Source organism: Suncus etruscus, chromosome 20 (assembly GCF_024139225.1).
Source record: "Suncus etruscus isolate mSunEtr1 chromosome 20, mSunEtr1.pri.cur, whole genome shotgun sequence".
Taxonomy (NCBI): domain Eukaryota; kingdom Metazoa; phylum Chordata; class Mammalia; order Eulipotyphla; family Soricidae; genus Suncus; species Suncus etruscus.
Genome location: NC_064867.1, coordinates 2112726 through 2237471, shown reverse-complemented (window position 1 = coordinate 2237471; position 124746 = coordinate 2112726). Strand labels below are relative to the sequence as shown.

General features: G+C 50.0%; 1 protein-coding gene across 9 annotated transcripts; it reads right to left on the bottom strand.

Moving 5' to 3' along the window:
- Window positions 1–14294: 14294 nt before the first annotated feature.
- Window positions 14295–97639, bottom strand: SCN5A (sodium voltage-gated channel alpha subunit 5). 9 transcript variants are annotated; one of them, XM_049766365.1, is made up of 28 exons: window positions 97367–97639; window positions 94984–95102; window positions 88273–88362; window positions 87101–87229; window positions 81022–81113; window positions 77482–77712; window positions 76189–76252; window positions 74980–75121; window positions 74316–74513; window positions 72874–73053; window positions 71433–71807; window positions 68245–68247; window positions 67520–67649; window positions 66512–66750; window positions 53123–53296; window positions 52127–52483; window positions 47766–48206; window positions 45771–45929; window positions 43621–43741; window positions 42433–42587; window positions 33154–33327; window positions 29269–29391; window positions 26576–26857; window positions 23915–23968; window positions 23260–23397; window positions 22478–22582; window positions 21213–21483; window positions 14295–15523 (listed from the first exon to the last, which is right to left on the bottom strand). In XM_049766365.1, exons 1-28 carry the CDS (start codon window positions 97637–97639, stop codon window positions 14295–14297), a joined length of 6048 nt encoding a protein of 2015 aa, XP_049622322.1. The 9 variants fall into 9 exon arrangements, with proteins under 9 accessions (XP_049622322.1, XP_049622323.1, XP_049622329.1 ...); XM_049766366.1 differs by having other exon boundaries at window positions 45771–45926; XM_049766372.1 differs by having other exon boundaries at window positions 21303–21483; window positions 45771–45926.
- Window positions 97640–124746: the final 27107 nt, after the last annotated feature.

Sequence of the window (124746 nt, the reverse complement as noted above, 5' to 3'; positions counted from 1 at the left end):
ATTGGGGAAGACACATTTGGAAGACTTCCACCTGGAAGCATCCTTTTTCTCTGCCTGGGAAGTACCAAGTGAGCAGCCTGGCTGGGATCAGGGAGGACCACGGTAGGATAGAATCTACTTTCTATGGCCTAGGCCCCCTGATACATGCAGTGAGGACTTGAATGTCCAGCATAGCCTTCCCTACTAGGGCACAGGTAGCGTGCGTGTGTGTGTGTGTGTGTGTGTGTGTGTGTGTGTGTGTATTTTGGGGTCTCCCAACTGACTTTTTTGCTTTTTTTGGCCACACCCAGTTACTTCTGGCTCTGAGCTTAGAAATCATTCTTGACTCAGGGGAGCATATGGGATGTCATATGCTGGACCTGGAACCCAGGTCCGTCCTGGGTCAGCTACATGCAAGGCAAAAATGCCCTACCATTGTGCTACCATTCTGGCCCCTCTCAACTGATCTTAAGATGTTTGGGGATCAGTCCCTATTGAAATTCTCAGTCAACTGGCCATGCAGTTCAAAGCAAAAGCCTGAGGACGCAGTGCTGTAGTCACCCCGCTCACCCTGTCAATGCTTGGGGGGATTCTAGGTCCATTCTGGCAGAGCTTGGGGGATGATATGGTTCTGGGGATGGAACTGGGGTTGGCCAGCTGCAAGGCGAATAACTTAATCTCTGTACTATCACTTGAGCCCAGCAGGTGCAGTTTAAAAAGAAAAGGAGGAAGCCCAGGGAACACACTCCTTTTACTGGTCTTCTCCCACTAATGCCAGCTGGGTGGGACCAAGAATGTCGATGTGGACTCTACTATTTGAGATCAGACCCAAAGCTTCCACGTGTGCCTGCAATTCCTGGAGGAAGTGTGTTAATTTACTAGAGCTCTGAGCCCCTGAGAGGAAGAATCAAAAAATCTTTAGGGCTCCTGAGATGGGCTAGAAAAGAGAGCTACTGAAAGAGGAGGGAGAAGACACTGAGCCAAAGGCTTTGAAATAAGATTTTCTTTTCTTTTCTTTTTGGTCACAGTCAGCGATGCTCATGGGCTACTCTGGAGTAACTCCTGGTGGTACTGGGGTGGGGAGGACCATCTGGGGTGCTAGGGATAGAACTCAGGCTAGTCACATGCAAAGTCAGCCCTATCCAGAGCCCTTCTTTTCTTTTTGTTTTGGAAGTTTGGAGACATTCTTTTTTTTTTTTTTTTTTTTTGGTTTTTGGTTTTTAGTTTTTGATTTTTGGGCCACACCCTGCAGTGCTCAGGGGTTACTCCTGGCTGTCTGCTCAGAAATAGCTCCTGGCAGGCACGGGGGACCCTATGGGACACCGGGATTCGAACCAACCACCTTTGGTCCTGGATCGGCTGCTTGCACGGCAAACGCCGCTGTGCTATGTCTCTGGGCCCTTGGAGACATTCTTGGGGGTTTCTCATGGTAGTGCCAGGAACCACATATATGAAGGGATTGTATTTGTATGCCTGCATGTAAAGCACATGCTTAGCCCTCTGAGATCTCTTTCTCTTACCTGCTCTGAAGCGACATGAATTGATGCTAGGTGGGGACTGACTTTTGCATCCTGGGGGAAGGTGGTGGCTGTCAGTGCCCTGCCATGTTGTAGTACATGTGCTCTGGTTAGTGTGTGCTTCTCTCCACAGGCAAAGTCATGTCCTGCCCTCCTGACTCTGAGGAGTAGCCTTGTGTTCTGGCGGCCATGTCCTGACATGCAAGACACCCCAGTTCTCGTGATGTCTTTTTGGATCTCACTGTTGAAGCAAATGAAAGCAAAAATCAGTGAGGCGACATCAAACAAGAAGATCCTGCACAGTAAACCTCAGACAAAATAAAAATGAAAAGGCAGCCTGATGAGTGGGAGGATGTGTGTGTGTGTGAATTGCTTTCTTGATGAGAGGTTAGGACACAAAATGGATCGAGGATCCTTACCACTCTCTAGCAAACGCCAAACAATCTGACTTAAAAAAAAAATAAAAAGGGTCAAAAAATGACCAGAGAATCAGGGGGAAGATGCTTGCCTTGCATACAGCCAATCTTCTGGACCACATAGGTCTTTGTAATTCCCCCAGGAGTGGTCACAGATTACTGAACCAGGAGTAAACCTTGGACACCACTCAGTGTGGGCCCCCCCTTAAATGGGCATAAAATTTGAAGAGGTGTTTTTTTTCTCCCAAACCAAAACAAAGGTTTCTGGTGCTCATTACATGTGGTTCAGCTCTGCCCCACAAGTTGTTGGAATGGCCACAGTCCAGAAGACAAATTGTCAGTTGGCCAGAATATAGGGCAGAGGAAGCATCTGTGGCCTGATGGTGGGACGGTGAATGGGTTTCGCTGTTCCTCAAAATTTTTCTTTTCTAAAATAGATGCGCCATATGATCCCGCAATCCCACTTCTGGGTGTTTATTGCCAGGAAACTATAAACACTTCCTCCGAAAGATCTGTGCATCCCTTATTTATGGAGCAGCTTTTTCAGTAGCCAAGACAGGGAAGCAGCCGAAGGGCCATTGGGGAAGAATGGAAGAGAAAACAGGCCTAGGCCATAGGATATTATTCAGCCACAAACAGAACGAAATCATATCTTTGTGATGATTCAGACTCAGAGGGTTTGCTGTCCAGAAAGCTTCTCTAAGTGGGGAAGACAAACACTTACCATCTCACTTGAGATTAGGTTAGGATTTTTTTTTTTTTGTTTGATTTTTGTTTTTGGGTCACACCCGGTGGTGCTTAGGAGTTACTCCTGGTTCTGCACTCAGAAATCACTCCTGCCAGGCTTGGGGGACCATATGGGATGCTGGGATTCGAAACATCATTCGTCCTGGATCAGCTGCATGCAAGGCAAAGGCCCTACCTCTGTGCTATTGCTCCGGCCTTCAGATCAGATTAATGAGTGCCAGAGGAAGCAGGATAGGGGGGTAAGCATGGGTGTAATAGAGGAAGAGGATCAAATATATCAACTGATATTATTATAAAATGAGTTAATGGGGAATGGGGAGAGAGGTCACAGGTGAAAGCATGTACCTTTCATATGTGAGGACTTGAGTCCAGTCTCTGGCCCGGCATAGCTTCCAAGCAACTCAGGGCCTGGTTGGCCTCCAAATATCATCATGGCTGACCCCAGTTGCCCCTCCCTAGCATTGCTGGACTGAATCACTGAACTCTTGGGTCTGTAGGACTTGGGAGCCTCCCAGTTGTCCTCTATCTCCCCAGTTCTGAGCAATCAGTACCCTGTATCATGTGATTCTAGTTGCTAATTTTGGATTTGTATTTGGAACTCACTAAAAGTAAATCTTCAGGAAATGAGTCCATCCATGTCCAGTGGTCAGTGTTCTGTCATGGATACAAATACTGAGGAAGAACAAGTTGTGTGTACAGCAGAAATCCTGTCCTCAGTGCTGTGGGGCAAGACCAGCCTCCTTGCCTGCTGAAGAGCCCCTCATTCCTTGGTCAGACGCAGCCACCATGACCTTCTGTTCAGGCAGGCCTGGGCTCTGTTAGTCCTTTGGCAAATGTGGGACCATCCATCTGCTCTTCCCTCTATCCAGAAAGCTTATCTCCACAAAGTTCATATCTTCCATAGCACCTCGGATGCCCCGTTTTGTTCACTGCAAACAGCCTTCCTAGATCTTGACGTTAATATTGATCTCCTTCCATTCACTCTTTGAACTCCTGAGGTCAGGAGCTGGCGGAGTATGTCTTTCAAAGGAAGGACAAAGGCCTCAGTTTCTCGAGCTGATCCTGTGTCCAGGCCGCTCCCAGTAAGAGCCAAAGAGGGAGAAAGGGGACCCCTGTGCTTTGGGGGTTTATTGCCACTCGCTCCTGGCGGTGTGGTCTGGCTGCCAGACAGCTTAGCTCTCATCGTCCCAATATCAGGGGCTCTGCAGAAGGCCAGGTGGCTTGGTGGGCTGGCAGAACTGAAGCTGGCCTTCACAGGAACAGAGCATTTGCCTTTGTCTTCCTGGCTGGGGCAGGTGGGAGCAGGTCTGGGGAAAGGGGGGCGTGGGGGGACAAGGGCGGGGCCTCTGGCTGGAAGGCTGGACACTGCTGTGCCACTGAGGAGGTGACAATGAGCATGAAGAGCTGCTTAGTGGAAATGAAGGGCCGGGAGGGTGGGAGGTCATGAATGGTTTCCCCTTGGCCCAACCCTGCTTCCGGCCACTCCCTGCCCAGCCTTCCCCAGCCTGCCCTGGTATCAGGTACCTCAGTTGCCTCCTGCTCCAGGACTCCAGTCCGTCTTCCCCCTGTGCTCTGCAGCATCCCAGACCCTCTGCTGTCCCAGCCCAATACATGTACCATCCTGTCAGTTGCTGGGCCCTGCTGACCTGCTCTTCTCTCGTCACCTCCTCCTCACTCCCAGAGACACCCTGGCACCAACCCCAGATCTGTGCCACTGACTCCCCAACAAACCTTTCTCCTCTCCACTTCATTCCTCCAGCTGTCCTCCTGGTGGTGTGGGATGTGTGTGTGTGTGTGTGTTTGGGGGGGGCTGCTAAGGAGCCAAGCGGGGAGTAAGGTGTGGATACAGTCAGGGAGCTTAACACCGGCATGGTGGGTGGGGTTCCTTACTGGACCTCCCTTCTTCCCAGTCTCCCAGAAGCCTTTGCTCTTGCTGGGTAGATACCATCACCATTAATGACACTGGAGTTGGGCTATGGGTCATTCTGAGACTCCAATGTTCACACGCATGCATGCATGTGCGTGTGCGTGCGTCACACACGTGCAACTCGGAAACACTTTTCCCTGCCACAAGTACAGGAGAAGGGACTGCACATGAGAGAAGGGCCTGGTAAAGGGTGTGTGAGTGAACAGAAAAGAAACCTGGAAACCAGGGGATGTTCCACTGAAAGGAACTTGGACATTGTCTAGGCAACCTAGTCCCCAACTTTCCCTCAACACAACCACTTACAGATGCAAACGCAGGACTCTGGAGGAGAAAGTGGAATGGACATGTAGAAGACACATGGCATGCGTAAGCCTTCTCCTCCTCCTTACTCTGGACACTTAGGAAGTATGCTTATTAGGGACAATTGGAAAGCCTATTGAAAATTTTGTGTGTCTTAATCAACACAGTCCTCTAAGTCACACTAAGTCCGCTTAAGTCACACTTAATATATAATATATATAATTATATATATATAATAGATATATAATAGACCCATTTTAAAGGTGAGGAAATAAACTAGAATCATGAAGTCACTTTCTTTGGAGCCAAGCAAAATCTCATAGCCAGATCATGCCATGTTGTTTTTTTGGATTTTTGGGGAAAATCTTGCTCTATCAGACAATGATGAAAAGTACAGTTAAGTTTGCTTAACACTGCTTGGGTTAATGAAGGCCCAGTGGTGGTCCTGAAAGACTTCCACCATCTAGTAAAGATGAGCAGCTGTCTCTTTACTTCAAGATGTCACAAAGATAATACAATCTGACATAATCATTATTCTTAGTCTATCCCCATCACGACTGCAAATAGGATTTGTTTAGAGCTCCTTACAATTTTTCACCTGGGGTTGGGGTGATGGCTCAAAGGGAGGAGCGAATTTGTTGGTTTTCTTTTCGCAAACTAGAAACTTGGTACCCTGAGAACTGCTGGTATAGTTCCAAATCAAACCAAACCAAACCAAACCAAACCAAACAACACAAAACAAAAAACATGCTCCTCTTCTGCCCCTGTTCAGCCAAAGAATTCATAAAAAAATGGCCAATAAGCACAAGAAAAGCTGTCTAGTATCTTACATCAACAGTGAAATACAAATTAAAATCACAGAATGCAGGGCCAGAGAGATCGTATGGCGGAAGGGTGTTTGCCTTGCATGCAGAAGGACGGTGGTTCAAATCCCGGCATCCCATATGGTCCCTCGAGCCTGCCAGGAGCGATTTCTGAGTGTAGAGCCAGGAGTGACCCCTGAGAGCTGCCGGTGTGACCCAAAAAACAAAACAAAACAAAAAAATGACAGAATGAAGCTATTTAAATCGCCTAAGTGGGCCCGGAGAGATAGCACAGCGGTGTTTGCCTTGCAAGCAGCCGATCCAGGACCAAAGTTGGTTGGTTCGAATCCCGGTGTCCCATAGGGTCCCCCGAGCCTGCCAGGAGCTATTTCTGAGCAGACCCCTGAGCACCCCCGGGTGTGGCCCAAAAACCAAAAAAAAAAAATCGCCTAAGTGACAATATTAAGTGTCCACATGGATATGAGCAACTGGAACTCTCATTGCTGTGGAAATAAAAATAACAAGCACTTTAGAAATCAGTTGCCTTCTTATAAAGTTAATTTTCACTAATTGTATATTCCTGTAATTCAGTTTCTACAGATATACCGAAGAGATAAATGTCCACACAAATGTCTGAATGCATTTTGGGGGGAGTGAAGGGGAACACCCAAGAGTTCCCAAGGAACTCTCAAGGAGCCCAGGGCCCATCCATGGCAATTCATGGCAACCAGACCGGTGGTTCAACATGAAGGCCTGAGTGTGTGATGCTGCTCAGGATATGAAATACCAGAAAGAAAACTGGGGTTGGAACATGTGAGGCCATGTTGTTTGACATCAATACTATCTCCCTGGTCTTCTGTATTCTTCTTCTTTTTTTTTTTGGCCACACCCAGTGACATTCAGGGGTTACTACTACTGGCTATGCCGTCAGAAATTGCTCCTGGCTTGGGGTCCACATGGGAAGCTGGGGATTGAACCACAGTTCGTCCTAGGCTAGTGCCAGCAAGGCAAATGCCGTACCACTCAGCGCCATCACTCTGGCCCCTGTATTTACATTTTTAGTTTGTTTTTGGGCCACACCCAGTGACGCTCAGGGCTTCTGTCTATGCGCTCAGAAATTGCTCCTGTCTTGGGGGACTATATGGGGCACTGGGGGATCAAATCGCGGTCCATCCTAGGCTAGCGAAGCAAGGCAGGTGCCTTACAGCTTGCACCACCGCTCTGGCCCCCTGTATTTATATTTTTATGGGACATTTACTCACTATCACAAAAAAATTCTGCAAACAACTAAATATGGGAGAAATAGTACAGCGAGTTGAGCACCAACATCTTATTTGGTCCCTTGAGTGATTCCTGAGAGCAGAGCCAGGAGTAACCACTGAATGTCACTGGGTGCATCCAAAAAGTAAAGCCCCAAACCCTTCACATGCATATTATTTATTGAATGTCAAGAAACAAATTATGTTGCATTCATATAACAGAATATTGTTTCACAATGCAAAGGAATGATGCAACGTATCACAGCATGGATGAACCATGATGCTGCATGTAGAAAGCAGCCAGGCACAGAAGACATACAAATTTCCATGTGTAGGAACTCTCCAGCAGGAGCAAATCTTAAAGGACAAAAAGCAAAGAGGTGAATGTCAGGGATTGGTATTCAGGGAAGGGTCAATTATACACTAACACAAAGAGACTTCTAGGCATCCAGGGAATGTTGACTACCTTGCTATTGGTGTTGGCATTGCTGCTTAGTTATGTGTCAAAATTCATTAAACCGCACATTTGAAAGGGTAGATTTTATTGTATGGAAATCATACTTCACTAGACCCAGTTTAAACATAAAAACAGCTAGAGAGGGTAAAAGAGGATGACCATGATTGCCTCACCACAAGCGTGACATTTGAGAAAATATCAAAGAAAATGGTGGGAGCCAGGTAGTACTTTGGGGAAAGTATGTGGCAGGCAGAGGGTGGCCTTCGGTCACTGTCCCAGTTGGCAGGGCCCAGCTGAAGTGGTGGGTGGGATTAGAAATGGGCTCAGTCAGGCACTGTGGATCACAGCGGGTCAGCGGGGCCACATTCAGCTCAGGTCAAAGGGTAGGGAGGCTCTAAGCAGAGCAGTACAATGACCCCCACCCCCCAGACCAGTTGGGGGCTTTTGTAAGAATCAGGCAGGATGGGGTAGGAAAGATAGCATGGAGATAGGGCATTTGCCTTGCATGCAAAAGGATGATGGTTCGAATCCCGGCATCCCACATGGTCCCCCGAGCCTGCCAGGAGCGATTTCTGAGCATAGAACCAGGAGGAACCCCTGAGCGCTGCTGGGTGTGACCAAAAATAAATAAATAAAAAGAACCAGGCAGGAGATGATGTTGGCCAGCTCAGCCTGGTGGCCATGAAGGCGAGGCTGGGCTGGGGATCTATTTCAAAGACAGAGCCAATAGGATTTACTGCTGGATTGGATGGGGAGGCTGTGGGAGCCAGAGGAAGCAGGGATGATGCCAAGGGTGCTGGCTTGAGTAGCTGGATGCCCAGGGGGCCTCCCCAGGGGGGCTATTGACCATTCTTAACTGGTGGCTGAGTCAAGGAGACAGAAAGGAAGGGCTCCACTCTGCTCTAGGGCTCAGGGGCTGCACTGTGCACTCTGATTATTCCATTACCCTTTATTTATTGGCCTTATTGGCTTTGGTCATTTCCTTGTCGTTATCTCCTGTCTGGAGAGATGCCTATAAATGTAATGGATTGATACAGGATACAGGAGGCTCATTAGCTCTGTTACTCGGGCCTTTCTGCTTGGCCAAGGCCTCCTCATCCCTCACAGCCCTTGCAGCTTCTCCTTGCTGCTTGTGTGCTAAGCAGCTTGGTCCTGGCCTTGTAGACTCAAGAGGCTGCATCTCTGATAGAGCCCTCAGCATACTCGCCTCCAATGGCATGTTCTGGAGACCAGCTATGCCCCTTGGCAGATTGCACCTGAATTCCCAGAACCCACTCCTGAGGCTTTGCCTGTAGACTGGGCACAGATCAGAGCAGGCCAGGACATACCGCCTGGCAGTCAGCCTGGATCCGGGAGAGGATTGTGCGTCAGTGTGCACCCCTTTTGGAAATATGAGCTGCCCTCTTCCCCCTGGGATTTTCTGCCAACAGCAGGTGCCTGGCAGCTGCCCGGGGATGGCAGCCCCATGAGCTGGCACGGGAGGAAGTGCTTGCCAGGAAGGAGCATCACACGAACTGGCTCAGGCTCCCCAGTGCCCTCCCTGCCTTCAGGCCAGACTAGGGCCTGGGGAGACTATGGTGTCCCTGGCAGGCCCCAGGCTCTCTGAGATCCCCCCAGGTAGAGCTCAGCCAAGCTAGCCCTAGAGGATCATTTCTGAGCAAGTTGCAGGACAGAACCGTCACTTCTCCCTATGTTTTGAACTGGATTGCCATTTTTCCCCTCCATTTCAGGTTAGCTGACACCGAAAACTGAATTCTTCTCTCTGACTTCTCACTGTGGCAACTGCCCCCAAGAGAACACAGACTATCCTAACCCTGACCCTTACCCTCTCTTAATCATAGCTGAACCTTAACCTTATCTGAACCCTAATTCTTTTTTTTTTTTTTTTTTTTGGTTTTTGGGTCACACCCGGCGGTGCTCAGGGGTTACTCCTGGCTGTCTGCTCAGAAATAGCTCCTGGCAGGCACGGGGGACCATATGGGACATCAGGATTCGAACCAACCACCTTTGGTCTTGGATCGGCTGCTTGCAAGGCAAACGCCGCTGTGCTAACTCTCCGGGCCCTGAACCCTAATTCTGACCCTGACTGTCTCCTAACAATATCTGAACCCTGACCTGAACTCAGATTTTCTCCTAACTGTATATGAACCATGACCCTATCCTAACCCTGATCCTAGCCCAAACCTAAAAGCCTACCCTGACCCTTCAGACTTGGGTGGCCTGCAGAAGCAGATGTCCATGAAGGTGAAAGGTCTTTGGCCCCTTTGGGAGATTCAGAGTGGGAAAGGCACTTGTGAGCGGGCCCAGGAAGATCGGGTGGCAGAATGGGTGGGTGTGGAAGGAAATGAGAGGACTGGGATTATGCAGTGAACCCCCAGAGGCAGACATTCCGTCTCCTGCTCTTGTGGGGGCTAGAGATGTGGGTGTGGGTGGCCAGGTCTTCCCAGCACTGTCACACAGACACAGACTTGAGGAGTGGAGGCACATGGCCAAGTCCACTGGGGACGCTGTCCTGGGACAGGGTGACAGTTCGCAGCCCTGTGCTTTCCCAGCCCATGGCACCCAGGGCTTTGACGTCTCCGACCTTCCTCTCTCCGTTCATTCCCAATCTCGTGGCTGTCAGGCCTGGCTGGGGAGGCGCTGCTGGCGTAGGGCAGGGAGCTGCCTGTGGTCCTGGGGTGAGAACTGACGTCTGTCGGGGAGCCTCTCTCTCGCTGCCAAGGCCTCTGCTGCTTGGCCCCGCTGCCAACATCTCTAGGTCCACGTGCCTCTCCTCTGACACAGCCACCCGCATGCCTGCCTGGCCCAGCCTTGTCCTGGAGCCAGGTGACAGCTGTGGTTCAGCTCCTGCCCCCTCCCCAAGGCCTACCTCAGGCTTGAAGCCCCAAGACCAAGCTTTGAGTCTCAAGAGGAGTGTGGGAGCCCCTCCGTTGGTCCTGGCTAAGGAGGAATCTATCATGCTGGAGCCTGTGAGAGGGAAGGCCTGCATGAGTGCTCTTCCAGAAATGCCCCCCAGCACCTGCACTATGCCCCATATTTCGGTGCCCCAGATGGACCTGTCTGCATGCTGCCTTTCAGCTTTTCCTTGAGTTTCTAGGGAGAAATCCATATTCTATCACTATCTGTGGTCCCTACAGGTAGTTATCTGAGTTTTATATATTTTTGAGAACTTTTTCCCTCAGAGCAGAAAACACTGCCATTTGAAATTCTGGTAGATATTTTACTGATAGCACCTGCTTTCCTCCCACTCATGGGCAAGTTCGGTTGGGCAGCGATGAAACATGGGAGATAGCTTGGAGGAGGGGTGCATGCTTTGCATGCTCAAGTTCAATCCCTGGCATCCCATTTCCACTCTCTCACTACCCAGGCCTACCTGAGTCCTGAAGGGAGACACCTAGGAAGCCAGAACCTTGGGTGCAAACTGCAATCTGTTCAGGTTTGTGTGAAGTCAGAGAAAGGGGAACAGGGAAAGAGCTGCCCTGGGGGGTTCTGTGAGACCAGATGCAGCCACTCTCCCCAGGAAGTGGCTGCGCATAGAAAGAGGTGGGGTTGAAAGATGCCAAGTAGTGGGTAGCTTAATCGAGTGCAGTCCAATGGTATCTAAGGTTGCTTCTCCCAATGGGCTATTGTGAGGTAATGTTGTCAGATAGGAGCACAAGCGGGTAGGGGTCTGGAGTTGTCCGGGGAAGGCAGCAGGGTTGCTGAGTTGGGGCCTAGGCCTGAGCTTCCAAAAAGACTTTGGGGCCACATCTGGTAGTGCTCAGGGTTTACTCTTGGCTGTGCTTTCAGGAATCATTCCTGGCAGGTTCACGGGACCATATGGGACACCAGGGATCGAACTCGGGTTGTCTGTGTGCAAGGCAACACACTAACCACTGTGCTATTGGTCTCATCCCAACTTCAGACTTCTTGAAAGCAGGTGGAGCAAAAGGTTTCCTATTCTTTGAGAAAAGGGTCAGGGCTTCATGAGTGAGACCATTTGGGGAGCTTCTCTCTCACTGTCAAGGCCTCTGCTGCTTAGCGTTGCTGCCAACATCTCTGGGCCCATGTGCCTCTCCTCTGTGACCAGGGAGCCGTGCCCTTCAGAGCAGCACCCTCAAGGCTGAAGAGGAGGGGGAAGGAAGGAGAAATGGTTTTTAGAAAGGAGGAGGAAGTCTCCATAGGACCCAGTCTCAGTGCTGAGGGCTGACCTGGGGTGGCGGTGAGGTGCAGTGGACAGAGGATGAAAAAAAGGTCGGGGCAAGGATGGCAGCATGAGTGCAACAAGCTGGGACACAGCTGTCCCATCCTGCCCCCACCTTTCAGCTGCTTCTCTCAGGAGTGAGAGGACTTCCGTGAGGGGACTTCCATGGGCTAGGTGGGTATCCTTGCCTGAGAGACAGACCCTGAACTTCTGAACCAGCTCATGCTCCGGTCATTTTCCTAGGGAGACCATTGGAAGTCCTCTAAGATCTTTGGATCATCCCACTTACCTCTCCACAACACCACCATCCCCTGGGTTTGCTCCAGACCCTAAGCCTGGCTCTAGGTCTCTGCCATCCCCCAGCTCTCCAGTCCCCTCATCTCGACACAAGCACAGAACCCAGAGAAGACCATGGAAGCCATTTATTGGTTTGTTTGAAAAATATGTCTCTTCTTTATACACAAGTAGGGTGAGAAGCGCTCGATTAGTTCAGACATCTGGCACTTGATACTTGCCCCTCCAGCCACCTCTCCTCCCCACAAAACTCCCCTCCTGCTGGTTGTTGTACAGTTCTGGAAAAAAAATGAAATGAGAGCCACAGTAAAAGTGAAGGAGAAGTGCCAGCTCATTCCTGCACTTGGTCTCCAGTGCTGGCCGCTCTGGATCCTGGGGCGGGGGGTGGAGGTACCACCCTGATCTGCCTTCAGACCATGTAAACCTTGTATCTGTCCAGGAGGTGTGGGGTTGAAGAGGGCCGCCGCTTTGCCAAGCCTTGAGAGCGAGCAAAGCATAGACATATCAAAAAAAAAAAATCAGATTTCCACTCAAGGGGTGAGGACATCCTGGACACCAAGGAGCCACTGGAGAAGAGAAAGTCATTGAGGTGGGCAGGGTGGAGGCTGTGGGGTCCACTTAGGGGACTTGGGGTGAGGAAAAGAAATGTAATACTTGCCTCGCCCCCGATGGCCCCCCAGCACTGCCCCGGGCTCACAATGTCCAGCCCCGAGCGAGGTAGGTGAGGAGCGCCTTCTGGGGGGGCTCAGGGGGGGCCTGTGAGAGCTGGGCCTGAGCAGCTGAGCCCCGGGGGCTCACACCAGCCAACAGGGTCCTTTGTGGGGCGGGGAGAGTTCTCTAGAAGGTTTGCATATGCGAAACAGGATTGTCAGCAGCTGAAGAGGTCCTGGGGTGGGGATGGGGTGTCACTGGACTAGAAAAGAAGGATTTTTATTTCCCTGAAAAGGCCTTGCTCACAAGACCTGTAAAACAGCCTGGACCCTGCCTGCCCCAGGACGTCCTGTGTATGGGGGGCCACCAAGAGTCCAGGCTGAGCCAGAAGGGGGCTGATCAGGGCCACCCTGCTTCCCTTTGACCTCCCGAGGGCATCGAAATTCATTCCTTTCCCAGACCCCAAGAACCAGGTCTGACCCTCTGAGATCCTGGGCCCCAAGTTATCTTCCCATCTCTGAGCTCCTGTATCAAGAGAGATGCTGGGCACCATGTGGGAATTCCCCTTCGACATACTCTGAGGCAGAAACATCCAGAAAGAGCCCCAACAGTGACCACAGAGTCCTTTTTCCAAAGCGCCACGTGTCACCATGTCCAAGCGCTGAGGAGCTTCTTCCAATGTCCCCCTGGCCTGTAGGCAGAGCCTGCCGGTCTCCTTGGGCAAGGCCAGCTGGGCAGGCTGGGGTGAGGCTGCCACTTAGGCCCCTTGCTCAGGTGTAAGGTTAATACTCTTCCAGAAGGCCACACAAGGGCCTTCCGGAAGGGGCCAAAAGGCAACCGCTGCCCCGACTCCCCGCCACCCCAACCCACTCTTATTTTTCTTAAAAATGTTTTATAGAAGTGACCCCAGTTTGGCCTCCATAAAGAACATAAGGAAAAACTGGACCGAAGGAGGAAAGACAGAGAGAGACCAGAGAGAGACAGAGACATAGAGACAGAGAGACAGACACAGAGACAGAGAGAGACACAAAGAGAGAAACAGGACAGAGAGAGAGAGACAGAGAGACAGAGAGAGGGGAGAAAGAGCCTCACCTTGGGGGAGGGCAGGCACCAGAACAGTTGCACACTGCCCTGGGTGTGTGTGTGTGTGCCTAGGCCACACGTGGCCGTAGTGAGTGTGAAGCGTGTGTGAGCACGTGTGTGCAAGGAAGGGGTTCACACCCCCGGAGCAGACAAGAGACCTCACCCTGCCCCTGGATAGGGCGGATCTACAGCCGTCACACCCGGTTCCCTTTTGAGCCCAGAGTTTCAGCAGTTCCATGGACGGACGTGTGCTTCAGGGACACAGAGGCGGCGTGAATTCCTGCCGTTGCTGTGTCTGTGGCAAAACACCCGCTCTTTGCTCAAGTAAAAAAATATCAAATATAATGAATTTAAGAAAGCCCATGGACAACACAGACTGTTTGAAGTCTTGGCCTCCTCCTCTGGCCCACGTGGAGCATCTTTGCAGACCAGGCCACGGGGAAGCGTGGGGCCTCTGGGAAGAGACTCGCCACCCCCTAAGCTCTGGGGCGGATGTCACAGAACTTTGCCTTGTTGCTCCACGGGGTGGGACTGAGTGAGGCCCACGTCTCCGGAGGCAGGGTAGGACCCTTCCACCCATCGTGCCCCTGTCGATGTGCCTTGGGGATGTGCAACCCCTCTTCAGGTTGGCTGGCACACCACACGCTGCCTTGCATCAGGGTGTGTTGTGGGTGCGACTCACACGATAGATTCACGGTCCCTGTCTGGGGACGTGGGGAAATCAGCCAGGTCTTCGCTGCGGCTGTGCACCGGCAAGTTGTCACTGGTGGCCCTGGTGACACTGTCGTAGGAGGGCGGGAAGGACGTAGAGGAGATGGAGGAGCTGGAGGGCGGACCCCGCCGCTGGGAATAGTTCTCATTCATCATGTAGGCTATGAGCCCCCCGCGCTCGGGGGCGTCCTCGTCCGAGAGGCCACTGCTGCCCGTCTGCTGGCGATACAAGAAGGAGGCATGCTTCACTGAGCGTTGCAGCAGGTGCCTGCGGAAGGCACGCTGGATGATGGCAGCCGACACCTCCTCATGCTTGCGTCGCAGGGTGGTGGTGATGGGCTCGTAGGAGATCTTGGATGGGTTGGCTGCCATGAACTTCTCCTCCATCTGGATCTTCAGGGCGTCCATCTCACCTGACTCCCCCAGCACCCTCTTGGTGAAGGCGAAGAGGATGTCCATGCAGTGGATGCGGTCCCCACTCACCATGGGCAAGTCCATGTTGATGAGGCTGATCTGGTTGGGTTTGGCCAGGCGCAGGGGCTCGGCCAGGGCATCAGCGAAGTCGGACAGGGCCCCGTACTGGATGAACTGGGTGGCCTCGGGGTCGAACTTCTCCCAGGTCTCGTAGAACATGTCAAAGTCGTCCTCGCTCAGGGGCTCTGTGCTCTCTTCCGTGGCCACGCTGAAGTTCTCCAGGATGATGGCGATGTACATGTTGACCACGATGAGGAAGGAGATGATGATGTAGGTGGTGAAGAAGAGGATGCCCACGGCTGGGCTGCCACAGTTGCCCCGGGAGCCATTGCTGTTGGGCAGATTGGGGTCACAGGATGGGGGCCCCGTGTTGAGGATGGGGCTTAGGAGGCCATCCCAGCCCGCCGACGTGGTGATCTGGAAGAGGCACAGCATGCTGTTGGCGAAGGTCTGGAAGTTGAACATGTCATCGATGCCGGCCTCCCACTTGACGTAGGCGAAGTTGGCCATGCCGAAGATGGAATAGATGAACATGACGAGGAAAAGCAGCAGCCCGATGTTGAAGAGAGCGGGCAGGGACATCATGAGGGCGAAGAGCAGGGTGCGGATGCCCTTGGCTCCACGGATCAGCCGGAGGATGCGGCCGATGCGGGCCAGGCGGATGACGCGGAAGAGGGTGGGGGAGAAAAAGTACTTCTGGATGATGTCCGAGAGCACGGTACCTGCAGGACACAACAGGGACAGGGACTGTGGTGGTGCCTGTCTGAGGAGCGAGGCCTGCGGATCAAGGACCAGGGAGCAGAGGGCACTCCAAGAAGGCCCAGTCCCCCGGGGCCATCAACCTTCTCTCTCTTCCCCCTTGTCTACATTTCTAGAAGATAAAGACCTTGGTATATTCTTGGCCAACCCCCTCCTACGCACCATCCATTTTTCATCTCCCTTTTCTGGATGGTGGGTTCTCTAGACCAAAAGGCCATTTGCAACATCTTGGGAACCCTGAGGGGAGTAGGACTCACCCTTGGAGAACCTCACTCCTCAAGGATGCACCAGGACCCTGGAGCCTCAGACCCGGGCACTTTCTAAAAATGTGGACCTTCAGTAACCAACACCAGTTTTTTAAAATAGCTTAGATGATCCATGAGTATGTGTAAGAAGAGCAGAGCCCGCAGGGGTCTCAAACTCGTGGCCCCTGGGCTGCAAACAGCCTTCCGTACATTTTGTGGCCCTGCCCTAGAGGAATCATTTTTTGGTGTTTTTTTTTTTTTTTTTTTGGGCCACACCTGGCGGTGCTCAGGGGTTCCTCCTGGCTGTCTGCTCAGAAATAGCTCCTGGCAGGCACGGGGGACTATATGGGGCACTGGGATTTGAACCAACCACCTTTGGTCCTGGATCGGCTGCTTGCAAGGCAAACTCTGCTGTGCTATCTCTCCGGGCCCTCATTTTTTGTTTTGTTTTGTTTTGTTTTAGTTGTTTGGGTCACACCCCCAAATGTTCAAGGCTTACTACTGACTTTGCAGTCAAGGATCACCCCTACTTTGCCTCCTGCGGCCTGCAGGTAAATTGAGTTTGAGACCCCTGCCTTAGGGTGAACTCATCCTGATCCCTGATTCCATAGACTTAAAAAGATGTTTTTAATAACATCAGTGGGATGCAGAGTTTAAAAGTTGTTCATAGTTGAGTCATTCATACAATGTTCCAACACACCCATCCCTTTACCAGTGTTCGTTTCCTGCCACCAATTTCCCTCCTATCCCCACTCTCACCTCCAGCTTTCTTCTGTCAGTTCTCTCTCCCTCCCTCTATCTCTCTCTCTCTCTCTCTCTCACTCACTCACACCTGTTATTCTTTATGGCAATATTGTTACTGCAAAATATTGGTTTGCAATATTGTTACTGAAGAGGCGTCATGCATATCACCTTATCTCCTTTCAGCACCAGTTCTTGTCAAGAGTGATCATTTCCAACTATCATTGTCAGAGTCTCCTGTCCTAACTTCACTTCCCTTACTTCATTTCTATTATATTCGGGTATAATTCTCATACTATGGTTGTTGTTTTTCTCATATCCATAGATAACTGTGATCACTTTAGGTCTTCCCCTCTCCTCACTGACTCATTTTACATAGCAGAATACTCTCCATGTCTAGGACATGGCCTTTAAAACTGGGCATGGATTTGGAAAGAGCAGGGCTGGAAGGGAAATGGGCTTAGTGACTCTCCTGGATTCTTCTGGGGTGACATGGTCACTGACTAATGTGGGCCTTGTGTTGACCGTCAGAAGGGCCCTGGGTAGGGCACTTGAAATTCCCCCTTGTCCTGCCTGTCACTCTAGGCACTTGGCTGAGAAGACCATACTGTTTCCAGAAGAGGGAACTGAGATGTGAGGCCACAGGCGCAAGTTGCCAGCAAGTGAGTGAGTGGGAAGTCGAGACTGGATTCCAACACTTGGGCTCCAGGCTGCCGGCTGACTACTCATCAGTACATGTTGCCAGGCAGATGCTGTACCTTCAGGACTCTGAGACTGTCCCTCAGTAACTCGCCCCACCACTGGCGCCCTGAATCCCCCCAAGGTTCTCTCCAGTCCTTCAGGCTTTCTCTTATCCTCTCCCCGCCTGGGTCATGGAGAGCACTTCACGACTCCACTTCCAGTTTCTCCTCATCAGCTCCAGCTTAGCTTCTTAGTCTCCTGGGAGAAGGCCTATCCAGGGAATGGCAGTCACCTCCACACAGAGGCCAGGAGTTTGCTGAGAGTTTGTTATAAATGGCAAATACTTGGCAAATTGTATTAAGTCAAATGAAAAACTCTGGTGTTTCAGAAACAACAACCAAGAAAGTAAAACATAGAAGCAGAAGTCATCAATAAGTCAGGTGCTTGCCTTGCTTGTGGCTGACCTGGGATTGGTCCCTGGCATCCTATATGGTCCCCAGAGCACCCCCCTAGTAGTGATTCTGGAGCCCAGTGCCAGGAGTAAGCCTTCAGCCTTGCCCAGGTTTGGCCCCAAAACAAAATAAACAAAAAAGAAAATAGAAAAGACAACTCACAGAAAGTGAGGGGCTATCTATCTGAAATATCTGCAAATTGCTTACTAGCTCAGGGACTGGTGCCCAAAATACATTAACATTCCTCAGTCCAGGGATATAACTAACTCCAGAGAGACCGCATGCCTGGCATACGTGAGTGTCTTTGCTCTGTGGCCTCCAACCGCCACCAGATGAGCCTATTGCTCACTGCACTGCCACAGCAAAGGATCAAACGCACAGTTACCCTCCAGCAGTGACAGCTTAAATGGCCCCAGAAGATGAGTCTGTGACAAACTGTCAAACAAGGCTCAAACATGAATAGTTAATGCCCAACATTCTAGTCTCTGAATACCGTAAACGATACTTTCTTCCATATTGTCAAGAGTTAATGCAGAATAGTTTAAATCCAAATAAAGTAAAAATAAATTTTATCTGAGTTCCAGGGTCACCAGAAACTTATATATATTTTTAAAGTAACTTTGCCTTTGTTCTTCCTGAAACAAATGTATTAGATCAATTGTGTCAATTATGTGATATACTTTCTTTAAATAAATTTAAAAGATGTCAAAAGCAGACTATATAATAGTATTACACTTCAGGTCAGGAAGTCTCAAGGTCTACCACTTCAACTTTTGAGGTTAACTTAAACTAATATGTATGCGCATGGAACTGTAAAAAAATACTATGCCTTCAATATTAAGGGAGTTACATAATTTTTGTGGCTTTTGATTGCTTTGTGTACTGCTAGGGACTTGAGGGACAAAGTAATTGTGCATGTGATTTGTTTTTACTTTTCTTAATGTTTTGTTTTTAGGCTGAAAGTTCAAAATTAAGGTGTCAGAGAGGGGATTTCTTCTGAGAATTTTGTTTATGGGTGATTGTCTTCCCACTGTAACTTCACCTTGTCCTCTTTCTTTGCATCTTTGTATCCATAAAATAAAAAAAGAGAGAGAGAGAAAAATATATAGGAGTGCAAAGAAAATGGGGGAGAGGGGTCATTCTCAACAGTGCTTTGAGCTCACTCCTGTCTCTATATTCAGGGATCATTCCTGAGGGCTCAGGGGACCATATGAGATGCTGCAGATTGAATCAGGGTTGGCCCAGTGCAAGGCTAATGCCCTGTCCTCTGTACTATAGCTCCAGCATCATTTTTTTCTTTTTTTCTTTTTTCTTTTTGGGTCACACCCAGCAGCGCTCAGGGGTTACTCCTAGCTCCATGCTCAGAAATCGCTCCTGGCAGGCTCGGGGGACCCTATGGGACGCCGGGATTCGAACCACTGTCCTTCTACATGCAAGGCAAATGCCTTACCTCCATGCTATATCTCTTGGGGGGGGACTATTTTAAGGAACAATGATTTACATTTCTTTTGGTGTTTTCACACTGGGCAACACTGCCCCCTTCCAAGAGATGCTGGAATAATCTGGGGTGGGATGCTGGTAGTAATCAGGTACTATTGGGGGTACTTTCTGTCTTAAAAGAATTAGCTTTCTGGGGCCCGGAGAGATAGCACAGCGGTGTTTGCCTTGCAAGCAGCCAATCCAGGACCAAAGGTGGTTGGTTCGAATCCTGGTGTCCCATATGGTCCCCCGTGCCTGCCAGGAGCTATTTCTGAGCAGACAGCCAAGAGGAACCCCTGAGCACTGCAGGGTGTGGCCCAAAAACCAAAAAAAAAAAAAAAAGAAAAAAAAAAGAAAAAGAAAAAAGAATTAGCTTTCTGAGGAGGGGATATAGCTGAGTGATTTTTTTTTCTGAAAAGGGAATCACGAGTTAAATAAGTCTTTGAATGTCTGGACTCTAGTCCAAAGACAGTATCTGACAAGCAAGTAAGTTGTTCAGAGGTTTTGGCTTTGTTTTGTGGCAGATCACCAGCTTTGCTTACTGAGGCCTAGGGCTTTGGCTCTGGCTCAGCATCTTCGTCAGCAGGGACATGCCACCCCCAAACCTTAAGGAGGTATTTCATGCCCTTTAGGGTGGCTGCAAGAGTCACCACAAAAACCTGAAACCAAATGGCAGGTGTCAGAAAGGGTGAGGGGGTAACTGGGACAGGCAGTTGTGAGTGATGGCATGTAAAATGATATAGCCAGCTGTAAGACAGCTTACCAGGCCTTCCAAGTCTTAAATTGTGGCTGACAGGGGCTAGGGAGAGGGTAAATGGTCACGGTACCTTTTCAGGAGTGGGGAGAAGGGGGAAGCTATTCCAAAACTTGGCAGTGGTGAAAGTAGTACAGGTCTGAGAATATACTGAACGTTATAGTATTTTACTCTATGGAGTGAATTGTGTGGTCTGAAAATTATACATAGAAGAAATATAACTATGTATAAACCACATATAAACATTTATATAAGAAATATCGGGCTGGAGTGATAGCATAGTGGTAGGGCATTTGCCTTGCATGCAACTGACCTGGGACAGACCTGGGTTCCATATGGACCTTGGGTTCCCATATGGTCCCCGAAGCCTTCCAGGAGCAATTTCTGAGCTAGACCCAGGAGTAACCCCTGAGTGCCACCAGATATGGCCCAACCCCCCCCAAAGAAATATAATTCTTAGTAAAACTGTTATAAAATTTTGGGGTTTGGGTGTCAAATACACATGGGTATGCATTATGATCTGAGTAATGCCCCCCAAAAAAAGGAGAAAAAGAAAATGTAGGTTCAATTTCTCATTCCCAAAGATAGTGGGATAGGAGGTGGGTCTTGAGGAAGTACTGAAGTTGGGAAGATGGGCTCCCATGGCAGATGAGGCTTAAATAAAAGCAGCTGGAGTGGGTTCCTGAGATCTGTGCTCAGGAGGGCAGCAGGGGCCCTGCAACACCCAGGTATGAGAAAGGCTTTTTGTCCCAATTCAGCTCCCACTCGCACATGCTTCCTGATGGCTGGGCCTCCCTGTCTCACTGTGAGGGTTGAGGGTGTGAGGCAGAGGCATGGGATGGGGATATCTAACGGACTATGGGCCCTGCTTCTGGTTGGTGAGTGGCCAGAATTTTCCAGCTCAGGGACGATTCCAAGTCCAGCAGACCCACCTTCGCTCCCTTTGGAGGGTGCTTGTACTTTCACTCCACACTTCACACTCGGGGTCTGGACACCAGCCCACCCCCACCCGCACTCTCCGCTGTGTTCACAGATGCGATTCTAAGTGCTTACTCTCATTCTGTGAGCTGTCCCTGTCTTAGACTCATCCATGCAGCCCAAGCTGTGTTCCAGGCTGTCCTCTGGCCGGGCCAGAGGGAGCCTTCCTTGGACAAACTCTCTTGGAGGTGAGATGTGAGCATGTGGAATAGAGGGGAGTAGGAAGAGAGGAAGGAGCCAGTCTGTGTCAGGAAGCACAAACCCAGGTATCGAGAAGGGGGCTCAGTGAACCAGTTGCCCCCTCAATCCCCGACCTACTTACCCACAATGGAGAGGATGACCACTACGAAGTCAAAGATGTTCCAACTGTTGGTAAAATAATAGTGACGCAGGGCAGCCATTTTGACGATGCACTCCCCTGTGAAGATGGCCACGAAGAGCAGGTTAATCTTGGTCAAGATGTTTATCTTCTCCGGACTCTGGTCATCCGTCTCTACCATCATGGTCACCATATTCAAGCAGATGAGGAACATAATGGTGACATCGAAGGCCTGCTTGGTCACAATGTCGAAGATGAAGCCCTGATACTTGTTCTGAAAGGACAGGTGGGGACAGGCTCGGTAGAGGCCCAAGGCCAGAGTGCAGCATGGCCTTCCTGGCCCAGCTCTTCTCTCCCTTTCGGCCGAGACCCACATCCACTCCCGGGAACTCATCGAGAGAGGATGGATAGTTTTTGCTGGAAGTAGACAGATCCAGCCTGGCTCTTCCCAGAGGCAGACACTGGGTCTACTCAGGTATCCCCAGAAGAGGAGCCAGGTCCAGCATGACTCTGCCTAGCAGTGAACTTGAGCCAGCCCCGCTCTCCCCAGCTCTCTTCTGGAGTACGAACCAGGCTTGACTCTTCCCTGAAGTGGAGCCAGAGTTTGCCCAGCTCTCTTTGGAAGCAGATAAGGAAGTTAGGTCTGTCTCTGCCTGGTACTGCTTTCAGGCCTCCAGATCTGCTGAGGGACCCTCCTCAGTTGGGCACATGAGTGGTTGGGCACATGACAGAACTGTGTGTCTCTCCAGAGTCCCCCAGCACCCAGCCAATGGTGCTGACTTTTTTCTTTCTGCTATCTGAACTTAAATTTCTGCCCTAGTAAAATGTATCCACTAATCATACGAATGCATTTCTCTGCTTTTTATGAATTGATTGTATTCATTCTAAATTTATATGTGTCTTTAATTGTAAACCAGGCCACATGATTATGGGGGAAGAGATAAGATTATAAATAAATGAAAACACACACCACACAACTAACATAGAACAGAGCATGGTGAATGGAAAGTGGATGAAATGAATAAATTGGGTAAGAGGGTGTGGAAGGGCCTGGTGCTCAGGGCAACTGGGATCCTTAAATCCTTCTCGCTCTCTCCTCAAATCTGAGGCCGAGTACAGCCACGCACTGGAGGGTACCCCTTCTTTCCTGGACAGGTTGGGCTGAAACGCCATGAAGGAGCCCTTAGAGCCGATCATGCTGAGTGAGAGCTTTCTGGGGCGACCTTTCTGGACTCCCCCATTCCTGCTGAAGCAGCAGTTGGGCTCACCAGGGGTCGTGGGATGGGCTTCTGGGGCTTCTTGGATCCCAGCTTCTTCATGGCGTTGTAGTACTTCTTCTGTTCCTCTGTCATGAAGATGTCCTGGCCCCCTAAGTGCAGAGAGACAGGATCTTCATTTGGGGGTTTCCAGAGCACCCACCATTAGGGCGTACCCAGCAATCTTGCCTCTTGATGGTGCCTAGGACAATGTCGTCCTGCTCCCCATCCTATCCCCCTGCCTTACACCTACTCTCTAGGAAATCTCCCATATCCTGACCCCCACTATCTCCAATCCTACCAGGAACCCTAACACAGTGAAGGGGAGACCAGACTCTGCTCCCTAGAAAACAGTCACCTCCTGAATCCCAACTTCTCTTAGGTACATCAGGGCAGTGTGGGCCTCCCATCAAAATTATGAGGGCCCTCTTAGAGAAGCCAGAGAGAGTACAAGGACTAGAGCACACACCAGAAATGCAGAGGCCTTCTGACTGCCATCCCTGGCATATTACTGTCCCCTGAGAACCGTCCTGGAGGGCCCTTGGGGCCCCCAACAATGTATCATCAGGTCCAAAGAGCGGTGGATCCCGGGCTCAGAGCACTGCTGAGCAGGACCCTCCATCATTCTCTAGAACAGATGCTCTTTTCTGAGATGTGGTTTGTCACAGACGTACCCTCTTCCAGCAGGAGGAACATGACCATCCCCGGTATGGAATGCAAAAGGGAGCTAGGAGCCAGGCCAGGCCTTGGTGCCCCCACCCCGCCCCTAGGTCTGGAACTTGGACTCTACATATCTTTTTCTTCTGCTGGTTGAAGTTGTCAATGATGACACCGATGAAAAGGTTCAGGGTGAAGAAGGAGCCGAAGATGATGAAGACGACAAAGTAGATGTACATGTAAAGGTTGTACTCCCATTGTGGTTGTTCTTCATACTAAAGAGAGAAAGAAAATGGACAGTGAGATGGCAGGAGCAGGACAGGGCATCGTCTAAGGGTCCCTGTGGCTTCCAGAGGAAGGGCCCTGACCATGTGGACTTGAGAGAACAGCTTGCTGAGCTCAGGGCAGCAAAAGGCCACGGCATGGCTCATGCCCCTGGGCCACAGGCAGGGCTTCCATGAGCTTCAGCGTGACCGAGGACATATCTAAGGACAAAGAAGCAGGATGTGATTCATGTCTCTTTAGGTTCTATACCCGTCCGCCCACTGTAAGAGCTGAGATGAATAGGACACGGCAGCCATGCTCAGATGAAAGATCTGAGACTCTGGGAACTCCTCAGGAGATGAGGCCACCTTGGACAGGACAGGCCTGGGAATTCCAGAGGTTCATGTCCCAGTGATACAAGAGATGCCATCTTTAGAAAGGGAGGTCAAGGACACTGATTTTTTGATGGCCATCACCCAGAGCCCTGGGAGAATGGATGAAAAGTTCCAAGCTGGCAGGACAACGTACCCCTCTGGAGTCCACAGCTGCATACATGATGTCCATCCAGCCTTTGAATGTGGCCTGTGAGGGAGAAACAATGGAGAGAGCCACTCACTCTGAGGCCTGCATCCATTGGCTCTTATGTGGAATGATAAGGCCAGGAAATAGCCTCCTGGGAAGAAAGCAACCCCCTACCCCAGCAGTATTGATATGGTCAGGCAGTGTCAAGAAAGGCTTCCTTGTCCAGTGCTGAGAATGTGGGAGAAGGCAGCTGAACAGGCCTCACCTGTCAGGAACATGCTATGGAGGGCTAAGTTTCTTCATCCCAGCTCAGAGGCCGCTATGGTCTGCAGGAAAGCTACCAATCAGACCAATGTCTCTCTCAGAAGGTCAAAGACATGGAAGGGGCACAGAAGAGAGTGGCCCTCTCAGTTCTGTAGTTCATGGGCCATTGGGCAGCTCAGAGAACCTTGTGTCCTCTGCTTCAGGAATACCCCGAGGAATCCCTTCTTCCCTCATAATAAAGGGGGAGCTTCCTTGGCTCGTGGCATGTCAATAAATGGTTAGCTAACAGTTTTCCAGAGGAAAACAAAGCCTGAGTGTTGTGTCTGCTGATCTCTTCTCGTCAACACTCCTGCCAATAGGGCATTTGCTTTGCACATGGCGATGGGGTTCTATCCCCGGCACCACACATGCTGCACCCATTCCCATCAGGAATAATCCCTAAGCTCAGTCAGGTTTAGCCCTAAATACATCTGCCCTAGCAGCCCCCAGTCTATAGGCATGATGGCTACTTACTAGCAGGCCTAGCCTCTCCCCAATAAAGGGGATATGGTCTTGGCAGACACTGCTGAGAAAAGACCAGTTGTGCCCTAGGTTAGCGCCTGGCAGGATAGCAACAATGAGCTTATTAAACATGAATAGATAATGAGATTTAACAATGCCAAGTAGATAAAAAACTGTGCCTTTACCCCTTGCAGTTAAACAAGAATTGCTGGAACACACCCTACTTACCCTAAGCTGCCTTTCCCAAGCTGTAATAAGAGTTTACAATAATATTTTTTGCTGCCTTTCCCGCGCTGATAGAATCTACAATAATATTTTTGACCGGTTACTTAGTAACATGTAGATTATGAGAATATTTGACTGTTTAAAAAGAATTACATCTGTTATCTTTTTACAATAGTTCCTTAGTTTTGCATTAAGAGACAATGGGCTTGTATTTTGTTGATTAATTATTTACTAGTAAAAATGATTTCCATGAGGAAAGAATACATATTTTTTGATTTCTCTTTAGGGTAAATGAAACTGATGATTGTAGAAAGAATTTATAGAATACATATAATGTCTAGATGGCTAGCTAATGATGAGTGTACTGATGCTAAATGTTTAACCCTGTGGCTAAAAATCATGTCATGCTTGACCTACTACAGATTTCTACTATTGATAACTTTTGCTTAAATATGGAAAGAGGACTGTGAGTAAATCGGGCTCAGATTCAGCAGCTCTCGAGTGTGTCTGGTCTCTGAGAACCCAATCACGGCTGACTCCTACCTCCCATCCTCCAAACCAAGAAACCCTTGAAGCCTCTCTTAGTGCTGCCTGACCTGGCTGGCCTGAGGCAACATCCAGTTGTGACTCCAAAACAAATTAAAAAATACCCCCAAACACTCCTGCTATGACAGAGTTCTGAGTGGACTGAACTCGTGTGTGTGTGTGTGTGTGTGTGTGTGTGTGTGTGTGTGTGTGTAGGCCTGTACATTTGCATCTCTGCAGACAAACACAGATGTCTCATAGTTTGGGGGCCTCTGCATGCGTTAGCAATGACAATGGAACATTTATTTGTTCAACTTGTACATTCTTTCATTATAAGCACCTGGGTTTGATGCTCAACTTTCAAAATCCAAATAGTTCAGACAGTGATGTCTAGCTCTTATGGGCTCATATCAGTCGGCCATGGTCGCACAGGCCTGGGGCAGTGGCTGAAGGAGAGAGGGAGCTGATGCCAGCAACCAATCTGTCTTGTGCTATGGCTATGAAGATTTAGAGAATGGCCGAGAAACATGTCTGGGTCAACCAAAAGTCCTTGCTCTCATGGGCGTCTCATATCTCACCCTGCCCCAAGTTTTCTCTCTCAATAGCATGGCAGACACTTTTGGAAGTTCTTGGAGGTGGGCAGGGCATGTGAGGAAACTGAGGCTGCCAGTAGGCCCATGCTTGCAAGGAAAGGCATGAAAATATTTCTAAAAGTGATGGAGTTCTCCTAAGGTCAGGAAATGCTACATCCAAATCTCCTCCCACTGATCCCTGTGGGACAGCAGTCCATGCCTGAGTCTTACTTCCTGATCTGTGCTGCCCTCCTCAGGGTGGGCCCAATGAGAGGGAGGTCTCATGGCCTGGCTGTCTCTCACTCCTCTATGTGGTATTGTGGGGGCGTCTATTGGGATTTAAGGGGTGTGGCTATGTGCTCGCTGGCTGGGGGCTTGGTCTGCTGCTGAGTGGACTTCCCACCATGCATCTGAGAAAATGTGGCAACTGCTCTCGAGCAAAAACTCAAAGTAGGGGTGGCTCTTCCCAGGGAGCCCGAAGGTCTGAGCCTATTGGTCATCCATCTGGGGTGGAGGGTGGCCCTGTTCCTGATGTGCCATGGGTGACATCCATGAGCAAGTTGCTGCATCCCAGACTCACCACCTGCAGGAGGGCCAGGTACCCAGCTCCCACGTTGTCGAAGTTGACTTTCACCTTAGTCCAGTACAGCTCGCCGGTCACATTGAAGGACTCACAGTCACTCTTGTTGTTCACGAAGGTGTGATTCAAGGGTAGCTCTCCCAAGGTCTGGTTGATGCATCTTCCAAACTTGCCCGCAAAGAGATTCACACCCATGATGCTGAAGATGAGCCAGAAGATCAGGCAGACGAGGAGGACATTCATGATGGATGGGATGGCACCTACGAGGGCATTGACCACAACCTCGGGGAGACAGAGAAGGAGATTAGTTCCTGGGGGTGTCCAGAGCAAATGCTCTTTGTCTGTATCTCCTTAATTCCCTTGTTCAAGTTCTTGGAGAAGGGGGACAGAGATGTTATCCTGGGTCATGGGGTAGTTCCAGACCCAAGGAAAGGGTAACCCATAGCTGGGAGCCCTGGTAGGGAGTCAGGGGTGGGTGGGGAGAGAACATTCCCTTCTTTTTGTGCACTCTGAAGTTGGATGCCCTCCAGTACACAGGCCTCTCTCTCTTCTTGGCTGGGCTCTGAGTCTTCAACCTTCAAATCAGGGTCTCTGCTAACTGGGTACTCAGTAGACAACATAGTCTAATCTCTGACTACCAGAGTGGATGAGAGTCTCCTGCATTGTGCCTAGGACACCAGATAGGGGATGTGGTGGGAGGTGGGCTCCAGAGAGAAAAAATCTGGGAGAAGGGGGTTGCTGCCCCCTCATCCTATACCTCAGAACCTTATGAGGTTTTCACAAGCACATAGGTATACTTTCGGGACCCTCCCTACGAGTGCCAACTGGGAATTCTAGAGCTCAAAGCTGCATTGATGCTCAGGTTCTTGGGCGTCCATAGGTTTTGTTAAGGTTTTGTTTTGTTTTGCCTTGGGCCATACATGCCTCTGAACTCAGAAATCACTTCTGATGGGCTCAGGGGACCATATGTGGTGGCAGAGCTATCTCCAGGGCTGCACCTGATTATTCTGGGCGTGGTATGGGGGGCCGCATGGTGTAGTGGGAGGGCTGATAGTACATGATCCCCCAATGAATCTGGGAACAGGGTGGCACCCTGGTGCTCCAGCTAATCCCAGAAGATAGCCAAAGCGTTGGGTTTGCCTCCCCTCACTCCTTATAGGTACTAACCCGAGGCTGGATGCTTGGCATGTGCACTCATTGCTGGGGCTAAGTAAGTTTTCTCCCTGATTTGGGGGAGAGAGTGAAGCTCAAAACCTTCAACCCAATAGTGGCTGTGGTGGGAAGAGCATGAAATAGTGCCTGCTAGGCCAGCAAGGGGCATATCAATATGTCTGCAGAAGTCCTGAGAGCCTCACACCCGTTTGATGAAAATAAACCTCAGGGGACTGAGCTGTAGTATAGTAGCTAGATAATTTACCTTGTACGTGGCTGGCTTGAGTTTGATTCCTGCCACCACATATGGTCCCCTGAGCCCATCAGAAGTGATTTCTGGGGGCCGGGTAGGTGGCGCTGGAGGTAAGGTGTCTGCCTTGCAAGCGCTAGCCAAGGAAGGACCGCGGTTCGATCCCCCGGCGTCCCATATGGTCCCCCCAAGCCAGGGGCGATTTCTGAGCGCTTAGCCAGGAGTAACCCCTGAGCGTCAAACGGGTGTGGCCCAAAAAAAACCAAAAAAAAAAAAAAAAAAAAAAAAAGAAGTGATTTCTGAGTTCAGAGGCATGTATGGCCCAAGGCAAAACAAAACAAAACCTTAACAAAACCTAAACTTCAACATAAACACATACACACACAGGCACACAGACAATGTGAATACACACAGAACCTTGTGGGATTCACAAGCATATAGGCCTGCTTTCTTTTTTTTTATTCTTATTTTTGGGGCACACCTGGACATGCTCAAGGATTCCTCCTGTCTCTCTGCTCCAGGATTCTTCCTGGAGGACTCTGGGGGACCATCTGGGCTGCCAGGAATTGAATCTGGGTTGGCTGTGTGCAAGACCTACATGCTGTAGTATCGCTCTAGCATGGAGGTCTGCTTTTTTGTTTTTAGTTTTTTTGGGGGGGGGCACAGCTGGCAGTGCTCAGGGGTTCCTCCTGGCTCTATGCTCAGAAATTGCTCCTGGCATGCTCAGGGCACCATATAAGATGTCAGGATTCGAACCATGCTCCTTCTGCATGCAAGGCAAACGCTCTACCTCCATGCTATCTCTCCGGCCCCAAAGGTCTGCTTTTTTGTAAGGTAAGGAGTGATGCTTCTTCTTTAATGACATTTATTTGTATTATTTTGTACCTTTATAATTAATATAAGTTAATGGTATTAACTTATATTAATTATAAAGGTACTGGGTACTTTGGGTGGGTTGTTATGTGGTGTCAGGGATTTAACCCAGGGTCTTGAACATGAAAGGTAGGAGAGCACAACCAATTTGAGTCACATCCACCCTTTTAAATTTCCTTGACAGGGGCAAATTCTCTGCATGATGTGGAAAGTTGTGAAGTAGGGCTCTACACATAGAAAACAGGGGTCTTGAGACAATAAACAGTAGTCTGGATTGGGGAGAGAGGACAGGGGTTCTCTTCTCTTGCCTGCTCTCCTCATAGTCCATCACAAATGGTGGAAAGGGGAGATGAAGTCTGGGGTCCCTCCGAGCAGACCCTCCTACTGCCTAGGACATGTAGGCAGCCCCTCCACTTACCCTCATGCCCTCAAATCTGGACAGGGCCCGCAGGGGCCGCAGAGCTCTCAGTGTCCTCAGGGACTTGATGGGACCCATTTCTGCGAAGCCCAGGGTATTGGCCACCAGGCTGATGAGTGAGACCTGTGGGGGACAAGAAGTGGTGGGTGGGGCCAAGACCCAGAGTAGCCAGGGACTGGCCATGCCACTGTCCAGCTTTCCTCATTCCTGCTGGCAGAAGGCATGAAGAGGGCAGGGACAGCTGTCCCTGATTGGCTCTGAGTCCTTTGTGGAGAGCCTGCTGCCCATACTTCACCCACAAACCCAAGGCTTGGAAAATGTGCTGCCCTGTTCCATAGGTGAGGACTGAGATGCATGCCACAGGCTAATAAGGAGGCACAGAAACCCTTGAAGCTGGGACTTCTGCTTTCCAAATGTATGGGCAATGTTGGGTCACACCCACAGTGCTTAGGGGCTATTCTTGGTTCTGTTCTGGCCAAGCTCAAGGGAATTTACTCAGGGTTAGGGATTCAAAGCTTTAGGCAGCTCCTCCTGCCACATGCAAGACTCATGCCCTTTTTGTATGCAAGACCCTCTCTATACATTTTTTTTGCTGCAAGGAGATTTTGGGCACCTCTTTCTTCTCCCCCAAAGGGGCCTTTTTGGGAGGAAGGGGAGCAACCTGGACTGAGCAAACACTTAAGTCTGGGACCTACGAGGCATTTCAGTCTTCCAGCTTCAAAGTGAAGAGAGGGAGATTCTACTGCTAGGACAAGCTCAGTGTTCTGTCCCCTGCACCCTGCCTTTGGGTTTGATCTCTCTGAAGCTCCATGGGCTGACCATCCTGCCTAACCTGGGATCACAGCTGTAATTTGGCTTGGCTCAGCGGTCTGAGGGTGCATCCGCGTAGCCTCCCCCCATCCATGGGCTGGAATTCTCAGGGTGAGGAGGTTTGGGAGAGACTTTGGGGGGTTGTGTGGCTGGCGGGAGAAGCTGCTAGGAGCTAAACTGTCTCTGGGTTAACCCCATGCCTCAGTCCTTTTGGCCAAGGCTCTCCATCCTTGGTGAGGCTGAGGGGCCTTTTTTGGGAGTCCCCTCCTGGAAGCAGAACCCCACTGTGCTACTCAGGTAGGAAAGGCCTGTGACACCCTCTTCCAAAGCGGCACACCAGAACCTTCAACTCTGCCAATGGAATCTCATCCTCACAGCTGCTCCCCCAAAATCTTGGTGCCACCCAGCTCTGGTGGACAGACTTGTACTGGCTTTGTTCTGTGTTGCAGAGGTCCTAGCACTTCTCAAGCCCGCCATTGTCCACGCTCCAGATGCTGGTGCCCCCTCTCAGACCCACGTCCCACAGCCTGGTCATCTCAGGGAGCTTCTCAAATCTATAATTCCATGTTCAGAAAAAAGCCAAAAGCCGGGGCCGGAGCGATAGCATGGAGGTAAGGTGTTTGCCTTTCATGCAGAAGGTCATCGGTTCAAATCCTGGCGTCCCATATGGTCCCCCGTGCCTGTCAGGAGCAATTTCTGAGCATGGAGCCAGGAGTAACCCCTGAGCACTGCCGGGTGTGACCCAAAAACCACAAAAAAAAAAAAAAAAAAAAAAAAAGCCAAAAGCCAAAATACTAAACAAACAAACAAAAACCCAAACAACAGTGCCCCAGTCCACATATCTATCCTTTCTAAGTGAATACTCAGGAAGTTCCTTCAGCTGCAGCTGATGTTATGACTGTGCCCCTAGATTGTCCCAGCCATGTGCCCTCATAGCTCTAATCAGTTTATGCTCCCTCCTCCAGAAAGCCCTCTTGGCTTCCCTCCTTCACCTAGCCCATGGTTCCTCTTCTGCCCTTGTACTCCAGCCCCACTGCCTCCCACTCTTCTCCCTCTCACTCTGGTCTCTTGGTTGCTCCTCTGTTGGGCTGGGACTGTCCTTTCAGGCCTGTGCCTGGTTGACCCCAAGTTTCTTAGATCTGCTCAAAACCTTGGCCAGACTCATTTTTGGGGTGTGTATATAGACCAGGGCTCTCTCTAGATGTGTCCTGCTGGCCCAGGCAACGTGGAGCTGCTTGGGTACAGAGGGGTTGGGGATTCCAGGGTCATTTCTGGTGGAGCTTGAGGGGTTGATATGAACAGGGGATGGAGTCCAGAGCCCTGTGCATGCAAATGGGCTACAGAACTTTGAGTTGTCTTCCTGGACTGGTGGGCCAGTGCCTGCTCCCCACAATGCTTCCCTCACCACTCCTTTCTTCTCATTTTCCATCTTTCCACAGTGTGGGCACCATATGAAACTGGATTGACTCTTTCATTTCTGGCCCACCTTGCCTTCTGCCTTGATCTCTTGCATGTAGGGGCGTTGCTTCTCTGACATCTGGACAACAGCACAGGTATGCTCAGTGTATTCCAGGGGGTGGAGAGAGTGTGTGTTGAGACTGAAAACTCTATTCCAGACCTCAAGGCTGGGAGTCCACCTGCCCACGAGGCAGGGCAGCCCCAACTCCAGTGCCCATTTCTTTTAGTCCCTCAGCTGTGAGCCTTGGTTTTCTTCCCTGAATAATTCTGGGCCAGTTCTGGACTGGGTGGGGACACACAAGGCGGCTTTCTCATGCCCCTCAGTCTTGAAGTGGCAGGTGTGTCTATGGGAAATAGGTAGAGGGGAAGGTCCCTAGAACCCAAGAAGTCTCCCTTTGGAAAAGAAGGGCTAGAAGAGAAGGCCCTCAGGGCTGAAAAGAACCCCAATTTCCCATGAGCTCTCTCTCTTTTTGTTTTTTGGTCACACCCAGCAGTGCTCAGGGGCTACTCCTGGCTCTACGCTCAGAAATTGCCATATGGGATGCCAGGATTTGAACCACCATCCTTCAGCATGCAAGGCAAATACCTTAACCTCAATGTTATCTCTCCAGCCCCACCATGAGCTCTCTCTTTCTGTGCAGAAGGTCCTCTGAGGGCTCCAGACTAAAAGGACCAAAGGCTCCACCTCCAACTGTAACCTCAGAGGACAGACATCATCTCACCTCTCAGGTGACAGGAAGGGGCTGGGTAGTGGATCCATGGTCTTGTTCTGTGTCTGTGCCACTCTGCCCAATTCCTAGGGGCAGCTTTCCCCCGCTCCCTCAGGCCCCCTGAAAGCAATTGGGTGTGTCACCTAAGCACTAGCAAGACTTATCTGTGACCATGTCAAGGTCAGTGCTTTATGGTGCCAGGCCCTCTGTAGGTCTTTCTCACACTCTCTTCTCCAGAATCAACCATCACCTTCACATGCTCCCACTATCCTTTGTGGCTTTAGCATACCTCAACTCTTGCTACCTAACTGAGGGCCCCCCATCCCTCTTGAGTCTGGCTTTCACCTTGCTCAATGCCTGGCAATATCCTGAGTCTGGGTAGCCCTGGGACAGAAGTTTCCCATGCCAGCTGCCAGCTGGGTGCTCAGGGGACATACTGATTTCCTGCCCAGCCTCCTGGACACTCCCCAGGCAGGAACCACAGGCCAGTGACTGTGGCTTCCTTCCTTCTCGATGGTTATATCACCCTGTTTTCCCTGGGGAGCAGGCAAGTGCTCCCTCCAGGCCTAGCACCCCTGCCCTGGTCTGTCCCTGGGGCCAGTAGCTGGTTCTGTCCCATATTGGATCCTACAGAGCTGTTGCCTGCCTGGCTGATGGGGCTGGCAACTTTGGGTGTAGAGTGCAGGCATGTCTGTGGCCCCTTCTGGCCACTTGGGGTGAAAGGACATCCATTTTGGCCCTGGCTCATATCCCTGATCATGCTGCTCTTCACGACCTCTTTGGTGAAGGGATCTGGTCACCCCTAGAAATGGGTGCCTGGCTGAGGACTGAGTCTTGCTGCCCTCCTACTGTTCCCCCTAGTTTCCCCTCGACCCTGCCTCCGCCCCCGCATTGCGCCCACACTCACATCCACGATGAGGAAGTCCAGCCAGCACCAGGCGTTGGTGAAGTACTTCTTGAAGCCATAGGCCACCCACTTGAGAAGCATTTCCAGCACGAAGATGTAAGTGAACATCTTGTCGGCGTATTCCAGCAGGACCTTGATCGTCTTCCGCTCGTCTAAGTAGATGTCCTCGAAGGCCTGCAGAGAGGGGCACAAGGGTGGCCAGGCTGTCTTGTTCTCAGACGGTGGCAATTCCACGCCAAGGGTCATTTCACGGCCTAGGGTGTTGGGGAGAGGATCCTAGCCTCCAGAGCTAGCCCTACTGGCATGGTCTTCAAGGAGCAAGTTACCCCTGAGGGATGGGGCTGAGAATACTCTGACAAGAAATGTGCCCAGTGAGTCAGAATGGCTCCTGGGAAAGCATCTTCCTTCTAGGGCGCGAGTCCGGATCTGTTCTGATCCTTTCTAGGACCTTCCTATTTCAACAAGAGGGAGTAGTGCAGGCTTACCTACCAGCTTCCCTGTTCTTGCAAGCAACACTATTTATTTAGCATTTTTGGGGGGTCACCCCCAGAAGTGCTCAGGGGTTGCTCCTGGCTCTGTGCTCAGAAATCACTCCTGAACAGGAGACCGTATGGGATACTGGAGATAGAAAACCGATTGATTGCATGCAACACAGATTGATCTATTTTGCAATCCTTTTTAAATTACTCTCCTTGCATGTGGTAGACCTGGATTTGAACCCTGCATCTCCTATGGTCCCAGGAGCCCCACCAGGAGTGATGCCTGAGCACAAAGCCAGGAGTAACCCCTGAGCACTGCTGCGTTTGGCCCCAAAACAAACAAAACAAATTGCATGTGCTCTACCACTGAGCTTCGATTTTCTTTATGTAATTAATTTCTGACTGCTCAGAAAAAAACAATATGGGTTTTCTGTTATCATCATAAAGGAAATTTCACTTTATTCCAATGACGAAAGAACCAGTTCATTAAAATGGAGGTAGAAAGGAAGAAAATGAGAAAGAGAAGTAATGGGAGGACAAGAGTTGGGTCCTCAATTATATTGGTGATGTTGCCAAGTGTTGTAGCTCAAATCCAGAGCACAGACTTAACAATCCTGAAAACCAAGACTTAAGATGCAATCACCAAACTTCGTAATGCACCCACTCAGGTGGTAGGCGGGGTGGTTGGAACTGGGATGGGATGGGATGGGGTGGGAATGATGGAGTTGGTGCTGAAGTAGTATATGCCTAAAATTCAACTATCAATAACTTTGTAAACCATGGTTTGCAAACAAACAAACAAATAAAAAATAAATAAAAATGAAAACATTTAAATACATTCTTTATTTCAATAAAAATTAAAATTAAAAATTAGTTAAAACAAAAACAATACATACAATGATTTTAAAGAAATTAAAATAAAAACAAAATAAAAATAAATTTAAATAAATATTTTAAATAAAAAATTTTATTTTGGGCCCGGAGAGATAGCACAGTGGCGTTTGCCTTGCAAGTAGCCGATTCAGGACCAAAGGTGGTTGGTTCGAATCCCGGTGTCCCATATGGTTCCCCGTGCCTGCCAGGAGCTATTTCTGAGCAGACAGCCAGGAGTCACCCCTGAGCACCACCGGGTGTGGCCCAAAAACCAAAAAAAAAAAAAAATTATTTTGGGGACCGGAGAGATAGCACAGCGGTAGGGCATTTGCCTTGCATATGGCCAAGCCAGGAGGGACTCGGTTTTATTCCCGGCACCCCATATGGTCTCCTGGACTGCCAGGGGCGACTTCTGAGTGCAGAGCCAGGAGTGACCCCTGAGCACAGCTGGGTGTGCCCCCAAAGAAAATTAATCAATCAAATAAATAAATAAATAAAAGCTAATTTTTTATTTTATTATTTTTAAATAATAATTTTTAATTTAAGTACCATGCTTACAAAAATATTTATAGTCCAGTTTCAGTCATTGAATTGTACACTGCCCTTCACCAGTGTAAAAAAAGATAAAATTTTACTTAGGATTTTGATGCTCGGTTATACCACTGGTAACACATCTTTGGTTTTTGTTTTTTGTTTTTCTTTTTGGGTCACACCTGGTGGCGCTCAGGGGTCACTCCTGGCTCTAAGCTCAGAAATCACTCCTGGCAGGGACCATATGGGATGCCGGAATTAGAACCACAGCCCTTCTGCATGCAAGGCAAACGCCTTACCTCCATGCTATCTCTCCGGCCCTGTAACACATCTTTGAATAATAGTTTCATTGGTGCAAGTCAGGAAGCACAGGCCTAGATCAAATCCAATCCTGGAAACCTCACCAAACTGAGTGAAGTTCTGAAACTTCTGGGTAGAAGCTCAGAGCCTTCTTCGTCTCCTTCCTGCCTCTGCCCTAGTCCTTGAGCCGACACGAGAGCTGCAGCCGCCTGCCCTCCTTCATCTCCTGCTTTCACATACGAATATTTTTGTAACCATGGTGCTTAAAAAAATCATTATTTAAAAAAATTGTAATAAAATAAAAATTCTATTTTAAGTATTTTTTATTTAAATTTATTTATTTTATTTTATTTTTATTTAAATTCTTCTCTTGTTCCTGCCCCTTCCCTGCAGGTGATCTGAGGCTCCCAGGCTAGCAACTGAGCGCGTCACTGAGGGCTCAGGGGGCCCCCTCCATCTGCCGCTCTGGGCCTCCCGCAAGGCCCGGGTAGGTGGTGCTCTGTGCCTGGGCGACTGATGAAGCAGGTCGTGGGATCATATAGAGAAAGAATGAATATGCATATTCATTTTTATATATATATTTATATTTATTTATTTCTATATTTTAAACTCTATTTCAGGCTATACTAAAATCCTTCCTTCCTCCTTCCTTCCTCCTTCCTTCCTTCCTTCCTTCCTTCCTTCCTTCCTTCCTTCCTTCCTTCCTTCCTTCCTTCCTTCCTTCCTTCCTTCCTTCCTTCCTTCCTTCTTCCTTCCTTCCTCACTTCCTTTTTTCCTCACTTCCTTCCTTTTTTCCTTCCTTCATCTCTTCCTCCTTCCCTCCCTCCTTCCCTTCCCCCCTTTCTTCCTTCACACCCAGCAGTGCTCAGGGGTAACTCCTGGCTCTGTGCTCAGAAATTGCTCCTGGCAGGCTTAGGAACCACATGGGATGCTGGGAACCCAACCTGGGTTCATCCCAGGTTGGCTGCATCCAAGGCAAATATCCTACCTTTGTGCTATTGCTCCAGACCTTAAAATACTGCTTTCTAATTTTGTTTATTTGCTTTTGGGCTGCACCCAGAGGTGTTTAGGGTTTTCTCCTAGCTTTGTGCTCAGGGATCACTCCTGGCAGGCTTAAGGAAACATTTGTTTCCAGAGACTGAACCCAGCTCTACATGCAAGGCAGACACTCTAACTGCTGTACTATCACTCTGGTGCCGACTTTCTAATGTCAAATACTGTATTTTTTTTCTTACATTCTCCAGCTGTTAAACTTCAAAACTGTTATCATATAATAGTCAGCATCTAAAAAGTAGTTGCACCGGAGTGGTGGCGCAAGTGGTAAGGCTTGCCTATACTAGCCTAGGATGGACTGCGGTTCCACCCCCCAGCATCCCATATGGTCCCCCAAGTCAGGAGAGATTTCTGAGCTCATAGCCAGGAGTAACCCCTGAGCATCACTGGGTGTGGCCCTAACCCCCCAAAAAGTAGTTGAATCAGCCTGTTCTTGACTTTAATAAAAAATATTTCAAGTACATAACTATAATGGTGATGGTAGAAGTTAATTGGGTATAAACTTTTCATTAAGCCAAGGAAATTATGATGATTTCTGGCCTTATCAGAGTATTGAAAATAAGCATATAGCAAGTGACTATGTTGTCAACTTTATTCTATTTATATAGAGTTCTTAATATGATATCATTCTGGCATTTCTACATTTACCTAGCTATGACATTTCATTTTCTGAATGAAATTTAGCTAGCAATGACATTTCATTTGCTGAATCCTTCTCACATGGATTTTAAGATTATTTTAATTATCATTCATAAGAATGCAGTATATAAACTGGCCTATGGAAAAAAACTTGGCCTATGATTTCTTTTTAGCACGAAAGGTTTTTTAAAGAATAATAGGTTTTTATAATTTATTTTCTCATTCATCCTTTGTTTTTAATTTACTTCAATGAAATCATATTTTTCCTTCTACCTTATCTCCTTCTCCCCAATACCATCTCAGGTAGTCTTTTTTCTATTATTTATGTCCACTGAGCATTTCGTTTTGTTTGTTCTATCATTATATCCTCATATAAGCATTCTACCCTTACAATATACACAGAGGTGGATCATTCAATATATTTGTTATTCTTTTTTTTTTTGCTTTTGTATTGTTTTTAGGTGACACTGAGCTGGACTAAGGGCTTAGCCCTGGGTCTGTGCTCAGGGATCACTCCTGGTGTGGAAGGGGAATCGTATGTAGTGCGAGATATTGAAGCTGGGCAGAATGCGTACTATCATTCTGGCTCCTTGATTTTCCTTCTGACTAATTTCATTGTACATCATTTCCTCGAGTTTCATTTTTTAATGAATTATGGAGGGTTTTGGGCCACACCCAAAGGTGTTCAGGAGCTCATCCTAGCTCTGTGCTAGCTCACAGATAACTTCTGGCAGTGCTCAGGGGATCATATGTGAAGCTGTACTATCACTCTGGTGCCAATAGTACAGTAAAGTGTACTGGGCTGGGCTCTACGCAGGACAAATGCCTTATTCTCCAGTCCCATTCTTGACTAACTAGTTCTCAAATTCCTTGGAATCATCTGTTATTTTACTTATAATTTGAGCTCAATAATAATTTGTTTATAGTCCTTTTATTTAATAACAATAATTTAGGTTATAATTTTCCTCTTCATACAGCTTTGACTACATCTCATATAACATATTTTCAATATTGTTACTTTTTGTATTTTCCTCTGTTATAATTTCTCTCCTTCCACTTTTCTCCTTATTTTTCAAACAAATGGACAGAATTGTTTATATAATAATTACTCCAATATATATAACACAATATCATCTCTGGTCCACTAATGATATCTTAATTCATTCTGTTCTTACTTATTAATATGCTGGGCTCATGATCCCATCACCAAACTGTTCTCTGCTTGATCCAAGCTGTATTAAAGATACTTTTATATTTTCTAAGTGTTTGCTTTCAATCTTCGTACTTTTTTGTTGTTGCTATTTATTTTTTCATTTCTTATTTTGTTCTTGGATCACACCTGCTGGTGTTCAGGGGTTACTCCTGGTTCTGCTCAGAAATCAATCCTGGGGCTGGGAAGGTGGCACTAGAGGTAAGGTGTCTACCTTGCAAGCGCTAGCGTAGGACGGACCGCGGTTCGATCCCCCGGCGTCCCATATGGTCCCACCCCCCCCCAAGCCAGGGGCAATTTCTGAGCGCATAGCCAGGAGTAACCCCTGAACATCAAACGGGTGTGGCCCAAAAACCAAAAAAAAAAAAAAAAAAAAAAAGAAAAAAAGAAAAAGAAATCAATCCTGTCAGGCTCCGGGGACCATATGGGATGCCAGGGATTGAACCCAGGTCAGTTCCAGGTTGTCGCATGCAAGACAAATGTCCTACCACTCTGCTATCACTCTGGCTCATTGCTGTTGTTACTTTTAGAGGTTTCCTGATTTATAAAATAGCTTAGTAGGCATATTCATCCCATAGCATTATTGTGAGGTATTGAAGCTAAAGGTATCCTCAATAGGTCAATACTATTGGCCAAGCAAATGGAAGCAAAGGTAAACAAAGGGATAAACAAATTTCTGATCAATATAAATGCATTTCTAATTAAGAAGCTTCTGAGAGGCCAGAGAGATAGCATGGATAGGGCATTTGCCTCACATGCAGAAGGAGGTGGTTTGAATCCCGGCATCCCATATGGTTCCCCAAGCCTGCCAGGAGCGATTTCCGAGGATAGAGCCAGGAGGAACCCCTGAGCACTGCCGGGTGTGATCCAAACATCAAAAAAAAAAAAAGAAAAGAAGCTTCTGAACCACAAAGAAAACAATGACCAAATTAAAAGACACCCCACAGACTTATATATCCACTACTCATATGACAAAGGATTGATAACCAAGCTTATAAGGCACTAGTAGAACTTTAGAAGAAATAAAATCAATAAATGTGGGAAAGAGGAGCAGAAACTTCCTCAAAGAAGACATACAGCTAGCCAAAGTCAAATGGGAAAAAAAAAGCTCTGTATCACTTATTATCAGGGAAATGCAAATCAAAACAACAACAAGATGCCACCTCACACAAGTGAGATTGGCACACCTCACAAAGAATAAAAACAACTCATCACAAAGAATAAAACAACACATGTTGGCATGATGTGGGGAAAAAAGAACTCTCATTCATTGCTGGAGGAATGTTCATCCATCCATATTTTGGAGAGCAGTATTACACCTCAAATGACTAGGGATTGAACTTCCATATGACACATAATTCCACTTCCTGGCATCTACCCCAAGGACCTAAAAATTATATTTAGGAAAGACATTTGCACTTGTATGCTCATTGCGGCACTATTCATCAGAGCCAGAACTGGAAACAACCCAAGTGTCCAAGAACAGAAGACTTAATAAATTATGGCACAAATACACAATGCAATACTACTCAACTATAAGAAAAGATGAAAACTGGGGCCGGAGAGATAGCACAGTGGTAGGGCATTTGCCTTGCATTCGGCTGACTCGGGAGGGACTTGGTTCGATTCCTGGCATCCCACATGGTCTCTCAGCTTGCCAGGGGCGATTTCTGAGAGCAGAGACAGGAGTAACCCCTGAGCACCACCGGGTGTGGCCCAAAAACCAATCAATCAATCAATCGATAAAGTTTAAAAATAAAAGAAAATGAATGCATGTACTCTGCTGCTATATCATAGATCTGGAATACATCCTGAGTGTAATCAGGAGAAGAGAGACAACACAGAATAGTCTCTCATTTATGGGGTATGAAGAAGCAGAGTAGGGAATAACAAATACACAAAGGCAACAGAAACTGAGAACTGGTCTTCAGGAGGAAGCTGATCATGGCAGGGGATAATGGGAGAACACTGGGATAGGGGTAGAGGGAAGTGATCATGCTGGTGGAGGGTGTGATTCTAAAATGTTTTACGCACAAAACCCTACCAATAATAGTTTTATGAACTACACAGTGCCTAAAATAAAAAAATAACTGTGATGCTTCATTGTTGCTACTTTTTCCCTAATGATTTATTTTTAAAATTTTTTGATTTTTGGGTCACACCCGGTGACACTCAGGGGTTCCTCCTGGCTCTGAGCTCAGAAATTGCTCCTGGCAGGCTCGGGGGACCATATGGGATGCCTGGATTCGAACCACCATCCAACCTGTATCGGCTGCATGCAAGGCAAATGCCCTACTGCTGTGCTATCTCTCTAGCCCCATGATTTTAGTTTTAAATAAGAACCATAGAATCTTCAGAAATCCATGTTATATTTTTATTATATGTTATATGTATTTTTTAGCTCTGTTTCAAGATTTTTACATTGAATTCTACCTTGTTTAAGATGAACAAACAAACAAAACCTCTGATTCCTTTATCATTGTGTGCATTTGCCTGGTGTGTAATAACTCGCTTTTAATATTTCTGAATCGCAGTGCTCCAGATTTTCCATTGGCAAACATATATCTTTGTTTTGTTTTAAAATAAAAACCCATTCAGAGTCCTTTTCTTTTAAAAAGTAAATTTTTTTCCAATTACATTTATTGTTAACCACAGATTTGAGGTTGCTTCAAACCATATTATTTTCTGTTTCCTGATTTAATTCTTTCTTGGTTCATCTTTTCTCTCTGTTGCTATGAGATCTGTATTTCATGTGAAAAAAATTTTTTTACCTTCAGCAATTTGGAAGGGAGACATAGTTTGCTTTCTGTTTAATAAGCTTTAACTTTAAATAACACACTTAGACTTCTTTTTCTCAATATATCATTGGTGTGGTTAAAAAATTTTTTTTTTAAACAGTGCTTGGCTGCCTACTGTGATCAGATTCACCATTCGCTTGCCAAAATTCCTCCTCACTTATGCCAGCCTGAGCTATTCCTTCGTAGCCCAGACGAAATGGCTCTGGCTGCCCTTGTTTGTGGCTGTTTAAAAACAAAACTCGTTAACATATTGTCAAATCATCCTTCTCTGAAGCCTACAGAGAGTTGGTTCTAGCTGCCAATGGCAAAACAGCGGGCGGTCTGCAAGTGATGGCTCTAGGCCCACTCCAGAGCAGGGAAGGCAGGGAGAGTGGGGAGGGAGGCATCGAGGTTTGGGAGTGACACCTGTCAGTCAAGGCCTGTCTTCTCAAGAGGCAGCACAGAGTAAGGGGAGATTCTCCTCAAAGTCCCATCTCTCTGGATCCAAGCTCCCATTCCCTGTGAGCTGCTTATCCATGGCTTTCCTCTTCCCAATAATACTAGGTGCGAACTTCCCTTAGATCAATAAAGTCTATTTTCTTCCATCTTCCCCTCTTCCTGTTTATCAGACCCTTCTGGAACCCTCTGTAGGGCAATTGCATTTCTTCCTGGAAGGGTCTCTGAAAGATCAGAGTAAAGCTCTTGGGGGCCAGATGGGCATCCTGAGAAAGCCTTGTTGTGCCTGCTGGCCCCCCAAAACCTCTCTGTCTTCTGAGAGAACTTCATTGAGTTCCTCCATGGAGTCTTTGAGATTGCTCTACTTCACCCTGCTCATTTTTCTCTAAATCTGCTCCCCAACTCTCTCAAACTTCCTACATCTGGTTTCTTCAGTTCGACTGAGACGGTGCTTCATCTTCCTGGGGCTCCCTTGTGGGTCACAAGGAATTCACCATCAGCTTAAATCAAATGAAGTTTTAATCAAACGGAGTCACTTGTTCTAAGTGGAAAGTTAAGACAGAACCGTGGAATCCAAGAGTCAGGAGCAAACGCTACATCTCTACATTCGAGGGGCAAGTGAACCTTAGGCCTCTCACGTCATGTGTCCACAAAACGTTGTAATGGGATTAAAAGGTGATAATCTGTGAACTTCAGTTTGACCTCTCACCTTAGCAGACCTGGACTCAGTGGAGCTACAGCTGCAATATCGGGTCCTTCCTGCATTTACCTCTGTCCATGCTATGCCATTGGGTGCTGAGTGTCTGTGAGCTAAGCCTGGCCCTGGGAGTCTGGAGGACTGCATGCTCAGCAGAGGCACTGTCCTAGTTCTTGAGCTGGCTCTCCCCCTGGAGATCTCCTTTCCGGCCCTCCCCTCCCTCCCCTCCCCTCTCTGCCCAACTCTGCATCCCCAGGAGGGTACCAGTGCGCCACTGCTGAGCAGGATCATGAAGATGATAAATGTCTCAAACCAGCTGTGCTCCACGATGCGGTAACAGGTCTTGCGCATACGCCACCAGACTTTCCCCGGGGACTGAGTGATGTCCACGGCACAGCAGGGACAGCGCCGGACACAGCCTGAGGAGGAGGACAAGGGGTCAGGACTACTCTGGGGAGGATGGATGCTGGTGGGTCAGGCCTAGTCGGGGTGGATGGATAATGAGCATCCAGATGTCTGGAGGGTTCAAGCAATGGCGGAACAAAGGTTGCAACAATGGATGAATTCATCATGGTGGTGGGTGAGGCTATGGCCGGGGGGGGGGGGGGGGAAGAGGGAGAACTGTGGGTGCAACCGTGAAGGTTCAAGGTTCATAATCAGCAAGTTCTCCAGAGAGCAGCCATATGAACTAGATGTTCGGTGAACAGATGAAAATCTACAGGTCTGGTCAGGGCTCAGGCTGGGGCTGGGATGACCCTGGCTTGTTTTTGACTCCTCTGGGAAGCCTTAACAAGAGTTCAAGAACTCCCTGTAGAGCCTTGTTTGAAGTTTCTTGGGAAGGGAACACCATCCTGACAGTGCCAAGCTAACACTAGCATGCGGAGGGCAGACTCCTGTCAATCTCTTGCTACCCTGCCAATAGACCACCAATTCCTGAAAGCCACAGGTGCTGATCACCAAGGCCATGGCAGGGCTCTTGTATCTGGAGTGTTCCTGAGTCCCCGCTAAGCATGAGCTTCTTTGTTGAGGCTTGTGACCAGGGACAGTGACACCTGGCCCCTGCTCTGAGGAGCCCTCCCTATGGAATGCCACCCAAAGTAATGGTAGGGAGACAGCCATGCCACATATCACAGGCAGATGGCAGAGCTCTGGGGCATGAGGCATGAGGGCAGGCCTCCAGTTGGGAATAGGAGTCAAGCCATAGGGAGCTGGAGTCAAACTATCAGAGTACAGTGTGTAGTTTGCCTTGTACAGCCAACCTGGATTTGATTCCCGGCATCCCATACGGTCCCCTAAGCACTGCCAGGAGAAATTCCTTAGTGCAGTCAGAAGACCCTGAGCATCACTGGGTGTGTCCTCTATCCCTCAAAAAAAAAAAAAAAACCAAAACAAAACAACAGAAAATAAAACCAGGTGGAAAGTAAACTCCAGAGCCTGGGACCCGTGTGGTACCTTCAGTAAAACAGTCCTCAGGGTCTTTCACATCCTCGCCCAGGTCGGGGATCTGCTCCAGCAGGTCAGCGGTGTTGGTCATGTCTGCTGTGCTTCCCTCCGAGAAACTGTCCTCGTGGGTCTGTAGGAGAATGGGTGGGGAGGGGGGCCGTGAGTGTGGGCCACGAGGTTCTCTCCAGCCTCCACCCAAAATCCAAGGGAGCCTCCGGGGAGAAGCCTGATCCTCTGCCATTGCACACTGGGTGGTGAGGATGGGTGGGGTGTGGGAGCTGGGGATCTGGGGTTGCTGCCCCTAGAGGCTCCCAGGACCTAGCTAAGCCCCTTGGTCTGTGACTCTGATTTGCTTGAGTTTTGGGGGTGGGGGTGTCATTGCTGCGGGAAGAGAGAAATGCCTCCATTGGGAACAAAGCAGACTTGCCACAAGGACGACACCAGTTCAGGGACATGCAGACAGATGGACTACACAGAAGCGCAGGGCAAACGTGCGAGAGTTAGCCACCCCATTTTCTCCCCCAGTTCTGATGGATGCCTGGTACCCAAGAGAATGCTGGCACTCCCCTGCCTGTACTGTGCAGGGCTGGAACCCACCTGATGTGGTCATGTGGTCACAGAGAGCAGGTACAGGTGTATGAGCCCATGTGGGTGCCCCTAGGAGACCCCAGCTTCCCCCTCCACCCCAGGTGCTGTGCACAGGGTTGTGGCTCTATACGACCTTCCTCAGAAAGCCAGGAAGTGCTATCTCTAGGATGACCTCTTGGGGCCCACTCAGGCAGCTAGGGGTGGTGGTCCTGGCTGTCACCAAGTGTGCCAGACAATGCTCCCGAACTGAGTAGCTGAATCAGGGTGAGGCCAGAACCTGGCTTCCAGGCCTTTCTGAGTGGCCAGTGAGCCTGGCTTGTCCTGTTCGATTTTCCACAGCTCTCTGGGATCATCTCACCAACGGGGTAAGGACAGGGCTCTGGGTAGGAAGGGGAGAGGAGGCCTCACAGAGTTGGGTGCCCTGACCACCTCTTGCGGGGAGCTGCTGTGAGCTGGTGGCCTTCGTCCTCCTCCTTCTCCTACTTCATCTTTCCTGGGTGGCAGGGTGAAGGAGTGGGCCAGGGCCCTCTGCAGTTGAAATGAGAGAATCCCTTCTCCAGGAAATCTCCAGTCCTCTTGCCACCATGCACTAGTCCCAAGGAGGAAGGAAGGGACCAGATTCATAGTCCTCTTGGGGCAAGGGCTCCTTTGTCTCTGAGCTCCGCTGCTCCTCCTGTGGCATCTTTGAACATCCTGATTTCAGCTGTCAGATTATCAGGGCCAGTGGGACCTGCACTGCCAGGACAAGGACACCACTGCCCTGGGCCCCTAACTTGCTATGGCCTCATAGACTCCTGTGGCTACACCTAGGGGAAGGGCACGAGGTGGTGGAGAATTGTCCCTGAGTGAGGAGTAGGCCACACGCCTCTCTTCCTTGTGTCCTCGATCTCTGCTGCGCCACATGTAAAGGTTGTGCCCAGAAGCAGCAGAGCTGTGCCTGCGAACACCAGGCTGGCATCAGGCACAGAGGGAATGTCGGGGTCACACCCGGGAGCTTCTGCTGGTCAGGGAGGTAGAGTCCACCATTTTTGGTAGGGGCCTCAACCCAGCTCCTTCCCACAGAAGCCAGCAGTGAAGGTATCTGGTTTGCTTTTCACACAGACACTCCTGTTTTTTGTTTGTTTGTTTGTTTTGTTTTATTTTTTGTTTTTGGGCCACATCTGGTGGTGTTGGGTGGGGGGGGGGGTTCCTCTTGGGTCTGCTCTCAGAAGTTGCTCCTGGAAGGCTCAGGGGACCATATGGGATTCTGGGGATCAAACTCAGGTCTATCCTGGGTCAGCAGCATGCAAGGCAAATGCCCTACCGCCATGCTATCACTCCGGCCCCACTCCTGGGTTTTAAATGTTGTGGGCTGGGTGGGCCTCTCTTTTTAGGCCTCTGCTTTACCTCAGGAAGCAGTGGCTGGGGCCAGGTTATTCTCCCAGAAGTCCCCCTCGAAGGGAACCATTCATAGGACAAACACTGACGGACAAAACAGGAACACAGCACAGGAAGTTGGTGAGTAGTGCGGACACGAGCAGTTAGCCCTGCACCTGGGTTCCACCAGTGGCGGGCCCAAAGGTGGGGGTTACCTCACTGCACCCTGGGGCTGGGGGTTCCTCTGCCCGCTGCTGCCAGTCTGCCGGAGCCACGCTGGCCTCGGCCTCCGAGGAAGCTGTCTCGGACACTTGGCTCCAGGCCCTGTGCTCCAGGAGGGCCTTGGGGCAGTCGGATACAGGCTGGGATTCCTGCTGAAGAGACCCCAGGCTCGTGAGCAACCCATAAGGACTCCGGGCTTCAGGCACTGCCCAGGCCTCTGGGGCAGTGCCCCCTGCCCTTGACATGGGGCTGAACTCCCTGGAGATCACTCTCAGTGGCTAGAAGTATGAGGCCAGGAGGCTCCTGGGAGGTAGAGGCAAAGGGTCTAGAGCAGGGGTCTCAAACTCGAGGCCCGCGGGCCATTTGCGGCCCTCCATACAACATTTTGTGGCCCTGCCCTAGAGGAATCTTTTTTTGTTTTGTTTTGTTTTAGTTGTTTGGGTCACACCCCCCAATGTTCAAGGCTTACTACTGACTTTGCACTCAAGGATCACCCCTACTTTGTCTCCTGCGGCCCCCAGGTAAATTGAGTTTGAGACCCCTGGTCTAGAGCCAGACCAAGGTCCCTTCTAGCCTGGCATCATGTATCGCTCCCCCCACTTCCCCAACAGGGCATTTGGCCACAATGCCCATGCCAGTCCCTAGTAATGACTGCTCCACTCTGAGAGGACATGCTTGTCAACTCCATTATTCCCATGGCATCCTAGATCTCTCCCATCCATGTCCCTACCCCATACACACACACACACACACACACACACACACACACACACACACACACACACACACACACACACACGTCCCAGGGGGTCAGGAGCAGCAGGAAGTTAAGTGGAAGTTGTGGTCCTGGCAATGCCAACATGACTCCCCTTTTCCTGTGGACTGCGCCATTGCTCAGAGCTGGCCTCAGGGAGCAGGGCAGGCAGGAGACCACAGAAAAAGACTGCAAGTCAGGCATTATGGCCAATCTTGCCCCCTAATGGCCCAGAGGAAGAGGCCAGGATGGCCCCTGCTGCGTGAGAGCAGAACCTGAAGACCCAAAGAAAAATAATCTCAACCAGCTCTGGCCACAGGACACCCCAATACAGGGGGAAAGGTGGCAGGTGGGGGCTGGGGACAGAGGGGACGACTGATCCCAAGTGTTAAAAATAACAGGTTGGGAGATAAGATAGGCCTGTCTTTGACACCTGACATCTTAGGGCTGCTTATTTTTAAATCTCTGATCCAGCACTGGCCTGGGAGAAGAGGAGGGGGCGGTGTTGTGCTCTAGGACACCTCCATCCTCATCCAGATCTTCTGTTTCCTCAGTCTTGGAGGTGGCTGAGGAACAGGATAGGGCCAGAGACAAGAGACCAAGCCCAGCCTCAGACAGAGGAGGAACAACCTTGATATTTGTTTGTTTATTTGTTTGTTACTGGGCCACACCCGGTGGCCCTCAGGATTACTCCTGGCTTGGTGCTCAGAAATCGCCCCTGACAGGCTCGGGGGATCATATGGGATGCTGGGGATTGAACCAGAGTTGGTTCCAGGTTGTCAGCGTGCAAGGCAAATGCCCTACTGCTATGCTATCACTCTGGCCCCAACCTTGAGATTTCTTTTTTTTTGTTTGTTTGTTTTTTTGAGTCACACCTGGCAGCACTCAGGGGTTACTCCTGGCTCTTTGCTCAGAAATCGCTCCTGCAGGCTAGGGGACCATATAAGACGCCAGGATTCGAACCAATGACCTTCTACACATAAAAGGCAAATGCCTTACCTCCATGCTATCTCTCCGGCCCCCAACCTTGAGATTTCTAATCAGGCCCTGACTTCCCTTTCTACTGAGTCTCAGGGTGCATGGGTGACTGAGCACCTATTCCCCCCAAACTGCAGAGTGGATGTGGATGGATGTCAGGTCACCTGTCATTTCTCCAAACCACGGCGGTGGGGATGTTGGGTCTTCTGGGGAGCAGAGGCGGGCCCTGACAACCTGCAGTGGAGGGGGCAGTCACCTGTTTGCTGGTCTCCTCCTCCATGCTCAGGCTGTTCTCCTCATCTTCCTCTTGGTCATCTGTGTCTGACTCAGCCATGGCAATGGGCACACACACAGGCTCCGAGTCCCCAGGGGTGCCCTCGCCTGGCCGCTTTCCTTCCTCAAAACGTGTCTCCTTGCGGGCTGGCGGGGGTTTCTCCGGCTCTGGGGGTGGGGGGGAGCCGGAGGCAGCCATGCAGCTGGGGAGGCGGCCTCGAGGGGCAAGGGCCGCAGGCTTGGGGGGTCTGCGCTGTAGGAGCTGGCAGAAAAAGTCTCTGGCAGTCAGCTTGAGAAAGCGCAGGCCCCGCTGGATGCGGGCGAGGGCCAGCTGGAGGTTATTCATTTCTCCATCCTCATCAGGGGCCGTGAGGTTGTCTGCACTGAACGAGCTGAGCAGCAAGGCCAGGAAGAGGTTCAGGACCTGTGGGAAAACCGGTTCAGGCTCAGAAGGCAGGCACCCCTGCGTAGGTAGCTGCAGGGTGTGTTGGGGGTTCTCCTGGGGGGCAGAGGCGGAGAGTGAGAGGTATGGGCAAAACCCAGCACTATCAGCGGCAAACAGCTCTAAGAGCAAACCCGACGGGCCAGAGCGATGGTGCAGGGCATAAGGCCTTGCGCATGCTAACCTAGGATGGACCATCGTTCGATCCCCAGGTGTCCCACATGGTCTCCCAAGCCAGGGGCAATTTCTGAGCGTATAGACAGGAGTAACCCCTGAGCATCATGGGGTGTGGCCCCAAAACCAAAAAATAGAGCGAACCCAAGGCTCTGGTTCTTTATCATAAAGACTGGCCCTCTCCTCCTTATCATGGACTTGGTCTATGGAAAAATAAATTCTGGGCTTTGATGCCAAGAGTTCAGAGAGTCTGAGCCGAGGGCGTTCAAAGGCAGTTCTGTGCTTGGCTCAAGTTCAAGGAGAGAGAACCGTGGGTTCACTGGATCCCAGAGCCTGCAGATGGGACCTTGCTGCCTTGGGGGTCAGGGGACATGTGGAGCTGCAGCTGAACACAAAGTAGACTCGGTGTGACGATTATGGGTGAGAAGACTGAGCTTTGTCTTGAGCACTTGAGGGCTAGTAAGGTGCTCGGCTCCACCCGTGACTCAGGGGCTGAATCTTCTTTGCAGCCAATGGACATGGGGGTGCGGACATGGGGGTGCTAAGCAGAGAAGGGGGCAGTTGTAGGAAAGGAGACTAATTTCAGGGTCACTGAGGACAGTTGTACCCAGGTGTGCTCATGAGGGCACAGTGAGGCCAGAGAGCCGGTTGGAGAGAAGGGAGTGCAGATGGAGCCAGGGTTGGTCCATGAGACTGCAGGGACTAGGCCAAGGCCAGAAGGCACAGCATGTCTCAGTACCGACTGCAACTCTTTTTTGGGGTTCAAAGACCCTTGAAATTGGCCTTGCATGGTGCCCATCCTTTTTAGTTTGTTTTTGGGTCACACCCAGTGACGCTCCGGGGTTCCTCCTGGCTATGCACTCAGAAATCACTCCTGGCTCGGGGGACCATATAGGAGGCTGGGGATCGAACTGAGGTCCATCCTGGGTCAGCCGCATGCAAGGCAAATGCCCTACCGCTGTGTTAGCTCTCCAGCCCCAATGGTGCCCATCTTTTGATGGCCCTATCTGGTTAAACCATCCTGAAGAGCACATTTCCAGCTTCTGTTTCAGAAGCAGAACTGTTGCTGAGTGATGGGGTCCATTTCCTCATGGCTCAGGTTGCCTCATATGCTCCACCAGCCACTAAGCCAGACACCCAGTCTTACCAGCACCTGGAACTTGGGTTGCCCTTGCTGCCCTCTTTCCAGGGCCTTCACACCCCCAGAATGGAGTTGAGCAGAGAAAACTGGTGCCTGAAGGCAGGGGTGCGATTCTCATTGGAAATCCCCTGTGAAGCCTGATCAGGCTTCTTGTCACCCCCAAACAGAAGGCCAGACAGTAGTTCCTCAGATGTGTGGGCCTGATGGGGACGCTGTGGCTTTGATTGGAAACAGGAGGTGGAGGATGACAGTCACTGCCTGATCCTGTCTCCTTCCATGGGCATCTCTGGTGCGAGGGGTGGGGGAGACTAACAAGATATGAGTCCCAGCAGCTGTCCGCACTGACCTCTGCCCCAGCCCTGCTCCCTGTCTGCTTCTTGTCCTGGCCGCCCAACCGAGATCCTCCCCATAGCTCCCCCCATGCCTGGCCCCTGCCCTTGACCTCCAGGCACCTGGGGCCCGAGCAGAGGACAAGCAGGAGGGCAGCTGGGAAGCCTCGTCCACCCACACAGAGTGCTGGGGCCTCCCTTGTCGCTAGCTTCACAAGTTTTGGCTTCTTCCCGTGCTCTCCCCGTCAATCATGCGGCTGCTTCCCAGCCTCTGCCTGATTATCGCTTCCCCTTTCAATGGCAATCTTGTTCCACCCACACCCCAGCAGAGGCCCAGCTCCTGTGGCGGCCAGGAGGGGGGGCTGCGTGGGCTGCCTTCGTTCTCCCTTCTCCAGCAGCCTCTAATCTTCTCATCCCTGGGCAGATCGGTGGGGAAATCACAGGGCTGAGTGCAGGAGGGCAGCTTGGCTGGCCCTGGGATGACAGCAGAGAGCAGGGAGTGGGGAGTGGGAGCTGGTTTACCTGCTTCCTCCCTGCAGCTTCTTCCCTAGCTGCTACTGGCTCTGTGGTTCCCCAGCCTGACCACCAAGGCAGGTGCATGCTTGATTTCGCCTATATTTTCTTTGTCCTATTCTCTCCCATTGTTTCAGGTCAGCTCCAGACCCTCCTCTAAGAAGTCTTTTTTTATTTTTATTTATTTTTTTTTTTTGTGGCCACATTTAGTGGCAGTCAGGGGTTACTCTTGTTTCTGCATTCAGAAATCGCTCCTGGCAAGGCTCGGGAAACCATATGGGATGCCAGGGATCGAACCTGGGTCCGTTCCAGGTTGGCTGTGTGCAAGGCAAACATACTATCACTGTGCTATTGCTCCAATCCCTCTCTAGGAAGTCTTCCTGGACTTCTCCTTAATGACTCGAATCAATCTCAGATTGAGATTCATTTGAGGCATGTTTGATCTTGCCACCTCCCCACTCTCTCAAGTTTATAAGCAATGCCATGGCACAGTCACCTTTGTATGTCTTTGTATGTACAGCAACATCTGGCAAAGTATTTTTTGTTTAGTTTGCTGGCCACATCCCGCAGTAATCAGGCCTAACTCCTGGCTCTGTTCAGAGAAGCACTCCCGGTGGAGTACAAGAGATTAAATCTTGGTTGGTTGTATGCAAGGCAAGTGCCTTACTCAATGTACTATCTCTCTCATCACTGGAATGATATTTCACATGTAATAAAGTGCCCAGCAACATGCGTGCTAAGCTAAATTGAAAAATCACGGGGCCGAAGAGATAGCATGGAGGTAAAGCATTTGCCTTGCATGCAGAAGGTCGGTGGTCCCCCGAGCCCGCCAGGAGCAATTTCTGAGCATAGAGCCAGGAGTAACCCCTGAGTGCTGTCGAGTGTGACCCACAAACAAACAAACAAAATCACATGATAAATCATTGACAGTGAATGACTCGTGAAATAATGGGTAAATGAATACATAGAACACGAATACAAAATAAGCTAGTAATGCACAAACAGGCAACTGAACAGGTAAATGAAGAATGATACAACTAGATGATGGGCCCATGAATAAGTAAATAGTGAAATAATAAGTAAAGAGCTTAAGGAATAGATAGAAAGGAATAATGGATAAAAGGAATGAACAGGTTGAAAGATGGATGTGGGGGTAAATGAAGGAGTGGCAGGAAGATGAGTGGAATTATCCATGGGAGATGAATAGCTGAAAGGACAGGTGGGTGGGTGAATGGATCGATGAAGAGGTGGTGGGCATGGAAGAATGACTTGATGTGTAGTTGGGTGAACAGATGAATGGATTGGTGATGAGTGAATGGATGAACCAGGAAGCAAATTTGTAGATGGAGTTGGTGGATTTTGGGTAGGTAATCAGACACATGGAATGGAACTGGTAACTAAGTAGAGAAGAAGATGGAGAAGCAGTTAGTTGGAGCTTGGGGTGTATGTGTGTGGAGTGTACAAAAAGCCAAATAGAAAGATTTATGATTGAGTAGAGACATGAAAGAATGGGTAAGATGGTAAACATATAGATGAATGAGTAAGGGGTGCAAAAGTCGGTGACTACATGAATGAGTAAATATACAGAAGTAAATGTATGATTTGATGGATAGATGGCTGGGTTAATGAACGGACAGATGAATAGAAGGGTAAGTAAATGGACAGATGTATAACTGGATGGGTGAGTAGCTGGGCAAATACATTAGTGGGTAGGTGTGTATGTAGAGGCGGGATGGTCAACTCACCACCAGGTTGCCGATGACCATAACCAGTAAGAAGACTAGCAGGCACAGTGACTGCCCAGACACCTCCATGCAGTCCCACATGGTCTCTATCCACTCCCCACACAGGATGCGGAAGATGATGAGGAAGGCATGGAAGAAGTCTATCATATGCCAGCGCGGGGGCAGGTCTGTGTCGCTGATGCGGTAACTCAGCTCCGAGTAGTTCTTGCCGAAGAGCTGCATCCCCACCACAGCGAAGATGAACACGATGATGGCCAGCACCAGCGTCAGGTTCCCCAGCGCCCCCACTGAGTTCCCAATGATCTTGATGAGGGTGTTCAGGGTGGGCCAGGACTTGGCCAACTTAAAGACCCGCAGCTGAGGAGGGAGGAAGAGGAAGAATGTATCGAAGGTCTCTGGTTTCCACCATCTCCACTGATCTGCCCCACACCCGCTGCCATCCTCGTTCCCTGGATGACATGACACTGATTTTACCAAGAGTAGACAAGGTGGCTTTTCTCCTGCAGCCTGAGGGCAGCTTCAGAAGCTGCTCTCTGGCCCTATGCCAGCCTCCTATTTGCCCCGTTCTCACCACCTGACACAGAAAGTCCTTTTTGCAGATGCTTGTTTCTCACCTATCCATTGGACTGTCTCAAATCACCTCTAACTCCCCTGCTTCTTTCTGTTCAGTTACCACAGGGAAAGGATAAACCTCACATTTATGGAACATCTGCCCGGTAGCAGCCTTGTGTCCAGGATGGATGAACTCAAACGGTCACCAGGATCCAGAACGATCACCATACATCACAGAGCATGGCATAGTGACCCCATGGTTCTTTGGGGGGTGGATGCCTCCTATTCTGCCCATCCCTGTGCCCCTGACATCACCCACACTGGGTCTGATTCCTATGGGAACTTAGAAAAAGACTGTGGGGCGAAGGCCTCATGGACTGGAGCCCAAGGAACTGAGGATAGTCTGAGTATACACCCTCACCCCACCCCAGGGCCCGCAGGTACCAGGCGGAAAGAGCGCAGCACGGACAGGTTGCCCATTCGAGACAGGCCCAACTCCATGAGGCTCAGTGTGACTATGATGCTGTCGAAAATGTTCCAGCCCTGCTGGAAGTAGTAGTAGGGATCGAGGGCGATGATCTTGAAGGTCATCTCTGCGGTAAAGATGCCGGTGAAGACCTGGGGGGGGGGACACATAAAGGAAGTCCTACTTTGGCTTTGGAGAGGACCCTCTTGATGACATGGACCATACCTCCATATTGCAGGGTTCCCCTCCTGCACTTCCCAGGACCCAGGGTTTTTGGTGGGGCCTTCCTTGCTCGGCCATGGCCTGGCGCCTTGTGGGGGCCTCAGACATAATGCACCTTGATCTCAGCGGCCCACCAAGCCCAGGCAGGGCCGGCTCAGCAGAGCAACACAGTCAATGGAGTACTAGGGGCTGGGCTGCTGCACATGTACCCCCACATGTACCTTCACTCTACATTTATCACACACACAAATATACATGGCAACCCACATTCGCTCATGGCTCTCATGGCTTAGGGCCTCGGTCTCTGCTAATTTAATCAGCTTCATGTGATTGTGTCCCTATAGTCGTGCTATTATTAGCAGGTCACCGCTATCACCAAATTTCCAATCCAGAAGACAACACCTTATTTCATTATTACATTATTGGATATTTACCATATGTTTCATAACATAAGATGCAACTTCCTCCCCTCCTGCCCCCCCAACAGTGCATCTTATGAAGCGAATGACTCCTGGAGCTGAAGCCCGAGTGCAGGGGAGGAGAACATCTAAAAACTATGTGCATCCTATAGTCAGGTGCATCTCATAGAGCAAAAAATACAGTATTTGATTTTGTTTTTGTTTTGGGCCACATCCAGTGACACTCAGGGGTTCCTTCTGGCTATGTGCTCAGAAATCGCTCCTGGCTTTGGGGACCATATGGGACGCTGGGGGAATCGAACTGCAGTTCGTCCTAGGCTTGGGTGCGCAAGGCAGATGCCTTATGCCCTGAGCCACCACTCTGGCTCCCGTATTTGATTTGTATATGTCTTCCTTGGTAAAGCTGTCCTTTCATATTCTTTACTTAATCTTTTCTTAGGATGTGTGCTTCATTTTTGGGGTGTTTTTGTAAGTGCACTGCATATACTAAGGGTATAATTGCCTTTTGGGGTCTATTCTGTGGATTGCAACAATTTTCCTAGTTTGTCATTTACCTTGGCCATTGTGTGATTTTTAAATCATAGACATTTTACAGATGTAGAAAAGTCTAGACTACTCCAATGAGTACCTTTGCATCCATCACCAAACATTGCTAAATATTAACATTTTCCATCTTTCTTTCAGATCTTGTTTTATTTGCCCTTGCAAAATAATCACAAAATGCTAGCATTTGCTGTATGAGTGACACTTGACTAGTTGCTGTATTTATATAAAATTATTTAAGCTCATAGTCATCGGAGGAGTTATGTATTGTTGTTTTCATTTTAGAGAGGAAAACTGAGGGATAGAGGGCAGCCACTGGCCCTCAGCAGGGAGCCTTGCACTGTACTTCAATACTTCCTTTCTCCAATGAAAGCTTGACCGTGTGTCACCAGCAGCAAAACCACCCAGATTTCTTTTTTTTTTTTTTTTTTGGTTTTTGGGCCACACTCGGCGGTGCTCAGGGGTTACTCCTGGCTGTCTGCTCAGAAATAGCTCCTGGCAGGCATGGGGGACCATATGGGACACCGGGATTCGAACCAACCACCTTTGGTCCAGGATTGGCTGTTTGCAAGGCAAACGCCGCTGTGCTATCTCTCCGGGCCCACCACCCAGATTTCTATGCCCTACAAGATAATCACTCTCCTAAACCTAATGTTTATGGTCCCTTGTAAACATTTTTACAGTTTTATTTTTGGTTTCAAACCACACCTGACTGTGATCATAGATTACTCATGGATTTATACTCAGGAATCATGAATCACTCTTGGCTGGTTTCAGGGGACTATATGTAGTGCCAGGGATTAAACCTGGGTTGGCCACATTCAAGATAAGCGATCTACCAGCTGTACTATCTCTGCAGCATGTTTTTACAGTTTTCATATTTTTACAGTCTCATATTTTTCATATTTGTAATATTATATAAATGGGTCACAATGTATGCGTCCTTGCAATTTATGAGATCCTCACATATTGACACAGATATAAATATTATTCATTATGGGCCCGGAGAGATAGCACAGCGGCGTTTGCCTTGCAAGCAGCTGATCCAGGACCAAAGGTGGTTGGTTCAAATCCCGGTGTCCCACATGGTCCCCTGTGCCTGCCAGGAGCTATTTCTGAGCAGACAGCCAGGAGTAATCCCTGAGCACCGCCGGGTGTGACCCAAAAACAAAACAAAAAAAAAAAAAAAAAAATATTATTCATTATGTAGTTTTTCATTGTAGGAAGACCCCCACAAGTCACCTATTTTTCAATGGATGGATGGATTATTTCCATTCTAATTTTCTTTGATTACCATGGCTACAGAGAACTTGTTCCACACAGCTTCCTGTGTAGATATGTGAGACTGCTTAAGAAAACATGCATCTCTGAAATTATCTTATGAAGTAGGTGCTTCTGTGGTATATCAGATAATGTACAGTTGCTTCTGGAAAGGGTTGTACCGAATCTATAGTCTTAGAAATGTGAGTCACATTTTTCACATCCTTGCCAACACAAAAGGTTATTTTTGAATGTTTTATGGCTGAGAAACAGCATGTGAGTTACTTTTATTTGCACTAACTTGTGTGTTGCTTTACTTTATTTTATTTATTTTTGTTTTTTGGTCACACCCGGCAGCGCTCAGGGGTTACTCCTGGCTCTACCCTCAGAAATTGCTCCTGGCAGGCTCGGGGGACCATATGGGATGCCGGGATTCAAACCACCGTCATTCTGCATGCAAGGCGAATGCCCTACCTCCATGTTATCTCTCTGGCCCCTTGTGTGTTGCTTTTCCCTCCCTTTATCACCCTCTGAATCTTCTCTGATTTGCTTGTCATTCCCTTTGTTCATTGTTGTGGTTGTATTTTTTGTCACTGAGTTGTCCATCTTTCTTTCCTAAAGTGTAAGTGTCTGAATTTTATATCTTTCTTGTTTATTGACATACATTTCCATTATATGGTAGTTTGCTTATAGTATTCATTACTGGAAAGATAACAGAAAATTTAATATAAGTAAACTGATCAAACCTTTTTTTTGTTTTTGTTTTTTTGGGCTACACCCATTTGATGCTCAGGGGTTACTCCTGGCTAAGCGCACAGAAATTGTCCCTGGCTTGGGGGGACCATATGCAATGCCAGGGGATTGAACTGCGGTCCTTTCCTTGGCTAGCGCTTGCAAGGCAGATACCTTATCTCTAGCGCCACCTCGCCGGCCTCCAAACCGTTTTTTGGTATTAACTTTTTGCATTGTTGAAGAAAGTCATCCAACCTCATGATCTTAAATTCTTTTCTCATTTTCATTCAAAAATGTTTAAATTTTTGCCTAATCCCTATTGGGCATTAAATCTATTTTTATTTTAGAAACTAGGGACTATGGTATGGGGTAGCACTGTACATGAATTTTCTTCCATAAAAATAACCATTTCCCCCATATCATTTATTGAATAGCCTGTACTTTCCCAACAGACTTATGTGACCCCCGCATTTAATGCATTTCCTGTCTTAAATTCTCAATTCCACCGCAGGGACTCATTTTGTTACCATTGCACCATACTATGTTTTAATCATGGTGGCTTTATGTTATATTTTATTTCTACTTTACTTTGATGATTACACTGTTCTGCATCAATCTTAAAACTATCTAGTCAAGTCACATAAAAATGTACACAATTTTAATGAGTTAGAGAGCCAGTACATTGGGTAAGGCCCTTTCCTACCATGTGACTGACCTGGGTTCTAAGCCTAGCACTGCATACAGTGGCCCCAGTTGCACCAGGAGACATCCCTGTGTACAGCCAGGAGTAAGCCTAGAGCACCTCTGGGCATGTCCCTACTACAAAAAATTTTTTTGCACAACTTTGATTCAAATGACACTAAATTTCTTGATTAACTTGGGAAGAACTTACATGTCTATAATTGGGGGATTTTTACTTAGGACAATCATGTCTCTAATTTAAGTTTAGTTTTGTTCAATAATTTTTATCATTTTTCATATGTAGTTTATAAATATTTACATTTATTCCTAGATTTCACTGTTTTAATTGTCATGTGTACAATTATTCTATTTTTTTTTTTAAATTTCAGGGACCAAATCCAAAGTCTCATACATGCAAGGTAAGTGCTCTAAGGCAAAGCTACACCCCTGGCCTCCTCCAACTGATATTAATGGTCATTAGAAACACAGTTAATTCTCAGTAACTGAGTCTGTTACTACTAGCATTATTGGGATCAGAGAGATAGTACACTGGAAAGGTGCTGCAACTGACTTGGGTTTAATTCCTGGCATCTCAGATGGTCCCCTGAGTAATTCCCAAGTACAGAGCCAGGCATAATCAACCCCTAAGCATTACTGAGTGTGGCCCTAACACAAATGAACAACAACAAAACAACTACATTATTATACTCTCTTACAAATTAGTAATGAAAATATAAATTGAGACCTATTCTCCTTCCTTCTTTCTCTTTTCTTACCAGGCTGACAAAAACCTTCAATATAACTGGATTGGAAGCAGGAAAATGGACACAAAAGTTGAGTGCAGAAGATAGCCTAGAGCTCTGGGCGAGAAAATAGCACTTAGATGCACTGCCTGTCTCTGCCACTTACTGACTGAACCCTGAGCTAATTCATCCCACCATTCCATGCCTCTCTTCCCATCAGTCAAATAGGAGTAATGATGATACCATCTCCTAGTGGTGGTTAGAAAAAAATGAGGCCCTCTCTAGATCACTTGTGTTTGCTTCTCTTGGCAGGGAGGGAGACTGATGCCACTCCTCCTTCTGGCTAACTGGGCCAGAAGTTTTCACATAGGCCCAATGATGCAGAGCTGCTGTTTGGGCCCAACAGGGCTGAAGGTCATTAGGTACCCAATGGTACTGGCAAGGGTAGGGGGTGGCATATGGTACCAAGGATCAAATTAAAATCCTATGCCTGCAAGGGATGAACTCCTGACCCTCAGCTATCTCCCCAGCTTCATCAGTATATTTTTCTTGAATAGATGGGCTGTTATAGTTATCAATGATACTTACTATGTATTTTGTAGATCTTTATGCAAGGTTATTATTTTGCTAAAAGTTCTTATCACAGGGCCCGGAGTGATAGCACAGCAGTAGAACATTTGCCTTTCATGTGGCCAACCCCTGAGCACCATTGGGTGTGGCTTTAAAAACCAACCAACCAACCAATCAATCAATAAAGTTTTTTTTAAAAAAGTTCTTATCACAAAGAATTTAATTTTATATTGTGACTTTGCCATACCTAAGGGAAGACCCTACATATTTAAGTGGAATAAACTCAATTTGATCATTAGGAGTTTTTCTTTATCTTCATCTTAAAGTGATAGGTTTGTTTTTATTTTTGTTTGTTTTTGCATTTGGACCACGGCCAGTGATATTCGGGTGTTCCTCCTGGCTCTGCACTCAGGAATTACTCTGGCTGTGTGTGGGTACCATATGGAATGTTGGGGTCCCCAGGCAGATCGACTATAAGCAAGGCAAGTGCCCTATTCACTGTACTATCACTCTGGCCCTAACAATTTTCATTTTTTTTTCTTTATGCTTGATCTCTTTCTAGATACTTGCTTATTACTTGGTGCATTCATTCTCAACTTCTCTAAGAAAAACACTGCAGGCTATAAATTTCTCTTTGAGAGAGAGACAGGGAGAGAGAGAGAGGAGTATAGTATTTTAGTGGGATGGGGAGTATAGTGTTTAAGGCTTTTGTCTTACATGCTGGTTTGATCCCCAGCATCCCATAGGGTTCCTCGAGAACTGCCAGGAGTGACTTCTGAGTGCAGAGCCAGGAGTAACACATGAGCACGTACGGTCCAAAAATAGCAAAAATTTTTCCTTTTAGTATTGCTTTGACTGAAACTCATATTATTATTATTATTATTATTATTTTTCTATGATAGAACTTTTGTGAGTTCTACTATGACACATCTTCAATTACAAGTAAACCAGACGTACACTTTTTTTTTGGGGGGGTCACACCCAGCAGCGCTCAGGGGTTCCTCCTGGCTCTATGCTCAGAAATCGCTCCTGGCAGGCTCGGGGGAACCTTATGGGATGTCGGGATTCGAACCACCGACCTTCTGCATGCAAGGCGAATGCCCTACCTCCATGCTATCTCTCCAGCTCCCTTTTTTTAAAGGGCTGGGGATCACACTCAGGCCTCATGCATGTAAGATATGTATTTTGACTATTGGGCCTCATCCCAGGCCACAGCCTCTGCATAAAATCTTCTTGACTCACTGTCCTTGCTGAGAAGATTTCGAGTGAGATAAGAGTTGGGGGCTATTCTGTTTCCTGTGTTTTCCTTAATAGCTGGGTGCTAGGATCTGCGCATTCATTAACTCAAACTACTTGTTTCTCGCTCTTCAGATTCTTTATGTCCTTGCTAATCTTTTGTTAGCGTGACCCATCAATTATTGAGGGTGATTTCTTTCTTAGATGGTGGCCTCATTAAATTCATCTTATTGTTTGCTGTACATATTTAGAAACTATGTAATGAGGTGTGTGCATGCTTATTTAGACCTCAAATATTCCAGTGAATTGGTCCTTTTTAGCTGTGTGTTTTGAACCTCTTTGTCCTTCAGTAATATGTTTCACGTTAAAATTTATTTTGCTTGTTATTAACATTGCTCTATTAATTTTCTTCGTGGTGCTTGTCTGGCATAACCGTTCTGTTTCTTTTTTCTTTAATTCGTTTTGGAGACCTGGGGCCTTGCATTTAGAATGTCTCATACAATAGACATATTACTGAGTTTTATTTATTTTTTTTAGGGGGGGTGGGTCACACCTGGCAGTGCTCAGGGAGTCACTCCTGTCTTCACACTCAGAAATCGCTGTGGGCAGGCACGGGGGGACCATCAGGGATGCTGGGATTCGAACCACCGTTCTTCTGCATGCAAGGCAAATGCCCTACCTCCATGCTATCTCTTCGGCCTGAGTTTTATTTCTTTATGAAATTAATAATCTGTCTTGTCATTAGTAGCTTTAATTCATCTATTTATTATGATTCCCAATAATTTAGGCTTATGTCTAGAACTTAATTTGTCTTTTTGTTTATTTAATTTTTCTTTTCCTACTGAATTGAATTTCATAGTTTCCTTTTAAATTGTTTGACAAATAAGACATTCCATTTCTATTCTGTTAGTAGTTACCAAAAGATTTTAGTACTAAGCTTGCATTAATGAAGTGTTAAAATTCTAAATACATTCAACTCAAAGCCTACTTTTCATGTTTTTCCATGGTATTGCTGTCCATTATTTTAGTACTTTCTTTTTTATACCCTCAAATCAGCCATCGTTGTTATTACTATTTTATACAGCTAATGCCTGCTGATGCTTTGCCAATATTCTTACCCATTCCAGTGCCTACAATTCCTTCTCTAAATCTTTCCAGATCTTCTAGAACCATTTTACTTCTTCCTGAAGTACAATTTTTTTGTTGTCATTTCAGAGAGACAATCAGTGTTTTGAACTTTTAGGGTTTATTTCTTTATTGGTCTCTCAAGCAATGCTTAGAAAATTTGGAGCCACTTCCCCAAATACTCGGCTAGTAGACGAGCTAGTTCAATGTTAGTGCCCAGTGATGCTGGAGGCCACAGGGACATATTAGCAGTGTTTGAGTTTCTTTAAAAAAAAAAAGGGGGGGGGGTGGCGCAGCAGTAGCTCAGCGGTAGGGCGTTTGCCTTGCACGCAGCTGACCCAGGATGGACCTCGGTTTGATCTCCGGCGACCCATATGGTCCCTCCAAGCCAGGAGCGATTTCTGAACGCATAGCTAGGGGTAACCCCTGAGTGTCAATGGGTGTGGCCCCAAGACTAAAAAAAACATAGGGCCACCCTCAGAAGTGCTGCGAGGGAAACAAGGCATGCTACTGCTGGTGGTGTTGAGGGCACTAACATCAGCTGGTGCTAGGGGGCATGCGGTGCTGGGAAATTGAACTCAGGCCTCACACATGTCAGGCATGCACGAGGCATGTGCTCTACCACTTGTGCCATCTCTTTGGCGCTGTTGAATGTTCGTTCAGTATTATTTTCAGGGTAGAATGATTTTCAGGCCTTCAGACTGCTAGTGCTTCCTACTGGCATTTTGAGATTACTATTTGCTTCTCGTCTGGATTTTCATGGGCCTTGCTATCACCAATGGAGGCTCGTTAGCAGGCAATCTCTCTCCGTTTTTCAAAAGTTCAGCAGTTTTTATCATGAAATATCTAGAAATATTTACTTTTATTTTTCTCACACAGAACATATTGTAATTTTATAATCAATTATAGAATTATAATTATAATTCTCTCCATTCTTTCCTGGAATATCCTTTCAACCTCATTCCTTTCTGGAATGCTGATCAGTTGCATGCTTAATTTGAACTAATTCTTTCTCCATGACTTTTAAGCTTTATTTAATATTTTCTGTCTTCTCATCTTTCTGACTTTCGTACTGCATTCTGAGCTACTTTCTTAAACTTAATTAGGTTTTCTCCTAGTTGCTTATGCTATTTAATTAAATGTGCTGTTCAGTAGGTACACTGAGGTTTTACGCTCAGTGTTTCTATTTTGGGGGGAGGGAGGCGGGCATACCTAGCAGTGTTCAGAGGTTACTCGTGGCTCTGCACTCAGAAATCACACCTGGCAGACTTGGGGGACTGTATGGGATGCTGGGGATCAAACTCGGGTTGGCCATGTGCAAGACAAATGCCCTACCCACTGTGCTATTGTGCTGGCTCCAGTGTTTCTATTTTTCATTTCTAAAGATTTTATTTCATTCCTTTGCAAAGTTTAATTCTTTCTCTAACTTCATTCTTTTATGTCTTATTATCAACATTCTTTTCTTTTCTTTTGGTTTTTGGGTCACACCCAGCAGCACTCAGGGGTTACTCTTGGCTCTATGCTCAGAAATCGCTCCTGGCAGGCTTGGGGGGACCATATGAAATGCAGGGATTTGAACCACCGTCCTTCTGCATGCAAGGCAAATGCCCTGCCTCCATGCTATCTCTCTGGCCCCAGCATTCTTAATGTATTATCTCTATCAAACTATTATGTGGTACTTTTAAACAGATAAGCCTATGGGTGTCTATGTGAGTGTTTGTATGTATATGTGTGAATAACTAGGGATAAATGTATGTGTGCGCACTGACTCTTGCTCTTGGTGAAGGATTTCCTGGTATAATCTGTAATTTGGGGGAATCCAATTTACCTTGGTTAAAAACTTCCAGAGAAGAAAAAAGTCATGAAATTTGCTTATACATGAACGGATATGGAAAGTAGTATACTGAGAGAAATAAGTCAGAGGGAGAGGACTAGACAGAATGCTCTCACTGATTTGTAGGATATTTTAAAAAATGGTTGTATGGTTATAATAAATGATATAGAGATGAGAGCTGGAGAACCAGTCTGTGGTAGAAAGCTTATTACATATAGCAGGGGAGTGCAGTTAGGGCAGAGAAGGGACCACTATGACAGTGATAGTTAGAAATGATCATTTTGCACAAGAACTGGGTGTAAAAGAAGATAAAGTGACATCCATGATACCCCTTCAATAACAATATTGTAAACTAATGTCTTGAAGGAATAAAAAGGATGAGAGAGAGGCCAGAGAGGTGGTGCTAGAGGTAAGGCATCTGCCTTGCAAGCACTAGCCTAGGACTGACCCCGGTTTGATCCCAGCGTCCCATATGGTCCCCCCAAGCCAGGAGCGATTTCTGAGCCCATAGCCAGGAGTAACCTCTGAGTGTCAAACGGGTGTGGCCCAAAAAACAAACAAGCAAACCAAAAAAGAATGAGAAAGAGAGAGAGAGAGAGAGAGAGAGAGAGAGAGAGAGAGAGAGAGAGAGAGAGAGAGAGAGAGAGAGAGAGAGAGAGAGAGAGAAGGAGGGAGAGGGAGAGAGAGAAAAGAAAAATGTCTGCCACAGAAGCCAGCAGGGAGAAAGACGGGAGGGTGGGAGGGAAATAGGATATTGGTGGTGGGAAATGTGCACTGGTGACGGCTGTGATACAATTGTATGACTGAAACTCAATATTTAACAACTTTGTGACTGTATCTCAAGGTGATTCAATGAAAGAATTTATTGACTTCAACAAATAAAGCATGGGAACTCTATTGGAAAAAAATACTTCCAGAGAAGTTTTTATGTTTGCCATGTTCAGAGTCTCAAGATTTCATGTCACGGCCACTTGATGAGTTAATTCATTAGCAGGTTTAAGGAACACGCAAGAATAAGCCTGAACCCCAAATCTGTGTAATTCACAGATTTCTGACTGTTTTCCTCCTTTCCAGCTTTAACTGTGAATACAGGCTTCCTTGATAGTCCCAATATCAGAATGGGGACCATATGGAATGTTGGGGGATCAAACCCAGGTCCATCTCAGGTCGACCATGTGTAAGGCAAACACTCTATCACTGTGTGATGGCTCCAGCCCCTGTATCTTGTCTTTTTCTAAGTTCATTGAGATTCAAACTTGAGATGACTCTCAGCAGCACCTCCCTGGTCCCAAGGCATCGACAAAACAGCTCACCTATGTACTCTATTCTTTTGGAGGGGATAGAGTGTGGAGTGGGGGTAAGGGAGGAACACATTCCAAGCTGTGCCTAGGAGACCCAAGGACTCCCAAGGATATTCTGCCAATCGAGTAGGACAGTTCAATGACAGGTGCCAAGGCGGCAGAGCTGTTCAGGGCCTGCAGTGCTGAGGCTCACCAAATCCACCCAGGCATGTTCAGGGACCTCCAGAGCCACACCCAACTGCTGTACTGAGTGACTAGATGGTGCTGGGGTTCAACTGCCGGCCCCTGACCTAAGTTATCTACTTTAAGACCCTCCTTGTTTTTGACAATTGGGGGTCTTGGAGACTTTCTCCTCTATCTACTTTGATCTAGAAGTACAAAGAATGTGCCATATTTTATTTATTTATTTTTTGTTTTTTTTTTTTGGGGGGGGGGCCACATCCAGTAACACTCAGGGATTACTCCTGGCTAAGTGCTCAGAAATCGCTTCTGGCTTGGGAGACCATATGGGACACTGGGGGATCGAACCACGATCTGTCCTAGGTCAGCGTGTGCAAGGAAAATGCCCTACCGCTTGTGCCACTGCTCTGGCTCAAATGTGCCATATTTTAAAGTGATGCCTAGTTGCAGACTTTTCAGATGTTCTTGTCCATAACAACAGTAGTTTTATTTTGCCCATTTTCTTTGTTTATAATATAGGCAAAAGGTTAGATTAAATCTACTGATCTCCTTTATGGGATGTGTTTTAGTGAACTGCTTACAAAGAAAGGCTTTTCCTGGGCTCAACAGAGGAGTGTATGCTTTGCATGTGGGAGGCCCAGGTCTTATCTGCAGTACCCCATGATCCCCCAAGTACCACAGTGAGTAATCTTCAAACACAGAGCCAGGAACAGTTCCCGAGTAGTGCTGAGTGTGATCATACCCCCCTTCAACACCTCCCCCTCCAGAAAGAAAGGAAAATAGCCGTTTCCCAAGCCAACATTATCTTTTCTATTTTCCTTTATATTTAATATTTAGCTCATTTTAAAAAAATTACATAGAAGTAGTGACTGTAAGACAACCAACATCTTCCATACTAGCACCAAAGCTATCCCAACAGAACCAAACTGGCAATCATCCAACTACAAGACCAATACTAACAGCTGAAGCTCGAGTGAATGCAACTGTGACTCAGTCACCTCTTAATGAGTAAGTGACACCCCTCATGTTTGGTCACTTTGACTTGATGCTACAAAAACCAATGGATAAAAGATAATCAAATTCATTCTCCTCGAACCCACAGAGTTACTATCTGAAGGCCACTAGGACCAGGCAGCCATGATGACTGTGAGACGCAGAAAGACTGAGCAAGTTTCCCCTTCTGTTTTGCGAACAGAAGACAAAAATGAAATAGTAGGATTACAGCAAAATGGACTCATACTTATAAAAGAAAAAAAAAGTAGAGTAAATCCTGTAAATGGATTTACTGTCTATGGAAAGCTGCATGAGAAAACTCATGCCCCCGTGTGAGAAATCAGCCTGTAGGAACAATGGTTTGAGGGAGGGTATCACTGGGTGTTTGAACCCCTAAAAGGGTTCCATCTACAGGAAGAGAAAGTGTGGACCAAATGACCTCCTAGCTCCGTGTAAATTCAAGAATACTACTTGGAGGACAGTACTTATTTCAGTCAGCTCAGGCCCTCTCTGAAAAAGGATGACTGCATTTACCTGAATAGACTAGCAGGGCCCTGTCACTCAGGGATCGGAGACAGAAGCTGTGTGCTCTATTTCGATACCCGTTGGGCCTCAGTTTCCCATATTTATAGAGATAAGATAGGCTTTGATTTAATTAAGAATAAAAATCAGAACCCAGATATTTCTTCAAAAACAATCCTAATAACTACAGCTATCCTTTATTTAGAATGTCTTATCAACCGAAGCCAAGGATATTGCGCACATTATCTTATTCAGTCCTCATTAGCTTCCTATGAAGTTGGTACTGTCATACTAATTTTATGTTTATTGAATTCAACAAATACTTACTGCCCCAATTACTGAGACTAAGTAGTTTGTTTAAGGTCACATAGTAAGAGATGAGTCAGAATTCAAATCTGGCTTTGCCTAATTCACTCAATATACCCAGCTACCCATCCACCAAATCAACCATCTATCTATCATCTACCTACCTATATCTATCCACTCATCACTTCAACCATCCATCAATCCATCCATCATACATCCATCTGGTCATTTAACCACACACTCATACTTTCTATCCATCTCTTTATTCTGCCCTCTCTTCTTTTCTCCACCTAGACACACACCCTTTTTTCTGTAGCCAATAAACAGAAATACTCAGATAGGCATGTAAATCTATGAGAACCATCTCTCTTTTGCACATTATACCCTGCTTCATCTAACTGCCAAATCTCTACACATTTCAGGCTCATCCAAAGCATTTTGGTTTCTGTAACCTCAGGCATCTTTATTAGCCTTTATCCCTAATGACTCATTCCCAACAATATCTTGCAGCTGCCAAAGACTGATCCTGAGACTCCCTTCACAAAGATGTCTTTCATGTGATTCTCACAATCAGAAGATCTTTCTCTGTTTCCAATTCCTTTACCCTTACCCAGAAAGACCATGCCAGGTGGCTGAGTGCCATCTGCACCATGATGCACAATTGATGTTCATTTGAGGATCAGCAACCTGTGGCTCTTACCAGGTTTCCGACCTGCAGCATCTCCTCAAACTCCGTTGTCATGTTGTAGTGCTCCAGGGCCATGAAGAGAGTGTTGAGAACAATGCACATGGTGATGGTGAGGTCAGCAAATGGGTCCATGACCATGAACTTCACCTTCTGCTTAATGGACAGCCAGAGTGGGCAGCAATCCCAGATCAGGTAGCGTTGGGCAAAGCGGTTCCAACATGGTGGACACTTGCGGTGAGATTCTTCCAATTCTAAGGGGCCAGTCAGAAAGCAGGTATAACTGACTGATGTATCACTTAAGGTAAGAAGTAGGACTTATACAGGGAGTTGGCAAGGCTGTTATTGAATGACAATAACATTCAAGGGATAGCAAGAGGGGCAGGAAAGGCTGGCCTGTGTTCTGGTTTCTGAGTGTGGAAATAAATGAGGAGTCCACAGGATGTGGAAAAAAAAAACAGTAACGGCAGATATGGATGTTTTAAGACAGAGATGGAGGGATGGTTGCAGTAGTGAGGTGGCTGAGATAGGCCAGAAAAGATACGAATGCACATGAGACTTAAGGGAAGAAGATGGTGGGGTCAAGGTCTGAGTGAGATGGACGAAGGTGAACCTGGCCATGACAGGATGAATGCTACCACAGGACATTAGGAAAAGGCCAGGAATAGTCTAGAATAGGCATGTGGGAGGCAAAATGGCCCTTGGCAGATAAGGGGATATTTGGGAGAGGACAGTATAAGACAGACAAGCACAATGATGGCAAGGACAGAAGTTAAATGTTGGAAAGGAACATAACCATGGCCCCAGAGGATGCTCAGGAAGAAACTACCTGAAAGATATGTGGACATTTAGGACAGGGGACTGAGGCAGAAACTTCTGGTGGCTGTGGCTGTTCAAGGTAAATGGATCCTCTGGAGGTGTCAGAAGTCTAGACAGGAAGTGGGAGTTCTGGGTGGTCCTGAAGAGGGGTGTGTGTGTGTGTGTGTGTGTGTGTGTGTGTGTGTGTGTGTGTGGTGTACTCACCTTCCAGTGCACTGGTAAGGACGCTGACAGCACTCAGGGCCCGCTGCCTCTCTCCTGGCCCCTCGAAACCATCCAGGTATGGAGCCAGGGGTGTGAGCATCTGTGGCCTGCCCGGATCCTCTGAAGGTGTCTGGGAGCAACCAGGAGAGACAGGTCAGCTGGGGTCAGTGTTCCTGCTGGGGCGGACTTAGCTGGCCCAGAGTCAGGCACCAGGGTCACGGGAGACAGGATAGGTGGCTCGAAAGGACACTGCTTCTGGTCTTCTCTGCTCCCAACCTCCCCCTAGCTAGCCCCCTTCCGTTCTCCCACAAGTCACCCCTTTTCTTATTCACTATTTCCTGCCAGTCGGGAGGGAGGAGAGAAAGTTATAGGTAGCAGATGCTGCCTTATGCATCAGTACACGCAAAGACAATCTGGGTGTTTTCATGGAGCCCAAACTCCCTGAAGCCAAGAGCATAAAGCAGCAGAAAAGCCCATATTCTCTTGTGTCAGTGAAGTAAAGCAATTTACTCCTAACTCTGTGCTTAGGGGGTCCCTCCTGGCAGTGCTCAGGGGACAATATGCAATGTCAGGAATTGAATTGGGGTCAGCTATAACCAAGGTGAGTGACATAACCCCAGTACTAGCTTGCTGGCCCCTTGTCCCCAAGGATACCAGTCTAAGTCCAAGCCTCAACATTCTTGTGGCAACTGTCTGGCACAGAATCCTGAGTGCTAGTGAAAGACTGTCTCCAAGGTTTGGCTTCCCCACTAGATTCGTTCCCGACTGTCAAACACTGCCTGGCACTCAAGGTCACCTCCAGATGGATGGATCTTGGTTGACTGGATGCATCCTTAGGAAGCAGGACTCCTGAATTTACAGGCTGGGTCTGCCCTTAACTTGTTAACTGGACAGGGAAAATGAGGGTGAAGGTCTAGTACAGGAGGAAGGGGGATGCCTGATCAGTGCTCACAGTTCTGCATGCAACTGAGCATTCTCTGCCAATGGACAAGTAGACCTTCCCTTACCACTCTGGCACTGGACTAAATGAGACATGAGCACCTGGAGAGGCCAGCCTTGCCTCCTGCCAGCCTGGCAAAGCCTCACTATGTGCCAGACTCTTTTCAAACGAAACCTCAGCAGATGCGCTTTGAGGAGACCAGCGGAAGCAGCGAAGGCACTCCCAGGAGCTCCATGCCAGCTAATCTCTTTAACTTTTTTTTTTATGAACGTCTCCATCTTGCTTAGTTAATTCCCTTAACTTTGCAAATGACCCCCTTGGCCTGTTAATCCTTTTAAGTGCTACAAATGGGCCCCATGGCAGTGAGAATGGGTGAAGTCAGAGTTCCTGTAATGAGGTGTTTGAACTTGGATTCCTCCCGACATATGCTGTGCAAGAAGATGATTTTCTCCCTAATGAAATTAGGAAATTCTATTAGTTTTCCAGGCAGCTGATTTGATCCAGGACTGTGATCCAAGGCTGTGATCCAGGACTGGTCCTGCTGGGCCACCTGCAGCTGGGGTTCAATGCTCCGGGGAAGCCAGACACCCCACTTCCAGGTATCAACAAACCAACCCAGACACTGTGGTTTGTCCAAAATGTATTTCTAGGACCCTCCTGTTGGGCTCCCAGATCTAGGGGAGGATGAGGGCCCCAGACATTCTACAGTGCACCCCCAGAAACCTCTACCACTTCCTACTCAGTGAAAGCCATAATGGATCATAATAATAGCAACTGAGTATAGACAAATACTGGATGGGGTTCGAACTGGTTCTAACCTGGGAAGGTCTGAACTGTTGCAGTCCTCACTGCAGCCCACAGACATAGATATTTGGTTCTTTTATTATTTATTTATTTATTTATTTATTTATTTATTCTTTTTGGTTTTTCGGCCACACCTGGTGACGCTCAGGGTTTACTCCTGGCTATGCACTCAGAAATCGTCCCTGGCTTGGGGGATCATATGGGATGCTGGGGGATCGAATTGCAGTCTGTCCTAGGCTAGCACATGCAAGGCAGATGCCTTACGGCTTACGCCACTGCTCCAGCCTCAGATATTTGATTCTTTTAAACAGAACCAGTCCAGAGGTGCCCCAGAGCACAGAGCTTAGCCTTGTGAGGATGTTGGCTGCCTGTCTGGAGTTTGGGTTCCACAGGAAGTAGAATGCATGTGGTTCTAGGGACCAAATTTAGGGCACTGCATATGCCAAGCATTGACCCTTCTCTCCTGCCCCATGGATATATAACTTTTAAAAAAAAAATGCTTTTGTGGGCCCTATCTGTGACCTTCAGGGATTACTCCTGGCTCTACGCTCAGAAATCACCCCTGGCAGGCTCAGGGAACCATAGGGGATGCTCATATGGGATGAACCTGGGCCCATTCTAGGTTGGTCACATGCAAGGCAAATGCCCTACTGCTGTGCCATCGCTCGGCCCCATGGATATGTATGTTTTTTCCACTTTATAGAAGAGGAATCGAGGTACCGAGAAAGAAACCTCTCTAGGTCCCACAGAGAGAGCATGTGTTTGAGCTGGAACAAAATAGCCAACTTGGCTACAAAGCCCCACCTCTTTCCTTTTGATAGGATGTCCCCATCCTGAGAGTCTCTGTCCTGCTGAAGACTTGGGTCCCTCTCCTGGCTCCGCTGGCCTTGCAGTCTGCACTGCTGTTTACCCTTTCCCCCTGGTGAGCAGCTCTGGGCGTCATGCTGAGGTAGGGCTGGCAAGCTACTGTCGGTGTGACTGGCGACAGAACACTGAGTGCTGAGACTCTGTTGGTCTCTCACAATGTGGCTGGTCCCTCCCGACAGTGCAACTCCTCTCTCCTCTGCCATGCTTCCCTCTAACAGAAGGGATAGTCTTCTGCCCCAGGGTTTTGGTACCTGGGCCTAGTCTAGCATAGTGATGGCCTAGTCTAGAATGCTTGCCCTGGATGATGTAACAAGAGTGCGTGTGCTAGCATGACCCTAAATGCTGGTACATTGAACAAAACTGCTTTATCCAGACTTGCTCATGGTTTCCTGCAATGGTTCCCAAGAGTGTTTTTATTTCACTGAGGCAGAGAAATAAAGTTGCTTGTCTCTTGTCCACAGCCACCCATCTGGTGAGCTGTGCCCTGGGATTCAGTCAGTTTGTATTTGGAATCTGAAGGCCAAGCCCAATTCTCCCCCCAAACTCTGTGTTCCTGAAAGCATCTTAACTCCTTTCTCAATTGGGGTTCCTTGGTCCCCTGTCCTACCTTTCTTCTTCCATAGCATGTTGGATTTGGCTGATGTTATTAAAACCGTAAATTGCTGGGATAATCCAGACTTGGTGAATAATTGTTGTCTTCTTGAGGCTCTAGCCTTTTCTGAGGAAATTCCCCACACCTCCCAGCATGCCCAGGAGCAATCCTGGCACACACAGGCCTCTTGGACACAGGTTCTGCACCACCATGGAACATCCATGACTCGGTCTTTACCAAGTGCTGAATCTATCATTTGGGGACATCTCAAGCAAAGTTCAGGAAAGTGGCGCTCTCAGCCAGCTTATCCTGACAGTTCAATGCTTGAGCAGTGACATGATGCTACTCAGGTGAGCAGTACTGGGAACCAGGGTCACCCTGGCCAGCCTGGGGGCCACTGGACCATTCTTAGAAGTACTCAGAAGGGGTTTCCAGGGTTACACCTGGAGGTGCTCAGGGGGCTAGACAATATTGGAGATGGCAATAGGAGCTTAGCACTTGTACATGGATGTGTACCAACCCTCTGAGCTCTTTCCCTTGGCCCAAACAATCTAACTGTGCTCCCTGTAGTACCACATTTCCCTTGTTTTGTTTGTGCCTGGGTGCCCTGTCACAGGCTCTGGCTGGCAGAGCCTAGTGTATAACAGATGCTCAGCAAACTCTTGGTGAGTGTTTGGGGGACCTGGTGTAGTGTCACAGGGCTGGCTCACCGTGTCTGGGGGTCGCTCCAGCATCATAGGGCGGAGGAGGCGGCTTCCCAGGGAGGTGGCGTCAGGCTCTCCTGCTCCGAGCAAGGAGACCACGCCATTGCAGTCCACCGTGCTGTTCCTTTTGCCATTGAGGACGTGGCTAGGAGTTGAGGCCCCCGGACTCGACTGTCCTCCCTGGGCACTGGGCCGGCGCAGAGGCCAGGGCACTGGCAAGGACATGCGGTGGCTCTCGCTGTCCCCAGCTGTGCTGTTTTCATCGTCGGCAAAATCAGTCTCGGAACCCAGGTCTCGCCGGCGGAAGGTGAAAATGCTTCCACGGCTGGAGCGTGGCCTCATTGAAGTCTTGCTGAGTCCATGGGTGAGGCTCAGACGATTCTGGAGGAATAAAACCAGGATGGGACAGCTCATACTGGCTTCTCGGAGCAGGGAGGTTTTAGATGGCCCAATGGGAAGTGGGTGGTGTTAGATTACACCTTACTTTTAATTACAACAAAGATCATCCCTGGCTCCTTTGTATGTTTGTTTACAACTTGGATTTACCCCAAAACAGAGATGGTCTTACTTGGAAACCTGGGTGGGACTGGCTCAGGATAGCCTGAGCTATCTGTCCTTACTCTGTCCTTACTGCCTTACCCAGGGGTGGTCTCTGGACGCAATAAAAATGGCAGTTCTGGGGCCGGGAGAGATAGTACAGTGATGTTTGCCTTGCAAGCAGCCGATCCAGGATCAAAGGTGGTTGGTTCGAATCCCGGTGTCCCATATGGTCCCCCGTGCCTGCCAGGAGCTATTTCTGAGCACACAGCCAGGAGTAACCCCTGGGCACCGCCGGGTGTGACCCAAAAACCAAAAAAAAAAAAAAAAAAAAAAAAAAAAGGCAGTTCTGGCAGGCAGCTGGCTCTCTATATAAGGTAGAAGGCTGCTGGCAGCCTTGGTCACCCTCAGCCTGGTTTGGATAATTTCATGCATGACCTGGATTCAGACTTGCTCACCTGGAGTTGGAGATACTTCACGTGGGGTGATTTACAGGATAGGTGGGACTTCAGGATGATTAGGGAAGGGGAGAAGGACTAGAGGCAATTTTGGACTTGTGGGGTCCCTGAATCCCTAAAACCCATTATTTCTGGGGCTTCTCAGAGCCTGAAGAGGGGATTCAGGCAGAAACGGGGAAGGGCAGTCATGCCACTTACTCACTGAGAATGCCTAGACATTTCTTCCAGGTGTCCTCTATCCCAGTGCAAGTGGGGGATATACTGACACCGAAACTTACTCCATCCCTGTGTCCAGCATCTTTTCATACTTAGAAGGGCCTCAAGGGATAGGACTGCTGAAAGGGGCTCACAGAGGTTTCCCTAGAGATGCAGCTCTGGCGCTGCTGCTATGCCCGACCCCTCTGCTGCCAAGGCCAGGGGCCAGGGCCTGAACCACACAGGAGATCACCTACCAGCGCTCTGGGGCCATCCTCTGAGTCAGACTTGGGGAACCTGTCATCCCCTCCATCCTCCGTGCCGGAGGACATTCGTTTTCTCCTCTTGCTTCTTCTCTCGTGTGTGGTCACTGGGGCCAGTGGGGACATCTCCAAGGAGCTTCGAGACACAGTGTCCACACCCCGGATGGTGAGAGCCTGGAGGGAGAGGGAGGATGGAATGTTACTGAGAGTAAACACAGCTGCAAGAGAAGGCAGGTTTAGCCACACCGAGGGTCTCACATTTCCCAAGAGTCAGTGGGGCAGCCCAAGTGGCTGAGGACTGCAGGTAGATCTAGGATGTGATGAGAAAGGCCTTGGAACCAAGGGAAGAGAGTAGTGGTGGAAGAGGACATCTTACAAGTGGGGGACCGCTGGGTAGGGAGCACTGAGGACAGAGGGGGTGACAGAACCGGAAGGCAGGAGTTTTTCCAGAAAAACTCTTCTAGGGGCCAGAGTTATAGCACATTGGGTAGGGTGTTTTCCTTGCACAGGGCTCACTGGGGCTTGATCCAAGGCATCTTATATGGTCCCCCGAAGAGCCTGCCAAGAGTCATTTCTGAGCACAGAGCCAGGAATAACTGCTCTGCAGTAAATGCTGCCGAGTATGGCCCAGAATAAACAAACAAGAAACCTATTCTAGAAGGTTCCCAATGTCAAGGAAGGTGTCCTGGATAGGCAGAAGTGGATGTCTTGGCCCAGATCTTCTAGGGCTCATACTATTGTTTCTAGTACTACAGTGTGTGGGGCTGTGAGGGGATAAACAGTGGCATAGGACTTTTTGTTTGGGGGCCTCACTTGGCTGAGCTCAGGCATTACTCCTGATGTGGCTCAGGGGACCTCATGAGGTTATGAGAATTGAACCCGGGCCAGTTGCTGCAGGCAAGGCGGGCGCCTCAACCTCTTTGCTATTGCTCTAGTCCTTGAACTTACTTTCTTAGCTGCTGCAGGCCTCCAACTTTGGGCCTTATGGACTAGTCTCAAAGGCATTTCTTGAGCAGAAAACGTGGTCCATGAACAGGGACCTCCTTGTCATCATGTACTACACACACGACCTACATTTGCCAATTCTATTATTTATTTAGTTAGTTGTGGTTTTGATTGTGGGCCACACCCAGCCGCACTCAGGGGTTACTCCTAGCTCTGCACTCAAATATAGTAGCTCTTGGCAGGCGTGGGGGACCTTATTATGGGATGCTGGGAATCAAATCCGGGTCCATCCTGGGTCAGCTACGTGCATGGCAAACACCTACTACTGTGCTATCTCTCCAGCTCCACCTTTGCCACTTTTACCTAGCAGGAGCCTCACCCACAGGCACTGTCTTCACTCAGTTTTTACCCAGAATGCATCCTGCTTCCAGGCCCTCACAATCAAGGGAGAGGCTCTGTTGGGAGGTTCCCCAACTGCAGTGCTCACTCACCTCATGTTCCTTCTTGAGCATCTCCATGGCTTCTTGGAAGCGCTTTTCCTTCTCTTCGGTCTCTGCGATGGTGGCTTGGTTTTGCTCCTCGTAGGCCATGGCAACCACGGCCAGGATAAGGTTCACCAGGTAGAAAGAGCCCAGGAAGATGACAAGCATGAAAAAGATCATGTAGATCTTCCCAGCGGATCTCAGTGTCTGGGGGAACAGTGGGGGAAGCAGAAGTCATCCTCACCGGGTCCCCCTCCTGTGTCAAGTCAGGCAGGTGCAAGTGCCCACAAGGTGGCTAGGACAGGGGCACCATGGACACAGCTTGAGTAGAGAGGAGGGCACATCCCCCCTACCGAGGGGAGTGTTCAAAGCCACAGCGAATAGACTCCCTACACAGGGGTGTCACACTGACAGGAGGGAGGGGAAAGCCACATCCAGGGGGGAACAGTCCATCATGGCCTGCAGAAGCTCCCAGAACATGAGTACCCTAGAAATAGGGATGGCTGCTGGGTCCCCAGTAAACTTAAGTTTCTTTGATGCCCTAGTTTCCTAGGCCACAGCTGCAGGCTCCCTGCCCTCTCCCTCCTCTGCTCAGGCCAGTGGGAAAGCTAAGGGGCCACCCCCACCCAGTCACTTGCACTGCCTGAGCCCCCGCCTGGTGCGCTCCCCACACCTGCTGGTAGAGGCGTTCCCAGCAATCTTGCGTCATCAGGCGGAAGAGCGCGAGGAATGCCCAGGCAAAGGAGTCAAAGCTGGTATAGCCGTGGTCGGGGTTCTGGCCTGCCTTGAGACAGCGATAGCCTTCGGGACACGTCCTGTAGCCAGAGAACATGCTCAGCCCCCTGTGCAAGGGGTCCTGGGGCCCTGAGATTCTAAGCCTGGAGTATTCCCCCTGGTTGTGTGTGTTGTAGGACCACGAGGTTTTCACACTAGGAACCAGTGTCACATACAGCCCCTTCATGACTTCTCGGTGCACCAGTTTCATCCCAGCTTAAGCTGCTCAGTCCACCCCAGTTCCCTCTTCCCACCCACAGGCACTGTCTCAGCTAGTGCTGAAGACCCAACCCCAAGTCTTCTTAAAGGAGGCCTGTGGACCCCTGATGGGGAGCTGAGCTGGGGTGAGGGTGGGAACGAAGCTGAGCTCGGCAGGGTGGAGCACAGGATCCAGGGCAAAGGCTACGTCAGGGGATTGAGTGATGATTGTTGGGGTGGAGAGCGGTTCTGGCCCATGAAGAATATGCCCATTCACTGGAGTGCATGCCTGTCACAGAGAGGGAGACCAACATTGCCCATGAAAGGATAGCCTGTGTGTGTATGTGTGTGTGTGTGTGTGTGTGTGTGTGTGTGTGTGTGTGTGTATGAAAGAGAGAGAGACAGACAGACAGACAGAGACAGAGACAGAGAGAAAGGGAGAGAAAGAGAAAGAGAGTACACAAGAGGGAGGGAGAGAGAGAAATGGGGGAAGAGGAAGAGCAGTGGGTCAATCTCAGACAATCTCCAGCTGAGCAGGAAGGCTCTGGGACAGGCTGAGGCTGGCAAGTCTGTATGTCTCTGCCCCCAGCCTGTGGCACTGGCACTCTGACCTGGATGGAGTGGTTTGTGCCAGAGCACAAACTGGTCAGCCCAGGCCCCACTTGCTTGCTTCCTGGGGATGCTGCCCTCACCTCTGATTTGTGCCATCCATGGGAGCAAGCAACTAGGGTGTCCAGAAAGGAGCCCTTCCTAGAAGGGCAGGCGGACTTGCAGACTCTCTCTGCTACTTTGGGCTCGCAATTCTGGGGTCAGAGGTCACACAGGGTATAGAGGGAAACACAGGGGCACTGGTCAGAGCACCATGTTCTTTCCTGGCTGGGCAGGTGGCCCTGGGGGCAGTGCTACATACCCGGCATCTGAGCTGTTCCCACACAGTAGCACATCGGTGGTCCCTTCCTTCAGAATGTAGTTATCTGGAAGAGAAGAACTGAGATGAGCAGCACAGACACCTGGGATTGGTCTTGGGTTCTCTCTTCTCTGCCCTGGCCACTGGCCTCTGCCTGTGCTAGACTCAGGCTTTCCCAAGGCTTCCTCCTCCTACTCCTCCTTCTCAGAGGTGCAGCCGCAAGACCCCGTGCCCAGGAGACAGAGGACAGTCTTCACTGAAGCTTCTTTCTTGTCTCTATGACCGAAGGGCCTTCAAGATCAAGTAGGACCCTGAATGAGGTGGCAGAGGCCTGGTGGTGGAGTTCCAGACTGGCTGTCACAGACTATTGCCTGGCTCAGGGCCCATATCCTCACACAGAGGTGCTGGCCCCAAATTCAGAATTGGGGGCTACATTAGAGGAGATACTAATACCCCTCGCCCCCAGTCCCATCTCTGTGACCATCTACCAGTCTCACCTCTAACTTCCGCCTGCCAAAGTACAAATCCACCATGCTAAGCACCCACCACTGACTAGGGGAGAATCCCCAGGACACCAGCCCAATTCACTGAGAAATCATGGGGTGTTTCTGGAGCCTTCCAAGGAGGCTTGGTGTATGGCCAGCTATAGCCTAACCACAGAAAGTTCATTTTCTACATTAGTTATATTCATTCTATCTAGTCCATAGGAGCCCAGGACCAAAACTGACCAAAACTGGTCAGACATCAGTTATGTACACACACACACACACACACACACACACACACACACACACACACACACACACACACTCACTCTCACTCATATACATATATATATTCCAGCCTCCAGGCCAACGAACACATTCTGAGATGGAAGAGTAAAGTAGGGACAGGATAAAGAGGGGGTTCCTCGTATATCCAGACATGAAGCTAGCCTGCTTCCTTTCCTGGTGGGGATTGTGAAGCCACCAAGAAGTCCCAAAGCTAAACTGATACCACCCCAGAACTACCCTGCCATTACCAAGTTAACTCTCCTCCCCAGAAGCGGAGTCCCATCACCCGGTCTACCCCTGGTTCAGTGGCCACTCCAAGTGTCATCGCTGCCCCTAACCAGGTCTCTCATCTAGCATCCTCCTCCCGGTTCCAGTCTCTTCTCCCCTCTAGCCTGAGGGTCGAGGTGGGGAGGAGCACACATCAGTGCCTCTATGGAGAAAAGGGGTCCTGGGGACGCCTGGGGCTGCCCCAACCCTGGAGGCCGCCCGTAGCCCTGCCCTGGGCCTCAACACCAGTGGGCACCTGGGTGGTTGAGGTAGAGGTCCAGCGACTCCCAGACCTGGCCGTCGGCCTCCACGGAGCCGTTGGTGTCGTTCAGCAGCGTGAAGTTGCGCACACACTTGTGGCGGAGGTTGCCCATGAAGAGCTGCAGGCCGATGAGTGCGAAGACACTGAGGCAGAAGACCGTGAGGACCATGACGTCGGCCAGCTTCTTCACAGACTGGATCAGAGCCCCCACGATGGTCTTCAGACCTAGCAGGAGGCGAGCAGGAAGGGGTAGGGTTGCCCGCAGGCCCTGGGTTCCCCTTTTCTGGGATGGGGAGGTCGTGGCAGGCCACCAGGTGAGAGAGGGGCAGAGTGACAGACTTGGCTGGCTTAGGCATTTCAGACCAGACCTCTCTCCTTTTGTTCTTCACTGCTACACTGCTGTTCTGGTTCCCTCACCCTCAGACACGTCCCGTCTCCTCCCCCACCCCGTGGCCGAGACTTTCCAGAGGGGTCTCACCCTCTTTGCTTGTCATCAGTCCAACCCAAATTTTTTTTACCCAAGTGTGGCAATGAGGCCATTTCTGGCCAGGAAACAAGTGCCAGGGCCTGTTTTCTGCTGGCCGGGCCCAGGGATATCAAGCTTGCATCTTGGACTCCTTTTAGTTTTGATATTCTCAGGGGCTACACCCCGTGGCACTCTGAGGCTCTGAAGTCACTCCTGGTAGTGCTTGAGGATTGGTGAGACCACATGGTGTCAGGCAAGTGAACCCAGGTTTTCTACCAGCAGAACCTGAATTCAGCCTTCAGAGCTCTCTCTAGCCAGGTCTGTCATTTCCCAATGGATTTCTCAACAAAAGAAGCCAGTTGGGAAACGAGAGGGTGGACTGACAAGGAACCTGCCTTAATCTGGACCTCACTGCTGGCAAAGGGTGATGGCGAGGTCTTGGGGGAGGACCCCAAGACATTCTCTCCTTTGCCCCAAGCTTGGGGACCCAGGCCAACCCAGTCCTCCCAACGCTGAGGCCCCACTGTTAGAAGCCTGGCCACTCCTGCAGAAGCCAAAGCCACACAGCAAGGCGAGGGACAGAGAAACACGTGGACACGTGGCCCAAGGCAGCCCCGCACCATGTCTGAGCAAGACATGGGGTGCCAGGGTCTTTCTGTCCGCAGCAGGGCCCAGCCCCTCCGAGACACCCACTGCCCCCAACCAAGCGGCCAGATCTCAGATTAAGCTCCATCCATCCACCGTCCAGCCGATTAGTGTGAAGACCACCCGTGGCTACAGTGCCCAAGGCTGCGTACCCCTGGCCTAGAGATCGGGCAGCAACAGGCCAACACAGGGGCAGGGGCCACTAATGCTACCACCTGCCCAGGCTCAGAGGCACACAGAGTTCTCTGTAGAAATTGTCCTGGCAGGTGTTGGCAACTGCCGGCACAGGGGATCTGGGGAAGGACTGGGCTACGGGTGGAGTCGGGGAGGCTGGCGATGTTCATTGGTCCTTTGGATGCCAGAATTCTTTCTCTGGTGGTTCTAAGACCCTTTGTGGGTAGGTACACTGGAACCTGTCCATTGGCAGTGAGAAGCCAGGGGTAGGAGTGGGGACAAGGAGAGGAGAGTGGTCTGCAGTGCGAGTCACTGAATTTGGACTCAGCCTCACTTGCCAGCCTAAAGAGCATCCTTGGACTGTCAGTCCAAGGCACAGCAAAACATTTCATAAGGTGTGGGATGGTCATTTTGAAAGACTGTGTTGGAGGAAGTAAGTGGTTCTTTCTGAAAGACCCAGGATGTGAGAAGAATTCTGTCAGGCTGGCCCAAGAACCCTAACTCTCACTTCATAACCTTTCCACGGGGGAAAGTCATCCACTGTCCAGAAGGACCCAGGGCCATTTTCAAATTCAGCGTGGGACACCTCCTCTAGGGAGACTTCCAATTTTTAGACGCCTTTTGGGACTGAGGTCTGCTGCCTGCTTGGTTGCTGGCATCTCGAAGAGTAACATGGGGTCAGCCTGGAGGCTTCCTTCTCTTCCAGAAAAGAGAGCTGGTTCCCTTTTGTATAAGGAAAGTGACAGACAGAAACATCTTATCTGTGGGAGACAGTGGGTTCTGGGCTCCGAGGCTGTTCTTCGAGTCCAGAAGGCAAACTTGAAGGTGTCTGAACATGACTCCACAGGTCAACTCCATAGAGGAGACTGGGAGCATATGGTCCCCCTACGATTTGCTGGGGTTGAGGCCACTTGTGAGGGAAATCCTTTGGTGGGTTCAGATGTGGAGAGAGAAACATTCTCTCTCTGTGCTCCCTGTGGAACACACTGGAATCACACTATGAGAACCACATGATGCTGCTGATCAAAACCAGGGACAGCTGCACGCCAGGCAAGTGCCTTCACTGACTGTGGTCTTATTCCAACCCACAAGGGAGATTTAAAAAAAAAATCAGCACCCACCACTTTCAGGAGCGAGTGTGACTGCCTGGCACACCTCCTCCCCTCAGCTCTGTCCACCCCACATTGGGGGTCTGTCTCAGTCCTGGCTGTCTTTGAAGATGTGTCTCCTCCAGCCTACCTGGGCTGCTTTCACACAAGGTCATGGAAGGTGGCACTAGGCTCTAACCTCAGGGCACAGAAACAATCAAGAGCCCTTGGGGAGCTTCCCCAGAGGGATGTGGGTGGTGGTGGTAGTTGATCCTCTAGGGAGGCCATCTGGACTTCCAGGCTTCCTGGGGACAGTTGCCAACATCTGTCGGGGAGAATTTCTCCAGTCTACCATGCACATTTGCTATTCCTCTACCGCACCATGCAGCGAGGGCAGTTAGACACCAAGGCTTGAGGACATCTGTCCACAGAATCGCTTCCTTTCACCCGGTTGGCTGAGCTCTGGTTGCATCAGGATGCCACTTGACCAGCAAAGGCAACACCACTGGGCTTTTTTGCTTTGGTTTTCCTGCCAGATGTGCCTGCTGTCTCTCTCCTTCAAGGACCTCTTTTGGGTCTTTGTCCAAGGAGGACACTTCTGGCGGTAGTGAGTCACTGGTCATGTTACGAGCCAGTTGCAATGGAATTCCTCTCTAGGGGGAGAATTTGGAGCCTCCAGGGCCTGAGGGGTGCACCATGCCCCCCTGCTGTCTGTTAGAGTAGGCACTGCTGGGAGGGAGGGGATAGTGGTGTCTGCCACAGGCGACCCCCACATCCGAGTTCTGGGAAGCGTATTCTGGGGACAGGCTCCCTTAGAAGAGGTCATCCCGAGGGTCACTTCAGCCTCCCAGCCAGCAGCAACAGTGGCGGTGGCAGGAGAGGTTGGAGTGTGTCCCTGCAGCCTTGGCGTTTAACCTGGTTTTCACCTGAAATGACTGATATAGTTTTCAGGGCCCGGAGGACTCGGAAGGTGCGTAACGCTGAGACATTACCCAGGTCCACAAACTCAGTGATGTATCTGTAACAAGGGAGATGCACATACAACACAATGACGACACGCCGAGGAGGAGGAGGGCACACGGTCAGAGGGGTGGGGTGGGGGACACAGAGAGAGAGAATCACTTGTAGCTGAGATCGACCAGGTCAACCTGGGCATCTTACCTGGGATAACTGAAATAGTTTTTAGAGCTCTCAGGACTCTGAAAGTTCGAAGAGCCGACAAATTGCCTAGTTTTATATTTTCTGATACATACCTGCAGAATCAAACCACAGTTACCGGGGATTACAAAGCAGAACTGCCTTCCCACCACGCATACCGCTCCCTTGCCTCTTCCCCCAGGGGAGGACAGGGTGGCCCAGGGCCTTCTCCCCACATTTCCTGCTGATCACAACCCTCCAGACACGGGGACATCAGCCTGGGGACATAAAGAACGCCCAGGCCATAGCAAGTATAACTGAGCATGAAAGGTGACATGAAACCCAGTGGCAGTGAGGTTTAAGTTGGGATCCAATGGCAAACCATTTTCAGGCTCAAGCCATGCGCCACAGGAAGTGGGGTTCTGCTCTTCATTTTGATCCCAGAGTTGGGGTTCAGTTGGCTCTGTTGGTAGAGCCACAGTATCCCTGTCTAGGCTGTCTGGGCTGATACTCTTCCCCCCTGAAGACACGGGACAGGGTTTCCCAGGGCTGCCCATGTGCTCCCCCTGACCACAGATCATCAGAAGGAGTGGCTCTGAAGTCCTTCATGCTTCAAGATAGAGATGCCACTTGTACCCAAAGGATGATGCTTTGGGGAGAGAGTCAGTCTCAGTGCAGTATGCAAGGCCACCACCATTCAGTGACCAACAAGGAGAAGCAGGAGATGGGTCCTTGGGTGACGCTAGCGGCTATCCTATGTGTCCTGAGAAGTGACTCCCCTACCCCAAGGATGTCCTTGTTCTCTGTAAGAGTGAGGGCCTTAGGCAGTGGGCAGCCCTCCCCAGATCCATCCCATTTGGGTCTGAGTGGAGTTTAGTGGGTTGAGTGGCCCTGGAATCCCTCCAGAAGTGGATGATGGAAGGAGTTGGTGAGCAGAAAAGAGCCATGTGATGGCTTGTCTGGAAGGCGGGTGGACTGTGTGACAACACTGGGAGATAGTGGTAAGTGACTGGTGATGTTTCACCAAGACCTTGCACTTTGACAGCCAACATTTACCAGAGCTACAGATGCCTACCAAAGAATGGGGGACTCAAAATTGGCAGTGGCTTCTCCCAGAGTGTTTGCCCTGACCACTCAGTGATGCTGGCTTGGTGGTACTGGGTGGATAGCGTGTGGGGGTATGTGGCAGCTGGGCACACATACCCTGGGTATCCAGGGCCATTCCCCACACTCAAGGCAGAGAGTGCTGGGCACAAAAGTCAAAGGCCAGGAGGATGCTTTGGGTAGATGGACAGGAATGGTGCGGCTGAGTACAGGAGTGGGGCTAGATGCTTCAGTTGGGGACATCTGTGAGACAAAAATTCTAAGGATGGAAGCCTGGAATTTGGGGATGTGGAGCTGGAGGAGGGCCTGGCATGTCTGGAGCCTATTGGGGACCTAGTGGCTGCCATCTTGTCCTCCAGCTAGAGCTGGAGCCTGACTGCCTCTGTGCAGGGGCCCTAGAGTGTGGCAAGGCTGGGAAGCCCGTTTCTGGCAAAGATCCAGCTTCTGCAGTGACCCTACGCTGATTCCATCCTCCTCCAAGCCAGTCTGTTGGGCTCAGACAGGCAGACAGGTTGTGGACGAGCAATAGGGGACCCTGACTGAGACAGGTGGTGTGGGGGTCTGGGGTGAGAATTCGCCCCCTCACACCAGTGGGGTATCCTTCTGGAGGCTGAGGGAGAACCCCCCTCCACCTCTACCCCTTTGGAGGGGCTTCCAGACAGAGGGGGCAGCCAGCCTCACTCTGCCTTGCCTGCCACCCTCTCCTCTCTGCCCTCCCTCCCTTCCCGCAGGTTCCGTTTCCATAACAACCCCAGAAGGTGGGAGGCTGTGCTAACTAGCAGGTAATGCCCAGCTTGGAGGGGGCCAGAGGAAGAGCTTCTTGGAGGGGGTGCCCGGCAGGCTTTGGGGGCCCTCCCTGCATCATCCCACAACCTTCACAGCGGGTGGGGTGGAAGATCAAGGGAGGCTAGGCTGGAAACAAGCTAGAAAAACAAGCTGGAAAAAGCAGGCTTGGGGTTGCCTTTAGGAGTTTGTTTCTAATCCCAGCATTGCTGGTCCCTCCTATAATAGGAGGTAGTGGTAGGGTCTCTGAGCCTCAGTTTCCCCACCTAGCGAATGAAGGACAGGGTGGGGAAGGGATTTCTTGAGATAGGACTTCTCTGCCGCTGGGGACTCCTGAATGATGTTGGGAGCCCTGAGAACCTTCCTGGTCAGAGTAGATTGCCCTGCATTAACCCTGGTACTGACACAGCACACTCAGGCCCTCGCAATGCAGCACTGACGTTACTAAGAGAATGGAGCATCTTTTCCAAGAAGCTTGGAAGAGAGATAATGGTCTGGTGGTTGTGAACCCTGTTCTGTGTGCTTTGCCCCTCTGTCTGGCACAGAGGAGGGCACAGAGGAGGGATCTCATGGAGATGGAGAGGGGCTCTCACAAAGACCAGGCAGGATCTGTTCAGGGCCTGAGGACACAGTGCAGCTCCCAAAACACTGGGTTGCTTCCTGATGTTGACAAGAGGCCCTATCTTTGCCCGGAAGCACATATGGATGGAGAGATGATGTCGTGGCCTGTTCCTGCTCTGGCGCCAGGATGGGAAAGTTGGGAAGGCCCAGACTGACTCGCATACAAAGCCCTTTCCTGAGTGCCAGGTCTTAGAATTGCTGTCCCCTTGAAGAAGCAGCCCGGCTGCCTGGGTCCTGTGGCCCCATGTCCAGGTCAATGCAATGGTTCAGCTCCCACATGGAGAGTGTCCCCTCTTTCCCCAACCTCAGACCGGCCTCCCTCCCAGGGTTCTCCCTGATAATCCTGCCGCTAGACAGGAGAAAACAGGAATAATCAGAAGAGAAATGCCTTCCTCTTTCCTCACTGAATCAATTAAGGCCAAACTTCACCAGCACCATCACAGTTTCTCCTTCCTTGCTCTGAAATCCAGTGTGGGGCCTGGATCCCACCCTCAAGTCAGCCTATCACTCCTTCTACCCCCTGACAGTCTCCCCTTTATAGAGACGGTTTCCCTAAGCCCACCAAGTACCTCTCCTCATCCAACATTATTCCCTGTCCCTGTTTCACATCTGGTCTTTTAAAACTTTTTTAAATAATACATTTGGGGGACACATTCAAAATTTTTAAAAAGTAGTGCTTAAGGATTACGCTTAGCAGGCGTGAGGGACCATATTGGGTGCTGAAGATCGAGTCCAGTCAAGTGTCCTACCTGCTGTTCTACTGATCTAACCCCTCACCATGCTGTTTTAAATTTGGGGGTGGAGTCCTCTGATGGTGCTTGGGGGTGTGGAGCTCTTTCCAGTGATAATCAGTAGAGTAGTGCTGAGGGCCATCAGAGCCACCACCGAGGTACTCAGGGATGGTGCATACCGTGACAGGGATGTCCATCCTCACTCCAGCTTTCCACCCTCCTGAGCTTAATGAGGTACATAAGCCAATACCCCTGCACTGGAGCTCTCCTGCCCAGGTTGCCCCTAACCCTAACTTTACACTGGACACTCTTAATCTAGAGGTGGGTTCATGTGTAGTTCTCACTTCCTGGTCTCTCCTGAGTTGAGGCTTTGAGGACGACACTCTTTCTTTGCCCCCCCCCCCCCAACCTGCCCTCCAATGCTCCCCTCTCTAGCAGGTGTCTTGACCTCAAGACATCGAAGCACCCATGGGCTGGCCCGCAGGCGCCATCCCTTCCCTGGCCACTCTTATTCCTAGATGATCTCATCCGGTCTTCTGGCTCTAAATACCATCGGCATCCTGATGGCTTCTAAATTTACATTTCCTCCTCAGACCTCACCTCGTTCCTGAACTCCAAACTGCAATATCCAGTTGCAGCTCAGCAACTGGTGCTAGCAAATGATGTTCATTCCATGCGGCACCTCTGATGTACGCCTGTCTGTCCTCGGTCAGATCTCTCTCCAACCTCCCTCTCGACAGACTGTGACTGTGTTCACCTTGTAGTCCCAACTGCAACCTGCCTTGGGCCTCGTGGCTTGCCTGCCGTGTCCAGTCTACCCAGAAACTGACGAGGTTACTTCCCCCCCCCAGGTATCCCTGTCTCTCTGCCGTGTCTCTTCTGTCTGAGTTGGCATTGTAGCTGGCCTCCTAGCTGCTGTCTGCCTTCTCACTCTCCACAACCCCTGCTCTCTTGGTAGTGGGGGGCTGATCTTCATGGAGCCCAAGTCAGAGATGGTTGTCCCTAGCTTAGATTCCCACTGGCTCCTTCCTAAAAATTGCTAGGTCTGAGTCAGCTCAGTCTCCTTCTTTCTCCCCCTCCAGCTGGAAGCCTGGTGGCTCTCCAAGCAATGCTTGTCCAGCAGTCCTGGGCCTCACAGTTAGGCTCAGGGGACCTGGAAGTACTAGTGGTCAGTCACTAAGGCATCCCCAGAATGCCCAAGGATACATATGGTGCCAGGCAGCACTCAGGATCTCACCCATGTGGGGCAAATGCTCCACTTATTATTATTTTTTTTTTTTGGTTTTTGGGTCACACCCGGCAGCGCTCAAGGGGTTACTTCCGGCTCTAAGCTCAGAAATCACTCCTGGCAGGTTCAGGGGGTCATATGGGATGCTGGGATTTGAACCACCATCCTTCTGCTTGCAAGGCAAATGCTCTACCTCCATGCTATCTCTCCGGCCCCAAATGCTTCACTTTGGAGTCATCTCTCTGGCCACATTTTTTAATGGTTACCATCTGCATAAGTGCTTGAGGGTACCCTGCTAATGCTTGCTAGTAGTGTGGAACTGGTGGGCCACTCCTGGGGTCTGAAGGTGCTTAGAACCACCAAAGCCAGAACCACCACCTCGGGACCCCTAAGGTTCCCCCAGCAGCTTTCCAGAACAGTGTCGTTTCAGGGATTAGCACAGGGTTTATGCTTCACCACATGAACTCATGAACTCTCTTCCTGCCTCCCTATATGAGTTCTAAAAACTGTGTCCTACCTCTCCTGCAAGCGCCCCTAAGCAAGGTATAGTGACCCTCTTTCTTCTCTCTCCTAAGAGCAAGGTTGTTACCCTCTGTAGGGGATCAACAAAGGTTCAGCACAGATGAGGCCAATTGAGGAAACCTGAGAATATTGGGCAGCAGGTGCTTTGCCAAGTCTCTGGCTCCACCTAGCCCAGCACTGTCCTTCCACCAGTGGGAGACCAAGGTCCTGCAGGCCACACTGGCCCTACTGTGCTGACCCCTGCTCCTGGCCTTTGTGTGGTTCCCAGCTCTGTCTCTGCTGAGCTCTCCATACCACCAAGCCTTCTGGAAGTGTTTGTGGCCAAATCCCGGACCATGATCCATGCCCAAGAACACAACATCCACTGTGAGTCCTCCCCTCATCTCCAAAAGTCCTGCCCAGGGCAGGGTTTCTGCATGCAGCTCCATGCCAGACTCAACCAATGCATGGAACCCCACCTGCTAGTCTGTGAAATGGGGATAAATGCCCCGGGCTGCCATCTAGTATGGATCAAATCATTAAGCAGGTACTTTTATAAAAATGTGCCAGACAGGTATCTGACTGGGGAGAACTTCTGAGGCTGGCTAAGCTCAAAGGGAAGGTGTAGTATTTCAAACTGGAATCCCAGTTTCTACTTCCAGTGATCCAGACATGCCAGGTCCAAATACTGGCTCCCTTGGTTGTGCAGAGAGCAAAGGGAGTTAAACCAATATCCCCCTCCCCTTTTTTCAGGGAAGTTTTGGGGGGGGTACACTTGGTCGTGTTTATGTAAGGCATGAGCTCAGGGCTTACTCCTGGCTCTGTGCTCAGAGGTCCCTCCTGGTAGTGCTCCAGGAACCATGTATGGTGCCTGGGAATAGAAACCAGGTAGGCTGTGTGCAAGGCAATAGCCCTGCCCAAGCATTATCTCTCTAGCTCTTAAACCAGGAGCCGGATGAGGTTCCTGGAGTCTGGGGCTGTCACAGAGCTCCAGGCGATGGAGTGGCCTTGCCCACCATGCCCACAGGAACCCTGTGCCCCAGCAGTTAAGGGGGCTGTGTTGGGCAGAGCTTGTGCACGGAGGGACTCCTCAACAAGGTGCGCATGTGCGTGGCACAGCACGAGCAATACTTACGCCATGACGATGACGCTAAAGTCCAGCCAGTTCCACGGGTCTCGCAGGAAAGTGAACGCGTGCAGGCAGAAGCCTCGAGCCAGGATCTTGACTAGAGACTCGAAGGTGTAGATGGCAGTGAAAGTGTACCTGGGGAGGAGAGAGATGGCTTCTTAGGCAGGAGGGAGCCCTCAGAGATCCTTCCTCGAGGGCAGATCTATTGGGATCTATCAGGATCTATCGGCCCAAGCTTGGGGAACATTTGGTGGTGGCAGACACCTGTCAGGGGCTGGGGCTTGCTCCCATTTGTTTACTCGGCAGTGTTTTGTTTTGTTTGGGGCCACCACCACTGATGTGCTCAGTGATCACTTAGGGGACCACATGTGTACTGGGATAGAATGTGTGTGGGCTGTGTTTTAAGGCAAGAGCCTTAACCTCCCCTACCCAATGGTTCCCCTCTTTTCTCCCCCAGGCTGTCTTGGTACTGGTATTCCTCTGGCTCCCCATTCAATGCGTAGCCCCTGTAGGAAGGAGGAACACTCAGTCACAATCCTTCACCCCGAGCTGGATTTTAGGCAGTGAGTGACCCGAGCAGGGTCCAACCTCAGATGCCCACAAGGGGGATAGTCCAGATATCTACTCAAACCTGCCAAAGTGAATGTTCTAGCCCAGGAGACTGACTGGGGGTTGTTCTAGCTGTCCAGCTGCCTGGAAGAGGTCCTGCAGGGCTGCGTCCCCAAGAATAGCAGCTGGAAGCAGGCCTGGGCTCTGATGGCCCTCTGGGGCCTGTGGGAACTCGGATGGTCACTAGACAAGCTGCTCTGGTAGCAGTAGGTCACACCACTGCAAGGGTCAAAGGCCACTTGATAGCATTCAGTATTTATCGAGTGCTGAAAAACAGTTCCACAAATGCTATTTCAAAGCCTTCTACAATGTCCTTCACTCTCCTTGGGTTGCATGGGGAGAATCCCCATCCTGACAACGTAGCATTCTTTCTCTCTGGAAGGTACATCTGAGAACAACCAGGAAGCAGGGCTGTCAGTGAGGGCAGGGGCTGGGTCAAAGGTCGAGGCTTCAGGTGGGCAAATCCTGGGGCCTGGAAGCTGCTGTTCTCTTTTGGGGTCACTTGGGGGTGGGAATGTGGAAGGGAGTAGATAAGAGGAAGGTCTGCTGGGGGGCCTGCAGGTACTCACTCGACATATTTGGTCCAGGGCGGAGGGTCATGCTGAGCCATGAACACGCAGTTGGTCAGGATGGTGCACATGATGAGCATGCTGAAGAGCGTGGCCGGGTCAAGGAGAACAAGCATGGGGGATGGCCAGACCCCCCACCGCCTATGCGTGGAGACATGAATGTGCCAGCCTGACAAGCAGCTGTGCCCCCCAACTACCTACCCCTTTCTCACATCACTGGCCCCCAGGCACTGACAGGGTTCAAAGAGCCACACTGTTAGGGCCATTCTGTTTCCTGCGTGGCCCCTCCTGGGCAGAAGAACCCCTTATTATTAAGATTTACTCCCAGTGAAAGATCCCTGCAGATGGCATCACGATCAGAGCACTCTCAATGGAGCACTTTCATAAGGACAGCTCCCTCTCCATGACTTGCTCTGACTCCTTGGTTTCTGCAGCCTCTGCACCCCAAGGACACTGGCCCCTGACCAGTTTACTCCCTACAGAGCCATGGCCTGTCGCTGTGCCCACATCCCGCCAACTGGGCATAGTTCAGAAGCGGGGATATTGTGACATCCTCAGGCTGAGTCTTGAGCAGATTTGTCCTGGTTCTAAGTGCTCTCACAAGTCCCTGAATGCGCTAAGTCCCACTGGCTAACTGCAAGTTGGACACAGCTTCTATGCCTCCCTTCCTCCCTCAATGACTTCCCTACCTCGAAGAGCCCTGCCAGGAACCGACAGCTAGTCCCAGCAGGGCCACCCAGCTGCCCTCACAGAGCCCCTCCAGGCCCCAAGGAGAGTCTGCGGCTTAGTCCCTGGGGTCCCCTGGCTCATGCTGCTGCACACTCCGGTCCCACACATGTAGCTGCCAGCCGAGTGATTCCCTCCGGTTGCCGGAACCGCGGTAACTGAGCTCCAGGGAATGCCTCCTTCCTCCCTGCCATGGTGCCAACTTCTCCATTCTGGCCTGGCAGACTGGAGACAGACCTGACCGGGATGCCGTGTTCTGCAGAGAGTGGTGAGGCCTCGCAAGAGTTCTCGTTGGACATCCTCCTCATCCTCAGATCCCTTGTCTCAAATTCCTCTTTGAACCCAAGTAAGATCTGGGGGGATCACCAGCAACACCTGGCTTTGTGCCGATGCTTCCTCCCCAGACATGAACACTCTCCACCTGTCTTATAGTCATACTCACCATCTACTGCTAAGTCATGACTGTCTCTCATAACCCCACAAGTACAAAAGTGATAATACTAAGAGCCAATAATGATGGAGCCCCTCTTGGGTGCCAGGCTCTGCTTTCTGTATTCTGGAGGCAATCCAGTTTTCCCACTAGTCCCAGAAGCTGTGGACTTTCCATTTAACAGCCACAGAGACTGAGGCCCAAAAAGCTCCATAGAGAGATACAAGCATTGGTAAAACAATGGCCTCCCAAAGACAGGCACTTCTTAGCCTCTGGAGACCATGATTGTTGATTTATATAACCACTGACTCAGTGATGGATCCTGAGATGCGGTTATTTGGGATTAACTGGGCAGACCCCAAGACATCACAAGGTCCTTAGATATGAAAGTGGGAAGCAAGAGGAATGCAGATGAGAGACACTCCAGAAGCTGTGGCTGGCTTGAAGGATGGATCGGGGCCAGGAATTCACACATCTCTAGAAACAGCAAAAGCCTAGAATGTGGTTTCTTCTGAGGCGCCTCCAGATAGGAACGCAGCCCTGCCTAGAGCTTGATGTCAGCCCAGAACTTTCTGGATTTCTAAGCTCCAGAATTATATGGTGATAAATGGTGAAGTTGTGGTCATTGTGAAGCAGAGAGAATGGGAGCAGAAACAGAACTGGTCACTGCCTGGATGCAGGCCTCTGCCGAGTCCTACTGCTTAGCTGCTCTGCAAGCCATCCCACAGCTTTAGGGTCACCAGACAACCCCCCCCCCCCACAGCATCAGACCCTCACCTGCCAAGGGGGATGCACTCAGCCTCAGCCACCCGTAGTGTGGAATGAGACCCAGTGGAGGGAGCAGCTTCAGCAAGAGCAGAAGGCTACCAGAATGAGGAAGAGGGCCATTTACACTGGGCCGCCCTGCCTGATCCTGTGGACCTGGCAAATGCTTCCTGGATTGGATGCCTGAGAATTCCTATCTGCCTCTGGTTCTGACTGTGGATAGTTGGGGAGATTTTCAGACAGACACAGAGGAGTCGTTGTCGTCGTCCTCCTACTCATGGTGAAACAGGGTTGCTGGGGCAGGGTGGAGGGTTAAAAAACCTCCTCTCTGGACATACCCCCTCTGAGTGGTGCAGTGATCCAACTCTCACAGGCTGCTTCATCCCCAAGGCTGGGCTGGACACAGAGAGGTGAGCTGAGCCCCACTTTATAGACAGAGGGACAAGTCAGGGAAGACAGCCCTCTGAATTCCTGCCAGTTATGGTCTTGGGATAGTGCTGGGAAATGGCAAAGTGGCCTGGCTAGATTTAGAATTTTCCAGAGCAGAAATGACTTCTAGTTTCTTCCTCTCTCTGCCACTTGATTGTCAAAACCCTGCCAGGCTCTCCTGGCCTTGAGGAATTTTTTTCCTACGAATGTCAGACATTATGTGAAAGTGTGTGTATCAATGTGTGTGAGTAGATGGAAGAATGTTCAGATTTGTATGTGTGTGTATGCGTGTATGTATGTAAGAATATGCAGGTAGATATATGGGTCCATGCGTGCATACAGTAGATGTATTAGTGTGTGTGAGCAAGTGTGTGCGTGAGTGTATATATGTGTGTATGCTTTAGTGATTTGCACAAACTCTCTTCAGCCTGATCTCAGCTTTCAGTCCACGTGACTGCCCAAAGCATCCTCAGGCCCCCTGTGGAGCCCAGCATGCCCTCAATTCCAGCAGGATGAGTCAAGTGTACTTTGGCCAGGGCATACCTGCAAGCTGATGATCGAGCTGGTACCCTGTGTGGGCAGAGGCAGAGGCCACCTCTCCAGACCCGAGCCCCACCAAACCTCTTCCATCCTGCGTGCCATTGTCCTGGAACACCCACCCAGGCTCCTGACTAAAACAAAAAAAAAAAAAAAAATGGCAGTAAGGGCTGCTTGTAAAACTGTGAGGGAATGCCTATGACCAGGACCACATGTCATTCAATCTTCAGGATGGGAAATCTACCCTAGAGAAGGGTAGGAGGATTATTTCCATCTATCCGTGTTATTAAGGAGCATAAGCATATGCACGCACACGCGCGCGCGCACACACACACACACACACATACACACACACACACAAGGTCTGATTGCCCATTTGAAGCTGTCAGAAAAATGTAGGAGGACTTCGTGGACAGATTCCACACACCCAGGAAGCAGGATGCTTTCTCCATGAAATATGAGACCCCTCTGTCTGTTGAATCTGGAATTCAATTGGTTTCATTTATTTAATTCTGCCAGGAACACATTCTAAAGGATTTTTAACAAAATAAAGTGGAAAATATTTCTACATGCCCACGTTTACTTTTTAGGCAATTTCCCAGGGCCATATTGCAAGTGTCTCCAAAGGCCTCGGGGATTTACAAGCTGTCTTTTTGCTGTGAAGCAAGGACTGCATGCCTACCTTCTAGGCCCCCAAGAAAGAACTGCATGCCTACCTTCTAGGCCCCCAAGAACTGCATGCCTACCCTCTCTATGCACCCCCCCCCCAGTCCTTTCCAAGAGGCCTAGCATAGATTTTGTATTCACGGAGGCTTAGATGTTTGAATGGACACAAAAATGTAAGCCAACAATGGGTCCTGGGTTTAGGTTTCATGAGATTAAAAAGTTCTAGAGATCTTTACATATGATGGTAATTAATACAAGCTAACACGACTCTCACAATTGATCAAGATGGTAAACCTTGTTCACGTGGGGCTTTTTTCGTTAGTTTACTGCACTAAAGAAAAACGAAGCCAAGTAAACATTGTAAATTCAAAATATGAAATATATGCATGAGAAAGGCAGAATGTTGGCTAAATGAGAACAGGCTTTCTTGGGGGGGTGATGAAAATGTTCTGAAATTCGGGGAGATGGTGTCTGACTTTCTAAATCTACAGAAAAAAATAAACCCCAAGAGATGTATATGTGAGAATGTTGACTGGTATGGCGTGTGGATTCTATATTTGTCAAGACAGAAAAGAGATGCATAGAGAACTCATAAAGCCCCAGGGCTGAAGATTGAGATTCGGGTCAGAAAGGGGCTAGATATTGTGCTTTTAAGTCTTAAACGGGAAACATCTGCCCAGAGGCAGCAGGGGTTCTCGGGCATTGATGGGGAGGCCTTGCTGACTTGTTAGTTTTTGGGGATCTGGGTGCCAGCCATCCCTTTAAGAGCTCACAAATGCCTCACAGTCAGAGACACTTGCTGTTAGTGGCAGGGCTCTGGGGTATAGACCCCCCACTGTGCAGAACTACTGCAGGTTGGAAGCATCTCCCCAGGCAATGAGTGTTAAAGCCGCAGCATCAGGACATAGCACAGGGCTGATGCCAATACACATCCCAGGGGTAGGAGCAGGGCAGCCGCTCTGGGGCACACATGCCCCCTTAGAATGATTCCTGCTGTAGAACAGCACCTCACAGTCCCAGAGCCACTGTCCCCCCAAGCCCTCCTGCCAGCCTGGAGTGTCCCATGCCCTCCTCCTCACTCCCTTCCTCCCCCATTTGCCTCCCTGGTTTCATCCGCCCTATGGCCCAGCTCAGGGCCCAGCAGGCACCTTGGAGCTGCTACGTGTCCCCAAGGTCTGCCATGGCTGCCAAACAGTGCTGCGTTGGCTAGAAACGCAGAGAAGAAGCCCCAGGCGGGATGTGGTGCATGCTTTCAGGGAGATGGTGCCCTTGGAGTACACCCTGGAGACAGGCTCCAAGCAAGCAGGAGCAGAAGTGGGAGCGGAGAGGAAGAAGGCCAACCATTCCTCCTCAGCCCATGCCTCTTTCTGGAATTACTGACCATCATCCGAAGGAGACTGTGGCACCCCTCAGGGGGCTAAACAGACTTCTGTCTCACTCAGTCTTGTCATGCCTGTTATTTTCTTCTTGTTTTGAGGCTACACCTGGCTCTGCACATAGGAATCACTCCTGGCAGGGCTTCAGAAAAACATATGTGATACTAGGGATTGAACTTGAGTTGGCCATGTGCAAGGCAAGTGCCTTGCTATATCTTTCCCTTATTGTAAGCTTTTTTTTTTTTTTTTTGGTTGCACCCAATGGTGCTCAGAAATCACTCCTGGTTCCTGGACAGGCTTGGGGGACCATAGGAGGTGACAGGTCTCAAATCTGTGGCCAACCACATGCAAAGCAAGTCCCCAACTCACTGTACTAACTCTCTGGCTCCTGCCAAAGGGTGCCCAACAAGGTGGCTGGGAGTTGAAGAAAGGAGAGGAGGTGCAGAAAAGATGACTCCTAATCGATGACACTGATGGGCTTTCTAGATGAAATGATTATCACTTGGTTGTAATTGCCAGATAAGATGCAATCAAAAGTGTCAGCTCACCTATTTAACAGAGTCTGCCCCCAGCATCTGCCCACCTTTGAGTGGCATGGGGGGCTGAGGACAGAAAGCACTAAGTCACTGCTGGCAGATACATGCCACAGCCTCATGCAAATGGCAGACTGTTGCTGTGACTCTACCCTCCCACAATTAACCCTAGGCACTGAGGTCTTGAGAAAGGAATTTGGGCCAAGCAGGAGTACCCCTCCTGCCTCTGCACAGGCAAAGGACCCAGAAGCCTTGGGTCTTCAGTAGAGGGTAGGTTCATCCACAGCTAAAGAGAGAGGGAACCAATCCATTCAATTAAGCCAGCCCATCACCCCCTCATCAGTCCACACACTGTAACATTCTTGAGCATGGCAGCATCAGCCTTGAACAGCTACAGGACAGTTGCCGAGGCTGCCACAAAACACACACGTGTCTTTCTACCTATGACATCTTCTGATGCTGGCCGCCAATGATCTTGAATCAGATCACCCCATCCTCACTCTGCTAGGATTCCAAGTGCTGTGGGCCAAATTCCTTTCTCAAGACCTCAGTGCCTAGGGTTAATTGTGGGAGGGTAGAGTCCCAACAACACTCTGCCACTGTGGCCTGATGTAACTGCACCAGCCAGAGTTCTTGACGATACCAAGACACAGCACACTGTGCCAACACCCCATCAGGCAAACGGAAAGACAGCAAGTGAGACCCGCCTGCTGTCCTCATTATTAGGGAGCACTTTGCCCCTGCTCAAGGTGTAGGCAAGTGGATGTGAAGGGCAGGGCAAGGGGCACAGTGTCAAGGGACATTCAGAGGCAGATTAGAGTTGAGGACACTGATTGACCATATTTCTTCTGGACATTTCTCCCCTAAAATACTGGAGCAGGATTTCTCAAAGTCTCTCAGGAGCACCCCTGGGATCTTGTTAAAATGAGACTGATTTAGTAGGTCTGGAGGCAGGATTCAAGAGTTCCACTTTGAGGGAAGAAGGGAGAGGGATCTCTGGTGATGTTGGGAAAAGGACTGAACACAAGGTTCCCACATGTCATGCACAAACTACAGCCCTTTAAACCATCTCCCCCATACGTCAAGAATCAACATGGCACCCACTTCCAGGCAAGAAGTCTACCACATGTCTGAGGACCAGTGAGGTCCCAACATCAAAATCCAATCATTCAGTGGTATACTCCATCTATCACCCTCTCCCCAATGTGGGGGCCTAGGTTCACGTGGCAGGGATGACCACAAAGGATATGAATGGACCAGAATCTTCACAGCTGCTCTCCTGATGGGGTGGAAAGGGCTGAGTACATACAAGGCATTGGTGGCACTGAACCGGAAGATGGTCTTGCCTTTGTTCAGCACAATGAAGGTCTGTGGGAGAGAGCTGCTTTAGGTTGGGATGACAGCCCCCAGACTCTTCAGGGGAGAGTTCTGTAGGGGTTAACAGGGAGGCTGGGAATGGGTGACTGCTGTCTCCGAACCCCAGAACTCTGGGAGGAAGGGGAGAGAGCCTGAGAGAGGGAAGGAAGCTGGACCCTGGTTAGGAGGGATGGGTCCAAGTTCAGGAAAATGTCAGATTGGATGGGATTTTATTGAGGTTCAGAATTTGAGTCCCAACAAGGATAGGCCTTTTTTTAGTCTTAGTCCTAGTATGGGAACATAACAAGCCAGGATTTTTTGGATGGCCATGTAGAGAACACCCCTTCTTCCCTGGTCAACCCTTTCAGAAAACCAGCACCTGGAGAGAGAGGGCCTGATAGAAAATAGAGAGGGCATGCAGAAACTGAGGAGCTGGAGAAGGGAAAAGGTGAGGCCCTCCCAGAGACCATGTCTCCTGGAATCCAAGCAGCTGATACATGTCTACTTCAGTGATGACTGATTGTCTCCCTGATTGTCTCATGAGTCACTCCAAGGGGACCCTGACCCCAAGTTCCCAGGACAGTATCCATATAGTACTGTGGGACAGGACTGGAGGCTGAGCTGCACACATTACCAGTGTGAATTGGAGTCAGGTGTGCTGACCATTGCCAACTTCTGGCACAGACATGACCAAAGACCCTGGCTCTGGGGCCCTGAGGGTCCATTCTCGGTTTAATGAGCTGACCAAATCAGGATTTGGTCAGTTAAGATTTCTGTGGTGGGACTGGTGTTCCTATGGGAAGGTGGGCAGTGTGGTCAGGGGTCAGTGAGAGAGATGTACATTTAGAGTCCACCTCTACCTGAGCCACAGATTATGTATTGTAGGTCAAGGGAACCGGAGAGGATCCATGATCCTTTGAAGGTTTCACTCCACCAGTAACCCAAACCCCATCCAATCCTGCCCCATCCTGCCCAGTCTCTGCTCTAACAAACTCCAACCTCATTGTCCCTGAAACCTGCCTTGCATCTATCCCCGATTCTTTTTGTTTCATAAGGTGCTGGAGGGCCCAGAGTCACTCCTAGTGATGCCCAGGGGTTAGTGCTAGGGGTTACTAGAGCTATATTCCATATTGACAGGGAACCAACTTGGGGTGTCTCACATTCCAGGTATTTGCTCACCCCTTGAGCTATCTCCCTAATCCTCTAACCCTAATTCTTTTGGGTGGCAACTCTCAAAGGTATCAGGAACCATATGGTGTCTGCGATGGGGCCCTAGAGTTTCCACATGTAAATCCTGCACTCTAGTCTCTGATCCATCTCCCCAGCCCATCCAACTCTTCTGTTATGCCCAGCTCTGATCAGCCATAACTGACCTGCACACCCACCCTGGCTGATCTCAACTTCCTGCTGGATTCTGACACCCCGCTCCCTACGGTTCCAGACTTCCACCTGGACCTTCCCAAATCCTGGCAACTTTGGGAAGCAAGATCTGTCCCAGCGCTGGTCCCCCACCTGTGCACAGAGGCTGGGGGACTCTTCCTCACCTGCACACATGCAGGTGTGGACATGCAGCCCAGGTAGCTTCTCACATCTCTAAGCCCACGGATGCACATGTATGGGCCACCTGAATAACCAGGTGCACCACACTTGCTCCCACTCACTCATTTCCTTGACCCTGATGGTGGCAAAGTGGGCCCTATGGGAAGGGCTCCTGTCCATGTGGAACCCATGTTCTGCAAGTCGGGAGTCCCATCATGTGGGCAGGGGGTTGAAGGACAGGCCTCGGCTGGCACCCTGTATGTGGAGACCGGGGGAAACACATGCCCTGGGCAGGAGGCAGGAGGAATTGCGATGCCACTGCTCTGTGACAAGAACCAGGGTCTGGGTGGGCAGATCAGCTCTTGCCCATCCTGACCATTTGGCTGCTCTTCCCACTATTCGTTCTCAGACTCATGCACTCATCAACCCAGGTGGGGTGACTCCGCTGCCCCCAAGAGGGGATTCCCCCACCTAGCAGGGGAGGGTTCTGAGGCTGGTTCTGAGGTGGGCAGCTCCCCTCCCTGCTTCCCTCTGCCCAAACCATCGCCTGCAGCGCAGCATGGCCTTTTCCTCTGGAACTCCCAAATGAAGGTGACTGGAATACAGATCGCCAATGACTCACCCCCATCCCAGGGGAGTGCCCCCCACAGAACCCCATATGGAGGCCTGCCCTCTCCTGCCTACTCATTTGATGGGATGGGGAGGTGTGTGGGTGGGTGGTGGTGGGCAGCCGTCACCTTTTGGGTGCTGTAGAAGGGGTCCAGGTCCTCCAGAGGCTCCCCAATGAGCTCTCGGGGTGGGTTGCCATAGAGATCCGGCAGCTTTTTGGAGGCCTGCAGGTCCAGCTGGGGCCGAGGAGCCTCCTCCTCCGGCAGCGCGTCACGGCTCTCCTGCAGGGTGGCCAAGCCACCGGCCTGCTTCTCGGCCACGCGCTTTTCGATGGCCGCCAGGGACTCCCGGGTGAACCTGCGGAAGCTGCTGGTGCCCCGGGGTAGTAGGAGATGCGCCATTTTCTCATCCTGCTTCCAGGGCACAGGTTGGCCTTACTCTGCCTGCAGGGAAGGAAAGAGAGGTGAGGGCCTGGTGTGAGCTGGTGAGAACTGTGAGGCTAGTGTGGGCCTAACCAGGGAGGTGGTGGGGAAAAGGCATGTTTGCAAAGATGCATGTGGACCCCAGGATCCCACTTTCTGCCCTGTTGACCTTGCGTTTGTTGGTTTCAGGGTTACATATGGAGCTCACTCACTCCTTCCTTCTCATGCCAATAAGGCAAACTTGAACAGTGCTATCCTTATACCCCCCCTCAACACAACTCACCCTGTCCTCCACCCCTCAAAGATTCCTTTTCCTTTCCTCACATGACAACTGTACAGACACCACAACCCAACGACCAGGTATCCGGCATGAGGCCAGGGTCTAGCCTGTCACCTTCCAAACTACAACCCAGTCAGGGCTGGTGTCCTAGGAGCACACGATAGGACAGTAAAAAAGATGAAAATGGGGGTGTGGACACTCGAAGTTCCAACTGCTGTTCCTCCACCAAGCACCATCCCTGCCCACGTTGGCAAGATAAAGGGCTGTCAGTGTTAGTGCTTACACTGGGCTGCTTTCCCCCAAAGCGTCAGAGGCAAGAATGATTTGGGGAATAGAGGTGCCCACATCTGGAAACTCACAGGCCACCGATGGAAAGAGATATAGGTAAATCCTGGGGGGTTTGGAAATAGTTGGGGAGCGACTCTGGAGCTGCCATCTAGGTACAGAGGGGCTTGCTGAGAAGATCTCAAAGAATGACCCCAGCATCAAGGCACCTCCCCAAGGTGGGCAATGCAGAAAGCCTCTCCCCCAGCTCCATTCATGCCCTTTCTCTTCCCCACAAATTTCCACACACCAGCGCTGACTCCGATCATCAGGGGAACTGAAAAAGGGGATCTCCTGGGATTGATTACTGGGATTGATCTGTTTCTACCTCACTCAGTCTATGCCTTGTTACTCATTGGTTGGAAATATCTTGGAATGTAGCACCTTAGATTGGTCCCACCTCCAGGTGTGGTCATTATTCCCTCAGATTAAATACTTGGATTGGGAGGAAGTCATTCTCTTGAATTTCTGGACCTCCATGGAGCTGGCTACTTCTTAGAAGCTAAGGGCAAATGTGGGGAACTTCTAAAAATCTGTCTGTCTGTCTGTCTGACTGCCATTTTCTTTCAGACCCTCGTCTCTCCAGTCTTCTGGTTTTTGAACGCGAGGACTTTATTCAGTAGAATTTCCCATGGACCGGGCTTTCCAGTCAAGATGTCCACAGGAGATGTCCAGCGACCTCCACCCATCCCTGATCTGGAGGGAACATGCCTATGTCTGCCTATGACAGGGAGGCTGAAGAATGTGCTCTGGCTGTGCCACCAAAACAGGATGTGGGGTGCATGGCTCCAGGCTGAGACAGCCCCGGGGGGCAGGGACAGCAGCGACCACATCAAACTCGGGAATGGCCGGCACCGGCTCAAGAGGGCAGGGGACACCTGTTGGGGATGTTTGCCAGGGCTGAATCCCTTCCGGTCAGCCGCCCAGCCAGCGAGGACTGAATTTGATGCTTGTGAAGTCTGTCACCCCTGACCTCCTGGGGCCACAGCAGTAGTCCCTGATATACAAGCCAAGACCTGCCACAGGCACCGGTTTCCTGCATCGAGAATGACCTGCCTTGTAGCAGGCATCTGGCCAAGTGACAGGTAAACACAGTGCAAACACAACACCTCCACCAGGCCTCCAAAGGGCGCTTGTCCCCTGGGGAAATAGCCTGGAATGCAAAGAGGAGGCTGCGAAAGAGAGGTCCCAAGTTTCGGGAATCTCCTCCTCAGTGGGGTGGTGGGTCTTGCTCTCCTTTCCCGCAAGGCGAATGGAAGCAATGTCTGTTAAAAATAGCAGGTGAGGGAGTAGGTCATGGGTTCCAAAGAGTCAGTCCCAGTCTGCCATCGGAACAAAGAGTCAGTCGCCTCTGCAGTGTTTCTCACCAACCAGAGAAGGGGGATTTCTTTCTCTTAAGTTGGAGGGATATTGAGTGATTTTAAAGTTCCTTCTTTGTGATTTTATTCATTACTTAAATTATTTATGATATTCTATTCTTATTTTTTACAAAGAAATAAAGTAATTATTCTTTTTTTTATTAAGAGGTGAAGAAAAGGGGCTGGAGAGATAGCATGGAGGTAAAGCGTTTGCCTTTCATGCAAGAGGTCATCGGTTCGAATCCCAGCGTCCCATATGGTCCCCTGTGCCTGCCAGGAGCAATTTCTGAGCATGGAGCCAGGAGTTGTAACCCCTGAGCACTGCCGGGTGTGACCCAAAAACCACAAAAAAAAAAAAAAAAAGAGGTGAAGAAAAGTCTGGATGACAACAACAGCTCTAGGCAGGCACTTCTCCCTTTCTGCCGTCTTCTCCATCGACAGACAATGGTTTGAAGTTCCAAATCAGAAGTCTCCTCTTGGGCTTGGAGTTGCTGACTAAAAATAGTGTTCTTTGTCTCTCTTTCCCCATTGTGTCCGCACTCCTGGGAGGGTTCTAGAGATTTAGACATGACCGGGGCCCTGCAGAGGCTCTAGAGGCTGAGGAGTGAATGTGTAGGAGTCTGTCGGTGTGTGCTGCACCTGTGTGTGTGTGTGTGTATCTATAGGCGCATGACGCCTGTGTGCACAGGTAAGGGCGTGGTACTCCTGTGTGGACGTGTCCTGTGCATCTGCACGCGCACATTTGAAGGTGCAGAGGCACCTACCTGCGTTTGCATCTGTTCACTTCAAAGATGCTTTTAGTGAAATCAACTCTATGAGCATTTTGAAGAGCATATGCTGGAGAGTCCAGATGGACAGAATTCTACACATTCAACACACCTGGCAACCAGTACCCAGCTGGAGCAGTTGTACCCAGTCCCTTTGACCTGGGTGTTCCTGGGTTCCTCTTTCGTACCTATAGTAACCCACTTTCTGGTGGCTAGAGCCGTGAGGAGCTTTGCTTCTCTAACTTGTTTCAATGCTGCCACACAGCTCTTGGACCAATGGTGAGAGAACAGGTGTGTGGGGGTGAGCCTAGGGGGTCGGGGGAATTGACGACTCATTCTCTTTAGCTTCTGGTAGCAATGAGCCTTTACTTCAGTCCCCAGTGCAGCCAAAGATGGAATCATTACCAATGACTGGTAGAAAGTGCCTGGATTGAGGCTGGAAGGACAGCACAGTGGGTAGGGTGCTTGCTTGCTTGCCTTGCACAGCATCAACCCAGGTTTGATCCTTCGCATCCCATATGGACCCCAAGCACCTCTAGGAATAATTCCTGAATGCAGATCCAGAAGTAACCCCTGAGCATTGCTAGTGGTCCCAAAACAAAACAAAGGAAGGAAGGAAGGAAGGAAGGAAAGAAGGAAGGAAGGAAAAGAGGGAGGGAGGGGGAAGAGAGGAAGAAAAGGAGGGAAGGGGGAAGGGAAGAAGTAAGTAAGCAAGTAAGGAAAGGAGGGAAAGAGGGAAGAAGGAAGGAAGGAAGGAAGGAAGGAGGAGAAGGAAGGAAGGATGGAAGAAAGGAAGGGAGGAAGGAAGGAAAGGAAGAAGGGAGGAAGGGAGGAAGAGAGGAAGGGTGAAAGGAAGGGAGGAAGAAAGGAAGGAAGAAGGAAAGAAAGGAGGAAGGGAGGAAGGAAGGGAGGAAGGGCAAAAGGAAGGGAAGAAGGAAGGGAGGAAAGAAGGAAGGGAAGAAGAAGGAAGGAAGAGAAAATTAATGGCCTAATCACTAATATCCTGTCCCTGGCTTGGACCAGAAGGTATTGCAGGTGTGAAATGCTGAAATGCTCACAGATGCTATTCAGAATCTTAGAACTTGCCAGATCCACTGCAAGAACCTCTTTATCGCTTGCAGCGAGTCATTAAAGAAGCCTCTTTCATAGCAAAGGGTTCTGGGGGCTGGGGAGGGAGTTATCCCAGAACCCCCGGAGCTCCCTGGTTTCGGGCACCAGATTACAGGTGAAGCGCCCAGCTCCCCAGCAGCCTCAGGTTCCAAAGTAAACCAGCCAGGGGCAGCCTTTGTCCCTGGGTGCCCTGGGCGCTTATGTGGGGGTAGTGAGGGAGCAGCGCTGGCTTTTCCCTTGTTCTGCTCTCAGCACCTGGCCCTGCCCTGCCCTGCCCTCAGCAGCTCGGGCCCACGCCCTGACTCGGCCCCACTGGCTGAGTGGGGGCTGTCCGTTTCCTGGTGGTGCCAGGGGAAAGAGAGGGGTTCAGGGTAGGTCTGAGGAACGCCCTGGGTTCAGGCCTAGCAGCTTGCTCTGCTCTAAATTAGACCCCACCTTTTTTTGGGCCAAGCTGCCACTATGAGGAGAGGAGAGAGGAGATGAGAGGGGGAAGGGCCTGTCTGCAGTTTACAGAGAGGCTGAAAGAAGGCCAATTCGCCCCAAGACTACAACTACTCAGCTCTGTACCTCTCTCCTCTTAACCAAGACAGCTCCTTCACCAGCTCCCACCAAGGCTGCCTCTAGGGTAGAAGATGGGACTACTCCTTTTTGGGTGAATGCCCAATATTTCGGGCTTTGCAAGTGCTCTAGAGACCCCCAATTCATCCAATTCTAAGTCCCACTGCTGGTTCCCAAAAAACTTTTTTTTTTTTTTTACTAAGTTCTGCTGGCCAGTGCAAGATTGTGGGTGTCAACTGTGAACCCTCCTTTCTGAATTTTTCCCCCTGATTTGCTTTTCTGGGACACTGGCCACACCCCTTCCACACTGGGCCTCTATGGTACCACAGGCCTGGGGAAGGTTTCCTTGCTCAGTGGGGACCCTAAGGTACCCCTGGCATCCTCCTCCTTCCTCCAGCCCTACAGGGGCACCCCACTCCCTGGCACAGGCATTCTCCCACCCTTCCCTAGCACTTCAGCACTCACTTCATGGTGTCTCCCCTTATGCACCTGACCCTCACTGGAACCCCTTCTCTCTCCACCTATACATTCTTCTCTCTGACCACCCACCCAGCTCATCCTCCCTTGCTGTTCTGACACTCGATATGGAGATGTGCCAGAGGAAAAGTGGGTCTAGTCACCAAAGTTTAGGAAAGCCTCTTTTTAAGAAAGATTCCCCCAACCCAGTTCTTTGGCCTGTGTGTCCTGCCAGATGCCATGCAGGGAGAAATTTTTTTTTCTTCTTTTTTTGGGTTTTGGGCCACACCCAGCGGTGCTCAGGGGTTACTCCTGGCTGTCTGCTCATAAATAGCTCCTGGCAGGCACGGAGAACCATATGGGACACCGGGATTCGAACCAACCACCTTTGGTCCTGGATCGGCTGCTTGCAAGGCAAACGCCACTGTGCTATCTCTCCGGGCCCTCAGGGAGAAATTTTGACTGTACCCCAGCTGCATTGATTTTTTTAGGTTTTCTTTTTTTCTTTTTTTTGAGCCACACTCGGCAGTGCTCAGGGGTTACTCCCGGCTTTGCACTCAGAAACTGCTCCTGGCAGGCTCAGGGATGCCTGGAATTGAACTTGGGTCTGTCTTGGGTCAGTTGCATGCAAGGCAAATGCCCTACCGCTGCCTGTGCTGTTGCTTTGGCCCCTTGAAGGTTTTCTTGAGCGAACATGCTGGGCACACGGCATATGTTTTATCAGTCGGCGAGATGCCCTAACATGGACCACAATTCACCGGTCGCGCAGCCTGCAGCTGCATGGAATGAAAGGTGGGACAGACATTCAGTCCCCAAGATTTGTAGCTTTAAAATTGCTTTCTGGAGATCCTTCACACCAGGCAGCCCAGTCCCTTTGGGGAACCCCTCCTGATGCTTTTAAGGTAGGTTCTCTTCAGGCTGGCTGGCATTTTCGTCGCCTAGGAGTCAGAGCTTTGGAACACAGCATGCAAAGAATATCCTTTGCCATGTAAATTTATGCAAAACGCTCTGGGAAAGTGGTTCCCGGGCTTCGGAGAAAACCTAGGTGAGTTTCCTCTCTCCAGGAGGGCTGAAGTGACCTCAGCTGGGACACCGCCTTGCCTCCCACTGTTCCTGTCCTCAAGTAGGTGGAAGCAGGTCTGGGTGCCTTTGGCACAGAGGCTCTGTTGGACCCATGGGTAGAGGGGCAGGCAGTGAACAACTAGATCCCTTTTTAAAAAAAAAAATTGTAGATCATGGGGCCTGAGAGATAGCATGGAGATAAGGCATTTGCCTTGCATGCAGAAGGTTGGTGGTTCGAATCCCGGCAACCCATATGGTTCCCCAAGCCTGCCATGAGTTGCCCCTGAGCACTGCTGGGTGTGACCCAAGAACCAAAAAAAAAAAGTAATCATTGAATTTCAGTCATACAATGTTCCAACATCCATTCCTTCACCCCTTCACCAGAGTTCGTTCCTGCCACCAATTTCCCCTGAGTATTCATCGAGTATTCATATCACTTAACTTTCAGTTCCCAGTTCTTGTCCAGAGTAATCATTTTGAACTATTATGGCCACAGTAGTTTCTTCTCTGTCTGAACTGCACTCTGCCCGCCCATAGCATTTCTGTTGTCTTTGGGTGTTATTCTCATTCTATGGTGTTTTGAAATATTCTATAGTGTTTTTTTTTTTAAATATCCTACAGGTGAGAATGATTTTTCCTGTGTCTGTCATTCTCTTTCTGATTCACTTCACTCATAAGTACTCTTGAAATGAAGGAGGAGCCAATAAAACTAGTTTCCACCTCCCCTAGATAATTCCCTTTTTCCTTTCTTTCTTTGTGTTTGTTTGTTTGGGGGCCACACCTGTCAGTGCTCAGGGGTTAATCCTAGCTCTGCGCTCAGAAATTACTCCTGAGTGATAATATTTTATCCTGGGGTCAAACCTGGGTCTGCTGTGTGCAAGGCAAACACCTTACCCACTGTGCTATTGCTCCAGTCTCCAAGTTCACTTTATTCTTGAGTCAGTCTGTGAGCATTTGACTGGCTCCCCCCCCCCCCCCCCCCCCCCGCACATAGTCTGGCCCAATGAGAGTCAAGTCAACCAAAGCACTTTTCTTCCCAGTACCATGCTGAATCTCAAGCCAACAGGTGCTTTTGAAGAAAAGAGGAAAAGTCAAGAGAGTAAAACTTCAGTCAGCCTCATTGAACTGGGCCATGAGAAAGTGTCCCAGACCGGAGAAGCACATCCAGTGTCCTGTGTTACCTCCTGCCTAGTTCCTTGTAGGACAGTGGGCATGGGTGGACTGAGGCTTAGGACTGAGACAATATATTTGAATCTGGGGACTGGCTTCTTCATTGGCTCTATGTTTCGTGGATGTCACTGGATGCTTCTTTTCCTTCACTTTTCCATCTGTCAAATGGGGCCACAGGACTGTTTGGAGGGAGTTTATGGCACATTAAATATGTACCTAGTCACCTTACAGGCAGCAGGCACTGCTGCCATTGTTTCCCTCTGCACAACTCTAGCTCAGGGATCCCTTCTCTGGTATCCCTTCTTAGTGCAAGATACCAGCCTTCCTAGTAGCCCTCCTTGGTGCAAGGAGACAGAGCAAGCATTTCCTCTGCTCCCTTAACTGGGAGGTTGGAGCAGCATGACAGTAATGTCTTCTGATCATGATGTGCCCTACTCCACCCTCTGTGGGTCCCCTGATGGCATCCTGGAAGGGTGGTGATTACAGTCTCTGCTTTCCAGGTGGGAGATTCGACACCTAGAGGGTGAGCAAGTCCACCCAGGAGGGTTAAGTCCTGCGCTACAGTACCACCCATCTTTGAGGGGTAGAGAGCAGGGTGGAAGGGGCAGGACCTATCTGCATCTACTCACCAGGCTACATACCTTGGAGCCTCAATCCTAAGCTGAATTGGCCTTGTCACCTTCCTCCTCCTAGGCTGGGGTTCCCCCTGTGTAAGCTGGGGCTGCCCTGTTCAATGGGACAGCCATTCCACACACATGGCCAGTGACACTTGGAATGTGGTTTGCGCCAATGTAGACATGGGCAGTTATGAAACTCACATGGATTCTCAAGGCTCAGTATATGAATTACAATGATTTCACTATGAGCTTCTAAAATCTTGGAGTTTCTTTATGCTTTCTGGATCACATCGAGCATGGATCAGGTTTACTTCTGATTCTATACTTAGGGATCACTTCTGGAGATGTCTGGGGGACCATCTAGGGTCCTGAGGAATCTAACCCAGGTGGCCCATGAGCAAGGCAAGCTACCTACTATACTACTGCTCCAGCCCTCAAACCTCTAAAATCTTGATTATAATTTAAATATGTAATAATTTGGCTATTGGTGATTACAGAAAATGTTAGAATTACCATATTTTCCGGCGTATAAGACGACTTTTGAAACAAAAAAAAAAGTCAACCGAAAATCGGGGGTCGTCTTATACGCCGAGTATATCCCGAATAAACGAAACAAACAAACAAACAAAATCAGGCTGCAGAGTTTCCAAATCTCTTTCTTGGGGGCTCCCAAACAGTACTCAGGAGATCTGGGGGCCACTTCTGGCAAAACCCAGCTAACCATGTTGGTGGTTCAGTGCTAGGGTCCGAGGATGGGGTGTTGTTTGGTTCATGTAGTGAGGGAGATTAACTGACGCCATCAGGGAATTGCCAGAAAAGGTGCCTATGATAAGGGACCAATCACTGCCAAGCTGCTCGGACCGCCTCTCTGACTCAGCCAATCCAAGCAGGCTTTTTTTTTTTTTTTTTTTTTTTTTTTGGTTTTTGGGCCACACCCGGCGTTGCTCAGGGGTTACTTCTGGCTATCTGCTCAGAAATAGCTCCTGGCAGGCGCGGGGGACCATATGGGACACCGGGATTCGAACCAACCACCTTTGGTCCTAGATTGGCTGCTTGCAAGGCAAACACCGCTGTGCTATCTCTCCGGGCCCCAAGCAGGCTTTTGAGGCATGCCAATTAGACAATGTTCTGGACCTGGATCTACACTGTCAAAAGCCTGCTCACATGGGTCAGAGTCAGAGAGGAAGTCTATGACAGTATAACCTTTGGACCTTTGTTTGTTGTGATTGGCTCACTGTGGTACATATAATTGTCTGAAACAGCGAATATAGGCCTAAACCCATGTTTTAACTGCAAAATGAGGGGGTCGTCTTATACGCCCAGTCGTCTTATACGCCGCCGCCAATATGGTAATTTCAGCAGCTTCATTTTTGCTTCTTCAAATCTGGCCACCAGGAAATTTACAATTACATGTGTTGCATTTGTAGCATGACATAGCTCTGCTCGCTCTACCTGCTTTGGGGCTAGGCCTTAGGGGAACCTGGAGTGGGGGCAGGGTAGGGTCAGGTACAGGAAATGGGTTGGGGGGAGGGAATTGGGGAGTGAGGACGAAGCCCGGATGAAGGTGAACTGTGCTCAGTGGACCAGAGTACAGCCCATCAGGGCCAGCCTGGTTTTTGGTAGTGGCTGTGGGTGGTGGTGGAGGAAGCAGCCACAGGTTGGGAGGCTGTGGAGGAAGTGGGGAGAAGGAGGGGCCAACTGCATGTTTCGGGCTGGCCCTCCAGCCCAAGCAATTATCAGGGAGTCCAGGCTCTCCCAGGGTAACCACTTGGACAAAGGCTCCCTAGGGGCAGCAGCTGGTGTGGTGGTGGCCTGGCTGTCAGGGCCTTGCTCCCAGATCAAAGGCACATAGGCAGGCCCTCTGTACAGGGCCCCAGCTAACAGGCTTCCCAGGGCACCGCTCGGAGGCAGCCCAGGCATTAACCCTATCCTATCTGATCTTGGTGGACACTGGGGGTGCCCGAATGGCAACGAGGACATTCTCTGGGGGGCACCCTCCCTCAGCAATCTGAGGAAACACGCGCCCACCCCGCACCCACTGCTAAATCCAAGCCAAAGCTGCTGATGGGGATGTCCTCATTTACATTCATTTGCATCTCATTTATTCCACCACTCAGGCTGTCGCCCAGGATTCAGATAACAGGAAAACTCCACCCTGGGCTAAGCTGTAGTGATTCCTCTGGCAGGGATGCTGGGTCCAAGAAGGCAAGTTGAGTAGGAGCAGAGGGAGAGCTGTGAAGGGGCATCTTAGAGTCTGAGTCCTAGATTGAGCCCAGACTCTGTGTGTGTCCTCCTGTGCCACGCCAGAGTCGAGGTTGGCTGGTTCTGGAGCCATTCCGCAGCATTCTGGTGCCAGGCCTGGAGATTGCAATATTATGGCCACCTTCACTAGGAACATGGCTCCCTCTTATCCCTCAAATCTGAGTCTTCCCTGCCACCTCCTTTACTGTCCATGCATAGGGGAGTTATAGTGTGCTGAGGGGTCCTGAGCTGCCAGATAAAACAAGTGGGGTCCACAAGCGGGACCTGAATGCTGGAATAACACAGACCAGACAATCTGAATGCCTGTCCCAGGGCCCTTCTGTTCTAGACCTGGACCACCAATACCTAGAGTCACACATCAGGACAGAGAAGTCAGAAAGCCATCCCTGCCTCAAGGGACAGCAAGATGTACCCTAAGTCTCTCTAGCCTAGTTTCTCCCAGCTCATTCAGATCAATGCTGGCCAGAAAAAAAGACTGCAGGGAACCTACCACTGATGCTATGGCATCTATGGGGCACCTACTGTGTGCCCTGAGGACAGAGCCATCCTCCCAGAGAAGTCCTAGAGAAAGAAGGAGGCCTTTACCACCACCTCGCTTCTTAAATTGAGGGTCACCACCCCTTGTGGGGCCATGTGACACATCTTAGTTTTTTTGTTGTTGTTTGTTTGTTTTGTTTTGTTCTTGGGCCACACCTGGTGACATGTAGGGTTATTCCTAGCTATGCTCTCAGAAATCGCTCCTGGCTTGGGGGATCATATGGGACAATGGGAACTGAATTGCGGTCTGTCCTAGGTTAGTGCATGCAAGGCAGAAACCCTACCACTGCACCACCGTTTTGGCCCCATACCTTAGTTTTAATTTTGGAGGGTCTTGAGGCCACGCACAGTAGTGCCAAAAGGCCATTACTCCCAGTTCAGTGTTTAGAGTCACTCTTGGTAGTGCTGGGGGATCCTGTGATGTTGGGGATCAAACTTGGACTTCCAATTGCAGGTGCTCCAGCACAGTGAGCTATCTCTCCTGCCCTCATGGGACTTTATTTTATATTTTTCATTTTGGGTCACACTTGGTGATTTTTGGAACTACTTCTGGCTCTGTACTCAAGGGTCATTCCCAATGGTGCCCGGGATACCAAATAGGGTGGCAAATTGAACCCTGGTTGGCCGCATGCAAGGCTAGCTCCCTACCTGCTATATTGTCATAGCCTCTCTCTCTCATGAAACTTTAAATCAACTTGTTTTACAATAAAATTCTTGTTGCTTATCAATACATGTTTTATTTGTAGGCCTATTTCAGACATCTAAAGGCCTAGAATTGCATACAAATTTCTTTTTTTTTTTTTTTTTTTTTTTTTTTGGTTTTTGGGCCACACCCGGTAACGCTCAGGGGTTACTCCTGGCTATGCGCTCAGAAGTTGCTCCTGGCTTGGGGGACCATATGGGACGCCGGGGGATCGAACCGCGGTCCGTCCTAGGCTAGCGCAGGTAAGGCAGGCACCTTACCTCCAGCGCCACCGCCCGGCCCCACATACAAATTTCTTGAGTGAGGCCAGAGAGATAGGACAGGAAATGAAGTGCTTTCTTTGAATATGACCAACTCCAGTTTGATCCCCTGAATGGAGACCCCTGAATGGAGAGCCAAGAGTGAGTAAGCCCTGAGCATTTTACACACACACACACACACACACACACACACACACACACACACACACACACACACATACACACACACACACACACACACTCACTGAGTGGAAAAAGTTTAAGAAGCTTTGGAAGGTTGAGATCGTTGGAGGCAGATAAACTCAGACACCAATATTCAAAATCCACACCAGAGACAGTTTAGCAGGTGAGGCACTCACCTTGCCCACAGCTGACCCAGGTTAAGTGCCCAGTACCCCAGATGTTCCCCCCTTCACTGAATAATACCTGAGCAGAAAACCAGGAATAAGCCCTGAGTAACTCCAAGTGTGAGTTCCTGACCCCTGATGACTCCTACAACCGAAAAGATTGATGCACCAGAGTCCCAGGAGTAGCCGAATATGCAGCCCCTGCTTCTAAACTTGGACTTTTTACATACCCAGAGAAATGCATCGAGTGCAAGTGCTCAGTTGGCTGAACCCTAACAAAATGCAGTTCCTGCTCTAACCTCTGGCCTCACCCTATGGAAACAGAAAATGCTCTCCTCTCTCCAGAAACATCCCCGTGGTGCTTTCCGGCTTCTGCACCTGACTTCTCTCTCTGGAGCTAATTGGGTCTCTCTTGGAACTTCCCACACTTCCCTGGGCTCTGTGGATGCTCCTGTCTCAGGTGCTCAGGCCCCTCATGAGGTTCAGGCTCCGAAGAACCTGACTTGGTGAGTTCCATCGAAGCCATCTATCTCTACACCGCACAAGTGCCCTCTTGGGGACAGTTCCTCCGTTGAGCCCTCAAAGGTCAGGGTGGAAGATATCCATAGTCCAGCCCTCCCTGGAGATGTTTAGTCTCCAGGAAGCTCTCAAGGAGCAGTTTTGTTTTCTCCTTTTCCTCTGGCAGACACTGCTCGAATGGGAGCTATGCAGCTCGGTAATCAGACACCTAATATGGGCCAATGGAGTGGGTGCTGCAGGCTTTCTGGTTCTATCAAGCCCTGGCTTTCACCTGTATCACTGGCTAGTATGGTGGGAGGTGCACTCTAGCTGTGTGAGGCAGGTCTCAGTTCCTGGCCCTCCTGCGCCTCCACACTAGTGGTGTGTCCAGTAGAAAGAGAGAGAGAAAACACAGAGGCTGGGGCCTTTCCAGAAACCAGGGCTGGCCCCTGGGTCTGAAAAGACTTTTTGGCCTTTTTGGCTCTGGACTCTGGTCACTGAGGCTGGGCTTTGCCAGCCAGCCAGAAAGAAGTGGTTGAGCTGAGCCGTCCCTCCCACGGTGTGATTTTCTCCTCCACCTTCAGACTGTCCTAGGCGGGCATCTCCCAGCCTGACCCAGAGAAGGGGGTGTCAGTTACTGGAGCCCCACAAGTGATTTGGTGTCTGAAGCTGGATGTGCAATCCTGGCCTTGAAGCCTTCGAAAAGGGCCTCTTAAATCAGATCTTCCCAAGCACCGGCCTTCGAGGAATCAATATGCCAGAAAAGCGTGGCCCAGCCTCCTCATGCCAGGAAGAGCCTCTGGATTGTGCAAGAGTGGTTCTCAGGATATCTGGCTTCAGGGTGGCAAGAAGAAGGACAGGAGGGACACAGAGGGCTCTCACACGACAGTCAACCTCTCTGTCCCTGTGACCTTGAGCCTACAGAGTGACCAGCTTTGCAGCTCTGCTAGGCGGGAACAGAAAGCCCGTTGAGGAATGGATCTATGAGAGGAGGAGAGGTCTTCCTGGGGCTTCCCAGATGTTGGGAGAGAAGCACTGTCCTTCCACTCAGCAAATGTCCCTGTGGGGACTTGGTTTTGCACTGGTTCCCCTTCTAATCAGAAGGACGAATCAAAAAGCAGACAGAGAAAGAACTCCAGTCACCGCCCAGAAACGTCCTTTCCTAAGAGGCCAGAGATGTGCTCTAACTCCTTTCACTTCTCCAAATTCTGTACCTTGTTTCTGACTGGGTTCTTTGGCGCACCTCTTCCTCCAGGCAGCCTCTCCTGGCTGCTCAGGGTGAGAGAGGACAAGCTACTGGGAGGACGAGCTCCCAGACTGGGCAAAGGGAGGATTCTGTGGGTGAACAGACCTCCGTATCTTTCTCTGCTCCCCCAGCGTAGTAAGCAGCCTGTCAGTGGAACTGGATCCTGAGGACTGTTTGCATCAGACTTAGCTCAATGCTACAGCTTCTCTGCTGCTGGCCAGGACACACTGTGCCCAGGGGACAGACTGGCAGGTGGGAGAGAGCGACCACCTGGCTGTGACCCTGCAGGGGATGGAGAAAGGGCAGGTGGGCCAGGGGAGGGGATATAAGCTCTGAAGAGCCCAAGGCTCCGATGGCCCCTGTCCCCTGCAAAATCTGGTCGTGGAATCCCCCCACCCCCATTGGAGGGTCCCTGGCCCCAGGACTAACGTGGGGTCTCTATAAATAGCGCCCATTCCATATTGATCATCTTCAAAAGACACGGTATGTTCTAGGCCCACGGAGAGGAGAGTTGAGGCTAAAAATAGGCTTATCCCCAGGAGCCGCTGCCAACCGGGCGGGCGAGTGGTGTGAACCTCGCAGAGGAAGGGGGCAGCGGCCTGCGAGGCAGGGGCTGGGAATGGGGGTGAGGAACTTTCTAGTTCCCCCACCTGCATCCCTGGCTGTTGCTCCGGGGGTGGGGGGGTGGGGCTGGCCTCTGCCTCAGGGCCTTTGCACTTGCAGTTCCCTCTTTAGAAGCCACTTCTCCCAGATCTCCTGTCTTTTGCGGCTCAGGTTAGTCACCTCCTTCCAGTGGCCAGCTGGTCACTCCTGTCCTTTCCACTACATCTGCCTCTTTTATTTCCTTCCTAACTCACTCTTGAAATTCAACATCTGCGTCTATTTATTTTTAATTTTTTAGTAGCCAGTCTGTCTTGCCCCAAACTTCATGAGAGATGTGATTACCCAGGAACTGTACCCCTTCTAGAACTTTCCATGCCTAGAGTAGGATACTGAATAGCCTTCTAGTCTTGCCCCTGACACCTTGGCAGAAGGCAGACATGAGGAGAGAGAAGAGGGTAGAGGAGCATTTCCAGACCCAGGCTCTCCACAGCTCCTGTCTATCACTCTGGGGCCTCACTCTTCTGTCGTGACCAGCTTCTGGCCATAGACTACCCATCCCTGATGTCCCTTTCTCCTGCCTCTGTCTCGGGCTTTAGCCACAGGGCTTTCACTGCAGCTCTGCTACTCCTGAATACCTTCTTCACATAAGCTGACTTTTTGTTCAAACCTTGCCTTCTGGAATATTTACTCTCCTCAGAGCTGGGTATCCCTTCTCTTTCAGTGCCAGCTCACCCCCCCCCCCGCCCCAAGAACCCACTGGACAAATGGGTGCTGCTGAGACACCACGAGCACAATTTGAACCTACCCAGGCCTCTCACCTCTCACTGCAGGAGACACACCCACATGCAAGGGAGCAGCAGACACCATGCAGGCTTCCAGTGACCCCTGTGGGCTCTCCCCATCACTGCCCCCTTTTTTTCTCCTTCTTGCATCCTTGAATTCTTCCAAAGTGCCATGGACACCTGCTTTCTCTATGTCGTCCCCTCTAGTTCATTCCTCAACTTACCCCAAGCTGGCTTTCACGCCCACCCACAATTCCTTCCTTCCACAACCACATGCTTTGGGTGGAAAGGGAGAATCCTGTTGCCAAGGTCACTCTGCCCAGATGCTTGCACCATCTGATGGTGCCGTCTTTAAATTATGCATGCTCTCTAATCTTTCCATCAAATTCTCCTAAACACACTTGGGGGGGGGGGAGGAAACCGGGGACTCCCCTTTCTGCTGTCTGCCCCTCCTCACTTTCGGTGACAGCTCCCACTCCTGGCTCTCCACCCACATCCCCGACTGCTGCTTCCCAGCCTTCTTTGCGGACCTCTGCTCCACGGATAAGACTGCTTGGAGCCCCCCAAGTCAACTGCCCCTGCCCCCAACCCTCTTCTCTTGCTTGGGTTCACTTGAGCACTTGCGTGAGAATGGTTGCCTGGAACTCACCACAGAGTTTAATCAATTAGATTCTCTGAGAGGAGCCTGGACAGAAGGATTTTTTTTTAAAGCTTTGCAAGAGAGGCCAGTGCTGCCAGCCACTGGGCACTGCCATCAAAAGGACTGAACCCCCACGATTCCACCCAGCGAACCTCTGGCTCCGACTTCCTCCTTCAGCCTGCGGGCACCCTCCCCTACAATTACCTCTTTCCCAGAAGTACTGCAGGTTCAAACCAGAGCACCGAGATAAAAGAAAATGCTTCTCTTTGGCTTTTATCAAGCTGGCTGACCCAAACCTCGATGTCACTTGCCCATTCCTACCCCACAGCCCCTGCACACTGATGCAGAAATAAGGGAGGCTGTAAGGAGCAGCTGAAATCAGTGATGGAGAGCGGCTGAGCCCCTTCCTGGAGAAGGATGGTGCAGGGTGACAGGGTCTGTCCCCTCTGGTGACTTGCTCTGTCCCCCTCTTTCACTGAGGTGACCACTGAGGGGCCTGCACAAGAGACCTGGTAGGGCAGAGAGCAGAGGGACAGGCACCTGGATTCCAACCCAGTCCTGCCGCACAGCAGCCACGAGAGCAAGTGAGCCCATGACTTCCCCTTTCAGAACCTATTTTTCACCATCTGGGAAATGGTTCCTCTCCTGACTCCTCCGTCAGGCCCATGCAATGGGTCAGTGAGATGGGCTTTAGCAAGTGCTTAGTGTGGTGCCTGGCTGGCACAGAGCGCTCCATTCATGTTGGCTATTTTTAGTGCCATCACTGAGGCTATCTCCCCAATTCCTGCACCGGATTCCCATGACCAGGGCTTGGCCTCAGCTTCTGCTCTTCTCTCCCTTAGACCACTAGATCCCGAAGATTGTTGAACTAATCTTTCTCCTTTCTGAACCACGCTGATTCTGGTGACTAGAAAACTCCTATTCACCCCTCAAAATCTGGGTGGTCGAATTGTCTGTGTGTGTGTGTGTGTGTGTGTGTGTGTGTGTGTGTGTGTGTGCATGTTAGAGGTCTAACATGACTTTCCATGTCAAAGGACATCTCTCTTTTCTGGAATGGGTAATGGGGCTGGTCATCTCCCACAGCATCCCCCAGGTCAGTGGGAGAGAACCTCCTATGTAGAGAAGAGAAACTTGCATTCAGCACCATCTCCAGCTGCCTTCATGACACCCTTCTTTCTCCTAGCACTGACTGGGCACCAGTTCCCTCCCCCCCCCTCCTGCTTTGGCTCCCTAACTCCCAGCTGTCTGGTCCTTCCCCCCCCCCCCCCACTCCTTTGAGTCTGGTCTTCACGATGAGTGAGTCAATCTGGAATTCTTCCAGAGGAACTCTGAGCGCCGCACAGACACACAGCCAAGCACCCCGGAGGTCTAGCAGCTGCCCCTGCCACACTGGCACGAAGGCGGGCTCTTGGCACCCCAGGAGTGCCAGGTTCCCTTCTGCCCTCCTGCTCAGATCCACTTGGGTCAGGAAGAGGCCAGCCTGGTCCCCAGGGAGCGGAAGATTTCAAGGCATCACCACACTGAGTCGTGCCCCAAATCCATTCCCACATGACCTTGGATAAGTCCTTGACCTCTCTTGGCCTGCGCCCCTTAGACAATGCTGCAGGGATCATAGTTCATTGGATGAAGAGTTCAGGGGGGCTCATCTCAGCACTGGGATGTACCCTGGAGCTTGAAATCCGGGTCCCCGCCCTGGCTGGGATTTCAATTCTCCCCTCTCTGCGCTCTGCTCCTGGGACTACAACCTGGCTCTGGCGACCAGCTGGTGGCCCCTCAGACCAGCTCTTAGCTCCAGAGCCATCACCCAGGCACACCTGCCTCATCCTCCCTGGCACGCAGAAAAAGAAGGGCAGAGCAAGCTCCTGAGCTACAGGTGGCTCTGGGTCCCACAGGCCAAGTGGGGGGACCTTGCAGGGGAGGGAGAAGAGGCGCTGCTCAAGGCGGGGTACCCTGCTTGGTAAGTGCTTGAAGCGCTGTCTGGGTTCTCTGCAGGAGAAACTGTGGGATCAGTGCAGGCAGTGAGGATTCAGCTGCAAGAAGGGACCCGAAGCCCAGGACCCCAGGACCAGCTTTGGCCCCCCCACCCCCAGCCACGCACCCCATCACCCACACCCACCCACCTCTGTCTGGCCTCAATGAACTAAGAAGATCCGGACTCCATCCACCACCAGCGGTCCACTGGCCTCCAACAGGTGTTTGGAGGCGGGCCTAGGGCCAAGGCCTGGCACCCCGCACCCCTCACAACGCCCCGTCTCCACTCCACGCCTCCAGCCCTTCCAAGCACGGCGCGACTCAGCACCTCCACTTCCTCCGCGGGCACCCCCAAAGCCACCGATCGGATAACACCCGGGACGCGGGAACGACCCGCAGAGCGAGCTGCGAACACCCCCTGCGTGGGGCTACCTAGGGGTGCCCCGGCCGGCGAGAGGGGAGCGCGCGAGGAACCCCGCCTTCAGGACCCACGGGCCCGGGGCGCCCTGCCAGGGTGCCAGCGGGCACAGGGACCCCCTCCACGGGCGCCCTCTGGGGTGACAGCTCGCTCCTGGGTCCCCGAGAGGACGGTTGGCTCCCCGCAGCCTCGGCCCCCGCCAGCCCCATTCCGTGCGCCCTACGCGCGTACCGTTAAGTCGGGGAACCACGCTCCCGGGGCGCTCCCCTTGGCCGCTCTGACCTTGGAGGGGTCTCCGGATCGGTGGATCCGGGTCCCCCAGATCTCAAACCATCCCGGGGAGGGTCTGAGCCAGATGTGCGGGGCATCGGGGACCCGCTGCGCCCCATCCCCCGACCCCCGACAGACCGCGCGCTCCAAGGGAGCCGGAGAATGGAGAGGACGGGATTCGATTGGAGTGTCCCCCCAAGACCCGACAAGAGATGCCCTCCGGCTAGCTAGGAAGCAGAGACCCCCTGCTTCCTTTGTACCCACCTTCGGGGCTCCGGGGGCTGCGGCGATGGGGGAAAGTTGGGGTCCCCGGCCCCCTTGCGCGCGCGCGCTCGCTCGCTTACCTGCGGGTCTCCCAGCCCGGCCCCGGGGTGGGCGAGAGTCTCGGCTCCGCGCTCCGGCTTCGGGGCTCGGCGGGCGGCTCTGGGGCTGGAGGCGGGGTCGGGGCGGGCCCCGCCTGGGCTGGGTTCGGCCTGGGGATCTGGGGGCCCCCCTGGACTGGCTCCGCCCCGAGCCCGGCGCCCCGGTTGGCACGTGGCGCTCCGCCCGCTCGCTGGGTGCTGGTGAGCCCCGCCGGCACGCTGGAGCCCCCAATACAGACCCACGGGGACACGGACGGGCTAGACACACGCGCGCGCTCACATACGCACACGCACACACAAACACACAGACACACACCCCGACTCGAGGACGCGTCGCCACCCGAGACACCCACGCGCACCCGCACACTGCCTCTCCGACTTGGGGACCCCGCTCCAGAAAGCCAAACGCGTTCCCGGGAACCCCAAACCCGCGGGTGGGAAGGCAGTGAGTGGTGTGGGGGCACAGGCACCCCAGGGCACCCGCTTTAGGGGGGACCCGCGCGCGCACCCACACGCAGGCACAGCATGGACACACCGACCCACTCAGGGACACCCGCATGAGCCAGAGACGCATCTCCACGACACGGCGACACAGAGACACGCTCACAGGGACACACCCAGGCTGCACCTGCCCTGACAAAGCACAGGACAGGGAAACAAGGAGGTTTCTGCACACGGGGAGGGACGGACCTGCCCTGGCAAGGACACTGCGCCTCCTGGAGACACCCCGATCTCCACCTCAACTCGTGAACACCCAGCCGGTCACAACCTCACATTCCACCCAAATGCAGAGTTGACCAATGGACCCAGAAACCACCCAGGGAGCATTCTTGGACTTCTACGAGATGGATCACAACTTTGCACAGCGCAGGAGCACGTCCACATACAATCACAGGGATAGTCAAACACAGCACTCACAGGGGTATCAGCACACGTCACACACATACAGGTAGGTCATACAATAACACACAGCTACACGAACACAAGTAACACGACACACTGTTATATGGCAGCCACATGGGTTTATTGACACAATACACACCTAGAGGTATAGTCACACAGCTCATGTTTTCATATTCAAGGGAAAAACCACCCATTCACAAGTACAGCCACACACATATGTGTCACTCACAGAGGCAAAAATGGACACACACACACACACACACACACACACAGTCTTCTTTCTTTCCCAGCTTCTTTTTCACTTTCCTTCCTAATATTCCAAGACTCCTAGGAGCTAGACTTGTGCCTCCAAGGCAAAGAAGGTGCTATAGCTGTGGCTTTAGGAGCTCAGAATCTCCATTATCGAGATCTCAGAGAGGTCACCAGAGGACCATAGTCCCTCAGATGCCAGAAAGGAGTGTCACCATGTGTCACCGGGTCCTGCTGGGATAGCCTCGTTTGCAGGCAGAGCCTGGCTGGGGAAATCAGGAGGCAAGTCTGGATCCATCAACTGTCAGAACAGGGTGTATGATGGTGGGACAGAGAGAAAAATCAGTCACCCAACGGGGCTGCAGGCAAGGGGCATCCCGTCCCTGTAGCCAGCATCTCCCACTAGTGGCCAGAGAAGGGAGTGTAGTCATGTCAGCTCGAGAGCCTTTCCTGACCGTCCACCTCTAGAAGGAAGGGCCAGAGGCTAGCAGAGTGAATGGCTCCTCCCTAGGACCTTCCATCAGTGGCTTCTCTGGGTTCCAGAGTGAATCTTCCAACTTTCAAAGAAAGATTGGGTAGAGAAGAGGGCTAAGAAGGAAGTTGGTGGGGGCAGGCACTAGAGAGCACCCCAAACTCCACCCTGCACACGTAGGGTATTCCATATTCTTCCTTAGGCAGGCAGTTAGATGCTGCAGGTGAGAGAGATGGTAGAAGTTCTAGGTTTAAGAGGGGTTGAGGTGACCACATGTCTGTATAGAATTAGCTTATCTGAGAGAGATCACAGAATCTTGGGAAGGGCAAGGGCAGGAGAAGGGTTACTTCCTGCCTACAAGGTGCCTTGCCAGGACCTGGACATCGCCTCTGCCCTGCAGCAGACCTCATTGAATCAAGGCAGGGTCGTGCAATCTTGTAGGGAATGAAGCGTTCCCTTCAGCTCTCCATGACCTCAGATTCAAAGTAGGAACTCAGTGCCTTGTTGGTGTCCATTGATACGAGACCTCTTCTCTTTGACATTCCCACCTCCATCTACTTCTATTCCTTGCTACTTCCCTACTACTGCCATTCCATCCCGCTCCCTTCTTTAATGAGTGCAGCAGGTAGCTCGTGAGAAAATAAGTGGCATTATTAGTCCAAGTGTCTTGTTTTTACTTCATCGGTTTATGTTTTGTTTTGCCTTTATTGTTCTTACACATGGAAAAGTGTACAAGCCCCAGCACTTTGCGCATAAATTACTGTGGGTGAAACACTTCTGTAGACTCCACACCCAGTATATCTCTTCTCCAGGCTCATACATTAAACTCACAACTGGTCCCCCCTACTTCCTACTTTGTTCATGAAAGCACAAAGTAGGAACTCCCTTGCCTGCATGTCTTTGATCCACTTCATGAGAATGAACCCCATTCCTGCTTAGAGCTTGACTTCGGCTTGTCCTCACTGAAAAAAACAGGATTATCTTGTGAGTGGACCCCAATTTATTTATTCAGTCTCCTGTGGATAGATATTAGGTAGTTTCTCATTTGTGGAGCTGGGGGTACCAGGAGTAAGACAGCAATTCCTCTCTGAATGTGGGGATACATGCTTGGGAGTAGACTTGTCATACCCCAGAGCTCTGGGTTCACTTTGATAGGTCAGTTCATTAGCCAATGTAGTTCTACCAATCAGCACTGCCACCCACAGTGAATGTGTAAGAATCAAGGCTTGTTGGTCCCCTCAGCATTTTGACCTTTTTTATCTCAGTCGCCCGAGTGGGCGTGTGACCCTGATGAAATGGAGTCCTTTTCCCTGACTTCTTGGCCACTGGTTTGCTTTGTGATCTTTTCTTCTCTGGTTCCTCCTTCCACATGCAGCTTCAGCCAAGTTGGGTCCCAGGGGCAAGGTCTTTTTGCCTGTGATAGCTGCAGCTTATGGTCCCTGACAAAGAATCACTGCTGTTCCCTAGAAGTGGGTGGCAGGGAGGATAAAGAAGGGAAGGGGCTGGCTAAGGAATATGTGGCTTTGGATTCTGTGTTCTTTATGCAACCTGGGGTTGCATTTGTGGAACCCATCAGTCACAAGGGGGGGCATTTTTGAATGTACAACTGGAGCTTGGGTCTAGGAATAGGAGGCTTTTTTGAGGAGTTTACAGCAAGGCCAGTAGACCCAAAGAGGCACTCCTCTAGTCTCCTGAGACAAAGGCTCATCCTACAGCCCTTATGATTGCTTACCTCTGGCTCTGAAAGGATGATCTGCTATAGCAGAGGCAGGAGGAAGGAACCTTAGGTGATGGAAGCAATATAGTCAACTCAAAGTTCCTTACCTTTGGGGATGCCATGGCCATGGCAAAGGGGATTACACATTGAGATACGTGATCAACGTGAAGGAAACAACCTCTCATGCTGAGCCAGAACCAGCCACCATAAAGCCCTTTTGGCCCCCCGCGAGTAGCTTCTGCTGGTCCTTGCCATCATGGCGGCATTGGCCAAGAACAGCCAGGAGTCATCAGCAAAGCATCCCCCAGCTTCTGGGGGATGTTCTCCTGGTGAAGGAGGACAGGAACAAGTGAATGAGCTCTGGCTTCTCTTTCCATTTTCCTGCCTTGAAAAAGAACAAGCATAGGAACTTGAAGCTGACCAAGTCATATCACAGGATAAAGATGAGGCCAGGAGACCTGCTGCTATGATGTCCCAGTAAATCCACCCTAAAGGAGGAGCCCAAGTCTGCTCCTGCAGCCAGGCTGGGACTGCAGTGGGTGGGGAGGAGGCTGAACTCCATCCCCTTCTCTCCCAACCACTTTCCAAGGGACTGAGTGCCCGAGTCACGGAAAGTTTCCAGAGCTTTAAGAAGAGCTGGCTGGCTTCCTTTCTATGGACTCCCACTCCCACAGTGGGCACTTGAACCCAAGCTTCCCTTCTCTGTTAAGCCAGTCACCTCTGGCATGTGTGCCGACGTGGTGCTTCACAATGGCTGCCATTTTCTCTGCCATACCTGTCTTCCTCCTTAAGTTGATGGTTTTTAAAAAGCATTTCATTGTCATTTTGGAAACATTTCAAGAGATACCTTTAATCAATATATTGAAGATCCCTAGGCAATCATAAGGAGCAATCAGACACTACTCTTGGAGTTAGCAGCATTTTCCTTTCGAGAGATTTGCTTTATTTGAAATGTTCCTACAGTCAAGATCCTCTTTCTTAAGAGAGGTAGTGAAAAAGGGGAATGTTTGTAAGGGCAAGAGCAAGGACATAGCCTGCTTTCAAGGGGAGAGTGACAGGGTCCTCCTCCCCCCCTTTATACGTATATGACAGATGGGTCCCTCTTACCATGGAGGCCATTCCTGGTGGGATCTGCTGTTCTTTCATACACCCCTTTGCCTTAGTCAGGTCCTTCTCGCAGGTTTGCCTCCTCTGGCCAACTAGCCCGAACAATGCTTGTCTGCCAATGGCACCCCTTCCTCAAGACGCTTGCCTGCCATCTGCTGGAGAGAATATCAACTCAAACCTAATGCCTAGCTTGTGCTTTGGGCTCCAAGAACAGTACTTGGTGACGCTATCCTATCCATCTCTCTCCTCCATATCCAATGCAGCCCCTCACCGCTTAGCTTCTGCCAGTGTAGGAAACCCATCAGGGCTTGGAGGGGTGAAAGGTTAGATCTAATTCCTTAGCCTTGTGCATGTGATTGAGAGCAGACACAATCTTTACATATATATATATATTTTTTTTTCCAGTGTGAAAAAGCAAATCTAGGGACTCTTTAATGTGTGTGTTCTCCCTGTTCCTTACCCACACTCCTGGCCCTTCGACCCAACCTTTCAGATTTGACTAAAAATAGAATCACCACTCACCTGGGCATTATTGGGAGAATCAAATGGAAATGTGTTTGAGAAATGAAATCAGTAGTTAATAGTTGTACTCACTAAAGCCTGTTGGCCTCCTTAGACTGTGTGTGTGTGTGTGTGTGTGTGTGTGTGTGTGTGTGTGTGCGCAGAAAGACTTTGAGATAGAGATTTGCAGGCAGCAGGCTTCTGGGAGTGGCCCAGGAACAACATAGCTTAAAGAGGTGAGGGGAGTGGGTAGAGGTGGGAGCTGGTCTGTTTTTTTGGTGGCGACACTGACCCTCACCAACGCTGCACTGTGAAGTTGGACCATTTCACACAGAGCTAAAGGCGAGTGATCAGACACCTTTCTGGCCACACCATTTAGCCACTGGTCATGTACTACCCCTAAAGAGAGACCTGAAGGCTGGGCAGTAGCCCAGAAAGGAACATAACTTTGAGCTAGCAGCTCTCCCGACAACTGGGGGGACAACAGTGCTCCACCCTCAGAAGGTTCTTGAGCAGCTCCTGCAGCACCCAACAGGATGTGTTGTTTCTAATAGATGGGAGAGGTCAGTATCAGAAAGAGCCATACCAGGGTCTGGACACAGAAGACCCTGCCTGGGCTGGGCTGGGGTGGAGCAAGAAGCAGTAGACTGGGGCCAGGATGCTGGGAAAATTCTTTCCCTCGACGGCCCCTTTTTACGCAGTCCCCCTAGCTGCAAAGAAAGGCTGACCTCCTTCCCTACATCTCAATACATTCCCTAGGGAACAAACATATAGCGACCCTGATTTTTATCACCTTTGTAATGGTGACATGCATGTCCAGCGTCCTAGCATTGCTTTTGACACCACAATGGCTGAATCCAAGAGGTTTAGGGTGAGATGCTCAGAGGCTTGCAGCCAGGGTCCTGACACTTGAATGCAGCCCACAGGTGTGTGCATGTAAGTATGAGAATGTGTCTTATATATGCATCTGTGTGAGGGTGTGCATGCGTTAGTCTATTCCATGTGTAGGCATGAGTGTGAATACATGCGGCCATGTATGAATGAGTATTCATGTTTACATGTATCCATTTGTAAATGTGAGCACATGTAAGCGAGCCTGTATGTATGTGTATATATGGGTTTTGGACACAGTCATACTTTACACTACATCTACACAGTTTATAGAACAGTGAGTTTCTTGAACTGGATATGTACTGTTCAGCTCATATCAAAGTATGGATATGCCTCTAGACCTTATTGCATTATATATATATATTCAGATGTCCTGCCTAGCTCTGCAGGCATTTGAGATCTTCTTTCCTGGATTAGGGCCAAGCAGCCCCAAGAAGAGTCTGAAATGCCCAGTGCAGGCATGTGAGCACGGACCAGTTGTCAGGTATCAGTGGCTTGGAGATGGGGAATTCGAGGCTCTGGGCAAGCCACCAATTGTGATGTACAGCCTGATGAGGGCAGAGATGAAGTGGAGGTTGGTAGAGAGGGCGATATTGGTTCTAGAGGCACGAACAAGCTGTGCTCTGAGCTGAAGGTCCCGGGACATGGGTCATTGAGTTGCCACTGGAGTTTCTACTTTCGAAAACTAAAACATTTTAATTTAGGCACTGTAGTTTACAAAAATGTCAATAATAGAGTTTCAAGCATACAAAGTTCCAGCACCAGTCCCTTTACTACTGTCAGAGTTTCACCACCAAGATTTCTTCCCAACCTGCCTCTTGAAGTTACTGTGGTTTGGGTACCTTGCTTATGGTAATATTGGCCCTCGTAGCTTTGATATATACAGATGCCTTGTTTCTGCACCTCCATTCCAAGCCCCTAACTCTTGCTTCTAACTTTCACCAGAAATAATTCTTATTTACCCCTCCATTTCTCTCCTCCCCTGGCCATTCCATATGTAGAACCCAAGGCCAAGAATTTGGTTCATTTCCTTGACTTGTTTTTCTGTCTATTACACATAAGTCCAGGATTCTTCTTCTTCTGACTTACTTAATATGGCACCCTTCATTTTTATCCCAGTTGCAGAGAATTGTCCGATTTCATCCTTTTTTTTTTTTTTGTGATGGCATAAAACTATGTTATGTATATTTTATTTTTATGTCTAAAGAAACACCTGGTGACGCTCAGGGGTTGCTTCTGGCTATGTGCTCAGAGATTGCTCCTGGCTTGGGGAACCATTTGGGATGCTGGAGGATTGAACCGCGGTCCATCCTAGGCTAGCATGTGCAAAGCAAGGCAGACGCCTTACCGCATGCGCCACCACTCCGGCCCCATAAAGGAACATTTTTTAAATGGGATTAGGGAATCAGCTGAGGGGTCAGAGACCCCAAATTTTATCCCTGGCACTGCATGACCTTTTGAGCACCACAGAGCATAGCCTGACACCACTGGGTCTCAGTAGTGTGGTTTTACAGGGTCTAACATTGAACTATGTGGTTCAGTTGGCTGAGAAGAACCAGGAGATTTTCCCCTGTCTCCCCCTGAGTACTGCTTGGGAAATATCCCCCAAAACCCTTCCCCAACCACTGACCATTTTGATTGATATCTGATCATTTTGATTGATAATCTGAATGATTTTCAAATGTGTTGTTAGGTAAAAGAAACCAGACATAACATGCCGGGCCTCGTTATTCATGATACCATTATACTAATTATTCCACTTATGTGACATTCTGAATAAAGAAGGCAATGAAAGGCACAGGAGCCAGATTGGTGGTGGATGGGGTGAGTTGGGGGCCTGCAGTGTCAGGGCAACAGGATATTTGCTGGCCTGGGGAATAGTTCTACCCTTTGTCTAGGATGTTGCTTGTTCACCTGACTGACTCTTTATTTGCCAAAACTCAAAGAATGCTATAGCCTAAAGGAGAAACATGCCAGGAGTCAGTGCACATTAAAATGTAGAGAAATAATTTCCAAGCCCCAAAGAGAAAGCATGTTTACCTTTCTGGAACAGAAGTGGTACCTCAAAATTGAGCAAGTGTGTGGGTGTGAATGTGTGTGCAGAGGGGGTGTGCTTAGGGCCACTGTTCTGAGCCCATCATCTGGAAGCTGTGGGCTTCAGGAACTTAAACCCCTCTTCTGGAAGGGGCTAGAACCAGAGGTTGCTGTGGCCCTGAGGCAGAGATGGAAGACAGGGAAATAAAAAGGCTTACTGGGCTTTGCTGCAGTGCTGTTAAGTTGGGGGGGGCGGGGTACTGGTTAGCTGTCTCCCTGCCCCCGATGCGATGCCATATGGAGGTGGTAGACATGCAGAAAGGAGTCCCTGTCCCCACATTTGGGGAGCCTTCCCAGAACCCCAGGGTTTAAAAAAAATGCAACCATGCAGAAAGAACCCTGGCTGTGCGGGTCAGCAGCATTAAACTATTCCTGCCCTTCTGCTGGGCACAATGAATGCCAAGATTCTCAAGAGCACATCATTGGGTTGATGCCCTCACCCCCAAATGCCCAGGTGGAATAGAGGGTGGAAGGAAGCACAACTCTCTCAGCCGCTGCCTTCTCTCTGTGACCAAATGCAACCTGGGTCCTGGTGGCTTGGGCTGGCAAAA

What these genes read in the sequence shown, in the direction of transcription:
- SCN5A (XM_049766365.1), bottom strand. Translation starts at nt 97,639, where the DNA reads ATGGCGCATCTCCTACTACCCCGGGGCACCAGCAGCTTCCGCAGGTTC. An exon ending in TGCTGCAGGTCGGAAACCTG is followed by an intron (nt 53,297 to 66,511) that starts GTAAGAGCCACA and finishes CCCCCCCCCCAG; the next exon opens with GTCTTCACCGGCATCTTTAC. An exon ending in TCAACCAGCAGAAGAAAAAG is followed by an intron (nt 22,583 to 23,259) that starts ATATGTAGAGTC and finishes GTCTCTCTGCAC; the next exon opens with TTAGGGGGCCAGGACATCTT.